The 104,086-nt window shown below is 42.6% G+C and overlaps 1 protein-coding gene and 1 long non-coding RNA gene across 6 annotated transcripts in view; both read left to right on the top strand.

Annotated features, from left to right (window-relative positions):
• Positions 1–6,726: 6,726 nt before the first annotated feature.
• CNPY1 (canopy FGF signaling regulator 1) lies at positions 6,727–61,264 on the top strand. Of its 4 annotated transcripts, none has more exons than XM_053410003.1 (6): positions 6,736–6,918; positions 12,726–12,847; positions 29,120–29,235; positions 52,340–52,543; positions 54,203–54,299; positions 60,316–61,264. In XM_053410003.1, exons 2-6 carry the CDS (start codon positions 12,742–12,744, stop codon positions 60,351–60,353), a joined length of 561 nt encoding a protein of 186 aa, XP_053265978.1. In that variant the 5' UTR covers positions 6,736–6,918; positions 12,726–12,741; the 3' UTR covers positions 60,354–61,264. The 4 variants fall into 4 exon arrangements, with proteins under 4 accessions (XP_053265979.1, XP_053265978.1, XP_053265977.1 ...); XM_053410002.1 differs by having other exon boundaries at positions 6,736–6,922; XM_053410004.1 differs by lacking the exon at positions 54,203–54,299 and having other exon boundaries at positions 6,727–6,922.
• A 34,858-nt stretch (positions 61,265–96,122) lies between these two features.
• The window catches only part of LOC128398493 (uncharacterized), an 88,606-nt gene continuing 80,642 nt past the window's right edge, over positions 96,123–104,086 (top strand). For both annotated transcript variants that reach the window (XR_008327144.1, XR_008327145.1), the window contains exon 1: positions 96,123–96,682. This is a non-coding gene — a long non-coding RNA (uncharacterized LOC128398493). The remainder of the gene's footprint in view (positions 96,683–104,086) is intronic.

The following is a 104,086-nucleotide window of genomic DNA, read 5'->3' as shown; positions in this document are numbered from 1 at the left end:
GTTCAAAAGCTCTCTCTCTATATATATGTGTTTATCAACTTGATGGTTGGATAATGAAGATTGTGAAGAATGTTGGTGACTTTCATTGGTCAAAAGTGGTGGAATCGAAAGCTGACTCAGCAAGTAAACCCCTAAAATGCATTGACTTCACAGCAGTGCCCTATGTAGGAAGATCTTTTAAGTATCAAAGGTAGAATTCTACTGGTTTCAACAGTGCTGCATCAGGTAGAATATATTTCATCCTCTGTGATGGAGTCCTCTAATGGAATGGACCAGAAAACTAGTGAATCCTATCCTTGACCAGATTCCCCCACATAATTGCCACATAGGTTATCCCATATCCCACATGTTTTAGAATTTCAAAAGCTGTGGAAGTAAACAAGAGGCCCACAATCCTACTAGTTGTGACTCAAGTGAGTTAAGCCACATTCTATATGAGAAATTAAAGGTAAAGGTACCCCTGCCCGTACGGGCCAGTCGTGACCGACTCTAGGGTTGCGCGCTCATCTCGCTCAAGAGGCCGGGAGCCGGCGCCGTCCAAAGACACTTCCGGGTCACATGGCCAGCGTGACGAAGCTGCAACTGGCGAGCCAGCACCAGTACCGCACACAGAAACGCCGTTTACCTTCCTGCTATAAAGCGGTACCTATTTATCTACTTGCACTTTGACGTGCTTTTGAACTGCTAGGTGGGCAGGAGCTGGGACCGAACGACGGGAGCTCACCCCGCCACGGGGATTCGAACTGCCGACCTTACGATCAGCAAGTTCTAGGCACTGAGGTTTTACCCACAGCGCCACCCGCGTCCCAATGAGAAATTAAACCCCCTCAAACCATCCAAGCAAACACACAAGGTGGCTTTTTCCCTGCACTGGGATAACTAGTTCCTTGAGATGTTGGATCTAGCCACAGAGTAACACATGCCTTAGTTACATCCCAGTTGGACTACTGTAATGTGCTCTTTGAAAAGTGTTTAGAGGCTTTGGCTAGACTGGGGCTGGTTACAGAGAGCATGTTACTCCCCTGGCTAAAATAACTTCACTGAAAATTAACAACTTCACTGGCTACCAGTCCATTTCCTGGCAACATTCAAAGTGCTGCTTATGCCTATAAAGCTATATATGGCTTGGGTCCAAGCTACCAGAAAGATAATATCTTTATATACAAACCTGCTCTGTTGGCTGCTAAGATCCTCAGGTAAGTAAGCATCTCTTGGACCCATCAACATCAGAAGCACAGTTGGTGGTCACAAGAGAGGGAGCTTTGTCTTCTTCTTTTTAATAGGCCACAGGTTCTCCATCCCTGATGTAAAACCAAATGCAATGTCATAGCTTAATTGGATATTGAGAGATCAGAAGTATAAACATACAATTATAGGCTTCACATTCAAATCCAAGCTCCACCTCTGCATTCATTTTCAAGATGGCTTTGCTAGGAATGATATGTAAGTTGCCAGATGTATAGGCTGCTTGTGAAATGAATATTTTAAAACAGATTTGTAGCCTGTGATTTACATGCTCCTTTGAAGCTTTCACTGATAAGGAATGCAATCATCTGGCATCAGTTTATTGATTTAGAGAGACAAAAGAACAAAGAACAGAAAGAAGAATTTACCCTGATGAATCTGTATTTTTCAACCTCAAACAGGAAAACATATTGCAATTCCTGCTAGAATAGCTTTGAGACAGCAAACGCATCCGCTGCTATAATAGCACCATTTGATTGTTACCTATGGGAGTAAACCCAAGCATTTATTTGTATCTGTTAAGTTAGAAAAGATGAATTCATTATGCTGTTAAGTTCATACAGAGCGTCAGATCCTTCTGTCTAGAAATAAGTTCAGTCAAATAATGAGGAAATAAAATTAGGAAAATTAGGTATTTCTGGAAGCCAAGCACAATCCATCAGGAAATTGTCTGGTGCAAGTTCTGATGAAATGAATGGAGGTTCACAACAGCAATACAGTGATTCTGTCCTGTACCTATTCATATCTGTAATAGGGCTGTGCGCCTGAGTTGGCTGAATTCCAAACTCGTTTATGCTGATTCAACTGAAGTGATTCAGGATACAGAGCCAGGTTGGGTCAGCCCTGGATTAGCTTGGGTCAGGGTTGGAGCAAAGTGGTGGATCAGGCCCCAGACTGGATTGGGAGCGGGGCTTAAGTAGGATAACTTCCTGTACAAAACTTCCTGCATAAAACTCCCTTCCCTAAAATGGTCCATCATATACCAAAGGAATCTCTAGCAGGCAATCTAGAGATTCCCTGGTCCCCATAAGTAGATTACTGCTAAAAGTAGGGGACACGGGTGGCGCTGTGGTCTAAAACCACTGAGCCTCTTGGGCTTGCTGATCGGAAGGTTGGCAGTTTGAATTCTTGCGGCGGTAGTAAACTCCCATTGCTCTGTCCCAGCTTCTGCCAACCTAGCAGTTCAAAACCACACTGGTGCAAGTAGATAAATAGGTACCACTATGGCGGGAAGGTAAACAATGTTTCCATGCGCTCTGGCTTCTGTCACAGTGTTCCGTTGTGCCAGAAGCGGTTTAGTCATGCTGGCCACATGACCCAGAAAGCTGTCTGTGGACAAACGCCAGCTCCCTCGGCCTGAAGCAAGATGAGCGCCGCAACACCATAGTCACCTTTGACTGGACTTAACCATCCAGGGGTCCTTTACCTATTGTCCTTTTTATTGCTAAAAGTGTTCTCACTTGGATGTTTTTTCTCTGCTGTCAGAGGCAGCATTCCTCTGAATCCCAGTGGCTAGGAACTGCCTGTGGGCAAGAGGTAGGGTTGCCACATTCGGTCAGGCAAAATAAAGCACAGATCAGGGGTGGGGATTGGGGGCTCCACACTGTCTCATGACACCATGGGAAGATGGCGTCCTGAATTTTGGCTTCAAAGCGCTGGAGGATATGTCTGAGTAAACATATATATGATGGTACTGTAAAGGGAGGCCATATACGTAAGTCCTAAACATGCTCTAAACATGTTGTATGTTCTAAAACAGCTGCTTTGGCTGCCAGTTCATTTCCTGGGCCAATTCAAGGTGCTCACATCAGGGCTTAAGGCCCTAAATGACTTTGGCCCGAAATATCTGGGAGACTATCTCCTTTGCTACAACAGACCCACCTGGGTGTTAAGATCAGCAGATGGGGATGTGCTAATATGCTTAGATTAAGAATGTAAATGCATCAAACAATAAATTATCAGTGACATATGTATGTCTATAGAGAAAATAAAAACAATCAGAATGCAATGATAAGGGTAAAATTGATTCTAGAAAAGACGAGTAGCGGTGGAGGGAAGTTAAACAGGGTGGTGGGTTTATTTTATTTTGTTTATGTTTTTCCCTTTTTCGGATATTGTATAATGATTTAATGTTTCTTTTCTGTTATGTATTATTTCTCTTTTTTTAATTAAATTGTATGATGGAAAATCTAAATAAAAATACAAAAACCAAAAAACCAAAAAAACCAGCAGAAAGGGGCTTCTTGGAAGTTCTACCTTTCCCAGAGGCTTGAGATGGCAGCAGCCCAAGAGAGGGCATTCTTGGTGGCAACCCCTAAGTTGTAGCATTCCCTCCCCACAGAAGTGTGTCTGGCTTCTTCACTAGATTGCTGCTGGCAAATGCTGAAGATGCCCCTCTTCACTCTGGCATTTGACACCTGAGATGCTACGCTCTTGCAATGCGTAGCTGGTCATTCTGGTTCTTCTCCACCAAAACCTTTCCTGCCATTGCAGAGCGAAATTTCTCACAGCCCTTAAGAACCAGAGAGAGGCCGACAAAACAGGAAGCCATGTAGAGAGATGCACAAGGAAGCAGGACAGATTACAACAGCAAAAGGCTTGTTAAAAGACCATTGAGCAGCACACCCCTGTATATACCCAATGCAATAATTGCCGTCTCTCTCCTAACAGCACACGATAATGGCATAACACCAAATTTCAGACATCTGAGCCTCACCAAGGGAATTCCCTGCAACAGATGTTTACAGGTGGGTGTGGTTATAAACAACTGCAATCCAAGTCAGAGAGAATTCCCATGACTACAAAGCACATGTGATTTGCACAGAAATGCTGTGCTCTCAGATGAATGGGCTCTTGGCCTGGGTCCTAAGACTGCAAGATATGGCCCGCTTCAGCTCCAACAGGTGTGAGGTGTGTTTCTGTGGCAAAACAGCTCCTGCTTCATTTGAAGCTGGGGATTTGGTGACCTTAACTCACATCCTAGACTACACCTTCTCCCCTTTCTGAACTGTTGTGCATTTCACCCACTCGATGTGACGTGGAGTCAGGCGTTTTGACTATGTTGAGTTACAACAATAATCAAATTTATAAATTTGGCAGCTCCTACGGTATAGGAAGTACAGGATAGGAGTTGTTCTCTTGCCTCCTTGGTGGTCTTCCCTTACACTTGGTGGAAAGTCCCGTTGTCTAAGATAGCAGAAGCAGTCATTTTCACAGTGTCAGCAAGTATATTTACCCAATATAAAAATCACCTCATAACCCATCTTTTCACTTGATTTTGGTGAAAACAAAGTGTATTTAAGAGCTGGGTTTAGATAGAAAATATGGCAATTTGGATGATCTGGTAATCTGAACTCCTGCTAGGTACCTATGCTCCCAAGTGAATTTGGTTAATCATATTTTAAAGCCATCAAAATTGGTGACCATAACTACATCCTGTGGAAACTAATTCCGTTGTTTTAATTATGCATTGTGTGAAGAAGTCCTTTCTTTCGACCATCCCGAATCTTCCAACACTCAACTTCATTTGATGTCCACAAGTTGTAAAATTATGGGAGGGGAGCCCATGTCTGCACAGACGTTAAGTCCCAGATACAATAAAGCATTAATCCCAGATAAATGTGTACACGATTGTCATCTGGATCTAGCCCAATGTTATTCTAGAGTACTGAGTGAAATCACAACTTTCCTGATATATTCCTATGGAAGTTTCATAATGCCACTATATAATTCAATAGTACTCCTGTGTTTAGGAAACAGTGTAGTTATGGTGGCTTGTTTTACGAGCAATTCAGCAGAGATATAGAAAGAAGGTATAGAATCATAGAACTGTAGAGTTGGAAGGGACCCAGAGGATCATCTAGTCCAACCCACTGCAATGCAGGAATCTCAGATCATGCATGACAGATGGCCATCCAACCTCTGCTTTGAAAGCCACCACCGTTGTTAAATCATGGAGGCCTGAAAATCAGTAGCCTAAAGCATACAGTGATGAGTTTCAGGGGTCAGTTTGGATGATACCCTGGGTCCCTTCCAAACCTGTGATTTTGTATCTGTGAGCTTAGAATCTATGGCATGGGGCTTGCTTAATTGGTCAGGCCAGCTCCTTTGTCAATACAATTTCAGTGGGCACTCGTTAAAGTACCCAACAACAAGGAGTTGCTTTCTTGCCATAGAGACAAACAAGAGGGCTTTCCCCACCTCTCCTGACTGCAGGCCACCTCATCCTAGAAGGGAGAACAGTGGGCAGAGTGAGGAGCTGTGGATGAGAGAATGTGTGAGAGAGTTGGGCTGATGCTAGAAGCTGGAGACAGAAACACATCTTGCTCTGAGCTAGAGCCAAAGCTTAGTTTGGAGCTTCCCCAGAAAGCCAACTTGACTAAAATAGGGGGGGCAGGTAAGCCCCACCCCACATAATCAATCACAAGGTGTGGAGCGTACACACCATTTGAATGGCAATGCCCATCAACTTTGGGGGGCCCTGTGTTATGTACTGAAGTTCTCACCCTGGGCAAGCAGGGGGATACTGTAGATAGTTATGCAAATAAGGGATCGAAAGTGACCTTCAGTGATTGGATAGTTTTAGAAAGTTGTGTACTAGAGCTCTATATAAGCAGGCTGACTGAACCCTCCAGTTCAGTTCTGTTCTGTGAATAAACAAGAGCTGTTTGAAGAATCGCTGTGTCGTCTGATATGTTCACCCACAACTTAACACCCTGGACCCCTCAAATATTTTTTGGGGGGGACTGAAGAGACCTCAACTCTTAGGAGTTGGCTCCTATGCCAGAAACCCATTGGGAAAGAAAGAGCTGTTGGGGAGTGAATGCTGTGAGCCCCTCCATCATATGCTCAGGTTGCATACATGAGTAAATAAAACCAAGTATCCGAAAGACAGCACAGTCTCCGCTTGACCTTCATTCCAAACCCTGGGCAAGAGCAGGCACCCTAGAGTCTCTCACTGCTCAGAGATCGGGGTAGCACACAACTGTATTTTACATCTGACGAGCAAGACCTTTTTTGCTTGCCACTTGCTGGAGTAGAAGTGTGTATATAACAAACAACAGCCTCGCTCAACACACGCCGGACAGAAACTTCTTAGATCTGTGACTGAGGCAGCCTAAGAGTTGGTCAAGTATTTTGGGAGCTCCTGAATTTGGGGTCCCTGGATGCCATCCTTGATTCCTCTACAGAACTTTATTACCTGGCTGCTAGGTAGGAAAATGTGCATTCTAATGAGCCTCCCACAACATGCTCTGGAAATCTTAAAACAGGGCCACGTGTCATGCAGGTGATTTCACTCACCATGGCAACTGGAATTCCATTCTCTCCCCTGTGCTACCTGCTTGGGGCAGGAAAACAGGAGCTTTCCATTGGCTACCTGGCACCTTGTTTTTCCCCACATGGTGCCCTGTGATTGGTTCACTCCTCTCCCCCCCCCCTGCTGCTTCACTTTATGATAACAGAAGTGCTGGGAGAGCGAAGAGGCCGGGTGACAGCTTGCATCAGTGACAGACTCAACTGCTTTACTGAGAAAGAGAAATGAGAAGATCGTTGTGCTGAAGAGGGAGGAAAAAAATCTCTGGGTGAACATCAGCTTCTTAAAAGTTACCCAGTCTGAAACTTACATCCATACATATTGCAGCTTGGGTTGAAGAGAGGCTGAAATCTTGCAAAGTAGGTAAGCTTTTAAAATCCAGATGACTCTGAATAACATTTTATGAATCAAACACAGGAGCTTCAGAATGGTTTTGTTTCATTTGAGATCATTGAAGTCCAGTTCAGTTTGGATTAGAAATATAGGGTAGAGACTTTTTACTCTAAGGTATTTTTGCATCTCTGTAGGTTTGTTAGCCTTTGGGCCCAGAATGAAGCCCTCCTTCTGTCCCCATCCTCACAACATTTATTTAGTTTTAAAATGATATTTCCTGCCAGCATGACTCCATGGAGCCTTGAGGGAAGCTATATTCAGGTTCCTGAATTATGTTGTATTTGCTAAGGGACATAGCAACAGAAAATACTAATTTATTCTGCATCCTGCTACCAGGTACCATAGCTAGTTTTAAAAAACAGCTCCTCTTCCTTTTCCCTCTCAAAAACAAGGTAAAGTTTTTTAAATGTCTGAACCCCTAGGACTGTCCTGAGTTCTTTAAACAGAAAGAAACAATCACACATATATTTACAGAAGTACTAAGTGAAATCTAAGATCAAAAAATGATAGCCCTTGATTTCATGGGGCAGGCTACATTACAAACTAGAATGCAACACCCCCCCCCCAATGTACCTTAGTTTTGCATTTCAATGGCAAGGCAACATTTGGACTTTTTTATATATAAGAAAAAGTTAAAAGGTGCTTTTGCAAAGCACATCTTAGGAGGTAAAATTGTGTATAAGTTAAGAAGTTCATCAGTCCCTGGACTGAAGTATGAAAAGCTAGGCAAAAAATATCCCAGTTTTTCTTTTCTACTAACTATGTTCAAATAGGAACTTACATTTATCAGCCTCTGAAAAATCTAATCTAAATTTTAAGGGCTGCATGCACAATGCTGAGCATTTATTTCCCACCTCTTTTTATATGAGATTATGGATGGCTCTAGCACAAAGAAGCATAACGCAGAGTGAAAAGTGGAGTGCTATGTGATCACAAAGTCTCTCTCCTTTCTCCAGTGGAGGCTGGTTCATTAGGGTGAATGGGGCGTGGCTCCACCAACATGTGCTCACTTTGGCAGCACATATAGTAAAATTGGACCCCACCAACTTCAGTTTGTGGGATGCGGGTGGCGCTGTGGGTTAAACCACAGAGTCTAGGACTTGCCAATCAGAAGGTCGGCGGTTCGAATCCCCGCAACGGGGTGAGCTCCCGTTGCTCGGTCCCTGCTCCTGCCAACCTAGCAGTTCAAAAGCACATCAAAGTGCAAGTAGATAAATAGGTACCGCTCCAGCGGGAAGGTAAACGGCGTTTCCATGCGCTGCTCTGGTTCGCCAGAAGTGGCTTAGTCATGCTGGCCACATGACCCGGAAGCTGTATGCCAGGTCCCTTGGCCAATGAAGCGAGATGAGGGCTGCAACCCCAGAGTCGGTCACAACTGGACCTAATGGTCAGGGGTCCCTTTACCTTTACCTTTAACTTCAGTTTGTACTCACCTGCCTGCCTCCTTACTCACAAGGCACTCAAGGGGTGGTGAAGCCTATTACCTTCCTTGTCTTTAATCTTGATGTTGATCTTACAGAACTCAGCAGGGAAGGGGGTACAATGAGAATTAGTTGGCTCCCTCTGCCATTGGCTCTCTCTACCTCCTGTGTCTTCCTTGCCTTCCATCCTACCAGTCTCAATGGGCACTAGCCACCACTGCCATCCTCAATGGGTTGTTATCTGCCCAGACAGTGTCAATAGGTGGAAAGGATTTTCCTGGACCAAGTTTAATACCTACTCTTTTCCCCCCTTGCCAATATGGTCCATACTGTTCATTATGAGGGCTCTAGTCATCTGTTAGAATATGCTGATGCAGTGCGGAAGTGTTGCGTGTATACACACACACATGCTACAGAGTGAGTGAAGAGGTCCCATAACACACCACACACTTTCAAGTTATGTCAAGCAGAAACTTTCCGAAAGTGGCTCATCAGTGTGTGTTGTTGTTCTTCATCCATCACACATGCAGTTCTATTGTGTTTTTGTCTGTGTGTTGACCGTGGAATGTATTAGTGCAATGAGAGGTAGGTGGATGTGTTCAAGGAAGGTCCTCCAGATGTTGGGGTTGCCAGCAGAGCTAAAGGTCAGGGATGATGGAAGCTGAAGTCCAACAGCATCTGCAGGGCCACAGGTTCCCACTCCCTGATTCAGTGGTCCATATCCAGCCAACACAAAAGACAAATCAGAACTCGAGAGAGAGGGAAACAGTGGAAATCTTTCAGAACTGTTGCCAAAGGCTGCCTATGGCAAAGAGAAACCTCTTCAGTTATTGGCCTGGTGGAAGAGTCGCCACTTTAAGTCTTTTAAAATAGTATTGCGTTATCACCCAGCTCCAGTCAATCAGAGAAGGGAGGCAGCAGGACCCCTGATAAAGGCAGGTGAGCACCATTCTGGGAAGAAGGATTCTTCTCCAAGGGAAAAGGTAAACTGTGATGAACCACCTGGGACCCAGAAGGAGAGTGAAACTATACTCACTGCTGTGCAGGAAGAGGACGAGGCTTTTACAAAGGAGCAAGGCCACACAGAGAACCCACTGTTTCTGCTGGTGGCTGCACAGACCAGCTGAGGTCTCGTCATATATAGAAAAGAACAAGGAGCTGTCCATTGAGGACTTTCAACCAATGGTGCTGAAGCTAAGGCATGGCTTGGACTTGTTCCAAATAACTGGAACAAAGATACAGTGGTACCTCAGGTTAAGTACTTAATTCGTTCCGGAGGTCCGTACTTAACCTGAAACTGTTCTTAACCTGAAGCACCACTTTAGCTAATGGGGCCTCCTGCTGCTGCTGCGCCGCCGGAGCACAATTTCTGTTCTCATCCTGAAGCAAAGTTTTTAACCTGAAGCAATAATTCTGGGTTAACGGAGTCTGTAGCCTGAAGCGTATGTAACCTGAAGAGTATGTAACCTGAGGTACCACTGTACTTTGGAGCTGCTAGTCAGGACTACTAACTTAGAACTCCATACGAGAAAGGCTTTAGGACGTGGTTGTAAGGACAAGGAGAGCTGCTAAGAGTTGAGAGATTAAGCCGAATCAACAGGGTTGCACTCCCTCTCTCCCTCTCCCAAGAAAAGTAATCCATTGGAGCATCCAAGGCTGATTCCATCCCAAACCTGAACCAGCATCCAGTCTGGAATGGGTCCCAATAATCACTTTCCTCCAAGAGCACCTGCAGCTGAGGAAGCAGTAGTTATCATAAACCTCTGGGTGCAGGGTGAGTTCCCCCCCAATGACCACACTACTGACTCTGTAAAGGTAGCAGGTGACACTAGATTATTGCTGACTAGTTTGGGTGGGAATTGCTCCTTGTCTGCTGAGGAAGCAATCTGTTTGTTTGGAAACTTGGCTGAGCCCAGCATGCAGGCAACCCCACCCCCCACAAATGGGTCCATGCCTCATTGGCTTTGCAGAGTTGCTATTCTTTGGTTTATACACACTAGATAAACTGGTTCCAGCAATGAAGTTTAGAAGGGGGAGGGGAGAATAGCTGCCAAGGAGTTTGAATCTGACTCAGTTTGGAAAGCCCCCAAGAGTGGATGGGGCTTACTTGTATGTATGAGATTCAAATAACATTTTACAAACATGCAAATAGTTAAAAGGAACTAATTTTGATCATCTGGGGGATAGGGAACTTTTTCAGTACCAAAGTCTTGGAACGCAACAGTGCAGGATGGCTTTCTCTGCCCTCACCATAGGTGGCAAAAAATACAGATCTGCCAACTCTCACACTTTCCGGAAGATTACTGATTGAACTCATTTATCTCCTGTTTTCAGCTCTGATGCCTCCCACTTTGCCTTTGGTTTTGCCTTGTTTTGATTTTTTTATATATAGAAAAAACAATGTTAATCAAAGCAGTTCAAGAGCTGAGCTTGCAGAAGAGTTTGGTACATAGTTCAGGTCCTTTGCAAATCCATTAGCCCTTTGCACTACAGCTCAGGTTCTTTGTATGGAGCTAAGCAGGAAATACGTTGCTTTGCTGTGCGATGCAGCAAGCTCAGCTCTCAAAGCTTGAAAGACAGCTTAGATTTAAGTCCTTGTTGGTAGATGTTGTAAGGAACGTCCAACTCAGAACTCCCAACATGTGAACATAAGAAGAGCCCTGCTGGATTGGATCAAAAGCCCAATATTTAATTTCTGGCACTGAGGCTCAAACAAGCTGTGGCAAGGCTGAAACGGTGTGCTTAGCTCTCTTCAGCAAAAGGAGAATTCCAGGTGCAGTCCAGGGGGCATTTAAATATCAAATAAGGATGTCTTTGTTGCTGTAACAGAAGCACGGCACTGATACAGAGAAATCTCTCAGACAGAGGGAAATGGATCATCGCAACGTGACAGATCGATTATGTACAACACATCTTGTTACAGGTGCATCTTACAATACATTGCATAGTGATACGGAAAGCTGGGCAGACTTTTTTGCACTGTGGTTAAAGCATGTGTCAGAAGGATAATGTCCTGGAAATTCATCTAACACAAGAGCACTTCTCAACGGCTACCTGGTTTGAAAACCCATTTCAATGTTTGTGATAAGAACATGACACTATTAGAAGAGGCCAAACCAGAACCCTGAGCGGCCAGCAAGGTGCCTGTTAAAAGCCCATTAGCAGGGCCTGAGTGCAATTTATGATTCCTAGCAACTCATATAAAGAGGCGTTCTGCCTCTGACCATGGAGGCAGACCTTAGCTGTTATGGCTAGCAGCCATTGATATAGCTTTATCTTCCATGGATTTCTGCAATCCAAGTTGGCACCCATCGCTACACCTTGTGGTAGTGAGTTCCAAAGTTTAACTGCATGCTTCATTGTCCTAAATCTCCTACCACTGAGCTTCATTGAATGGCCTGAAGTTCTAGGGTTATGAGGGGGAAAAGGAATACCCGTATTTTTTGCTCTATAAGACGCACCAGAGCACAAGACGCACCTAGTTTTTGGAAGAGGAAAACAAGAAAAAAAAAATTCTGAATCTCAGAAGCCAGAACAGCAAGAGGGATCGCTGTGCAGTGAAAGCAGCAATCCCTCTTGCTGTTCTGGCTTCTGGGATAGCTGCGCAGCCTGCATTCGCTCCATAAGACGCACACACATTTCCCCTTACTTTTTAGCAGGGAAAAAGTGAGTCTTATAGAGCAAAAAATACGGTAATTTAGGCACATTTGCCTTATACAGAGTCAGACTATTGGTCCATCCAGCTCAGTAATGACCACACAGTTTGGCAGCGGCTTTCTAGGGTTTCAGACAGGGAGTTTTTCCCAGTCCTATCTGGAGATTTCGGGGGTTCGACTTGGGGCTTTCTGGGTGCAAGGCTGATGCTTCCCCACTGAGCTCTGGCCCTTTCCCCACACGGTGCAAAACTTTACACACCTCTAGGGTATAAAAAATGAGAGTAGGCAAAGTCATGCACACAACACCAGTACTAACTTTTTAATTTGAAAAAAGGTGAGTTATAATGTTATAACCATAGGGGATCTGCTCCACCTCCTTGATCATTTTGTGTTTAAAAATGGTGTGGAATTGCAACTTATTTATATAGGCTTCCACTAAATTAGCCTTCTCCTAATGCACACATTATTTGATTGGAGAACTGCTTTGCAAAATTCAGAAGGTTGTGGATTTTGAACTCTAGTCTGCATGCGGTTTTGCAAAGTGCAAATCAGATCGGCTGGCATTGAAATTTCTCCCCATCCCTAATACCCACGGTTGTTATTTAACCCTAACTGAGTGTGCCAAGATTGGGGCTATAAATGGCCACCTATAAAAAGCACATTTGTGTTTTGCTGATGCCCTGTCTATCCCCTCAGATTGGGTGCCTGAGGAATGGCTGTGTCTCCAGTGACGCTGTTGCTCCTGCTACCGCCGCTGCTGCTTGTTCTGTTCAGCGATACCGCTAAAGGACAGCGAGACCCAGAGCTGTTCTGTGGAGGTTAGTAGCCCAGCTGGGTATTTCCTCATGTGCCTCATTGACTTAGCACATCGCAAGTGCCGTGGTTTCCTGGAATTAGGTCAGTTACTGCTAATCCCCCAAAGCTCTCACCTTTGCGTATTAGCTCATGGCCAGCTCTCAGCAATAGGACAACTATTTACGTGTGTTTGCTTCCCATTTTGCACCAGCAGCATAATGGGAGACTGTGGGCTGGATCCAACTTACCTGCAGCAGGCTCATTTAAATCAATGACTACGTATTGGATTTGAAATTGTTTTTATATATTTCATTGTTTTGACTGTTTTTATGCCTGCAATTGTTTTCTATTTGGTTTTATTGTATTGTGACAGTGCTCTGAGGTGCTTTATGGGAAGCGATCCATAAATCAAATAAGCAAAAATACAAATAATGCTTCTGTTGATTTCGAATAGTCTACACTGAGTAGGTATTTGTTGATGGCTCTGCCTGTCAAAGGTGGCCATGCTTCTGAAAACCAGCTGCTGGAAACCACAGCAGGAGAGCGCTCTTGTGCTCAAATCCTGCTTGCAGGAATCTGATTGGCCCCCCTGAGAAAAGGAGGCTGGACAAGATGGGCCACTGGCCCAATCCAGCAAGTTCTTCTTACATTCTCAGTTGGATGCAACCCCATGGGCAGTATTATTCAATTAAGTTTTACTCATATTAGACCCACTGAGATTAATGGACATAATGTTCATTCATTTCAATGAGTCTACGCTGAGTAAGGCTGAGTAAGGCTGAGCCTACACTGAGAAGGCTGATCGCTGAAGAATTGATGCTTTTGAATTATGGTGTTGGAGAAGTCTCTTGAGAGTCCCGTGGACTGCAAGAAGATCAAACCTATCCATTCTGAAGGAAATCAGCCCTGAGTGCTCTCTGGAAGGACAGATCCTGAAGCTGAGGCTCCAATACTTTGGCCACCTCATGAGAAGAGAAGACTCCCTGGAGAAGACCCTGATGTTGGGAAAGATGGAGGGCACAAGGAGAAGGGGACAACAGAGGATGAGATGGTTGGACAGTGTTCTTGAAGCTACCAACATGAGTTTGACCAAACTGCGGGAAGCAGTGGAAGACAGGAGTGCCTGGCGTGCTCTGGTCCATGGGGTCACGAAGAGTCGGACACACTAAATGACTAAACAACAACACACTGAGTAAAACTTAGCTAAAGCTGAGTAAAATGCTGAACACCACTCCATGTTCAGGGTCCCACCCTTTGGTTTTCATGTGGCTGCTTCTCCCACTGCTCCAGCAACATAATGAGAAAGACCCCGTTTAGGGGCGCAGAATTTGGTTGTTTATTTTGCTGCCGTCTCACCTACTCTTCCCACGTAATCCCCTGTTGCGTGCATTTCCAGGACGGTGGCGTGAGATGCACCGCGGAGAAGCACCACCAATGCTGCAGAGATGCCTTAAGAGTGGCCCTTGCAGTTGATTCACACGTGGAGGCGCATCACACATTATTATTATTATTATTATTATTATTATTATTATTATTATTATTATTTGATTTGAATTTATATACCACCCTATACCAGGAGGTCTCAGGGCAGTTCACAGAATAAAATCAAAATATAAAACCACAAAATACATAATCAAAATAAAAACAACCCAATAACCCCCCACCCGAATTGAGGTATGATTGTAAATACAAAGATATTTTTCAAAGGGCCAATCAAACACCGTCTTCTAGTCCAATATGCTGTAGGCAAGAGGTTGCATGCTTGAGAGCTCCCTTGTTTTAAAACCCCCACACATAGAAAACATGGCTAAGATGGACTCCCTTCCCTGGCCTGCTGGTTTTCCATGGTCAGGGAGATTTTGATGCAGGGAAGCATTCAAGAATAGAGTCAGTCACCCACCTTCAATCTGCAATGTCTCCGTTGTTGGGACACTGTACCATAGGAGTTCTCTGAATATGTTCCTAGGATTTATTTTGCATGACCAGCCTGGGTCTTAGTAGTTATAAGGAAAGCATTGCCGATGAATAAAGCATGCAAGTTTTATACTACTACCAAAAGTAAGTGATACGTTCATATTGACCCTTTTATTTGTGCAAATAAGGCTGCAATCCTATATTTATTTCTCTGGGAGCCAGGGCCGTTGAACACAGTTAACGTTCCCCGTGTTCCTTTATTTGATACTTCAGTTATAAACAGCTCTTAATATCAAACCAGCTTGAAGATATTGAAATCCTCATAGAACTTGTCCTTGCTGGCTGGCACAGCGCATTCTGCATAACCTAATACCTCTATGCAGGGAGTCGGTCCATTCAGGAGCACCCATGTTGCCCTCTCGTCCTCCTCTGCAATTCCTCCTGGCTCCAAAACAACAAGGCTTTGTCATCTATTGACAGTTGCACGCAGGAGGGGAAAACTCTCCATCTGTGGTCGCCGAGCAGAGAGACAAGTGGCTGTGTCTTTTAACAGATGGCACAATGAGCTATAAGAAACGTGCGTTCCCCCCTGAGACGGATAACCTGACACGAAGTAGTTTCAGCAACATATTGAAATAAACCCTCCCTTATGAGTGTCGGTGGCTGCAAAAGCCGCCGCTCGTCAGTCCCCGGATCCCTTGACAAAAGTCTGGTTTGGGTGATGCAAGCGCGGCAGTTTTGAGAGACAGACCACCTTGTGTTTCCTGAAAAGTAGCAGAAGGAAACAAGGTGGCAATTGATGTGGCTTACAGATGCGCATGGATTTAAAGGGACCAAGAGCTGTAGCAGCCATCGTTCTCCCACCCAGAATGAGATCTACGCAAGAAACAGAGATGTTTCCCTGCTGTGGTTGAAAGCAGGTTGCAGCAGTTCTCTTTTTCTCCAGTTAATTTCCGGACTCTACTCTGGAGTGTATTTCAGTGTACAGTGTTTCCTATGCCACCACCCCACAGAAATTTCACCATCTCCTTTTGACACACACTGGTCTGCTGCAGATGGAACTGGTGGGAAGGGAAATGCTGTAGAATTCCCAAGACGATGCTTTTGAAAAGATTTTTGTGTCCCCAGTGTGGTGTAGTGGTTAAGAGCGGTAGACTCGTAATCTGGTGAACCAGGTTCACGTCTCCACTCCTCCACATGCAGCTGCTGGGTGACCTTGGGCTAGTCACACTTCTCTGAAGTCTCTCAGCCTCACTCACCTCACAGAGTGTTTGTTGTGAGGGAAGAAGGGAAAGGAGAAGGTTAGCCACTTTGAGATTCCTTCAGGTAGCAATAAAGCGGGATATCAAATCCAAACTTTTCTTCTTCTTCTTCTTCTTCTTCTTCTTCTTCTTCTTCTTCTTCTTCTTCTTCTTTGCTATTTAATTCTCCCTTAGGATAGGGATGAAGAACCCCTTTTGGCCCAAGGGCCGTATTTAAACATGGCCAATCTTCTGAGGGCAGCATTCCAACGTTGGGTGTGGCCAAAGCAATCAATAACAATCCATTCAGTGAAATAACATAAAATAAAGAAAAAAACAGTGCCACCCAGAGAAACATCCATGAACAAAGGCACTTCATGGATGGGGAAGGGAGGAAACAGGATCCCACTTCCTGGCTCCACCCTCAAGCCTATGTTTTCATCCTAAACTGCCAACAGAGTCTAGGCTCATAAGATCTCCTCCCATTTCTCTTTCCCCTCTGACAAATCCTGGCAGGATCCTGTGGTGCTGATCCAAGTGGGGCTCTGTGTTTGGGGCAGTCAGCTGAGAGGGATCCCTGCTTGTCAAGGAACCATCTTGTTTGTTTACCTGTCCACACCTGAAGTCATGTATGATGTCAGGGGCAAGTCAGGTGGACCTGGTTTGGGGGAAATGGGCATGTGGGACAAATTAGGACCCCTACTATGCCTAGTTAGGCCCCCATGGGACAGAGGGTCCTCACTGCTATTTTACCCCATAGCCACATCCCCTCATTGCAGGCTTGGATGCCTTCTCCATAGCATAATGGTTAATTTGCACGAGACCCAAGTTATTTTAACTCATCGGCCTTTCGGATGACTTGGGATTGGCTATGGTTGCTAAGACCTTTACAGAATCCAGACTAGGCAGATTTCCGCCTTGTGCTCAACAAGAGGGCTCTGGTTCTGTGTAATCTCATTGCTAATAGCCCTGCTTTGCATGTCAGATATCAGCCTGCAAGGCTGCCTAATGAAGCTGGGCATCCCACTGATTTATTGACAAATGCCACGGCATAGAATTGATCCAGCTTTTTCCTTAGACTAAAAATGTTCCACCAAATGGAGCATTCAGTGCTGAGTATAAACAAAAGTGCTTAAGACTAGCCAAGGAAGTGGGCTCAAGATTTAGGTCATGATATACAATTTGAAGATTGGGAAAAGATGTGGAAGGCGAATTTAAAATTTACAGACTGTATTTTATCAAAAGAGAATTATATGAAAATGATGTCTAGATGGTACATTACACCAGGGAAAGTGGCTAAAATGTATAAGACGGGATCAAAAACTTGTTGGAGATGTAAAGAAAAAGATGGTACATTTTATCCTATGTGGTGGGAATGAAAAAAGGTCAGAAATTATTGGGAAATGATATATAATGAATGAAAAAAAAATGTTTGAAAAGACTTACGTTAAGAAACCAGAAGCATTCCTCCTAGGGATTTTAGATCAAGAAATAAGAAAAGACAACTGGAAATTATTTATGTATACAACAACAGCGGCAAGAATTCTACTAGCACAAGCTTGGAAGACAGAAGAAACCCTAACGAAAGAACAATAGCAAGAAAAATTCATGGAATATGCAGAATTAGCCAAATTAACAGATAAATTACATGAAAGGGACAACAAAGACTTTAAAAGAGAATGGGAACCATTTACAATATATATGAAGAGACAACATGAAGAGCTGGACTCATTGGCAGGGTTTGAGTAAACATTCACAAATGTAAATAATAATAATAATAATAGATGTAAATGTATTAGGAATTAAGTGGGGAAATAATACGCAGGATGAATAAATTGAAAGTAAAACAAAGTGGAAGTATGAGGGAAGTCCAGGGGAGGGGGGCAGGAAAAAATGGAAAATTGTTAGAGAGATATTTCATAAAGGATGTATATATTGAAAAACCAGTAAAAACTGTTTAATAAATAAATAAATAAAAAGACCAGCCAAGGAACACACAGGGTAGAGCAGTGTGCCGTGAAGCAGAGGAGCCAAAATGCCCCTCAAGGCACCCTCTCCAGCCGATTCCTTTGCCAAGGCACCTGCGTTTATCTGGAGTGGAAGGTCTGCAGGTTGCAGCCAGTTCTGCGTATTCACTTTCAGTTCACGCAAGGGGATGGTAGCCAGTTGCAGAGTCTGCAAGGGCTCCCTAGAAGGTGCCCAACGCTGTCTGCACACTGCAACATTGCAGGGAAATATCCGTAATGACAGTCAAGCTTCCCCTTGGGGATGCTGCGCATTGGAAGTCAGTTGTTAGGCTTTCCAGATAGGAGTGGCTGAATCCTGTCCAGGAAAGAACGAGAAAGGTAAAATTAATAGCCTCTCTCAAATATTAAGGTGGGCAACCAGCATCTGTGATAAAGGGGTAGAATTTGGTTGCAGGTGATGAGAAACACTGCTTTGGGATGCAATCATACACCCACCAACTGAACTGTGTCTAGGATCACACTGTGAATCGGGTATAATCTATCTGTAAAATATGTTATTTTGGGGCTGAGGATCTGCAGTGTATGTGTGAACGTCTGTACTGTGTTGCCGCTGGTGCCAAATTTTATATTTTGGACCGTTGGTTTGCCATTTTGGAATCACAGAGTTCTGCAGAGCCTGAGAAGTACTGAAGGATGTGACCTTCCTTTAAAAAAAAACAAAAAACCCACTGTTATGTACTGAAGTTCTCACCTGGGGCCAGCAGGGGGATACTGTAGATAGTTTTCACTCAGGTCCGCATATGCAAATAAGGAATTGAAAGTGACATTCAGTGATTGGATAGTTACAGAAAGTTGTTACTGTTGCTTTGTAGTTGAGGTCTATATAAGCAGGTTGACTGAACCCTTCAGTTCAGTTCTGTTCTGGCCTGTGAATAAACAAGAGCTGTGTCGTTTGATATGTTCATCCACAACTTAACACCCACCTCAGCTACCTAATGACGATTCTAATAGTAAAAGGTGGGGAAAGGTGGATATTAAAAGTAGCTTGTGGGGTAGTGGCTAAAGTATCAGGCTTGGCCTAGGGAGATTTAAGGTTCAAAACTTCCTCAAGGCTTCCTGGCCTTGTTCACACTTCACAGAAGGGAGCCTCCAGCTTGTGGCCAAATTTGGCCTGCCAGGCCATTCCCACCCCCCGCCACAGCCACACCCACCTGCCTCCCACCCATAGGAGCCAATTCCTAGGAGCTGAGGTCCCTTCGCCCCACAATAAAATATTTGAGGGACCGCTGCCCTCCCCAAATAAATAGGCATTGCCATTCAAATGGTTTGTGATAGATTATGCGGGGTAGGGCTTACCAGATTCCTCCCCCCCATATTTTATCCAGGTTGGCATCCCTGCCCCCACCTGATGGCAGGTGTGGGACAGGTAAAGCTGTGGCTGCAGGGGAACTATGGTGTTCCTGATTGCTCTTCCACAAGTGGAATTTGTGCCCGCTGCCCTTTAAATGTTGTGAACTGCCCTGTGATCTTTGGGAGAAAGGCGGTATACAAATTTAATAAATAAAATAATGAATCTGGTGCCAAATGTGAGCCCCTCTGGGAATTTTGTGTTTTTAATGTTTTGTTGGGAACTGCCCAGAATGGCTGGGGCAACCCAGTCAAGATGGGTGGCATATAAATAATACATTTATTATTATTAAAAATTATAATGGTTCTGCTTGGAAGTTCCTGATCAGAGCTGAGTGGGCCCAATCCCTGCTGATCGCAAGCCTGACTGAAGCAGAGCTGATCCCTGTCAAAAGTGGGGCAGGAATCTGTGGCACTGTAGCTGGAATGTAAGCCAGGCTCAGCGGTGGATTTAGGGGAGCTGAGCTGAAAGGGCACCTCAACAATAATGCAGAAAAGAAGGCGAGGGGAGGGAAGTTGCTGGATTTTGGTGTCACACAGGGGGCCACTGATATTTGAAAGCCCCAAGTCCGCCACTGGAGGGCTGCAAAGGAAGACTCAAGTGGGGACTTGAACCATGTGACTTGTAGCATGTGACCCTGCCCACCAGCCAAAAGAGCCTCACCTGGCTGTGCCTCAGCCCTGCAGTAAATCACAGGTAATGGTTTGTTGTTGTTATGTACTGAAGTTCTCACCCGGGGCCAGCAGGGGGATACTGTAGATAGTTTTCACTCAGGTCCGCATATGCAAATAAGGAATTGAAAGTGATGTTCAGTGATTGGATAGTTACAGAAAGTTGTTACTGTTGCGTTGTAGTTGAGCTCTATATAAGCAGGCTGGTTGAACCCTTCAGCTCAGTTCTGTTCTGGCCTGTGAATAAACAAGAGCTGTCTGAAGAATTGCTGTGTTGTCTGATATGTTCACCCACAACTTAACAGTTGTGATTGCATCTTTCCAGTCTGGAGGGAAGAAAACACCGAATTCTGATTTAGCATTATGCCCGAAAAATGGGATTGTGGGGTTTTCACTGGCAACAAAACGCAACGTGCAGCTAAGGTTTGTTCTCAGCTTCCTGGTTGTGGGTTTCTGGAGCAAAAGTCTTGGAGCTGTGCTCCCCCCCCCTGCTCCGTGTCCCTCTGTGCTGCATCACCAGGTACCTCCAGAATTTGCATTTGCAATATGATGCCTTTGTGTGGATATTTGCTTTGGCAAATTCAAGGCAACTGCTTTATTTATCAAAGGAATTGCTGGCCAGTGAAGAAATGTGTGACAGCAGGTTACACGGCTGCATATTTGGTCCTGGGAGTGAGTCAGGCATCGAGGCAATTATCTTCCATTCAGGATGACAACTGAGAGACGTGCTCATTCTGTCTTGAGGAATAACCCTGTTATTTTAGTATTTATTTCCAGGCTTCTGAACCAGTGCTAACTTGTCAGGATGCAAAAGCCCCCTTTGCTTCTGCTTTGGTTTCCTATCTGGGCTGGATTATTCAATTACTGGCTGTTTGGCCTCCTCTCAACCTTTCTAAATCATTTCCAGCTCCCACACAAGGCCTTGGCAGCAGTTGAAAGATGGTTTCAACTGAAAATTTCACAGCTTCATCAGCCCTTCCCGGCCGCCTGATCTCCGGACTTAATTAATTTTAGAGGAGGACTGGAACAAGCGTTCAGACGGAATGGGCCTCATCTGTCTTGTGGGGGCACTGAGGCAGTGGGGCAAAAGAAACATGCAGAGCGCCCTCTGCTGTTGGTGCAAGGGAGTACCAGAAACATAGTCCCAGTTCTGCATCAAGCACCACCGATGGTTCCCAGTCTGTGCCAGGATCCTGCACATCTCAGACCCTGGGCAGGTTTTTTTGGAGGCAGTGATATGGGACCGCACAGAGACATTTGACACAACTGGAGGACCCAGAATAGCCGTCTCCAGCTTGGTACCCTCCAAGAACTACAGTTCCTATCCCGTGCTGGCTGGGGCTGATGGGAGCTATAGTCCAAAATATCCAGAGGGCACCTGGTTGACTGGGGGTGCCAACTTGACTAAAATATTTGGGGGCCCAAGTAAGCCCCACCCTGAATAATTGATCATGATGTGGTGCTTGTACACCATTTGAATGGCAATGCACATCAACACTGGGGGGGCCCCATACCCCTCAAGTATTTTATTATGGGAGTGAAGACACCTCGGTCCCTAGGCGTTTGCTCCTATATGGTTGACAAAGGCTGATCTCCAAGAACCAACCATCTCAAGGTAGCCTGGAGTGCTTCTGTGCATGGATGGTATGTCTGAACACTGCAGTGACTCATCTGAGCACAGCCTTGATTCCCAACTCTTTCCCTTCACCACCCAGGCCTCAAATGCGACAGTGGCAGCAGACCCAATGGGAAGCACAGAGTTCTGCAGGAATGGCCTCCTGGCCCTTTTACCAGGGGTCTCCTTGGGTGCAAAGGTCCACTGTGGAGGAGGACTTGAAGTCACAGAATCACTGAATTGCAGAGTCAGAAGGGAGCACAAGGACCATCGAGTCTAAACTCCGTGCAATACAGATATCCTTTTGCCCAATGCAGGGCTTGAACCCCAAACCCTGAGATTAAGAGTCTTGACCCCATCTTCTTTCCTGCTCAGTTCCAGAAGGGCAACACCAATAAATAAGACAGAGGATGCTGACAGCCAGGACCACCCTCTGGACCAGGTATCACTAGGACGGCTGGATGTTGGCTGCCTGGGGACAGACTGATGTTGGCTGGGCACAGTCCCATTCACTCGATAACAGACCAGCCTCCACTGCTACTGAGCAACGCAGTGTCCAGCTCTTTTATTCTGGTCACCCGCGGTCCGCTTGCCTTGCGTTCCTTCCAGCAGGAGAGGAAGGAGAAGCAATCTTTAAGGTGGTGTTTAGAGAGCCGCTGGAGCAACTGAACATCATCAAAGAAAGTAGCGCGTAGTTAAACTGTGGAACTCACTGCCACTGGAGGCACTGAGGGCTACCAACTTGGATGGCTTTAAAAGAGGACTGAACAAATCTATGGAGGATAAGGCTGTCAGTTGTCGCTGCCCATGATGGATCTGCTCTGCCTCAGCGGTCAGAGGAAGTAATGCCTCTGAATTGACCAGTGCTTGCAGGTTTCCCTCAAGGATGTGGTTGGCCACTGTGGGAACAGGATGCTGGTTCAGGTGGCCCATTGGCCTGATCCAGCAAACTCTTTTTATGCTCTTCTTCATGTTGGTGCAAGGCTGTAATATCTGAACGAAGCCATCTCCTTCCCTGCAGACCCTCTTGGATATTAAGGTTGGCAGGAGACGATCTCTTGGTAGTTCCACCACCCGCAGCAGCAGTCCATATCCTAATTAACATCAAGTATAAGTAAATCCTGACTGAACAGAAACTTGATCTTAATTTGTCAGAAATGTTTTAGCCATATGGTTATCCTGCGGCTCCTAGCTGCAAGAATTTAAAGACAAAAATACACAGAGTTCCCCGAGTTCATTAGAACAGCTAATACATCTTGAAAGCATGAACCTAGCAAGCTGTTTCATCGCTGGAGAGCTGCAAAGGAGGAGGAGGAGGAGGAGGAGGAGGAGGAGGAGGAGGAGGAGGAGAAGCCACTTTTCTTGGCAGCAGCTAAGAAGTTTCTAGTGAGATTTGTGTGGAGCTCTTGATAGACAGCTTTTAGGACAGAGTTACCTTGTCTGGCAGCAGCTATGTATGTGAGGAGTTCACCCTTTTTAAAAGAAGGTACAGAGCTTGTATCAAGGTGGAGAACCTGTGGCTGCCCAGATGTTGCTGGACTACAACTCCCATCATCCACCGTCCTTGAGTCTTGGCCATGCTGGCTGGGGCTGATGGGAGTTGGAGTCCAACAGCATCTGGAGGACTGCAGGTTCCATATCCTAGACTTGTGGGATAAAACAGGTATAACTTCCAGGGTACAAAAAAAAAAAAAAAGCCAGGCGTTTGTAAACCACTTTTGTTTTTAACTCCTATAGCGTTCCTGTATAAATGAGAGCCAGGCAGCCAATAGCAGCTCTGACTTGTAGCAAATTGTGAATAGCTGACTAAACAGGGGCCCCTCCTTGCAGGAACAGCCAATGCCTTATCAGCCAAGGGCTCCCCCAGGCACTAAACAGATGAGCTTAGTTGGAACAGACTTTGTTATCTTTTGACACTTTATTGGGAAATCAGTTTCTTCTGTGAAGGGGGAAAGGGGTGTTTGTATTGGAACAGATGGTATTCCCCTTTGAAAGGTGCCAAATCTCTAACTAGACAGGAAACAAAATCCTCCTCTCCCCTCCAGGAAAGGACTGCCCCTCTCCCCATAGAACCTCTCCCTTCACCACAAGGTAGAACTGCTCAGTTGAATATATTTGCTTTAGGTGCTATATATTTGCAAAGATGCTGAAGTGTTTCACTAAGCTTTTAGGACAACCTTCCCCAACCTGATGCCCACCAGATGTTTTAGACTGCAGTGTCCATCAGCCCCAACTAATGTAGTCAATGGTTAGAGGCAATGGGAGCTGGTACCTGACAACATAGTGATGTATGGAAGTGAGAACTGGACCATAAAGAAGGCTGATCGCCGAAGAATTGATGCTTTTGAATTATGGTGCCGGAGGAGACTCTTGAGAGTCCCATGGACTGCAAGAAGATCAAACGTATCCATTCTGAAGGAAATCAGCCCTGAGTGCTCACTGGAAGGACAGATCCTGAAGCTGAGGCTCCAATACTTTGGCCACCTTATGAGAAAAGACCCTGATGTTGGGAAAGATGGAGGGCACAAGGAGAAGGGGGTGACAGAGGACGAGATGGTTGGACAGTGTTCTCGAAGCTACCAGCATGAGTTTGACCAAACTGCGGGAGGCAGTGGAAGACAGGAGTGCCTGGCGTGCTCTGGTCCATGGGGTCACAAAGAGTCGGACACGACTAAACAACAACACCCGACAACATTGGTCAAGGATCAGGTTGGGGAGAGCTGCTTGAGGAGAGCCTAGCTGGCTGCATCTTAAACCTGCATCCCAAGGGTCTTGGGTCCAGTTTTGCTGAGCAGCTCAACAGCAGAGCATCTGCTTTGCATGCAGAAGGTCCTGGGTTCAACCCTGACATCTCCAGGTTAGGGTTAGGGATGTCTACCCGCCTCCTTCTGGTAACTCCTGTGGCCAAGCTGGTGCCAAACATATTGCTCTGCTCTCCTTTGGACCACATCAGCAAGGCCGAGAGAGGCGTCTTGTCGTCTGGGCAGCCCAGGAGCTCCAGACACACAGCCCAGGCTTGTGCCCCAGGGAGGTCACCTCGGTGCTGCTAACACTGAAGTTTGACTTCACCCCCAGAGGCGCTGTCTCTTGAGACAGATCAATACGCCAACAATCTGCAGCGATCAGCAGGTGAAGTATTCCATGCTGTGGAGATATAAGCATGGTCAGCCCATGTCTGCAGACCAAACAGCAGTCAAGGACCACAGAAGCAGTGTTGCTGGAAAGAGAAAAGAAAAGGCTGGTGAGAATCTAGTTTTTGTATGGCTCATGGAGTGTCATGTAGGAAGCTGTGTGCTGTGTAACTTGTACTGAGTCAGACCATTGGTCCATCAAGGTCCTGTTGTCTATATCAGGGGGGACAGGGGGCCTGTGCCCTTTCATACTGCATCACAGTGTGGTACGCTGGTTTGACATCAACTGCTAGGAAGTGCCTACAGAGGGTGGTGAATACAGCACAAGATATTATGGGCTGTCCCATGAATCCGCTAGATGACATCGCGGAAGAACGTTGCCTCAGGAGAGTGAGAAAAATTCTCAGGGATGATTCACACCCTGGCCGGCACTTTCTTGATCTCCTGCCGTCAGGCAGAAGATATAGAAGCCTGATTAGTCGCACCAACAGGGTAAAGAACAGCCTCTGTCTGTGGGCTGTTGGGCTGCTGAATGAAAAGATAACAACAGGGCAACTGACTTTTGGGTTTGGTGGGTGTGCGTCAGTAAATGAGGGGAATTAAGACTAAGAGAGCTGGGGGGGTGCTCGTGTAATCTCACTGTATACAAGTTGTACAAGTGACAATAAAGTATTTCACTTCAATTTCAGTCTACAATTCCCATCCTCCCAGAGCATTGGCCCTGCTACCCAGCAGTGATGGGACCTGGAGTCCAGCAGCGTTTGAAGGGCCATAGGTACTCCATCCCTGGTCTACATTGACTGGCTGTGACTCTCCAGGATCTTTCCCAGCCTGGAGATGCCAGGGATTGAACCCGGAAACATTTGCATGCAAAGCAGATGCTCTCCCACTAACCTGTTCCACTTGTGTCACTGGACTCACAACTACTGTTGTGGGGGGGAAAGGCTAATGTGCTGGTCCAGTTGGTCAGCATGTAGTTCCCTCCTCTGGCCAGAGGTGGGGGTGGTGTGCAGGCTGGCTTTCCCAAGGGTCAGGTCCCACTGCAAGCTTGATCTTTGACACACACCGGGGCTCCAAGTTTCAAGCCACCACTAGCACATCATGCAAGAGGCTACACCAAACCTTCCTCTGCAAAAGGCTAGTTTGCAACCTGCAGGAATTTCTTTTTCACATGGGGAGCCATTCAAAGACACAAAGCGGTACAGCCTGGTCTAAAGTGGTACAAGCTGGGATTTCGGCCATTCCATTCTACTGCCTCATTCTGTGTGGTGGGGAGATCAGGTCTGAAAGTTCTGAGCTGAGGAGAACAAGGAGGAAGCAGCCAGGAGAAATTCACGCTTCTCCAAATCTTGCAATGCAGTTTTGCAACCAGGAAAGGTGTACAAAAATGCGTACGCTTGGGTAGCATCCATATGTGAATTCATATATTACTGAAAATTGCATACCGAAATGTGTTATGTTACGTGAAATTGCTTTGTGAAAATGTTTATAGTAGGCACAGTTGCATTAAAAATGTGTATACTGGGAGAAATTTGCACCGAAATGCTCGTTTTCTTTCTTTTGCATATATATAAGTTTTTATTACTTTTTCCAAACCTTTTCACAATAACCTTCAAATCAAATACATTGTTTCATAAGTTGACTCCCACCCTCACTATCACAGCATTTATACTCAAACTTTTTCTACCACATAATATTACCTATTACCCAAAGTTTCTCTATTACAATTATTTTTGAAATGTTGATTTTCATGATGTGTTTTAAAAAATAAAATAAAAAAGTGATGTGATGTGGAAATGTGGAGAAAAGAACTGAAGGCTGGAAAAATGAGAAACTGAGAAAAACCATCCCTGGCTGACCATCACCTCCATGGGACAAACAGCACCTTTGGGTGCTAGTAGATTAAAAACCACTTCTGCTGTGCTACTTCCCTGAAGTTACTTGCTTCCCCTGACTGCTTTGCATTTAGAAAGAAACTTCAAAAGCCATGGCAGACAGAATCCCAGCTGGCCCCTGTCCTGTCTTCTTTGGCCCTTAAACCAGAAGACGCAGGCGGGGCAAATAAATTGTAAATACCTTTTTTAAAAGCAAACAAACACGAATAAATAGTGAGTGGGACTTTTTATCTGCCTCTGCATTCAGCACACAAAGTCCCCAGGTGCTGCCATCACAGGCCTGAGCAGCGGTAAAAATGTTGGCTTCTCTCAATGCGCATCATCAAGCCCTTGAATGAAATGGCTGTCGTCATCTGTGCTGTAGACTTTTCAGATGCTGCGCACGAGACTATTCTCATGCTCATAGCTTCTTTCCAAGAATTATTCTCAGGAGGAGGTACTGTGGAGACACCCAGGCCCAGCTATATATTAATATTTTATAGTCTCAAAGTGTTATTCTCTCTGTGTGTGTCTGCATATAGTTTGGAATACACTTTCCATGTAAACAACTCTCTTAATATTTCATCCCCCTCCTTCCTCCCCCCCCCAACGCATTCTACGGGCAATTTTTTTTATGATACGCAAATACATGATGGAATAGCCTGGGAAAAGATGCACCACCTCTGTACTGAGGCTTGGAGTGGGAGAGACCCCAATTTCGAAGGATTATCCGTTGCGGGGGAGGGGATGTTAAAGACCATGCATTTAAAGGAATTATTGAGTGCACCATTCCACAATGGAATTATCTACCCTTCCTCTGGGTGCAGCTGAATCTTTTCCAGCATAGCCCTGGGAGCTGTAAAAATAAATGTTTTGGCTGATCCAAACACTGGATTCGGTGCCTTGGTGTGCTATTTCATGGGCAGAATTGGCCATAAAGCCGGGTTTGCATGCCTGGCGGTGCTTCTTTCGCTTCTTAATTCTAACTTCTGCATTAGGCTTTTGTTTAAACGGGGATGACAAATGATGAAGAGAGTCCATAGTCCTTAACATCCTTAACACCTGTGAGTCCGCAGCTTGCTGGCAACCCCCACGATATTGTATTTCTCCTACAGCCACAGCTGGCAGAGGTATCTTGTTTTGTGAGAATTTCATTCCTCCTTTTTATGTCTTTAAACACACACACACACACACATAGAGGGATATATTTCTTACCCCTATAATTTTTTCAGAAAACTCTGGATATATGTTCTGTGTCTAAATAGTGAATTTTCAATATTGCTGGCAAGTGGGAGAGAAAGGTGGTCGTTCACTATTGTTTATCCCCAACACCTGGTCATTGCTGGGATGGCGCCTCTGACTGGGGAACTTGGAGGCAGATCACGTTAAGAGCTTCGCAAAGTAAAATAAAATAAAAGAAGCCTTCAGTTGTGCCTGGAAACGACTTAGTAGCTAATTCAGTTCATTCAAAACTGGGGAGATATTCTAGAAACGTATCAAACATAAGGACATAGCATACCCTCCAACATTTCTCCGATAAAAGAGGGATGTCGTATTCCATAAGAATTTTATTATTTATACCCCACACATCTGACTGTGTTGCCCCAGCCACTCTGGGCTGCTTCCAGCATATATAAAACCATTAAACATTTTTTTTAAAAACCTCCCTGTACAGCATGGGTATGCAAACTAAGGCCCGGGGGCTGGATCCGGCCTAATTGCCTTCTAAATCCGGCCCGTGGATGGTCCGGGAATCAGCGTGTTTTTACATGAATAGAATGTGTCCTTTTACTTAAAATGCATCTCTGGGTTGTTTGGGGGTCTGCCTGGTGTTTCTACATGAGTAGAATGTGTGTTTTGGACTTTGGACATGCCTGTAAATCTCTCCTTAAGAAGGCAAAGAAGTTCAATTCTAGTGGAGAAGTTTCTATTCCTAACATTTGAGCAATGCTGGCAGAATGTGATAATTTTCAGATGGTCTGATTGCAATAGTGGGTGCCTACATAGCTTGTGGTCTATCAAGGCAAATGCAGTCAATCACACTTGTATTATAGGGCCGTTTACTTGACAACCTCCCTCCTTTCATGGTGCCAGACATGCAACAAACCCCTAATAGGTCAGACACAAATAGGTGGTCACTGTTAGAGCCACCGTCCAGTTAGAAGGGCCAGAGGTGAGTATATAGTCCAGATACAGCTGGACTCAAGGTCCAGGGCAGTCCACAAACATCAGAGGGGCCTGAGACAGGTACACAGACAAGGCTAGCTAGAAGATCGGGTCCCAAAGGGAAGGGACTGCTTAAAGGAGAAGGAGGAGAAGGAACTGTCCAGGATAGATGAGCAAGAACAGGAAACTTCTGTTTGGATAGACCTTGTTCCTCTGCAAAAATGTACATGCTATATTTTTACTACTGCAGTTTCCACAGTGCTAATGATGTGTCCTTTTCGTATGTATGTTTCTGTTTCCCACCCCAGCATGCAAGGCCCTTGCTGATGAGCTGGCCTACGACATCAAGAAAATAGGTCCAAAGAGGACTGTGAATTCGGGGACATTTCGGCTCAACCCTGATGGCACGAGAGGAAAGAAAAAGGTAAGAGGGAGAGACATGGAGGTACGTAATAATTGCCAGCATGTGCAATTACCAACCACTTATCCAAACAGCGGTTGGTCTCTTAATCTTCTAACCTTTTCCTTGGTAAGACCAGCAGCCAGTAAATTGCTTCTCTTTCCTCTGGGAGCCAAAGTAATCTATGAGCTTGAAATTGAGGTATTTTTTCCAGGACCTTTTATTTTTGGAGGTGGGCTTTTAAATGTTGAGAGGGTAGTATTGTTCCATTGCTAGACCATTTCTTTTTTCGTTTTTTAATATAGACAATCAGAACCATACAAGGCGCTGAGAGAGTGTGTGGAGGAGGGATGAGATGGAGTAGAAGTCTCTACTCAAAGTCAGCTCTCATGGGCAGTTTTCCCCAGTCATGAGAGTCTTAAGATCCTATCCCTGGGCAATTTGTTCAATTTATTCTGCTCACCATGAATGTCTTCTGTTCATGCACCTCTTGAAGAACATTGGTTCAGAACTGGAAGCAAGGCCCCAAATTTGTCCCAGTGGGCAAGCGGGTTATGACCGGTTTATAAAATGAGTTGCAAATGGCTGGTTCATTTCAGTTTGTGAAAGATGTAAGAATAGCAACAATATCAAAGGAAATCAAAAGAAAATTATGCATGGCACATCATAACATTTTTGTTGAGACAAGCCTAATCAGACATGGAGACTGTTTACGTGTGTGTGTGTGTGTGTGTATTCTTTATTGAAAGATAAAAAGTAATGTGTATATAATTGTAAGTGCACAGGGTAAAATAAGACATGAAAAGGGGGGGCAGAGAAAAAGGAAAAGGGGGGAAGAAATGACACCCATATACAATACAAAACAAAAACAGGGCTTATAAATATTGCAAGATTGTTATTTAACCTATTACAGTGTTTATAGAAATGAATTCCAAATATCAGTTTTCGCTTATCACTGATTTTAATTATTATTCAAATGTTTAAAATAGTTATATTGTTTCATTCTTTTGGTAAACTGCTTGAGGTTTTGTTTTGCTTTTTTTTTACAGTCAAGTGGTATATAAATTTTATGAAATAAATAAATACAGTGCCAGATCTACAAATTTTGCCTTAGGAGGCAAAGGCCTGCCTTGATGTCCCTCACTCAGCTGCTGAGAGCAGTTGCCAGAGGGACAGGAGATGAAGGCAATAAAGTCTTACTCCTCTTTGTGTCCCATGATGTCATGGACTGGTTGGACACAAAGGAATGGTGGGAGGAACCAGCTGGGGAACTACCAAGGGAAGAAGGCTCAGAGGCAGGGGATTGGTGGTAGGACGACAGTGAGTGGTCAGAGAGAAAGGAGGGGAAAGACTGCAAAGAGGGGTTGTCAGAAGCTGAAGGGGTAACAGGGCTTAATGAGCTGGGAGTGTCTGTGGCAGACAGAAGGCAAGAATCATAGGCAGAAGTTGAAGAAGGGGAGGAGGGAGGCCAAGAGGCAGAGATGGGTCAGGCTGGTGAAGAGTCATGGATGTCTCCCCCTCCTGATGTGACAAGCTCCCCTCCCCGCTTGTCTCCCAGAACCAGAAGAGGCATAAAAAAAGGTGGAGGAGAGGTTGGCTTCAGGCAGGCACAGTCTCTGATTGCTTGGGGAAAAACCTGGAGAGGAGGGGACTTAGACTGCTGTGGAGAGGTGGGGACATTCAGTCTTGGCAACTGATTCATGGGGCAAGACCTACCAAGCATGAGCTGCTGTGCTCATTAGGCCTGACACTCAGCCAAGTGTCATCGGAGCGTGACTCCTCCTTTATGTCCCTGCTGGTTCAATGGGAATACAAAGACGGCCTCAGCCCAGTATATCTGAAGGAGCGTCTCCATCCCCATCGTTCTACCCAGACACTGAGGTCCAGCGCCAAGGGCCTTCTGGCGGTTCCCTCACTGCGAGAAGCCAAATTACAGGGAACCAGGCAGACGGACTTCTCGGTAGTGGCACCCTCCCTGTGGAACGCCCTCCCACCAGATGTCAAAGAGAACAACAACTACCAGACTTTTAGAAGACATCTGAAGGCAGCCCTGTTTAGGGAAGCTTTTAATGTTTGATGTATTACAGTATTTTAATATTTTTTTGAAAGCCGCCCAGAGTGGCTGGGGAAGCCCAGCCAGATGGGCGGGGTATAAATAATATTCTATTATTATTATTATTATTATTATTATTATTATTATTATTATTATTATTATTATTATTATTATAACAGCCAGGCCCTTATAATGATGCAAGCACTCTGTAGGCCTATGGCACACGCTTGGTGACTCCTTGGTGATATTCCTGGCCTGGTTCTTTTTATCAGAAGAGGTGGGTGGGTTTCAGACAGGGAGTCTCTCCCAGCCCTACCTGGCTATGCTGAGGACTGAGTCTGGGATCTTCTGCTCTACCCCTGAGCTATGGTCCTTCCCTAATCACCAGAGGTTGTACCAGGGGGCAGAAGCTATTTAAGAAATTATCTTCCGAACTGGGGTGGCAGGGGATGGTTGACAAAAGCTAAGCATGTAGCAACTGACTCCGTGTCTGTTTGGTTGGAGTTTGGTGTGTGTATGTATACAAGCTCACATGTGGCCATCATGGAGTCATGTTGGTTAACCAAAGAAAGGTCTGATACTAACTGGCTGGAGGAGGAGGGAGGAAGTAAAACCTGAGAAAAATAATCTACAGGTAGAATAAATCAGTGGGGGAGGAATAAGTTGCCTTGCTGTCTGCCCCTCCTTTCCGCACTAGGTCAGGTAACTTATTGCAGGTCTTGTTGTTTTACTTCCAATATGGGTATAAGTTTGTGTGACATGTCTAGCAGATTATGTGTCCCCCAAAAGAGATTGCAATCCAATATTAAGCATGCAAAAGAGCCACATGGAACTGTGTTTTTTCTCTTCTGCCCAGGACCCACCACCTACCTGTCAATCCACCGAGCCCTCTTTAAATAAATGTTTGTTTTGTTTTATTAGATTTTGTACCTGCCCATCACAGTGAGCTCCCAGGGTGTGCTATAAGAATAAAATATATACGGATAAAATAAAGGCCCAGTTTCAACATTGTATGGGGCAGACCTCCTGATAAGAGACCTACTCCTGTAGGGCACAGTGATTGATTGGACATATATAGGGCAAAGTACTCTTTGGGGTATCCTGCCCCCAAGCTGTATAGGGCTTTGCACATCAGGGCCAGCACCTTGAACTCAGCTTGATAGCTAAATGCTGACATGATGGAGAGAATTTGGATTACATCCAACCAAATTCTACTCAAAGCAGGCCTATTGAAATTAATGGAGTTACGTTGGTCATCACCACTAATGTTGCTGGGTCTACCCTTTGTCGTCGTTTAGTCATTTAGTCGTGTCCTACTCTTCGTCACCCCATGGACCAGAGCACACCAGGCACTCCTGTCTTCCACTGCCTCCTGCAGTTTGGTCAAACTCATGCTGGTAGCTTCGAGAACACTGTCCAACCATCTCGTCCTCTGTTGTCCCCTTCTCCTTGTGTCCTCCATCTTTCCCAACATCAGGGTCTTTTCCAGGGAGTCTTTTCTTCTCATGAGGTGACCATAGTATTGTAGGCTTAGCTTCATGATCTGTCCTTCCAGTGAGCACTCAGGGCTGATTTCCTTAAGGGTGGATAGGTTTGATCTTCTTGCAGTCCATGGGACTCTCAAGAGTCTCCTCCAGCACCATAATTCAAAAGCATCAACTCTTCGGCGATCAGCCTTCTTTATGGTCCGGCTCTCACTTCCATACATCACTACTGGGAAAACTATAGCTTTAACTATACGGACCTTTGTTGGCAAGGTGATGTCTCTGCTTTTTAAGATGCTGTCTAGGTTTGTCATTGCTTTTCTCCCAAGAAGCAATTTCGTGACTGCTGTCACCATCTGCAGTGATCATGGAGCCCAAGAAAGTGAAATCTCTCACTGCTTCCATGTCTTCCCCTTCTATTTGCCAGGAGGTGATGGGACCAGTGGCCACGATCTTCGTTTTTTTGATGTTGAGCTTCAGACCATATTTTGCGCTCTCCTCTTTCACCCTCATTAAAAGGTTCTTTAATTCCTCCTCACTTTCTGCCATCAAGGTTGTGAAACCTTTCCCTGGGCATAGTATTCTGTTTCTAGTGTTTGGGTGGGATTGCATCATGCAGGCAGGAAATGATGAAACTGAAAGCTGAGAATGAAGCTGCATCCGCAACAGGGCTAACAACATCTCTTTAAAAGAGGAAGCGTCTTCCAGCAATACATTTCATGTTGCCCAATGCCTACGTCTGTGAGATATAAGGGAAAGACAGCAGTTTGACAAATCTAGTTTCTGCCCATCTAGTCACCTCGGCCAAAGTGACATTTATGATTGTCCCCTCCAGATTCAGCATTCCTGATAGGGAGATATATCATACCATCTAACCTACAAATGTCTCCTCTGACTGATGGTGGCTCTTCGGCAGATCTCTCTTTTCCATCACCTGCTCTCTGAGTCAGGAACTGAACCTGGGACTTCCTGCATTCAGAGCATGCACCCTTTTGCTGATCTATCCTTGTCCCTCTCTTCCCTCAAGAGAGAATCAGGATGAGCCTGGGTATGGCAGGACAAAGGCCAGTCTATGCAACCTATCGCTCAAGTAGCATCTTTTCAAGCAATCTCATACTGTTTTGCCAATTAACTCTGCAGATTCTTTAAAGGATCTTCAGTAGTTGAGGGAAAAGATATTTTTTATTTCAACAGAATAGGACAACCTCCTTAAACAGTAACAAAAACAAAACCCCTCAAACAGTAAACCTCCTTAAACCTTCTTACATGGTAATACCAAACCCTCTACCACCAAGAAATAACCCCAAAGGAACAATTTCAAAGGAACAATTCCCCCCACCAGACCTTGACCCAAATACAACACCAGATCTAACCGTGGGAAGCCACAGCCATCACCCTCTTCCTCCTGTCCACATTGCCCTGCACTATCTGTTCCTGCCCTACCAGGTGGGCCACCTGTGGCAATTGGGGCTCCTCATCAGGGCAAACAAGGCCCAGCAGGGCCACCCTCAAGGGCAGGAGTGCTCCTGCAAGGACTCACAGAAAGGGCTGACTGTATAAGGCCAAACCTACACCACCTCAATTTTCCCTTGCGCATTTTCCACTACACATACCACTTTTAAGTGTCATGGCTTCCCCCAGAGAATCCCGGGAACTGCACTTTGTTAAAGGCGCTGGGAGTTGTAGGGTCTCCTAACATCTCTCTCGGTAACTTTTTTCCTTTGTAATGTAACTCTTTTGAGGTTCTTTAGAAATAATCGATGTTGATTGTGGTTCTTTCTCCCTCTCTCCTTTTTTTTTTTTTTTGCTCTGTTTTTCCTTTTTCTTAAAAACTGTAAACCACAGCAGAAAATAAAGTGAAGGCATTGCCGTCATGCAGCCCACCTGAGGTCAGGCCCCACCTGCTGAAGACCACTGAGCAAAACCCCTGCCTGTCAGCCTTCAGCATCTGGGCCCATCGCACTCCCGAGTCCTCAGTCTCCTAGCACAGGAGATGTAGCAAAGGCCATCGCTGCTTGACATTCAGGGTCAAGTCGCAAATGGGTTGGCCAGTGCTTCCCACTAGTGGTGAAAGTGATTCTTCACTTTGAAGTTCAGATAAAATCCACTTGCGATGCTTGAAGGCAGTTCAGTGGTACCAATTTTAAAAATTATTTGGTGTGCTCCAGAATTGCCAGAAAGTGTTTTGTTTTTTAAAAAAATTGTGGTTGCAGACATATAGGGATCTAACTCTATTTTTAAAATTTGTTTTTACAAGATGCAAATGAAGATTTCTCACCCCGTCCTTCACCATAAAGCCCCAAGGTGGGTTATAACAATTAAATATACAATTATAAAAACAGATTAAATCATTCCGGTGATAAAATGAGTGGATAAGACATCTTTAGCTGCTGATTCATCACAACTAAAAGCACATTTAAAGCAAAAAAAACCCTCAAAAACCCAAGCAAACCCACATAACAGACACACATGACAGCATCCGACTGTAATGAGCTATCAAATAAAACCAGTGTAGATTAATTCAACTCAAATTTGAACAAACAGCATATTTTGTCTTCCTAGTAAGTTACTCAAAGTTGCTTAACTCTCCTAATTTATTAAACCCTTATCCCCACAGGAGGTATTCAAACAAAAACAACTGCAATTCAGACACATTTGAATCCAGGTATTTATTAAGAATAATGAACATTTGGATCTGCTGGGAAATATGAAATCCCCCTGTCACTTCAAATTCTACCACCCACGTTCTATTGCATGAGTTTCCCAAAGGGCTCGCTTCAAACTTCAGCATTTTGGGGAGTGATGAGGCAAACCAACATTTTATCTTGTAGCATAAATTACTAATGCCAATATCAATTCTTTGAGTAGCAGTCCTCAAGGAAGGAGGGAGGGAATGGAATATCATGCAAGTGAGCTGAACAGGAGCACCCAATACTCTGCATCAAAACTCCTAAGGGTGGGAAGAACCCAAAACAGCTGGGGTGGGCTGAGCATGCTCAGTGGGCAGTGGGGAATGCTCACTGACTGGGTGGTGGTGGTGGAATTGAGTGGCTGGAGCAGCCCTTGTCATCCTCCGTCACCGCATGAGTACTTCCTGCACCAACCACTCCACCCCCATTTCCAGTTTTCCCCGGTGTGTCCCAGTCCCAGCCACACCCCTTGCCACGATCCTCTTTCTCCTCCCCGTTGTCCTTCCGGTTCATGACAATTGTCCATTACACTTGCAGTCCATTGCAGTCCTCGTCATGCAAACATCATGCGCCTGTGGTCAGTGTATTGTGTGAACAAGCCAGAGGTGGCCATATGCAAGAGACTCCAGAACATAAGCAGAAACTTCATGGTCTGAGGCTAGGATCTACCTTTGTGAGTTACCGTATACAGTCATACCTCATATTATGTTTGCTTCGTGTTACGTTTTTTCAGGTTGCGTCCCGCGTTGACCCGGAAGTACCGGAAAGGGTTACTTCTGGGTTTCCCCACTTGCATGCACAGACGCACAAAATGACGCCACGCGCATGTGCAGAAGCGGTGAATCGCAACCTGTGCGTGTGCAGACGCGCTGCTGCGGGTTGCGTTCCTTTCATGTTGCAAACAGGCCTCCGGAACGGATCGCGCTCGCAACCAGAGGTACCACTGTACTTTTAGGAACACAACTCACTCCCATGGAAAATATGATGTGGGAGTTGTAATTTTGGACTATGACTAGGGATCCCTGGATTCAAGACCCCAACCCCAACCATGAATAGGGAACAGAAGTAATGCTGTTTGTGACGGTGGGTTCTGTACTTGGTCTTCATTGGGCTGTTTTGAGGGTTTTCTACCCTTAGGGCATTTCCCCTTAAATGTTGGGTGTTTTTGTTTGTTTGTTTTTGTAATTTTGTAATTTTGCAAATGGTAGAATTCTCCCAAATCTGCTAATAGGACTTTTTCCCCCAGCCAGAGCTCACTGACGGTCAGCTCTGGCCCCTCTCAGGTGGGCGCCATTGCCATTCTAGGAGAACAAGGGAGAGGTTCATGGTGTGCTCCAGCACATCTTTGTCTAGAAAAACAGCACTGCTAATAGTTCATTTCTCTTGTGCAAGCACATCCATATTACCTATAACAGTAATGTCTCGCTCTGAATGTAACCGACCTGTGTGAAAGGACTCTATTATTTGAAAACAGAGACACCATATGTACTTTTGTTCCCTAAGAAATCCTTTAATTAAAGCATATTTTTAAAAAGAAAGAAAGAGAGGAAATGATTTGTTTGTCCGTTTACCAGTGTTCTCTCCCTCTGTCCCTCCCTCTCATTGTCTCCTTCATGAAGTTGTTTTCAATGTTTAAATCAATCATTAGACTCTGTTTATTTCAGCAAAGGACTTAATTCTTCAGAGATATGTGCCTGGTCCCCAAAGGCTATGATACGAACATGACCTTTGGTACCTGTAAATGTTGTGCAAGAAAGCTGCCTTTCCTGACAGCTGTGGTGATAATCCCCTTTGTCTCTCTTAAGTGATAGCTGATAAGTCCGTGCAGAATTTGTTTGCTGTATTTCTTTCTCCACAAGGTTAAATTACCCCAAAGAGGGGGGGAATGTGGAAAAATACAAGTCCGCCCCCCCAAAAAAAGAATTTATTTTGGAAAGAAGTTGAGTCATTGTTTCAATCAGGTTTAGCTAAAAGTGAGGGGGGGGAGAGAGAGAGAGAAAAAAAGAGGTTCACAGGCCTGCTTTTGAAAATAAAAGTCCTTTCAACAGAGAGGTTAGGAGCGAAATGTACCACAGTAAGTGTTCAGAACGCAAAATGACACTTTTTTTGCCATTTTCCCCTCACAGCAATGTGTTTACCTGAATAGCTGCTGCTAGAAGAAAACACATACATTTTTTGTAAAGGGAAGGACTGTAGGAATCAAATGTCCTTGACACACATTATGTTGTAGGTGTGGTGGGAAATGCCATTGCCGTGCTCCGCACCGGGCAAAGGTGTGTGCAGAGAAGGGTCACTTTAACTGCCTGCCTGAAGCAGCTGAGAATTAGTTCCCAAGGACTATAGTTGGGGTTTTTTAAAGACGCAGATGCATTCTGTTTTCTCAAGTGTGATAGTTTCGGAGTCCACGCCTGAAGACTTTTCTAGGTCATACTTATCCTTGTTGGCGTTTTTTGGCATTCACATTTGATGGCCAGACATTCCAAATGAGAATATTGTAGCAATAAATGCGCGTCTACTCTGTGTTTGGAATCTGAGGCTCTGGCGAAGAATGCAGGTTACAGATTAGTCTTGAAGTATGCACATTATCTGCCCTCTTCCAGTTAATACTATACATTGCAAGGTCCCCTCCTGGCTTAGAATGTGGAAGAACCCCTTTGTTGACGATTCGTATTTATGTATGTATACGGATGGGATATGTATTCTCTTTTCCACCCTGTTCTGTTCTTCCACCTGAAGCCCTTTTCCATCCATCCAGAATAGCATTAAATGACAGAGTCCACTGCACTGCACTTTATTGTATCTCTCTCTCCCTCCACCCACCCCCGGCTAGTATAGAAGGACGGATGAATGGGGTCATGCGCCAAGTCCCCTGCAGTTAACCATTATTTTTGGTGAATAAAGGATGGTTAAGGTTGAGTGGAATGTCAGCAAACCTTTCATCCCTCTTCCTTTCAGCTGTCTGTGTTCATACCCACAAGCCATACAAAGTTTCCTGGCTTGGTTTTCACATACGTGGCCAGCTGGCTCCTTCTGCATAATGTCTGCGAGTTTTCTTGGCAGGGCCGGGCACGTTTTGGACTCCATAGCTGCAGAGATTTCTACTTTGGTGCAAGTCACTTTAGGTCTGGCCTCTCTCCCCTTGTGTTTTAGAAGGCAGTGCCTGTGACCACTCATACATTATTACAGCGCAGACGTTTGATTTCCAAAATAGTGTTCCCTTCAGGCTGAAGGTGGAATTGGATAGGGCAAGGCCAGGCTGAGCCTGTCAGAATTAGGCCAGTCAGGTCTGGGGTGGAGTCTACATACATACGTGTGTGTGTGTGTGTGTGTGTGTGTGTGTGAAACTGATTCTGACGAATGCTGGTTTTCCAGTACTAGTCAGCTGCTAGAATGAAGTTTTATTTATAAAATAATGGTGGAGCATTTTAGATAAATAACACATTTCAGCTGTCTGTTTCTATCAGTGCTGCCCCAACATGGCATAAGAAGAATAAAAGGGTAAAGGGGACCCCTTATCATTAGGTCCAGTCGTGGCCGACTCTGGGGTTGCGGCGCTCATCTCGCTTTATTGGCCGAGGGAGCTGGCGTACAGCTTCCCGGTCATGTGGCCAGCATGACTAAGCCGCTTCTGACGAACCAGAGCAGCGCACGGAAACGCCGTTTACCTTCCCACCAGAGCAGTACCTATTTATCTACTTGCACTTTGACGTGCTTTCCAACTGCTAGGTTGGCAGGAGCAGGGACCGAGCAACGGGAGCTCACCCCGTCGTGGGGATTCGAACCTCCGACCTTCTGATCGGCAAGTCCTAGGCTCTGTGGTTTAACCCACAGCGCCACCCGTGTCCCTCATAAGAAGAATGCAATGTATCAAAGGACTGGTTGCAAAAGGGATGGCACATCCCCACTGAGAGATACTGCGTTACAATTGTTGGGTATCTCTTGTACCCTTGATGTGGGTTAGTCTGTGCACTCCTTGTTCACCACATATAGGTGCTGAATGAGAGAGCTTGGCCAATGTGCAACATTTGTGATGCAAAAAGCACCTGGGAATTACCACCAGAAATGAAATTCGTGTGCTGGGGGAGCTGCGGGAGTCCTTAATTCCAGGATGAGTAAATATCCTAGCTAAAATTGGATGCGATACCAAAAAATATGAAAAGTGGGAGAAGGAACTGTGGTTCTAGGAATAGCTAGCACTTCCACCAGGACTCTGTGCTTACCTGTCAGTAGTCTGTCAAATCCTGGGAAAGCTAAGAGACTTTCCTGGTGTGACACAAATAGTATTCCTTCCTGAATACCAGCTCTTCTTCCTTTGAAGTCCCTCAAAAGTGATTCCTCCTGCAGTTTCACAAACATACAGCATTCATTTTTGCACAGTTGTATCTTTTCCTGTGAGAGTCAAACAAAATAATTTTGTAAAGGACAGTCTCTGAGAAAAACAGGCAAGCACCACCAAGCAATGCCTGGGGGGAGCCTCTTTTGTGGGGGACGGGGACGGTGCAAACACTAGGTTTACGTCTGGCTTGGCGGCAGCTCAACAAACCAACAGGCACCACCAACCCTCTAAAACGACACCATTGCTCTGTAGGCAAGACCTAAGGCTACCTCTCCATGGAAGCTTTTTGTGTTTGTGTTTCTGGTTTTGCTAAATAGGAGACATGGGTACAATGGATGTAGTATGGGAAAGCATGAGAGAGCCCCTCTGGACATGGTTTCCTTGTGGGAATATTCTACAAGATGTCATTGATGCAAAAGTGCATTCATAGTGGATTTCTACTACTTAGACTGTCCACACATTCTGCTTTATTAGTTTTGTGATGGTTCCTCAGTGGTATTGCATTATTGCCACCTGGATAGGAAACCTTGCACTATAAAGGTAAAGGTACCCCTGAACGTTAGGTCCAGTCGCAGACGACTCTGGGGTTGCAGCGCTCATCTCGCTTTATTGGCCAAGGGAGCCGGCGTACAGCTTCCAGGTCATGTGGCCAGCATGACTAAGCCACTTCTGGTGAACCAGCACACATAAATGCCGGTTATCTTCCCACCGGAGCAGTACCTATTTATCTACTTGCACTTGACGTGCTTTCGAACAGCTAGGTGGGCAGGAGCTGGGACTGAGCAATGGGAGCTTACCCCTTTGCGGGGATTCAAACTGCCGACCTTCCGATCGGCAAGCCCTAGGCTCTGTGGTTTAGACCACAGCGCCACCCTATGCAAGCACTATACTGCAACAAAAACAGGACCAACCTCACGCCACCCACCAATACAAACCTGGAACATTCGTGCTTTAAGGCATTGCAGAATTTAAGCAGGAAATTAAGGTACACGCAGTGACTGGAAACACAGACCCTTCAAGTGTCCCTATTTTCCAGGGATGTTCCTGATTTAGAGAAGCCATCCTGGTTTGGGATTTGATCCCAGAATGTCCCACTTTACCTTAGGATGTCCCTATTTTCATTGGAGAAATGTTGGAGGGTATGGAGTTATCCAGCCCTGGAGCCATCTGAAGGCAATCCTGTATAGGGAAGTTTTTTTTTATGTTTAGTGTTTTGTTATGTTTTTATATATGTTGGAAGCTGCTCAGAGTGGCTGGGGCAAGCCATTAAGATGTGTGGGATATAAATAGTAAAATTATCATTCTAGAATGGGACATCTCTATTTTCATTGGAGCAGCGTCAGAGGGTATGGAAACGCAGTAGTGTGTCTCCCCCAAAACTTTTGCAGATGCAAACAGTGTTGAAAGCAGAACTGCGTATCACCTCCTTGATTCCATCACGAGTGCATATCATCATGAATGTGCGATAAAAAAGACAGCCGGAGGGCCCTTTAAGTGTTCCACATCAAGTGGTATTTTCGTTTCCTGTTCTAGAAAGAACCAAATGAATCCCTATACAAACCGAGAGGGTGCTCCAGAACCTCCTACTATAAAATGAAGAAATTAGGGATAGAGCTATACTATCTGTGGGAACAGGCACAGCGACTTCCCTTTGAGCTGTCCTGTTCTGTCCCGCGGTCTGTCTGCATGGACAGCCTGCCCTGCCCACATGGGACCTTCTCATCTTCAGGGAATACAAATTCAGGGGCAACATAGCCCCTGAATGCCGCATAGCTTCCAAGGACCACGAAAAGGAAAACCCTTTTGGTTTCTAAACAAAAAACTTGTGTGCCATTGTTTAAAACTAAAGCTACTTGAAACAGAATGAGATGTGATGTGTGTGATTTTCCTGTTGCTGGTTTTACACATCACATGCTGCCTCTCCCAAACTTCCTTGCTTGGGGGGCAGGTTTGGTCTAGCAGCAGTTCTTTGTGGGGATCCGGGAGTGGCACAGCCACACCAGAGACTGTCAGTTTTAGGCACTCGGAAGAATCCCAGGGATTCGGCACATCTGCTGCTCCCCCGAAGCCTCTGCATGGAAGCACCCTGAGGAGGATCTCAAGATGTCAAAAAGCACTTTCCTGCATCTGAAGGTTGCTTCAGGCCTCTCAGAGAAGTTCACCGTTATACTTCCAGGAGAGGAAAGTCAGAAGCGGGGTGGGTAGGGGGCAGGGAATAGTTTTGTATTTTGATTGCTTTGCTTTTCCTTTGATTGTCTGCTTATTATTCACATGTTGGGCAATTTTAGAATGTCCATTAGAGAATGTAAGCAATATGTTAATCAGCCAGTGTACAACACACAGGAAAGAAGCCACTAACGAAACTGATTTTTAGCTGAAGTAGACAGTGCTGCATATGATTTAATTGGGGGAGGTAGGAGGTTATGTTGGACAATACTTTGGGGGGGGGGGTTCAGTGACTGAATACATAAGATTAGCTACAAGTTAAGAACATGTACTACAGTGGTACCTCGGGTTAAGAACTTAATTCATTCTGGAGGTCCGTTCTTAACCTGAAACTGTTCTTAACCCGAAGCACCACTTTAGCTAATGAGGCCTTCTGCTGCTGCTGCACCGCTGGAGCACGATTTCAGTTCTCATCCTGAAGCAAAGTTCTTAACCCGAGGTACTATTTCTGGGTTAGCGGAGTCTGTAACCTGAAGCGTCTGTAACCTGAGGTACCACTGTAAATGTATTAAGTAGTCAAAGGGAAGCACCTTCAAGTTTCAACTATTTCTGCAGGGGACGTAAAAATGACTTTCTTCAGTTGAGATCAACAGGATTTAAGCATACTTCACTTCTAGCTGCCTATCGCCACTTTCTGAAACTGGCATGGGCAGCCTGATCCTATCGGTTGCCGCACTGGGACAATGACTCATAGGATCAGAAACCAGGAGAGTCCTTGTGTTTCTGCTGTGGCTGAATCCGAGTCTGAGTCCTGGTGCAGCAGAAGCCACCATTATCACCGTGGTGACATTGCTGTTCCCCATTACCCATGTAGGCGACTAGCAAGACTTGACAAGAAGCTTTGATGGGACAGGGGACAAGAGAGCAAACCATTCCTTGAGCCATGTGTGATGTTCTGTGGACTTCCTTTGGTGGGCGCAGCTGTGCTAAGGGCTAAAACAGTTGTGATGATAGCCACACAATTAGCAACTGCATTTCCCCCCAGTCGCAAAGTAAATAGCTGCAGAATGGGAGCTGGTGTCCCAATCCATCAAGGAGTAAATCCACTTCTCCTTTCCCTTGGGCCTGGTCTGGATTGCCTCCGTAACTGCTATTGACTCAAAATAACAATGACAAGGAGGCAATCCTATCCCTAATCCTAGCTTCTTCCCCCCACACAGAGACACACAGATACACACGACAGTGGTACCTCGCATTACATACACTTCAGGTTACATACGCTTCAGGTTACAGACTCTGCTAACCCAGAAATAGTGCTTCAGGTTAAGAACTTTGCTTTAGGATGAGAACAGAAATTGTGCTCCAGCGGCGCAGCAGCAGCAGGAGGCCCCATTAGCTAAAGTGGTGCTTCAGGTTAAGAACAGTTTCAGGTTAAGAACGGACCTCCGGAACGAATCAAGTACTTAACCTGAGGTACCACTGTACTGCCAGTAAAGGGTGTTCCAGGGTGGGGCAGAAGGGAGCTGGCCAGGCAGACTCTTGGAGATGAGCCACTACCACGTCAAACAAGCCAGGAGGTGGATTTTCAGCATTTTCTTGCTGCGCCAGCTCCAAGCGGCGCAGCAAGAAAATGCTGAAAATCCACCTCCTGGCTTGTTTGACGTGGTAGTCTGTACCGCCTGGCATTAGCTCTCCAAGGTTTTGGCCACTATTGTCCAACCCTAACTGAAGACACTGGAACATCCTGCCTGCAAAGTGTGCCCTTCACTACGGAGCTGCAGCCCTGCCAAGACGGCTTGCACTTCCAGAGGCACACCTTGAGTGGATTTTTAGTCACCTAGGGAGGCTTAAAAAACAAGTTTACAGATGCATCCAGTGAGTTCCCTGTGAACGAATTCACACTGCCTAATAATAATAATAATAATAATAATAATAATAATAATTTATTATGTGTACCCCGCCCATCTGACTGGGCTTCCCCAGCCACTCTGGGCGGCTTCCAACAAAGATTAAAAATACATTAAAATGTCACACATTAAAAACTTCCCTGAACAGGGCTGCCTTCAGATGTCTTCTAAATGTCAGGTAGTTGTTTATCTCTTTGACATCTGATGGAAGGGCGTTCCACAGGGCGGGCGCCACTACCGAGAAGGCCCTCTGCCTGGTTCCCTGTAACTTGGCTTCTTGCAGTGAGGGAACCTCCAGAAGGCCCTCGGCACTGGACCGCAGTGTCCAGGCAGAACAATGGGGGGGAGACGCTCCTTCAGGTATACTGGACCGAGAGAGCTTGATTCACTTCACCAAGCAAGCTGTTCAGTTCTCCTCCAGAAGACAAGAGGAAGTATCTTCTACTGATTCAGACCACTCACAGTTCATTGTGCTTGCTGTGGTCTGCACAGACTGGCAGCAGCTTCCCAAAGTTTCAGTTGGGAGTTTTTTCCCCCAGCGTTGCCTTTTATTACCTTCATGTCTCACCTTTCCACCAAAGGAGCTCACATGCCATCCATGGTTCTTCCTTTCCCGCTTTTGTCCTCACAACCCTGTGAGGTAGGTTAGGCTGAGGGAGAATACTGGGCCTAAGGTCACCCAGTGAGCTTCATGGTTGAGTGGGGATCATAACCCAGGTCTCCCAAGTCCAGTACTCAAAGCACTGTCTCACACTAGCTCTCCCTGCAGAGTTTTCAGGATTGAATCCAGTACCTTTTGCATTAACAGCATGCGTTTTATTACTGAGTAACAGCCCTTGTGGTATTTGCAAGACTGGAAATGATCCACAGAGACAGAAGGAACAAAACTCAGCAGTGTGCTCCTACCAGACTACAGTGTACCTTGGTTTATGAACTTAATCTGTTCTGGAAGTCCGTTCTGAAACTGAAACTATTCTTAAACTGAGGCACGCTTTCCCTAATGAGGCCTCCTGCTGCCGGTGCCCTTCCACCGTTTGCCTTCTGTTCTTAGACTGAGGTAGAGTTCGCAAACCGGACACTACTTCCAGTTTTGCGGAGTTTGTAAATTGAATCAGGACTGTTCTGAAACCGAGGTACCACTGTATATACAAAGCTGGCATCTAGGAGAATCACCACAGAATGGGAAGACGTGGCTACAGTATTGGGAAGGAAGGCATGCTGAGGATGGCTTTCCCTGGAGAAAAGTCGGAACAGCCAAGGAGAATGAACCTGCAGGACTGAGATGGCATAAACAGCAGGCCAGAGGCGATTGGTGATGACCATTGAGGCTGGTGGCATAGAGAGGACAGGACAGCAGATGTTTGGGGTAGCGATAGGTGGCTCTAAGGGGATGCAGAGCATTGCATGGCTACAGTCCTCTGCACATTCACATGAGACTAAGCCCCACAGAACGCAGTGGCCAAGCAGGCTTGGATGAAGCTCTGTTATCAGTTGCCCACATCCTTTTCTTCTAAAATACACAAAAACCACACACAGCCTTATTAACAAGCATCATCCAAGTAATCAGTACAGTGGTACCTCTGGTTACATACTTAATTCGTTCCAGAGGTCTGTTCTTAACCTGAAACTGTTCTTAACCTGAAGCACTACTTTAGTTAATGGCGCCTGCTGCTGCTGCGCCGCCGGAGCATGATTTCTGTTCTCATCCTGAAGCAAAGTTCTTAACCCGAGGTACTATTTCTGAGTTAGCAGTGTCTGTAACCTGAAGCGTCTGTAACCTGAAGCGTCTGTAACCTGAAGCGTCTGTAACCTGAAGCGTCTGTAACCCAAGGTACCACTGTAATCAGCAAAAGGAAAGGGGGGGGGAGAATCCACTGAACATGGAGTTTTATTTTGAATAAAGATGCTTTGGGTTGGGCCTTAGGTTAACATTTTTCAGGGCACAGTTCTTAACCAAAATATAATAATAATAATAATAATAATAATAATAATAATAATAATAATTTATTATATATACCCTGCTCATCTGGCTGGGTTTCCTCAGCCACTCTGGGCGGCTTCCAACAAAGTGGTCTGTTAAAATACAGTGGTCTGTTAAACATTAAAAGCTTCCCTAAAGAGGGCTGCCTTCAGATGCCTTCTAAAAGTCTGGTAGTTGTTCTTCTCTTTGACATCTGGTGGGAGGGTGTTCCACAGGGCAGGTGCCCTACCGAGAAGGCCCTCTACCTGGTTCCCTGTAACTTGGCTTCTTGCAGTGATGGAACCACCAGAAGGTCCTCGGCGCTGGACCTCAGTGTCCGGGCAGAACAATGGGGATGGAGACGCTCCTTCAGGTATACTGGACCGAGGCCGTTTAGACAACAAGGTATGCATCATCATACAAATACGATATATTTTGGAAAGTTGCTTGTCTGCTCACTATTCATTTGGACGCCTCTTAAGAATTGTAACCAAATTTTGCACGATGGTTCCTGAGATCAAGGAGCAGGTTTTAATCTATGTTTGGATACCATTGGACACCATTTTGAATCAACATGATGTACTGATCTATTTCAGAACTTCCCTGATTTTAACCACTAATCTTGTTTACGGCACTGATATTTTTCAGCGCCATAGATTTTCCAAGTGGCGCAGGGTACGAGGCTGCTAGTAGGTTATAAAAGATCAGACATTACTTTACAAAGTGTAGTACGAGTCTACCTCTATGTTTTATTTGTGCGGGGGTTTGGCAGCAGCACCCAAGGCAAAAGATTCAATCCTTTCTGTTTTCTATTTCTACCGGATAGCAACAAATCCATTTTATGCTGTGAATCATCAGCTCCTTGCTGATAATTAAATGATCCAGTTTTTGCATTCTAATTTCTGTGGCTTGTAGTAACCAGTGTTACTCCCATTGAAATTAATGGACATGACTAACGTAGCTTAATGAATTCAGTGGGTCTACTCTAAGTATAACGGAGTTGGACACAACCTTGTGTTTGTATCTCGCAGTTTATCAAGTAGGACACTAGAGCATCAGTCAACTCTTCCCTCCATAGCCTGACTCTCATAGGTTCCCACCCATCCCCCGACTCCCAAATCGGCCATCTCACTATTGCAGAGGTTTAGTACAGGTAAAAACAAAGGCAGATCGTTGCTCTGTTAACTTGATTGTTTTTATCATGGACATCATTTTACATGAAAATTGTTTTACATGAAAGAATACAGTATTCAATATAACATAGCATATGGCGGTTGTTGTTGCTGCTGCTGTGCTGTTTGAATGAGCCTAGAATTACACACTGGATATTCTGTTGCTGTTTCTTGGTGCAATGAGTGCGCATTCGGGAATGGACCACGGAAAAAATGGTTTTAGGGCTGGCGTTGGTGGTGGTCTCACATGAAGTGGAACGCAACTGTTGCTTATGCAGCCAGCTCTGGAGTAACAGAGCCTGCCTTTCTTCACTATCGAGGAAGGCTTTTAATTCCAGATGTTAGAATGTCAGTGTTTGTTACTGTAAATGAAGTTACGCTGATTAGTTACAGCACAAAAGCTAAAGTACCTTCCTCTGCTCGGATCACGACTCTTAATAACGATGATGGGGGGGAGGGGCTTTCTCCTTGAATTTGCCTCTCTTATATACATCTCTACACAAGTGACCACAGTTTTCCATTGGGAAAACTACTACTTTAAAAAATAAATAAATACGGTAAATAAATCTGAGTGAACAATGTTCGCAGGCTAAAACAGGGGGCAGGATTTGTGTTTCCATGCGAATGAATGTTTCCTGCTCAACGTCACATTTTCGTAATAAGCTTGTGTTTTTTTAAAGCATAACTTTCTTTGAAATTTTCCTATTGGTGAATAAAGTCTCTCTCTCTCTCTCTTTTTTAATTAAGCAAGCCCAGGTGGTAGATCCACACAGCAAACACATTTTTCCAACCTTTATTATGCCTCGTTAGAATTCTCTCCTTTAAAAGGATTTCTAATTATATTGTCTAATAAAACTAAACCTTGGAGATCATTTGCATATTATATGAAGAAATCTCATACAACAAACTCACAGTGGATTCAATTAACATAATAGCTAATTATATATCCCATCAGCCTTTTGAGTAGTTCGGCATTCATGTTTCTCCTCTTCTAGCCTAGAGCGAAGGGGAAGGGGGAACGGGGCTTTTGGAGTTCTCACTTTTAAATATTGACTCTTAATAAATATCGGAAATGATTGGAATACTTTTGTCAATTATAAAGCTTGTGATTAAATGACATGAAACACTTTTTTAAAACACTTGTTTCCAAATTCCTGGAATCCCACCCCTCCACACAGCTAAGTCACTAACTTCTGAACGCTTGTTAGAAGTGAACTTACTCATATACATGGGTGGTTGAACATACGTAAACATGCTTGCATAATTCATACATACTGCAACACTGACGGAGGAAGAGGAAGGCGGGCGGGAGAGAGAGAGAGAGAGAGAGAGAGAGAGAGAGAGAGAGAGAGGGAATGGCTTTCACATGGAAAATACTTGATTGGCACTCTGGATTTTGGAAGATGTCCATCTGCAGCCGTTACATTTTTATTTTTCTTATCCCATGCCCACAACCCAATTGCATTCTTGGCTGGTTATGGTCTCTATCAAGGCACAAATTTACAACGAGATTAGCAGAGACATAGTAATGAACTGGCTCATGAGCTTCCTTGTAATTGACTGTTATGAAGGTGTCATCTCTGCAGCCTGTAATGAATTCTCCATCGTGGGGCTTAAAATTGGCTAAAATATTCTGGAACTGATTTGCCTCTCTATGTGCACATGACCATGTGTGTTGTAGCAGATATTAACTTTCTCTCTCTCTCACTCACTCGCTTTCAGCATTTTGAAATATTGGAAAGATCAGCTTACTCCCCCCCTCCCCATGTCAGACATGCTTTGAATGATCAGCAGCACTGTGGGATTTTTTTTAAAAAAAATAATCTGGGAAAAGCTTGGAGAAGTCCATGCAGTGCTAAAATTTGCACAAACAACAAAAACCAACAGGGGTTAGAGGGATTTTGGTGGGGGGATATACCATCTTGTTGTTTTGCAAAAAATAAATAAATGATAAGCTAAAAGTTTGATACAAAGTAAGATGCCTTTCTCTTGTTACAATGATGGCTGCCTTGTTATTCATATTTTAATGAGCTTACTATCTCTGCGACAGCTTTTTCGGGATGGAGTGAGGCCCACATCTCCGGTGTGACTACAATGGGAGTTGCTTTATTGACAAGTACCATTCAAAATCTTCAGAGTCTCCAAAGAAAGGCTTTCATTTTCTGCCACATGCCTAAATGCTTCCCCCCTTTTTATTATTGAGGCAATTTTAAAGCATCCTTAACTTTGGAGGGGGGGGAAGGATGTTGCACTGGTAGTGGCCGTGGCTGGGATAAATTTGTAGAGAAAGTATATACCTCAGGGAAAGACATTTAGTTGAAATGCAAATTGCTGTTGCTTACTAATCAAACCAGGTTAGCTAAAGAACTGGCAAAAATCGTACCTATTTCATTTGTGGGATTTATGCTTTGTGTGTGTGTGTATTGTATATTTCTATATAATAATAGCACCCACATCTGTATGGAAGGGTGATTCAATCTCCCAATAGTTCGGGGGGGTAAGGAAACTAGTCTCACACTGAGTGAACTCATTTCAGAAAGGGGTGGGAAGTGGTTTGAGAAAATGAAATGTTTGTAGTAACTGTGATCAGCCACTGTGGCAATCCTACTTATCATTATTACTTTGCTAAATATAAAAAGAGCATATTGAAATGCACATGAAATCCATGAGTCCTTCATTGGTTTCGGTTTGAAATCTCACACAGCATCCGATAGGCTTGATCTGAATCAAACTCTACATAAGTTGTATGCTGCAAGTACAAGATAAATACTTATGTCTCTGAGCCAGTCTCACTGTGTATGGCAACATCTGCACACACAGGCAATGGTTGTTTCATCTGTTATCATATTTGTTGTAAACTTGGTTTTAAAAATGTTATGTCATAAGAAGTGTATTCCAATGTCATAGGGCACAGATCAGCACATGGCTAAGCATGCTTAACTGTCACTGGTGTCAATGGGACAGAAATATGCTTATCCTCGCATTGAGTTGTTGACTTTCATATTTTCTGAAGTTCTCATTTGTATGTCTCCAGTCCGAATCCCCTCGCAGTCCATTGTGGCATTTGCTGCTTATCTGAGGCGTGTTTTTGGTACTTCATTGGGTTGGATTTAACCAACTGAGGAATAGAGGAATATCTTCCGAAAGAACTTTTTTCCCTGCTCCAACCTTCACAAAATACCCATCCTGCTGTTATGGAAATGCTACAGATCATTTTTCAATCAGTCTGCTGAGATAGAACTTGTGCATAATTCTTCCTGTCATATTTAATTGTCCTGCATTTTTATTTAGGCTTGAAAACTAACTATGCCCCATAGTTAGTTTCATATCCTACGTCCTATTTTGAATGATGCCCTTTGCTCATAATCCAACACAGAGTTAAACAAGCACTGAAAGCGATGACCTGGAGCACTCTTAACCCTGTATGAGACTGTAGCCAGAGATAATAAAAACTCCCTGAACTTTAACACTCATTATTATCATTGCATCATGTGCTACTTTTGGTCAATTCCTTAGGCTCTGTAATAAGTTTTAGGCAAAGTTGTGTCTTGGAAATGAAGACATTGCAGATTTTGAAAAGATGTGAAAGTAGCAGAAGAAAAGAAAAGCAGACAAGCAAATCCTTGTTTTATTATATCCATCTTGATTCTAAACATAATAAAGGAAGCTCCATTGAAATAAATGAAAATTACTTCCAAATAATGACTTTCTAACCCCCAAGCCATAAGCGGGGGGGGGGGGGCAGTGTTGCTGAATTGCATATTCCACTTAATCTTTTGGGAACCATGCTGCTTGGTCACTGTTTATGTGCAAGTGTTTGTTTGTGTGTGAGAGAGGGAATAAGAGAGGAAGAGAGAGGGGAAGTATAATTCCATGTGTGCGCAGAACCACATTTGGGATAATCTGCTTAATTTACGAATTGGCCTTCAATATGGCGCTTGAAAATTTGCATCCAACATTTGCAGGGGGATAAAACCCACATCATTTACCTTTTTTGTTGCTCCCAGTTTCCATAAAAAAAAAAGTTAAGATTCCAAATGCAAAACGGGGCTGAGGCTGAAGGAGAACGTCTCATAAAAGGGCCCAGTTTAAGAAGCAGAAGAGGTGGGGAGCGGAGGAGGAGGGGGGGAGGAACCCTAAGCTTTAATTTTAATTCTTCTGCCTTTATTTATCTGATTTGTAGCCAGATGGTGGTGAAGCAAGGAACTCCTTTGTGTAAACGGAGCACACATATGAAAGTGCTTCTGTAATGTAATCATTGAGACCGGAAGGCTTCATACCGCGCCTGAAAAGAGACAATGGAGACTGGATATATCAACATTGCAGAAATCGAGTTCATTTGTGATTCAGTCCCTTTGACTATGGTTGTCATGATAACTTCCTACTTTGATCAGCAGAGGGTGGAGAGGGGGGGAGAAAGATCTTCTAAAGGCCCAAGGATGCAGCCCTGTTGTTTACTGTGCACTTGGCTTCAATTCACGCCCCCTTCCGGAAGAAGCAACAGGGATAGGCGCATCTTGCACCTTGACCTGTCTAGACGGGAGAGAAGTTTTTTGTCCCGGTTTCCAGGGATGAGGGCTGCTCTTTGACCTCTGCAGCACTAGCTGTTGAGACCCTCGCTAAGTATGTAGGTAGCGTCTAAATGTTTTCCCCCTCCAAATTCTTGCTTAATTCTGAAGGAAGAGGCATGGGCGAAGACATGGGCCAGCTGCTGGAAAATAAAGCTCGTAACAGTAGAACCTGGGAGAAGCTAAATTTTGTAAGCGGTTATTTTCTTTCTGCAAACCCCTGGGAGGCATTAAACAGCTGCATCTGAGTTGACGAACAGCAAGTAAGACAGACCAACTGAAGGACTTGGGGGGGGGGAGAGAGGGAGAGAGACTTTTTAGAAACTGCTCCCGTTAAAGAAGCAAAGCTGATTCCAACAAGAAATCTTTCAAGGGTATGTCCAGAAAACGTGGGCCATGGAAATATGATTTTTCTCTTTTGCTTTGCTGAGTCTTATACATCTCCTTTTAATAGCAAAATGTGCTTGCAAATCTAAAAGCTTATAATGGCACATTAGTCTATAAGGAATGCTTTATGAGAACTGTAGATGTTTATTTTTATTTTTTTTTTGCAAGTGTCATCGTAGATTCAGCTGACATTTTTAATTATGTGTGTAAAATAATATGGGTCAACAATTATGCAGATATGGAGATCTGCTGACATTGCTCTGTTTCCTTGACCTGTGTAAGAGCCCTGTGCTTGTAGCCTTTTGCCTTTGTGATATTTGGAAATTTCAGTGTATACAGATATATATATAGAGAGAGAGAGAGAGAGAGAGAGAGAGAGAGATGTAATTTTCTCCTTCCCTTTAGGTTGCTTTTACAAAGTCAGAGACCTTCTTAACGGACGTTTTGGAAAAGATATGTGATCGGATGAACGACTATCAACTTCAAGACGACCCAGTCACTAACAAAAAGATATTCAAGAGATATGCTCCTAGGAAAGATGAGCCAATCTACGCAGAATATAAAAAATACTTTTTTTATTCTGACGCTTATAAGCCCTTGAAATATGCGGTAAGACAACATAATAAACTGGTGACATTTCGGGCTGAATTGCTATTAGCATAATGTTTGATATTGTATATTAAATCACTTCACTCAACGTAAAGCCAGGGCTTTGATAATGCTACGCTGTTTCTGTAGGCTCTTTAGTAGTTTGTCATTTATAACAACAAATGGTATGGCCTAGAGATGCAAAATCACGACACACAGCACCTGTGTTGTATAGATAGAAGCTGTTGACTCCATTTCTGTGTAATTGGTTGTTTAAACTAGAATATTTTTTAAAAATATATATATATCATCTGCTTTACTGGCAATTATTTTTCAGTGGTATAGATCAATACTATGTTGCGGCTCTGTTTTTTAAGAAGTAGGCAACTGTGATGGTAAGGTAAGAATCCAAATTAATTATAATGTAATTTCAAATCTTTATTTGCTATTCAGAGTGGGAAAGGTCGCGCCTCCGCCTCTCTTTTCCTTGGGCCTTGTCGACAGGGTCCACATATATTCTGAGGGCCTAGAGTGTGTTGAAGCAAGAGGGAAGGTCCTAAGATGGCCTAGCACCAAGTTGTTCGCTTGTGAAAGAACACACAATTTTTCCCTGTACCAGGCACCATCGTACATTAGAGAATGCTCACTGTTCTGCTTTGTTTTTTAAGTATTTAAAGCAAAGGGGCGGCGGCGGCGGGAAGCAGGAACCTCAATCCAAAACTTAGCATGTGGAAGTAAAACTCATTGTTGTCAAAGGAATTTGCTTATAAGTACCAATGTCTTTAGATCTGGGGTGCATGTGCAATTGTAGTAGCTACACTAATGTGAATCCAGAAATATGATTTGTGGTCCAGTTGAATTGCTCTTGTTTCCTGTGACAAGTTGAAGCAAATTATTGGATTTTAAGATCCTGTGTTTAAATTAATGTGCTAAAACTTTACCCCCCTGTCCCCGTTATGGCGTATTCCGACTCTAACCTTTGGCGCTGGGTAAGAGTTGGCCATCCTCCACAGTCGATGTTTGGTCCTGATTAAACCCATTTGTTGTTGTTTTTAAAGTGCACATGACGAGGTTCTTTCCGCTTTTGCCACAACCCGTTTTGGAGTTTTGGGGAAAGAGGCATTTACACCTGTAAGTTTCAGACAAAATGGCCGAGGAGAGCTTAACTGCCTACCACCCGAAGAGATTTTTCAAGCACAGCGCCCTTGTCACTTTTGTACCATTTTGCAAAACATTACCATTCTGCTAAAATAGAAAACCGTGTGCACAAATATATGTGTGTGCATATGTGCGTGCATCTATACAAACACACACATGTACGCACCCATGGCGAGAATGCGGATATAATCTTTTTTTTTAAAATATACATTTAATTTAAACCAATTGTATCGCCATTAAAGCAGCCTGCATTATGAGGAAACAATTGCAGTAAAATATAATCCTTAACAAAATATCATTATGCAAAGCATTATTTTCTTTCTTTTTTCTTTTTTAAATAAGCATATATTGAAATTCAATATAACTGTTAATTATATGGGGGGGAATAGAACAATTGATCAGGGTGCTGCACAAGCAAACAATCCCAAACAGTCTTTGTGAGGCGGTTCTTCCTTTTTCTGCTCTGTGTAAATGGTCTTGTTTAGTTCTTTGCTGGAGAGCTGCTATTTTTCTCCCTTTCAGTGCGAAACTATCATAGAACAGTATGAAGATGAAATATACTCACTTATCGCCCAGGAGGCAGACTTTCTGGCTGACAAGCTGTGCATTGAAAAATCAGGTACTGTGTCTGATGTAACATGTGCTGCTCTCTCTCAACAGCAACTCCCCCCCCCCACCTCCCCTCCCCTCCACTCAGTTGTATTGCTCGGGTGCAGCAAAAGCACTTGGGGGGGGGGGAATGTTCTGTAGACGGAAGATGCACTGACATTGCACTGCCGTGAACTGGGGGCAGAAAGTGGGATCCTCTAAATAGACTGAAAATCTGCTCTTAAATTCTGTCATGCCACCCATTTTTAAAACGCCAAGCGCATGTGCTACGAATTTTCGTCAAGTATTACAAGTGCCAGGTTTTTTCCGTAGACATATATATGTGTATATGTGTGTGCATGCGTATGTAATAAATAGGCAATCAGGGGTGTGTGTGTGTGTGTGTGTGTGTAGATAAATAGAACCACATCTTGCCTCACAACATATTCCTTACATACAACGCTTGAGGTTGCCATCGTGAGCCGGTTGAGGCCAATGGCCCCAGATTTTAATGGTGCTGGGATGCACCCAGCTTTTATCTTTAGCAGTTGTTTCCTTTTGTGATATCCTGGGAGTGGGGGGCGGGCAGTGGAATATGAGCGAGAACAAATAAACATTGCAACGCTTCCCAAAGTATTTTGGTAGGCCACGTGCCCTTAAGCAGTTTCAAGATTGATTCCTGCTCAAATCACATTTTGTGGACTTCCTTACCCCACACCCCACCCCCAAAAAAGAATTGGTACTTTTGCTTCATCCTTTAAATAGCAAATGCGTGGTTCTGTAGTGTGATCCAGAAGTTTCTAACTGAAATAATGCCCAGATAAATTATTCCCTGTTAGGAATATTCATTCATGTTTGTCATGTATCCACCTTGCTTTTAGTTTTACATATTAATATTTAAGGCCAAGAAGGCCATTCTGCTTAATCCATTTCGGTCAAATTCTAAATAGATTTAGACCAGGCTTCACGAACCTGGTGCCCTCCAGGACTCATGGGTGTTGTAGTCCAAAACATCTGGAGGGCAGCAGGTTGGGGAAGGTGACATAGACCATCGCCTTTGGATAAAAACATTTTAGGAATAAAGAGTGAGTGAAAGAGTATGGGTGGAAATGTACATCTAACGATCACTACTATAATATTTAATAGGCTTTTAAGGTTCAAAATAACTATTATTAATTTCCAAAATAAGGGATATTAAAAGTTAAACGTTGATGGAACTTAGGAAGTGTCCATAGAAGTTTATTGTATGTTTTTAAGTATAATATGTAGGAGGACTGGAAAAGTGTAACTGTTAAAAAGCCTCCATTGCGACACCCACAGATAAATCATTTAAAAACAAAGTATACCAAGATGTTTCTTTTGATCAGGGCATCATCTATATTGCTTTTCTTAAAATATTAGAAAAGGCAAAGATTGAAGGTTGTTTTCAGAACTCTGCATGCACTTCCCATAGTCTGTTATTTCCCCAGCCCCAAACTATATGGAGGCGAAGAGAAAAGGGCATTGAAGAGTAAGGAAAAACTGGGTGAACGATCTGAGCAGATTTTCTCCGACTCACTGATCTAACTCTCAAACTTGCCCGGAGTTTTAGGGTGAAGTAATTTGCCGTCACACTGAAGCCAAAAGTATGTTGAAAGTTGTATGTAATGAATTCTGTTTCCTGGGACAACTGGCAAAGTAAGCTTTTGCTTATGAAAACCTACGCCAAAGTAGGTTAGTAAACGTGCAGCCTGTGCACAATTACACAGGTGTCAGTCCTATTGAACATAGTAAGATTTACTTCCAAGAAAACTTGCACCAGGTTAGGTATCAGGTTAGTTAGTCTTTCGTCTTCTTTCTCGTCTCTCCTGGCTAATTTCATAAATCACAGCCTCCTTGGTCAGTTATATGTATATGCATATGTATATGTATACACACTTTTATTTTATTTTAATAAAAGTGTATAAAGTTATCCTCGGCATTCTGATTTCCTTAAAAGAACCCCCGGGAAACTGACTTGCCTCATGAGAACTTGGGTTTACTATCATCCCACTCAACGGGACTCATTTCCACATAATCCTGTTTAGAATTGTGGCTTTAGATTGCGATTCAAAGCAGGCTTACTTGGAAGCAATTTCTTCTGAAATCAATGGGTCTTCAAAGAAGGCACATTTGGGACTGTGACAAAATACAACCAACGCCAGAAGGGAAAGGGGCAGGCCTTCACATCGGCTGGAGGGATTCAAACATTTGGGTCTCACGGAACTAAATAACTATCAGAGGTGTTTTCTTAAATAAATATATAAGAACAGCAGCAGTAGTTTTGCTGTTTTTGCCTGGACGTGGCTGGAGAGGAAACAAGAAAATAGAGTGCAAGAATAGAGCAGTCCTTGTGACTGACCTTGTAAAATCTCACAGGACTACAAACATGGCAGACATGCTAAAGAGAAACTCCACAAAATGCAAGGGAGAAAGGAAAGCAGCCAGCCACACTATCTGACTCCCGTTTCCATATGGGGAAGGAGAAAAAGAAGTTTGACATTAAAGAGAGCTCCCAAACACATTTCTAGAGAAAAACGTTTAGTTTTAAAGAAAGAAAGAAAATAAGAGAAGCCATGGCATTCAGCTTTCAGATTAATTCAGATCTACAACATCATCAATGGAGGGAGATAAAACTGCTTAGCTTTAAGGAAGCCAGAAGCATCTCAACTTAGCTTCTGGTAGGGAGGGAATCTGATTCCAAATTGGCAGGAGAATCACATCTGGCAATCAGAGAAGTATAAAAGTAAAGTTCCCCAGGAATCACTGCGCACAGGCACCACATAGACCGGGCTAAGTGGCAAAATATGGGGAAATCCTTGTTTATGCTTTCCCCCAGCTCTATTATCACATTACAACTTTGTTATAAATTTGTTTTGATGTTGGCAGCCATTCCCATCTGCTTGCAGCTTGTGTAGGGGTATATACTCAAGAAACTGTTTTCAATGTGTGCAGAGCTTTGTGAAAGATGAGCGCTTTCAGTCAACCAAATGGCCCACAAAAAGAATTTGCCCATGGCAGTTCGTGGGGCTGTAAATTTCACTGGAAAATACAAAATACAGAAAGACAGTGCAGAAATATTTTGAAGTGTTGCACAAAGCAAAATTCAGAGAATATGATGTTATTTTGAGGGGCTCATAGGAACAATAGCTTGTGCTATTACTGTGTTATCTTTTACGTTGTATGAATGGAAAATATTCAGGGTCCTCAGTCTTGTTGCAAGGGGTGAAGAGGGAAATTGAACAGACTCCCTAAGAATTTGTCCAGCTGATGCTACCAATATGTCAGATTCAAGAAACATTTGCTGTAAAGATATACTGGCATTTCTTTGCATGTTTACATGACATTTGTGTTCCTTGTTGACTAAAGAGCAAAAAAACCACACACTTTTAATGATGTGTGTTAAAATGATGAAACTGTTTGATATAGACAACCGTGGATCAGTTATCTGTCAAAAGTTTTCTTTGATCTCACTCAAAATCTCTATACTACACTTTTCACAGACAGGGAATTAAAAAGAATGAAACACACAATGTGTGTTCTTTTTCCTCTTTTGGTCTGCCTTTACTTTCTGCTTAAGCAACTGGGAGCTGTTTCTCAGATTAATACCTTTTTTTTCTTTTTTCGTAAGCTGGAAGCTGAGATTTGCCACGGGACCAATGATCTTATAGGACCTTATGATCTTATCTTGCAATGAGTATTTGTCCCTTTATGTATCACAGTCTAGAAGATTTTGGGAAGGCGGTGGATGGAAGGGCATGGATTTACGTAAACGACAACCTTTGTCATATCCTTGCTTTCCTGTTTACCCCTTTACAGGGAGCCAAGCTAATTACACTGTTTATTGCAATTCAAATTAGGAGACTGGCCAAGGATATTCTCTAGGTTAAGGTATGGACTTTCATCAGTAGATTTACCACGGCAATATAATACACTACTCTAGATTTCAATTGCCCCCCAAAGTTATCATTAAGGTAACATAGAGACTTCCGTTGTAATAATCGCCTTCACATGCTCATAGCTCTGCAAAATTATTCTCTTTGGCTGGAGTTTTCCATTCTCATCCCAAAGGTGAATATATTTATGTATGTAGAAAGCTTGAGCAGAAACCATTCATGCATTTTTGAATTGCACAAGGGTAGAAAAATACATCCATTCTGCTACAAAAGCTGGATGTTTCCACTCCCCCTCTCTCTACCTCATTCCAACATGTCTATTATTCCTCTAACAGCAGAGCTTTGAAAGTTGATGCTTTCCAGGTGACTAGTCCTCACTGAGAGTTGCTCTTCAGGATGATTTGCCAAGTCCAAAGAAGTACAACAGAGTTCTAAATAATACAGCTCTGTTTTTGTACCTGAATTATGTTAGCATTTCCGCTGCACTGTAATATTCTCTGGGACCGGAAAATAAAGAAGATGTAGTCACTTCATGGGTGTAATTTTTTAATGAAACTTTACGGAGTTTCATAATTATCTCCCCTCACCTTTCGGAAAACAGTTTGGAAATGGCCAGGAAATAAATACAGTGTTTAATTATAGCCCTGTTGTATGGTGGGGTTCTGCAAACTCAAGCTTTGCAGGAACAAACATTACGGTCCTACTTGAAAGACCTTAGTAGAGCAACAAATCCATTGTAATTGGTTTCATTTCTTTTCTTTTGAACTGGTAACCATTCACTTATTGTGTGACACTGAAATTTCTATTTTGAGTTCTTACAGGGGAAATTTGCTTGCTTCAGTAAACCAAACTTACCCACTGTAGTTCGCTGGAGGACCTGTTGCTAAGTAACCTAGGCCCAGTTTTCTTGTCAAATAATAGGCTTAGAACTCCATCTTAACTATATTTACTCAGAAGTAAAGGCCCGAATTACAATAGGACATATTCCAAATAATTAGGTTCACAGTGCAACTCTATACATGCCTACTCAGAAGCAAGCCCCGTTGAGTTCAATGGGACCGATACCCAGAATCTCTCAGTTCTGGTTTTGCTTTCCTTTTTCCAGTCTTACGTTCAGATCTTTATATTTCCATATCAGTTTGCAATTTTTAAAAAAGTTTTCATGAAAATTCATCAGTGAATTTCTCCTAATATGCACATTGTGCAAAGAACTTTACCCTAATATAATGCATGTTTATACATTATTTTCACTGTATACATTTTTATGCACACTTTGCCCTAGTATATGCATTTTTGTACACATGACTTAGCTGGACAGTTGCATCTCAAAATTCAGAGAAGTGCAAATTTTGAAGAATGGCTATGTTTTGATTATTGTTATTTTTTTTGAACCTGAGATTTAGGCAGGTTCACCTTTAAATGTGAACCAAAAAGAATCTCTTTCCCTATCCCAGGTAAGTGTGTCTAGGATTGCAGCCATAATTTTTCGATAACTTTGATATGTCCACATCTAGAAAACTCTTCATTTTCTAAGCTTGGAGTATCTTCTTGATATGTATTTCAAGGCAATTATTTTCCTTGAAGAAGTTTGTGCAGTGGGAAAACACAAGTGGGACAATGCTGTAGAGTTTATAACGGCGTGAGGGAAATCCACCTCAAATAAGGATTGCATCATCAAATTAAAAGAGTTTTTTGATACATCCCTTCACCTGCTGTTTGCTCAAAGCTCAAAACTTCCAGAGAGCTACGCACCTTTAGAAGTAGTTTATTTATTAATATACCCATAACAAAAGTAAAAAGGTTGTGAAGATTTGCCAACATGAATCAATCAATATAGAAACCGGGTTGCTCTGTTTTATGGCGCCATGCCAAATCAGGCAAAAAGATCAGTCTGCTATCAAAGTAACATTGACAGATTTCTATGATACCTATAACCTGCCATTGTTCTTTGATCAAAATGTATGTCAAGATTTAGCATATTCTACATAGTTGTAACCCTGGCGAGCAATTTATTGCATAGTCGTGGCCAAGAGATTATGCAGCATGAAAAAAAAATGAGAAAGTTCTGTAATTGTAAGAGAATCGAATTGTTGAATACTTTAATGACACGGAACATTGTCCTTTCTCGTTCAGGTCTTTGTCCAAACCCCGAGGTGCATGGTGAGCTCTAGAACAACTGGAGTCTGCTGCTGTTACAGATGAAGAACGTCAAGTGAAATATCTCTACAATTTCTGCCTTCCATTAACCCTTATCTTTGTTTATGGTGGGTTGTTGTGGTTTTTTTTAAAAAAAAATACATCCACCTTGATACTGATAATTTAAAGTTGCCATCTGCACCAATTATTGAGGACACTGGACTGGGACTAGAATGGTCAGTGGTGAAAATTATTCCCAAGGCTGTTGTGTCAGTCATGCTCTTTTTCAAGAACCCCAATGCCTGGTAGTAAGAGAATTTGTTAGCTCACTGGTAGAATGGTAACTCTTGCTTAGCAGAAGATGGCCACGTGGATTGAAGCAAAATTATGGCGTTGTGTATTGTTAATCTCTTGTTTTAGCTGGTGTGGTTTTACCAAGTCATTGTGAATATATGAACCAGTTTTAATGATGATGATGATGATGATGATGATGATGATGTTCAGGGCTCACCTTAGACTGCTAATGACACTGGTGTTGTCACACTGAAGTCAACAGAACTGTGCCGGTTTAAGTAAATGTCAACTGGTTCCTGTTGCTATAAATCAACTCTTTGGCAGAAGCTTTCTCAACATACCATCCTTTAGAAGTGATCTGATTTAAAGAAACTTTCTTTGTTTAGTAGACAGCATTTTGGGTGCTCTAGGTATTGGAAGAGATCACTGAGCAAAAAGTCTATCAAATAGCAGAATCTCTTGTTTAGGGGTAGAATCCAGCCAACCCATAAGGCAGTTGCTTCTGTTCCTTGCACTCAAAACAAACGAAAAGGCAGAATTTAATGTGATCACCATAAATTGCAATCAGATTGTAAAGAGGTTGCTTCAAAATGGGGAAATATCAGTGTGCCCCTGACGCTTCTTGCACCAGTAAACCGTGTCTAATAATTTTCTTTGATTGGATGGTATTTTATTACTAACTCGCACAATATGTGTGTTTATGATTTTCAATACTTTATAATGATAAAAGCCTCTCTCATTCAGTAATTGTTACTTACAGCTACTCTCAAACTTTTTTTTTTCACTTTTTGGTAAATTCTTACTGAAGTTTGTTCTACTTATGGATCAAACCACATGCTGGCCTCCCTTAGTTTTAAATAGAAGGGTTAGAATGCAAAAATATTGTCTATATGAGGTTTTGAAGTATAAAGTTTCCCACATTGGAAAAATAACTTCCAAAAATATATATTGTGTACAGTTTTGTTTTGAGGCACTGGAAAGTCAATCAAAATCCATTCCCTATAAACTTAGTAGAAAGTTGATAAAGGGATTTAAAAGAAAATGGTCATCCCTAAAACAGAGCGTACTTAAAAGGAAACAGCTCGGCATTGAAATTTTAGTAAGGGAGATGGATAAAATGTCACACTGTAGTAAGATGAAAAACCTATATATGCCTACCTTAAGCATGGTTTATTTCAAGCCGTCAACTGTCCTTTCATACTATTACACATTTTCATTGTTTTCAAAATTAATGAGTTCTTTTGAAACCAACAGAACTTAACAACTTTTTTTGTTTAGGAGTGGAATGTACATGTTATATCTCAGCCAGGAGAAAACTCTTGATGCTTTTTGGTCATTGTGAATTTTTATTAATTTTGTTTGAGTGGAGTCAACAATTCCCTTTATATCTTTCCCTTTATATCTTGTTGTGTGGTTTACATTCCTTTCCACAAGCCTTACATGTCACAGATGGTGGATTTACAATGACTGGCAACCTTACCCTGATATTACTTGGAAGTAAACACCATCGATATCAATGGATAGCCTTCTGAGTAATGTGCTTAGGCCCATGTGTTAGTCTCATGGCAGTGGATATGACCACACTGACTTACATTCAGTTCTGACTATCTCAGCTTAACTGGATTGTGCAACATCAGAGCCACCAGCCCCAACCCAAAGTCCAATTACTTGGAATTATAATCCATTAAAGTCATTGGAACTTACTTCCAAATAGATAAGTTTAGAATCGGGGCGATTGCCTGTAAACCTCCACCTACATCCACAGAAACAGAAACCACTGGGTCCACAATGGGTACTTAAATATTATTTTTAGCAGCATGTTTTATCAACAAGATTTTCCTCAGTTTTATATTCATCCTTTGTCTGTGCTGAGTAGTAACAGTCTATTGTCTACCTCAGCAAATGACATTAAATTTATTTCTTTCATTTAAATCATACATTTTATCTAATTAGTATGGTTTCTAGTCTGTTGAATAACAAAGGTGAATATACCAGTCAGTTTGAGGACTTTCATTTTGACATGAAACTATTATGCTTAGCAAACACCCCAAATATGAAGATGAAACAGAGAGGTTTCCAGTTGGCTTCATTTAGACAAATAGAGCTGGAAACTCCGTCCCTATTCATGGTGGATGGAAAATTAAATGGAAAGGGTCAAATTGCTTCCTTCACACTTCATGGAATCCTATTGATTTTTAGGGCAAAGATAAGGAAAGAACTTACCCAAAATCTATACTTTATATATATTAAAAGGGGGCATAATCAACTTCAAATCTCATCAGTTTATTTTAATTAGTGAGAAGTGGTCTCAGTATCCCAATTAGTTTGGGGAATGGTGAAATCATATATATACCCTCTCAAAGAGAAGAAAAGAAAAATAGGTCCGGTGTTTGCATGCACTATTCAGATGCCAAGGGAAAGATTCAGGGTTGTATGCAAGGCTAGTCATATTCCATGTAGACCCATCATAATTAATTGACATTACTAACTTACATTCATTTCAGTGGGTATACTTTGAGTAAAATTTAGTTGAAAAAAACCCCTCTATGGAAAAATCCAGTATATATGACTGCACATCAAAAGTCCTTTCAGACTTTCTGGTACAAAGTTAACCAATTGACAGTGTAAGCACTTCAAAACACTACTTTTCCCTCCTATTTCCATCTGTTCTAGTAATCGTCAACATTTCAGTTACAGCTGTCAGTAAAACTGTATCTGACTGAAGTATTTTTGTTTGTGTTTTCTTGAACGCCTACTTTTAGCACTTTTACACTGGGTTTATGCTTCGTTTATTGAGTAAATAATCTTTTATGCTATACTGGCACTCTCACAGGATATGGATGAAAATCTAACTGCACCCGCTTTGCTTTTTGTTGTGTCTCCGGGACCCATATGTTTTCTTGAAGCCAGGCCTCCAGTGACAAGTTGATTCAGTTTTGATTGGGTTAGAAGGCAAGAACTTGTGGCCAGCTCTTTAGAACTGATGGTTGTGTCTTAAAGATAATTTTGTCATGCCCCCTTTTGAAACCTTACTAAATGACTTCACTTTTATACGCTGAAGTGTATAAAAGGGCCTTATCACAAACCCATTGATTCAGTCGACGTTACTCCAGCACAGATCTGAGCCAAATTGGTTTGCATAATTTGCAGGGCGATTCTATACAAGTCCACCAAGACCCTTTCAATGGGACTTACTCCGAGGTAAGTGGGTATGTGATGGGAGCCTTGGCATGAGTATGGGCCCACATGTGCCTTAAATAAGGTTGGGACTTTTAAACCAGGTAAATGATGGAAGGACAGAAGAAATAGAGCACCCAGGAGCTTCTATTGCAACAGCGTGAATATGACACTTAAAAATATTGTTAGATAAATATAGAGTTAGAAAATGGCTCAGTGCTTAACGATGATCAGTGCCTTTTATTACACTATACAGCACATTATATTTCTACCAAACAACATACCATTAATGTGGGGGGGGGAGAGAGAGAATGCTTGGACGGGGAGTGATTGAAACGCTTGTGCTCTTTGCTACTCCTCTTGTTGTCAAACATGTTTTCAAAAGTGATGGCAGGGTTGACTGAAGCTTGTTTTGTTCGCATCATTTTGCCTTCATGAAGAATCTGGACAAACTGTGTCCCTAATAAGGCTTCTGCATAGAAGAGCTACCAGGTTTCTTTCTGACTAGGGAAGGACAAAAATAAAAGGTCAAAAATAAATAGTGTAACCAGTGCTTTTTGTGTGTGTGATGGTACTCGTTGTGTGCTGGCACACAGGGCACCGTTATCAAAATATTAGTACCTTGATAACACACTTTTTACAAATAAAAGCACTGAGCTTCTGTTTCCATGCATCTTCAAACTTTGATTGGACGTGCCTAGAGCTTCTGAAAATAATATATATAACTCCATGGCAGAAGTACATCAGGTAGCATTATTACTAGGAGTATGTCAAGAGAAGATGTTTTTAAAATAAATAAATATGAATGTTTGTTCAGATAGCATTATAGAGAAGTAAATTAAAATCTTGGAGCCATTCGTTTTAAAGCTGCATTAAAGACGTATCAACATTACTTGGTGAATCTCAGTCATCATTGAATATTGCAGCCCTTTACACAATTCCTTGGAAGCAGACTTGCTTTCATGTCCATATATTTAGGATCAGGGTTATAAGTACACTTATTTGGAAGTAAGATCCCTTTGTGACAGTTGCAGTTACTCACCTGCAAGTGAATGTTTTCAGGATTGGCTTGCATAGCGTTCAGTTCCATGATATGCCATTGCTTTGCGAAAGATTTCTGCTTAATTAGTACTTAAGGGCAATCCACTATAATTATTGCAGATAGCAAGATGGTTTTGAGCTCTGACAGTATTTATTTTACTAATGCATACATATGTGTGTCCATTTAATTCACGAGAATTTAATATATATGTTAGAAAAATGATCTGAAAAAAAATCAGCCAGTTGTACAAAATATACAAAATATGTGTTGCACATATTTATAAATTAGAAGTAGCGGTGGCTACCACATTTGGCTTTTAGAAGAGAATTAAATAAATTCATGGACAATTAGGCTATCAACCGTTACTAGCTCCACTGTTGGAGGCCATTTGCCTCTGAAGACAGTTACTGGAAATCACAAGTGGGTAAAGTACTCTTGTGCATAGGGCTTGCTTGTCGACTTCCCATAGGCATCTGGTTTGCCACTGTGAGAACAGATTGCTGGTCTAGATTGGTCTTTGGCCTGATCCACCAGGCCCTTGTTATGTTGTTGTTTTAACAGAACTGTTCAAGGCAAGAGAGGATGATGTAACAAGGGCCATCATTCTGCTAAACTCAAAGGAGCAGCATGCATTTGCAGCGACCACATTCCCAGTCTCCCTTTTCCTCCAAAACAAAGATGGCAGCAGCGTTAGAATTATACACTTATTTTTTAATGGTTGATTTCATTTTCCGCATCAGGTCTATCAGGCATAGAGCTCAGGTTGCTGTGACTGATATTATATTTAATGTGGATTGATACTGTTTGCTAGGAATGAGTTGCCACCACTACATATCACTGAGGGACGGATAGTGGAATTGAACCAAGAGTCCCCAATGGAAAAGATCAATACTTTATTTACTAAGATAAGCCCTAAAAACAAGATTGTTCAATAACAAGTCTTTTTTTTTTTACTCATATTTGTCTCCTGGTGAGCGCTCTCTCTCTCTCTTGTGCGCGCACACACACACACACACACACACATTCAGTGGACCAACATACGATAGGTAGAATATTAACTCATACAGGAGACATCCTGCACGCATTAAGTTCATTGCAAATTAGGGAAGCCGCATCGAAATGTAATGAAATACTATTAATCGCACTTCTTGTGAAATACTCTGTAATTATACTGAACACAACCATATACAGCATGTTTTGTTATGGTAGCTTAACTAGATAATTAGAGCTAAAGTTATTCAGTTGCTGGATATCAAATGTAGATCTCTAACACAACTCTGTCGGGGCTGATATGCTACTGCTGAAGGGTAAACCCAGCCTGCATGCGCTTAGGCGTTGAAAAAGAAACCTATGTGACAAGGAAGACCGTATCCTGTGCAAAGAAAAACAGGATTCAACATGCACAGCTACCTGGGAGGAAGCCCCATGGGCCTTACTTCTGAGTAAACAGGTCTCCAGGGTTGCAAAAATCATTCTGCTTCTGGTGATTTTAGATAGGAGAAGGGAGCTGTGTGTGGCACACTGAAGCTGTAGCCCTAAACCCCATTTCAGGCAGTGGGATTTGCTTCCAAGTAAACAGGCATAGGATTGCGCTGAGAAACTCCAGTCCTGACCTTGGAAATACCACAGCTGAGAGTCTCATGTTGCAGAATGTTGCAGGGTTTCTGTGTTAGCACAATGGTATCTATATATCTATTCAGGTGCATACAGTGTGTGTGTGTGTGTGTGTGTGTGTGTGTGCGCGTGTGTGTGTGTGAGAGAGAGAGAGAGAGAGAGAGAGAGAGAGAGAGAGAGAGAGAGAGATCAGTGCCCACAGCAGTGTTTTCTGTGGTGCTGCACAGAAAGTCACCCATTATGCACTCAACTCCTGGTAGCAGGCTCCACAAACTGAGCAGCAGCTAATTTGGGAAGTACCAGGGTGAGATGCCCAGTGGATGGACATTCGACATCACAGATCACAAGCCTGGTGTACAAAGTACCTTTCTTCGGCTCCTGGCTCTTGAGTGCCCAAGACTGTGCCCAAGTCAATCGTTGGGGCCCGGAGCTGGGGTGGAGAGAAGGTCATTTGATTTCCCGTATTTTTTGCTCTGTAGGACTCACTTTTTCCCTCCTAAAAAGTAAGGGGAAATGTGTGTGCGTCTTATGGAGCAAATGCAGGCTGCGCAGCTAGCCAGAAGCCAGAACAGCAAGAGGGATGGCTGCTTTCACTGCGCAGCCATCCCTCTTGCTGTTCTGGCTTCTGAGAATCAGAATTTTTTTTCCCTTGTTTTCCTCCTCCAAAAACTAGGTGCGTCTTGTGGTCTGGTGCGTCTTATAGAGCGAAAAATACGGTACCTTTGATTTATCACACTGGAGTAGGAATGCTAAGCATGGTTTAAGATTGCTAGGAAATAAAGTATAGCTTACAAATCCGGCCTAATCACTTAGGAGGGGAACAGAAAGGGGCCCCAAGCCCAGCTACTCATCTGCATTGCCCAAATATACATTCAAAACCAAACCCAGATACATCTTCAGCTGCCCCTTCCAGAGGTTGAGTTTTGTTTTTGTTTTGTTTTAAAGAGCAAGGTCAAATTACCTAAGGCAAGGAAGCACAGACCTAAGTATTGAGCTACAGTGCTTAAGGATTCACCACACATATTGCTGCAAGGATCCTGATTAACGGCAGAACCACCTTTTATGTATTTTTACAATAAAGGTAAGGGCGGCGCTTTTTGGAGGCATATTTTACCGAGGCTTTGCACCAAGGAAAATGCAGCAAAAAGAGAGTGAGAGAGAGCAATTCACAAAGCTCATTTAAATGAAATGGAAAAGCAGGGGTCTTCTTCCCTGTGCCTGCAAACATATTTGGAGGATAGGCCCATCTAATGGCATTCAGCAATGAATTCTTTTGCCTTTAGGAACAATTGATAAAGAAGCTAGAAACCGCCTTCTCCACCCTACTGTAGGGAATGTTAATAAACTAGTACCCAAGGACTCTAAAGAGCGTGCAGTGAAATATTGGGAACTAAATGTCAGCTAATTAAGTCAGGCTGAGACCCTGAAAGATTGTGCGCGTTAAAAGTTAAATATTAATATTGGTTTCAAACTTTACGAGGAGCCAGCTTAGTGGGAGAGGAGCAAGAACGAGAATACATCCTATAGTCGGGTGGCATTTGATATTGCTAGCCAACCACGTTGCCAGTATTCTGAACCTGCCGGAGATTTATTTATTTTAAGTACATACTGGAAGAACATCCAATAAAGAATTATAGCAAACCTGGAGGTGACACACAAATTAGTGAAGGAAGGAAAGGGAGAAAAAATCCAGGAAGGCAATATTTCTTAGATTTATTACTATTTTTTACATCTTCCTAATTTTATCAAGAAGTGAGGATATTAAGAACTTTGGGACATAATAAAGGATCAGTTGCCCATAATTTGGACTTTGTTTCAGACTGAAGCATAGCTACTCTAAGGGGCTGTTGTTATTTTGGGGGGGTTAATGGTGAACGGTGTTGAAAAACGTCTTCCATGGTTGGCAACATTTGACACCCCTTACAAAGGCTGACTCCTGGGTTTAAATTGAAATCACTTTATCCTCATTCTCGGTTGCTCTTTTTTGCCCTCAGGGACTCCAGTATTAATAATAATAATAATAATAATAATAATAATAATAATTTATTTGTACCCTGCCCATCTGGCTGGGTTTCCCTAGCCACTCTGGGCGGCTTCCAACAAAGATTAAAAATACATTAAAATGTCACACATTAAAAACTTCCCTAAACAGGGCTGCCTTCAGATGTCTTCTAAATGTCAGGTAGTTGTTTATCTCTTTGACATCTGATGGGAGGGCGTTCCACAGGGTGGGTGCCACTATGTAGCCAGGTGTGTGTGTGTGTGTGTGTGTAGAAAAAGAGAGAGGGACTATTCCCTCCAACATTTTTCAGGTGAAAATAGGGATGTCCTATTATTATTATTATTATTATTATTATTATTATTATTATTATCAATAATAATTTTATTGCTATCCAGCCCATCTGACTGGGTGGCTTCCAACATATATAAAAACATAATAAAACAAAAAAACAAAAAAAATTGCCCTGTACAGGATTGCCTTCAGACAGCTCAGGGGTCAGATAACTCCATACCCTCCAACACGGCTGCCTTCAGATGTCTTCTAAAGGTTGTATAGTTACTTATCTCCTTGGCTTGGGGGTTGCATAACACCATACCCTGCAACATTTCTCTGATGAAATTACAGACGTCATAAGAAAAAGAGGGACATTCTGGGATCAGAAATCAGAAACTGGAGCGGCTTCTGTAAATCCGGGACTGTCACTGGAAAATAGGGACACTTGAAAGGGTCTAAGAGACTACTGTTGATGCCATCTTATATATGGTGTTGTCATTTCACTCTGAGATTCCTGACTAAGATTATTTTTTTTAAAAAATATTTTTATTAAACAATTTTTATATTCATACAAACAAAACATACATAAACAAACAGAAGACAAAAAAAAAAAACAAGAAACAAGTACCCTTTCATGTCCTAATTTCTTAAACCTTTCTTCTTCGACTTCCTCGTGCCTCCCGTTTCTGTATTCCAAATTCTAATCAATTGTTCAGCAAATCTTCCCTTATTTTGCTATAAATTTAAGCTAATCATCCTTATTCTCCTTGTCTTAACCATTACTAATAGTAACCATTTACTTTAGTCCAACATCATTCTAGCTGTCATTAATTTTGTAATATTTCTTTAAATAGTCCTTAAACTTTTTCCATTCTTCTTCCGCCGTTTCTTTTCCCTGGTTTCGGAGTCTGCTCGTCATTTCTGCCAAGCCCATGTAGTCCATCACCTTCATCTGCCATTCTTCCAGTGTGGGTAGATCAGAGTTTTTTGGGCCTTTTTACAGATCTCCTCGTCTCTAAATAAGGTGTCATTCATTCTCCATCTGAAGGAACCAGTTGTTGTTTGCTTCATCACCATCTTTACTGCGTTATGGTCGGAGAGAGTTTTTGGGCAGATTTCCACTTTCTTTATATTCGACGCCATACTGCTAGTCACCCAAATTTGGTCAATCCGAGTCCATGTCATTTTGGCTTCAGAAAAGAAGGTTCCCTCTCTCTCTAATGGGTGTTTTGTTCTCCAAATGTCAATCAAGTCCATATTGTCAGTCATTTCAAAAAAAGTTTTTGGTAGTCTTCCATCTTTTGTAACTACCTGTCTTTGTGCTTTGTCCATATTTGTTGAAACTACTCCATTCATGTCCCCCATCATGATTAATTTATAATCCATATAATCCATTAAAGTCTCATGCAACTTCTTAAAAAATTCTGCTTTCCCTTCATTTGGTGCATATATTCCCACTATCAAAAATTTTTCTCCTTGGAATTGAATTTCAATTGCCAAATATCTTCCTTGGTCATCTTTAAAGATTTGTTTCGGTTGCAGATTTTCCTTTGCGTAGATCACCACTCCTCTCTTTTTTACTCTGTCTGAAGATATAAATTCTTGTCCGAGTCTCTTATTTATTAATAATTTTCTGTGTGCTCTTGTCACATGAGTCTCTTGTAGGCAAATCAAGTCCAATTGGTCTTTCTTTAGAGCATGAAATATATTTTTCCTTTTTCGGGGATTGTTTAGACCGTTACAATTCCAGGTTAGAAGTTGCAAAGCCATGATGGGGTTACTTGCTTCCTCCTACAGCTCCCAGTTGTTGTTCGTCTTTTGTCGGTGGTTCTGTGTCCGTATCTAATGATCCCTTGCTTGAAGGGTGTCCTTCTCCTGGATAGGTCTCTTTCTGTAGGTCTTCTTCGTGTTCTCCCAGGAACTTGTCCTTATCACTCACTGTTTTTATTCTTCTTTTCTTCCCCTTGTATTTAAAAGACAAGCCTTGGGGAAACTCCCACCTGAATAGTATGTAGTTCCTTTTCAGCAGTGTCACCAAATCCTTGTAAGGACCTCTTGCATCCAAAATACTTTTGGGAATGTCTTTAAAGATCTCAATATAAAAATCTTCAATTCGAAGGGTTATTTGGTAGTGCAGGTTCAATATCTTATCTCTCTCTTCCTTGGATCTTAAAGTTATCAGGCAATCTCTGGGTCTATTCTTCCTCTGCCTTGTTCCCAACCTAAATGCACTCTCTATCTTGAACTCTTCTTCTTTCAGCTCCTGCTTCCAAAAGTCAGAAAACTCTTTTGTCAGATAATCCACCAAGTTATCTCCTTCCTTTTCCGGCACAAGTCTGATCCTTAAGTTCTTCTCCTTGCGTTGCATATCCTGCATAGAAAGTGCCAGTTCATACTCATCTAGTTTCCTGTACACCGGTGGAAATTTTTTCTCAGCAGCAGTAGCAATTTCCTTAGCTTCCTCAGCTATCTTTCGTGTTGTGGATGAATCTTCCAGTAATTTCCCAATTGCTTCTGCATTAGAGTTCACTTTGTTCCCAAGGTCAGTTATACTTTTAGTATTTAAATCAATTTTCCCAGAGATTTCTTCAATTTTCTTATTTGTTTCAGCACCTTGCTTCTTTAGTTCCTCTAAAGAGTCATTTATTTTCCCCAATGCCTTTGCAAACGCTTCCTCAGAAGACATTGTTTTTACTTTTACCTTTGTGACAGCTGCAGTTCCCGAGGCCCCTGATACAGAGGCCCTTCTTTGCATAGAAAGATCGGCTTTGTATTGTCTACCAGATCTCAAAGTTGTTTCTTGTGAGTCTTCTTTCTGTTTACCATCTGCCATAACAAAGTCTTTCACTCAAGGTCATTCCCACACTCTTAAGCTGTCAGAATAAAAAAGTTCTCAGGTTTTAAATTCCACTTGTTGCTGAAACTGTTCACAAATCCTCTAGGGGGCGTAAAGTCAGTTCTTAAACTTCAAGTTGTTCCCACACCTTCCAAAAGGCAAAAGCCCTCCTAGTCCCTTTCTTTGTAAAAGATCCAAATCAATAGTATCCTGCAGATAACTTACTATGTAGCAAAATAGAATGTTTCAAGTTGAGAGTAGCCAAAGTCAATATTACAGTTACTTTCTAACCTTTTTGTAGCGACCGTCCTTAGCCGGTTCCTTTCCTCCAGCAGTCCGGCCCCAGGTAGAGGAACAGCGGTAAACAGTTCAATTTCTTTTAAAACAGGCAGGAAATCCCTTTAAAGTCTTCTCCCCCCCCCCCTCCTGCCTTCTGGGGAGGGAGTTCTTTACTTGGTGTTGGATTTCTTAGCTCGCAAACTCTCCTGTCAAAAGTTACAGCTTAAATGCCTTTCGCTTTAATCTTGCTGCAGAACGGAAAGCAGACTTCCTTTTTAGTGCTTGTCCGTCTCGGTGCCCAATTTCTTTAATTTTAGCGTCCAATTTTAATATAAGCTCAGTCCTACTCACGGAAAGTTGCTCTTTTTTAATCCGAATTCTCAGGAAGAAGTCAGCGCTCTCCGCTAATGGCAACGCGGCTTCGCTTCGCAGGCTGGGTGAAAGCGACTCTCAGCACTGCTCCACACACCCTCCGCTGATCCTTAGCCTTTAAAAAGGCTATTTCACAACGTCGGGGGGGCGCAAAGGTGCCCGCCGAGTCTCCAGTTCACAGGCTACGCGCCTGTGATTTTTGAGGGTCCTCGCTCCGCCGTGAGCTACGGGACCCGAACCCGCGAAGCAGATCTCTCCCGGAGCTCCGGGAGAAATCCGCCATTAAGCGCTGGCGCTAACCCGGAAGCCCCTGACTAAGATTATACCAATGTAAGAAAATGGTCCCAAAGAAGCAACAGCTGGGGGGAAACAATGGTGTTCCTGAGCAGGTTTTTGTTTTTTTAAAAAAATGAATATTTCCATATAATACATTTTCAGATGGATTTTCTGAAACTCACCAGTTTCAAGACCAAAAGTAAAACTTACTATTCAGTTCAGCATTGCAGCTTCTTCCTCTTCGAAAGTAAACACACAACTAGCTCTTCTGGCTTGTTCCATCCAGGCCGAACCCTACCATTAGGCAGAATGAGGCAGCTACCTCAGGCTGAAAATTCTGGGTAGAGATGACTGTCCTGCCAGAGCTATTTCCAGACCCTCCAAGTGTCCCTATTTTCCAGGGACATCCCTGACTTAGAGAAGCCGTCCCGGTTTCTGATTTGATCCCAGAATGTCCCACTTTTCCTTAGGGTGTCCCTGTTTTCATCGGAGAAATGTTGGACGGTATAGAGTTATCTGACCCCCAAGCCATCTGAAGGCAATCCTGTATAGAGAAGCTTTTTTACTGTTTAATATTTTATTATGTTTTTATATGTGTTGGAAGCTGCCCAGAGTGGCTGGGGCAACCCAGTAAGTTGGGTGAGGTATAAATAATAAAATTATCATTATGGCATGGGACGTCCCTATTTTCATTGGAGAAATATTGGAGGGTGTGTATTTCTAATTATTCTCTCTCTCTCACACAATTGCTGCCCATTCCCCCTGAGCTCCCACACTTGCTGATCTGATGCCCCAATGGCAAAAGGCCAAGCTGTCTCAACTAATTGCCTTCTTCAAACACAGCAAGTGCCAATGGGAAAAGTCCCTGACTGAGTGTGAGCAGACAGAGAAGCCACCATACCAAGGCATGCTCTCCAGTAGACAATGTGCATGTGTTGTTGTCAGTGTAGAAGGAAGAGGGGCAAGAAATACAGTGGTACCTCGGGTTACATATGCTTCAGGTTACATATGCTTCAGGTTACAGACTCCGCTAAACCAGAAATAGTGCTTCAGGTTAAGAACTTTGCTTCAGGATGAGAACAGAAATTGTGCTCCGGCGGTGCGGCGGCGGCAGGAGGCCCCATTAGCTAAAGTGGTGCTTCAGGTTAAGAACAGTTTCAGGTTAAGTACGGACCTCCGGAATGAATTACTGTAAGTACTTAACCCGAGGTACCACTGTACATTGTCTTTTGCCTCAGGTCCCAAGTAGTCTTGGGCTGGCTGCCTTCTCTTACCCATTGACCAGCAGCAAGCTCACACCAGTGTGCCCATCGCACAAGCTATAAAGCCACTATGAGGGGCCGCAGCTCAGGTCTGCAGCAAAGGCCAAATAAATCAGGTGAACCACAATACTGAGAACTCACGTGCTGTATTTAGACAGGTAATAATAGGCACTTTGTTCTCAGGATACTTTTTGGACCTAGCTGAGAAAGAGAAGTGAAGCCAGGCAAAATAACCAAGGGTGATTGTACACAATTTCTCCTCTGTGCCTTCTGCATAACAGTACGTTTTTCCTGGCATCTGCTCAGATTATCATGGCTGTGGCATTTATTGGTACTGGGAGCAAAGAGGGACTTAGGTTACCTTCCCTATGAATCCTTGCATATGTCCAAAACCTTCAAGATTTGATACAGTGAGCTCCATCCTATGAATGGCTGGACCACAAAACTTACAGGATTCCTCATTGTGTTTACTCTGACCGTGGCCTCATATGGCTGCCTGTTGACATTCCCCATCCCATCCCAATACTACTACTATTTCTTCTTCTTCTTCTTCTTCTTCTTCTTCTTCTTCTTCTTCTTCTTCTTCTTCTTCATAAAATAACTCCACCTGAGGCCTTGAGGAGTTTATCCCAGTCAGTTCAGACAGCAGGACATAGATGAACCAGTGGCATAACTCGGGATACAGCCACTTCTTACATTCATAGGGAAAACACTGATCAACCTGGTGTCTGGCTCCCAAGGTTTTACCAGGTATTTCCCACCTGGTTCCAAGCCTATCTTCGCAGTCTTTAGGGCAGTGATGGGGAATCTGTGGCTTTCCATATATTGTTGGACTACAGCTCCCATCAAAATGGATGTTGAGCTTTACGGGTGTTACATTCAATACCAATATCCACTAAATCTACCAGTCAATGAAGATCTTCTGCAGAAGCCCTTCCAAGCTGCCCCTCTCTTCTGAAGTCCAATAGGCAGCTACTGGGAACAGAGTGTTTTCTGTGCTGACCCCCAAATGAGGAAACATCCCAGATATGTCTACCTGGAAGCATCTCTTCCAGGCACCAGGCAAGGTATTTTCTTCCTTCCCAGGTTTTTACAGGAGCCTGAGATACTTTGGATGGTTGTTTTTTAACTTTGATCTGCTACTTCTGTTGTCTTTGTGGCTGTGTAAAATTCTCTCTCATTAGTTTTGTTGCTGAGGCTGTTCATAGTGAAAGGGAGAATATAAATTCAAGAAAAGAAAGAAAGAAAGAGGAAGGAAGGAAGGAAGGAAGGAAGGAAGGAAGGAAGAACATAGATCTCAGTCTTGCACATCATCTCACCACTTAGACTCTGGAGCAGTGGTTCCCAATTGGTGGCCCACAGACCCCGGGGAGTCTGTGTAACCCACCCAGGGGGTCCATGGCACCATTCACATAACAAAAACTACCATAGAGCTATCAAAAATTTCAAAAGTAGGGGGTCCATGGCTTGGCTTTTGAAATATAGGGGGTCCACAGTACTTAGCTAATTGGGAAACACTGCTCCAGAGCATAAGAGAATAAGGCAGTCATACTAAGGGTATGTCCAAGGGGAGCTTAACCTAAAAGAAGCTGCTCCAACCCTTTGCTAGATGAGCCACTCTTTGTGCACTGTCCAGGATGTTTCACAAGCTGGCATTGTGACATGTGGTTGCTGTTACCATTTTCTTAGAAGACTGCGGTTGTGATCCTGCTTCCTCTAAGGCTTCTTAGATCCCATTTTACTTCTGTGGGCTTCAAGCCGCCAAACTCTGCACGGGACTGCGACCTAGAAAGAAGAAAAACTCAGACAATGGCAAGACAAGGCTTGGTTGACATTTGGGGGAGGGTCTGGTGTGTGTGATGGTTGGATAGTGTTCTCGAAGCCACAAACATGAGTCTGACCAAACTGCGGGAGGTAGTGGAGGACAGAGGTGCCTGGCGTGCTCTGGTCCATGGGGTCACGAAGAGTCGGACACGACTAAACGACTAAACAACAACAACAACCTGGTGTGTGTGTGTGTGTGTGTGTGTGTGTGTAGATTTGTCCTTGGTATGTGGGATGTGGTTTCCAACCTGAATGTTGCAATGCCCTTGAGCAGTGCTGTCCTGCGTTTGGCTCAGTCAATAAGGATCCCTGAGGAACAACATCACAGTTATCCTGTTAGCCTCAGACAAAGCATCGCGTAACAAAAGGAACTGAGCTTGAGAGATTTTTTTTCTTTTTACGTTTAAATTGATGCATGGAAGGAGACCAGCAGGAAGCCCTGTGTTAGCCCCCAAGTCCTATGTGCCTGAAGCTAGCTGTGTTTAATATTAAAGCTTAAATACGGTAAGCTACACATTTCACTACCTTACTGTCAAATTCATAGGTTATAAATGCGCCAGAAGAAAAGGCCTTGGAGCCTTGCATGGGCAAAAATCTGCCTTCTCTTACGCTCCTGGATTTAACCTGCCTCCACCAATCCCTCTGTCTCTCCACAGTGGTACAAATAGTGACTTCCCTGGAGAGAAATATGCAAATACTCTGGTGTGTGTGTGTTTTCATTTAATATTTCTTTCCTGTCCTAATGGTGGGTTGCTGTTTGCAATGCCAACAGATTTAAGCCCCCCACCCCTGTTGATTAACTGCCTCGTTTTTTTAACTGATTAACTGGTTAATTAATTCAGTTTGTTTACTGTCCAGTTATCAACTCGTGAATCAGTTCATTGATTGATTGAACAAAGAGATCCATCAGCACCCCCTCCTTCCTAATGGCATTTCACTGCTTGCTGAATATTTTTTTAAAAAAATACATTCTGGCAGGCCTTTTGTCTGGTCAGTAGATGACCTAGAGTATGTTCACATTGCTCCACATCTAGTGCAGTCCCCCTGGTAGTTTTCGCAGCCACATTCACACGACGTCTGATGCAAAGCATAACGATCCTGTAGTTCCTTTACAACTTCTGGCGTTTGATGCAGTTTTTTCTCAAACCAGCTTCAGCCTGACTAGAAAACATAAGGCAAATTCACTTGGTACTTTAGAGTGGTGTGAACGTATGAGATAGCTCCTGTGCATGGCATGCACACTCTTAAGTACTCAGAAGTAGGCCCCACAGAATTCAAAGGGGCATAGTGAGCTTAGGATTAATAATAATAATAATAATAATAATAATAATAATAATAATAAATTTTATTTATATCCCGCTCTCCCCAGCCGAAGCCAGATTCACTTCTAATGCCTCATGATAGTAATACCCAGGCTCAAAAAACTTCAAAAACAAATACATGTACTCGGGTTAAGTACTTAATTCGTTCTGGAGGTCCGTACTTAACCTGAAACTGTTCTTAACCTGAAGCACCACTTTAGCTAATGGGGCCTCCTGCTGCTGCCACGCCGCCGGAGCACAATTTCTGTTCTCATCCTGAAGCAAAGTTCTTAACCTGAAGCAATATTTCTGGGTTAGCGGAGTCTGTAACCTGAAGCATATGTAACCCGAGGTACCACTGTATGCCCTTCAGCCTCAGCAATTTACCAGTTAAAATTGTAGCCAATTAATCTAACAAATCTATGAAAGGCTTCAGCCCTCATATCTGTGTTCTCCCATAAAGCAGACATTCCTTGCTCCATAAACCATCAGTGGAGCTCTCTCCTACTCTAAGGATCGCCATCTAGCTCATCACAAAGTTTTGCTTTCTTTCATTGTTTGGAGAAACTTTGATGTCTCTCATTGTGTCCCTCATTTCATGGTGTTTTGTCTGTGATTGTCCGTCATTCAGAAGATTTGCCCTTCATTTTTAGAGTTCAGGGGTTGAGAGGTGCGATGCAGAGCAAACCTCGTTCGGATGCTTTTCTACCAACATGATTTAAATGGGAGTTCTTTTGCTAGCACGTTTCCGAATAGAGCAGCCAGATCATGGCTACAGAGCGGCCTGTCGCTCTTGTGCCATTCATGGAAATAAATGAATGAACAGACAAGCCCCTATTGTATACATACGATATCATTGGTATTTTGGTCCTGCAACTGATCCTACACATGAACCCTTGTAAATACATCTCACTGTGTTCAGTTGAGTTTACTCCCAAGTAAAGCTGTGCACGACTACAAAGAGGAATTCCAGCCATTCCTGTGGTACAATTTAGCATGTAAAGAGTGAGCATGGATGTCTTAATATGCCTTAGTTTTCTGAAGTTTTCAAACAGGACAGGAAAATCGGTTTCCAGGTGGAGAAATCAAAGTTAGAAACAGAATTGTTAGAACCCAATACTAAGAATCTGTCTAGAATGTACAATTTGCTGCTGAAATGGAATACACAGGACGAAACGGTTAAATCAGCTATGATTAAATGGGCACAGGACATTGGTCATGACATTATGTTTGCTGACTGGGAACAGTTATGGACCACCGGTATAAAATTTACGGCATGTAATGCCTTAAGAGAGAATATTATGAAAATGATTTATAGGTGGTACATGACCCCAGTCAAGCTTGCAAAAATTTATCACTTGCCCAATAACAAATGCTGGAAATGTAATGAAACTGAAGGTACTTTCTATCACCTTTGGTGGACGTGCCCAAGGATTAAGGCCTTCTGGGAAATGATATATAATGAAATTAAGAAGGTGCTTAAGTGTACCTTTCACAAAAAACCAGAGGCTTTTCTCCTGGGCATAGTAGGCCAATTGGTGTCAAAGAAAGATAGGACGTTCTTTATGTATGCTACAACAGCAGCAAGAGTGCTACTAGCAAAGTATTGGAAGACACAAGAACTACCCACACTGGAAGAGTGGCAGACGAAGGTGATCGACTACATGGGACTAGCAGAGATGACGAGCAGAATCCGTGACCAAGGGAAAGAGACGGTGGAGGAAGACTGGAAGAAATTTAAACTTTATCTTAAAAACTCTTGTAAAATTATTGAGTGTTAAAATGCCATGGGTAAAGCATAGCAGATTTGCAGCGATAAATGATTGGACAAGAGGAAAGAAAAGGGTCAAAGAAAGGAATTAATAAGTAATTCAGACCAGGGGTTGCTGAAAAAATTTAAAACAAGGATGCAGAAAAGGGAGGCATGGGGAAGTCGTTGAAATTGGGTATATGAAAAAATTTATGAAATTATACATGTTTATATGTTTGTTTGTTAGTGTTTGTTGTTTGTATTGTCTTATATTATATGTTGAAAAACCAATAAAAAATTATAAAAAATATATATATATGCCTTAGTTTTCAAATCACCTTGAAGCCGGTTGGCAGGGTTATGCACCAACATGTAGCATGTCTCAAATAACTACAGGACAGATGTAGATAGATGTAGCTCGTGGCTAATGTTTTGAATATGTTCTAGATGCAGAGTAAGGTCCCGCTTGTAATGTAATAATTCAAAGAAAACAAGCTATACAAAGCACCTTTACTGCAAGGAACCTGTTTCAGTTAAGGCTGGAGAAAGATCTAGAGACCTGGAGAACCAGCCACTGTGTGTTTCTTTATCCCAGTATCTCAAGGTATAACCTAATCTAGAGCTGGTCAATGGTGTAACCTCTGGATGTGGTCCTACTACAACTTGGATGTGGTTCTACTGCAACTCCCATCAGCCATAGCCAGCATGGCCAATGGTCAGGGATGATGGGATTTATAGTCCATCAACATCTGGAAGGCACCACCTTGACTACCGCTGGCATAATCTATTATGTCTGCTGCCTTTTTACACACTCCATTTTACAACTGACCTCATGGTAGACTTTGTTTTGTCTCTCTCTTCTAACTCTCTATTTTGTTTGACACCCAGTCTGCTGGAGGGTTCTGAAGATTGTGGAAAGCTTGCTCATTATTTTGTGATATCTTGATTGATCTAATAAAGATAATGCCATAGTATGGATTTTGGAATCATTCTAACAGTGATCTTTTATAGCTATTGTGAAATGGTTGTAATCTGGCAATCTGAATGTCTATAACATCCTGCCAAACACAATGAGGTTTCTTCATATTTTTTTTTCCTTTCTCCTGCTTCCCTGGAGTGTTTATAAGGTGTGAATGTATGTGTATGTGTGTATGGGGGCAGGAAAATTCTCAGTTTTTGCAGAGAACTGTGCCAGAAGAGGTACATATCTGCTACAGGTCAGACTTGTCTTTCTTCCCATGTCCTTTTGACTGAAAAAAGCACAAATGCAAATAAACCTTAGCACTGAGCATGGCTAGGATCTCGACAGAGCCCAGTCTCTGGTAGCAGGATGGCTATGAATAGAACTAACAATATGTTTTTGAGTATCTTGGCTTGGCTGTCGAAGAAGATTGAAAAACAAAAGCTGGATCAAAACAAACAAACAAACAAACCCCTCACTGTAACAATAAAAAAGCATCAAAACAAAACAGAAATCTTTGACGCCCATCTTGAAATGAGATGACCTGTTATATCAACATGTAACGACTAAGGAGTTGTAGAAAACTTTAAATTGCATGGCTCTGAAATGAAATGGCTAAGCAACAGCTTCACCAGATATTATAAATTGTGATATAACCAGAAAGGTAGGTGAAACATCTATCTTCCTATATACATTAATATTGTATGTTATCATGTTGCAGTTCACATGGCTGCCAATAGGTGGCCACATCAACTCGAACAAGAATATATAATCTAGGAAGGGGAAACCTGTTGCCAGAGGTGTAGCTAGGGGTTGGCAAAATTGACCTCCACTGGGGGAGGAGGCTCCCCCCCCCCAAAAAAAAATTACTTTTCAGACTATGGAATGTATATGTGTGTGGTGATGTGCTGTTGATGTTATGGCAAGATCAAATGTGGGAGAAGCTTGCTGTCCTTCTCTCACTTTGGTAAAGTGATGTTTTTCGGGACGGCACCAATATAGCTTCTTGCCAAGGGTGTAAGGGACTCTAGGTACGCATCTGTCTGTAGCCCTTCAAATGTTGCTAAACTCCAACATCCCTAACCATTAGCCATGGTTGGAGGCCACTGGTGACAGGTGTAGTCCAACAACATCCAGAGGGCACCATGTTGATGAGCCTTCTGCTCTAAACAGTAGCTCTGAGCAGCTACCCACAGAGGTGCGGTTTTCCAGTTTTGCCCCTAGCAGCTCCTCATACAAACTAAACCACAAGATTCATTTGGGCTCACAGCCTGGAGAAAGTCTTTTCCTATAATTGAATACTCTATAGATCCATGCTTGCCCTTCATGGAATGCCTTGAAGTTGCAGTGGCCCATATTAGATGTCAAGATATACACACACCTGTCCCTGCAGGACAGAGAGCATTTGAGGGCAGGGTTCACGTGATAGGCCGTTTAGACTTCTTGCAACATCTGCCACTGAACTCTGAGATGGAGAATAAGCCACAAGAACTCTGCATTCAGTTGGACTTCAGCCTTCAGCTCTGTATTCACTGATATGTTCTGCCTTAGGGGAAAATTGGACCTAAAGTTTGCTACAGCCAGAATTGCCTGGTGGTGCCATAACACTTGGATGAAAATTAAATAAGCAGCTTCCCAGGCCTTGTGCATTTCACAGCTTCTAAGCTTCGATTTGCTTTTTGTCCTAAATGAAACTTTATTGCCATAATGACAAACAGGGTATTAGTTTGAAGTGAGCAATATGCAACTTCAATGTCCATTTCCCCATTTATTTACAATAAATGGCGCTACATAGATATAGGCTATCTGGATCTCTAGACAAATTTTGTTGTAGACGATCATTGGCCCAGCCCTTCACTGATGCCGAAGAAGTCCACCGTCAGTGGAGTTCCATGGATAGTGTAGCTCCATAGACAGTGAAATTAGAGAGCACATCTTTCAGCCGCAGTGCTTCTGTAATGTCTAGAGCTGTGAAGATAACAAGGTCTTGGCAGGCTGCACTTGTTGAAATGAACATTATTTGCATTTTGTCCTTCCTCTGAGGAGCTGAGGGTGGCTGATGACACCAAATTGTTCAAGGTGGTTAAAAACAAGAAGGAGTGCTGAATAATTCTAAAGGTATCTCTCAAAACTAAGTGAAGGGGCATTAAAACAGCAAATGTAAGTCAACATAAGCATTGGTGCAAAAATAAGAAGAGTAGAAAAGTTTCGATTTGATATCCCGCTTTATCACTACCCTAAGGAGTCTCAAAGCGGCTAACAATCTCCTTTCCCTTCCTTCCCCACAACAAGCACTCTGTGAGGTGAATGAGGCTGAGAGACTTCAGAAAAGTGTGACTGGCCCAAGGTCACCCAGCAACTGAATGTGGAGGAGCAGGGAAGCGAACCCGGTTCACCAGATTACGAGGCCACCGCTCTTAACCACTACACCACACAATAATAATTATTTGCTTTGTGTGGACTGACCAGGAAATAGATCTTGGGGTCACAATATATATGAAAATGTTGACTCTGGAGCAGGAGTGCAATTCTGGGGGGAGGAATACTGAACCCCATGTTGGGGATCACTGGGAAGGGGAATGAAAATAAAACTGCCAATATCATGTCATGACACAAATACTGTATATGCTGCAACTGCACTTGGAATACAGCAGGCCGTTCTGGGTGCCATACGTCAAAAAGGATATTGTAGAGGTGGGGAAAGGGTGAGTAAGGACCCAGGCTAAGTATGGATGGATCCTTCAAAGTCCAGTCCATTCCAGTTCCATGGGGGATGGGAATACAAATGTCTTTTCCCATTTCTGGGTGGATTTTTTTAATGGAAAATCATTTAAAAACATAGAAACACACATTTCTTAAATCATAAAAAGTATTTATGAAGCAGTCCAAGGGTTTCATGCTCTTTTCTTCTTTAAAAAAAATCTTTAAAATTTCAAAAGATAGGGCATCCAGCTGATGAATAGTATGATCCCCTGAGAGTGATGAGGCTTCATATTCCCTCATGTAAAAAACCAATGTCTATTCCCATATAAGCAGTGGGGACTTACTCTTCAATAAGTCTGCAATATGACTGCAGCCTAAGAGATTTATTTGAAAATAGCTGATGACATCTTTCTGCATGACTGCAAGGCTTGAAAGAAAACTGGTTCCAAATGCACCATTTTGCCACAAGGCACATACTCCACAGGCCATCAGAACTTGTAACAGTTCGAAAACCTGATCACCATGAGTCTGGTATCTGGTGTGTACAACATTTTAATTTCTGTTAAGTGTGATACTATGACCTTTGATCAAATACAAGAGGTGGTGTGTGTGATCTTCCATAAGGTAGAAACAACTTGGGCATCTCTGACTCTGTATAAGTAAGGACAAACACTCTGAAATTAATCCACCTCACATCCACATTGGCACTTTACAGCTCCCCTGTGTTAGCAAAATGCCTTATCTGTTATGATAGTAGAGATGTAGAATAAGGGATTCTATTTATTATAAGAATGTGAGTTGACTTAGGTAGACCATGAGATTTATAGAACACAGCTTTTCCAACAACAAATGTTGAGTTCAAAGTCAGTAGATTGATAGTATGATAGTATGATAGATTATGATAGATGATAGATAGGTAGATAGATAGATGATAGATAGATAGATGATAGATAGATAGATAGATAGATAGATAGATAGATAGATAGATGATAGATAGATGATAGATAGATAGATATAGATAGATGATAGATAGATAGATGATATAGATGATAGATCAACAGATAGACATGCAGGCATAGTGGGCTTCCTTTTTTATTTCATTACCAGGCCTCCATTTCTTGGTATGTGCTCTCAGAATTCTTGGGAAATAGATTTGTTTCTTGGGTTTCCGTATTATGTGTTTGAGAAATAAAATGCAAGTGTGAATTTACGTAGTCTCTCCATAGTTCTGGCTTGGCTCCACTTACATAAGCTACAGCTACATTTTTTCCAGGCCAGGGAGCGGAGCCCTTCAGCAATTCAGACCAGAACCAGAAAGTGAATACAGTGATATATTCAGTTGCCATAGCTGCCATATGGTGCCAATGCTGAGATGAAATAAAATAGAAGTCCAGGAGGACTGGAAGTCAATAATGAGGTAACCCATAGTACGACACCAGCTCTCGACGGCAATGCTCCAGACACCACCAAGCAGAAAAACGACAAGGGGGAAACACACACACACACACCAAACGGCAAGAAAACTGATGGAAATGCAGAGGATAGTCTCACCAAAGAGTAAGTCAAAAGAGGGAGTTGGTGGGTGACTCAGCCAATGAGGAAGAGTTGAAGGGCTAAGAGGGGAAAGGAGGAATTATAGGCAGCACAGAGAGGAGAGAGATCATCAGAGCGTTAAGTGGCAAACAGTCTAAACAATTGTCCTGACAAGAAGGAAAGAATCTCAGCATTCCTAATGTTTGGCTATTGAGTATGAACAAATGTTCCGGCAAACTGTAGTGGCATAAAAGCAGGCCAGTGACGGGGAGGTGGGGGGAGTGCAGGGCAAAGCAAAGCCCTTTCAGATGAAAAGCGCCAGGAACACTAGGCTGGTGAGATGACAAAGCAGAACTATAGTGAGGACTCGACTGGGCTTACTTGGCCAGCTCTAGTGTAAAATAGCAGAACTCCATTCAGGTCGTTGGAGCCAAAGCGATCTCAGGCAGCCGAAGCTCTTCTTGGCCATCAGTTTCAAAGCACATCAAACAACTTGTGACATGGCTAAATGGGTCTAAAATGAGCATGAATAATATCAGCAAGATATGCAGGGAGTCCACAAAGAGTCAAATTTTCGAGAAGGACCAGAGTTAGTTCAGTGCAATGGCTACCTTTAGAAAACCATTGTGTCCAATCTAATTTTTGAGCCTGAGCAGCGGGAAGGAAGGTGCAACAGACGGTCACCGCAATAAGGAAGCAAAAGGCTGAGACTGGCACTTGAATGGCAGTCATTGGAGAGTGCCATTCGCAGCTCCCTGATTGACTAATAACACAATTTCCAAAATCAGTAAATGCGTCAGTCGTGGTTTGTAAATGGAAATCTAAATATTAACTATTAAATTGGTTCTATAACAACCTGGCATTTCATTTCCCTTTTCCTTTTTTTTAATGCATTAAGAAATTATGGCCTGATAAGAGTGGCCAAAAGAGCAAAAGACGTAGATGGATATACAGAAGACTTATTCAGTCAAGAACTGCAGCACAAAGTTGCTAAACTTTCTAGCAATTATACAGTTTATTTTCGTGATAAATTTTTCTTCTGATGAACTCAGAGTTCAAAACATGTTGGGGACCATGAACTGGATAAATCTTGTCTACGGGCATCAAAGGCTTTAGCTGTTTTGTACATTAGGGGATCTCCTCTTGTTGCTGGATCTGCAAGGAGGGCACTCCAGTCCTAAACAGTGGCGTAGCGTGGGTTGTCAGCACCCGGAGCAAGGCAAGTAATTTGCGCCTCCTAACCCGTGGATTTGCGCCCCCTAACCCTAACCCCCAGATGTTGCGCCTGGTGCAGCCGGCCCCCCCCTGCACCCCCCACGCTACGCCACTGGTCCTAAACAATTAAAGTAAGTGTCATTGACTGTGTTGCAAGGTTGTGATCCTAAGCCTGCATCTATGGAGGCAAGTTCTATTAAAATCAGTGAAGTCTACTTCATTGTGTTTTGCAGTGCCAGGCTGATGGTGGGGTGGGGGGGGGGAAGCAAAGACAGAAATATATAAAATCTATAGGAATGAGATTTGCAACTCCAAGCCAAATTCTGTACTGATAAAAATCAGCATAGAGATTCTGTGGGTGAGAGAATGGTGTTGATCACGCTCATGGTGGAAGCATTTTCCATATTATCCATGGAACTGTAACAACCCATAAGAGTGTGTATAAAACCACCACAGCCAACCACAAATGAACAACCACACCCTAGGCCAACCCCAACCTCTCTCACCACCAAACGAACATAAGTGAACAGCAGAGAACCTGCACAAGCAACACTGACACCAAGCCTTACATATATTAAGTAAAATAGAAACATCGCCACCCGACCCCACCCATCTTTCCCCCCTCCACCCCTTTACCCCTTTTCTTCCTAATGTCTCAACAAATGAAACTGATTTGTAAAAATGTTACATGGAAAAAATACGAGAGAGAGACATTGCACATACTTCTGTAAATTAAGAAAATCTTTAATAAAAATACATTTAAAAAAAAGAGTGTCTATTAAAACAGTATAATGTTTTAAATCACAGTGATTTCTAAAAGTAAGGGATTAAACCATCAAAGTTGAGAATAACATTTTAAAAAAAATCCCTTTGGTGGATGCTGATGATAAAAGTCAGATGTAGTTCAACAAAAAAAGGGTAGAAGAAGCATATTTCAGTCAAATGAGAAATCTGTAGACAACAGTAATACTACTTGCCTTAATGTTCAAGTTTATTAAAAGTAAGTTATCAAAAGGCATTGTCCAAAGAACAAGACGTAATTCTAAATATGGATTCTTATATTTTGTGGATGTGTATTTCTAGATATCTAGATAGATGAAATGAACTTATTGTATATGAGAATTGCTGTCTTTAATGTTTAGGTATAAAACAATCAAGTTTTGACAAGTATTGTCAAAAATACAAGAGGTAGTTCTAAACATACATCCTTACCATGTATGTATGAGTACTTGCTGAAATTAAATGATTGAGTATGAGGGTTGCTGTCTAATATGTGAGTGGCAGAAAGGATTTTTTAAACAAATATAATTAAGCGGCAGTTCTTTTTAAAAATGGAGCTGGCCAGCCCAATTTCATAAGGGACTGTTTAAAGATCTGAGAATTTTGATTTTCTTTAATTAATCCTGAAAAGGCCTAACTAGGGAACTTTGGGCTTTAGCTGTAAAAATCAAGTATTGCAGTTGGAACTGGAAGAAATCAAGACAATTGATGATAATGATGATTTGTGTGTTTGGTTTAACAGGAATATTCAGTTTGTGTATTCATCCCATTTCACATTTTCAGATCATATGCGTGGCAATTGCAAGGGAAACTATCTCTCATATATTCTTTATTCAAAATTACTTTCCAGTTAATTCCTGTGAATAATAGTTAAACTATGTATCTGTTGTTGAGCAGAGTTTATTATTCAAAAAGCAGGCTGTGCTCAATGGTTGTCACTGAACAGCTAGGTCAAATTGCCTATTTTTTGTCACCTGCTTGGATGGATGTAAGAGTAAGAAAGCAGCCGCCAAGGAAAATGCTTTGAATTTACTGAACGCAAAGCTTGCTTTGGGTGAAGACAGTCCAGTGAGCACCGCTTCTGTGCAAGCCCCAGTGATGTTGCTGCTGACTGGATAGAAGCAGGCCATGTTTGCAAAGTTCATATTCCTGTCAAATGTATGACTATCCCAGAAAAATATTACTACAGTATGTAATATCTATTGATAACAACATCCAGATGCACAGATAGATATAGATATATGGATTTCTACACAAAATTCCTTATTTTACAGTTGCTCATATTCTTGCCACTATATAACTGATTGTGGATTATTGTATTATGCAAGGCATTGCCATTATGGCCTGGAGAGCTGCAGAATGACAAAACTCGGTCGGCTCAAGGGAGCTTACAAGAATGGAGATTCCGACTAAACATCAGGAAAAACTTTCTGACAGTGCAAGCTGTTTGAAAGTGAAATGGACTCCCTCAGGAAGTGGTCGACTCTCCTTCCATGGAGGTTTTTAAGCAAAGGTTGGATGGCCATCTTTCATGTATGGTTTAGCTGAGATTCCTGCATTGCAGGAAGTTGGACTAGATGGCTCTTGGGGTCCCTTCCAACTCAATGATTTGATGAACCCATTTCTCTCTGTGGCGTTCGTACGGAGCCCCTGGTCGTCTCACGGACTATTGACCCGTACACCACCGTAATCCGCTGCCACCAACCAGGTCCTCCCTGGTAAATCACTTAGTCTCAGCCAGGTTCTCAAGTTAACAAAGAAGAGTGTAGTTTACTTCAGACACAAACAAACTTTAACTGCATTCCAAAAGTTGTTACTCTTTACCTTCTTAGTCTTGTTTTTATCCTGTCTCTAACTCTTCTACCTCCCCTCACACAAGAACCCACTGTCCTGTCTCTCTATTTCCAACTGCCTGCCAACTGCTTTTCCAACTGCCTTTCCCAAACAACCAGCCCACTAAAACCAACCAACTACCCACACCCAAACCTCGGGCTAAAGCCTTTTATAAACAGGTAGGCTCCGCCTCCAGCTTTCCTATTGGTCTACATTTTAACCCTTTCTCTCTCCCCTGTACAGACATTTTCAAACGAATGGGCAAATGCCACACTCCCTACTTCCAGATAAACTACTTTTGTAGCTGAGGGGCATTTTCTAGCCATTGCTGCCTGAAAATAGCATCCCATGGATGAACAGGGGGAAGGGCCTGACCTGGGAGCAAGGTCTGATCCTCCTAATATCAGTAAGGATGAAGTTGGGGAACGGATACATTATCCACTTACAAGAAGGAGTGCAGCACTGTTAAAATGACCCAAGGAGCCAAGGAGAAGGGTGGAGGTGGCCAACCCAGGTATTCTGGATAGGGACAGTAGCCAGGCAGAAGTGGGCAGGAGGCACAGATAAGGAATAGACAGTTTGGTCGTTGTAGAGTGAAATCGCTCGTCACTTTCATGGACTGGGGAAACACAAAGCCTCAAGGCTCTCTTCTGGAAGAAGGTTCTTCTGTTTGAGCCAAGGGGAACAAGGGAAAGACTTCCAGCCACGGAGGTGTACAGCAACAGCAAGTGAGGGTCCGGCAGTGTTTGGAAAGGGACGCAATATGTACTTCTCATTTCCACAGCCACTGTGAGCCATCTGAAGAGAGCACAGGGCATTTAAAGTGCTGTTTGAAGGACTGCCTACATGCATAGGAGCCTGAGTTGGGTATTAAGGTCTGCCTCAAAAGCCCACATGCATGCCCAGTGATTAGGTAAATACAGCTGGTGGCCCCAGGAGACAGGGCCTTTTATGTGGAAATCCCAGATTGTGGAACTCACTCCTCACAGAGGTGCCCTTCAGATGTTTTGGGCTACAACTACCAACAGCTCCTGCCCACAGGCCAGGGTTGATGGAAATTGTAGTCCATAACATCCAAAGGGTTTTTTATTGGGCCTAAAACCCCACCTTTTTCAGACTCATTTTCTCCTAAACGGGGCCTTAGGCCATGGCTGCCCCGCCCCTCCTAGATCAAGTACATCAATAAAAATACTTAACTAATTGAGGTTCTCCCCCCCCCCCGCTAACTGAGCTATTCTGTTAGGAAGTTAGCTGTGCTGTGATTTATATTCGTGTCTGCTTTTTAAAAAATAAAAATAATTGTTTTAACTGACTTCTGTTTTAAATTATTGTGAATGCTGCTGCCATTTTGTGTGTGTGTGTGTGTGTGTGTGTGTGTGTGTGTGTGTAGAGAGAGAGACATTATATACCTTCTTGGGTGGGCTATACCCAAAAAGGCAGCCTATATATGATATCAATAAATTGTTTTATAGTGATTGTAAGAGAGAATCACAGAATCATAGTTTTGGGAAAGAGACAAATTCCACGCAGTTCAGGTTCCCTGTTCAAAGGAGGAACCTCTTCAAAAACGTGTAAACCATCTCTAAGCTGGCAGCAGATGTCTCTGCCCCATTTTCTTTGACCAGGGTACCACACTAGGCAGTGTTGCACATGAGACCTGGACCTCTCTTCTTGCTTATTCCTGTTTATTCAGCCAAGGAGGAAGTAAATAATTACTGTTAAAGAAACAGACAATACCAAATGGGGAAAAATTCCAGGCATCACTGATACTAGAGGGGGGAAATGTTAATATACTTCAAAGAGACTGAGAATATGAAGAGATGGGGGGGGAATTAGATTCTGGTTAGGGGGAGTGGGGGGATAACATGAAAATAATAATCTAAAACCACATTTTCAATCTGTGATAATGCTAATAATAAACATGGAGATGCAGTACTGCTGGTAAAGATCTAGGGATGATAGTGAAGGCTACCTTAGACATGAGTTTGCCTTGAAATGTGAGCAGGGGAGGAAAAGAAATTAATTTGATTTTAGGCTACCAACATCACAGTGCAGAGCACGGAAATAGTAAGTTCCGCTGAGTGTGGCTCTGATGAGACAGCAGCTACAGGACTGCATTTAATTATGGCTACTACTGTACCTTTATGAAATCGACAGATGAAATATTATTGCCAAGAACTTTTTTTTTATAAATGTAGAAACTGGTGCGAATGAATTATAGGCAGAGATAGATCAAAGCCGTGGGTTGGGAAAGTGCCAGTATAGACCCAATCCTGCATTATATTTACACACACTTCAGTTGGGAGGGGTTTCAGATGATCCTCATCCTTGTCATCTGGCAGTAGCTTCCAAGTGAGAAAGCGTTTTTACTATGAATTATAACTGATCATTTGAACAAGGCTGTAGCCTCGGGGAAGGAGGAGGAAATATTCCTGAATGTTCCATCTTCCGTTAAACATAAAAAGTAAGTTTCTAACTCCACAAGTAAAAGAGATATAAGGGAAAGCTAAAAGAGCCAGTATGGTATATTGGTTAGAACGGAAATGCCAACTTGCATCCCTCTAAACTAGGCTGTTGGATTACAATCCCTAGCCATTGGCCATGCTGGCTGGAGCTAATGGAACTCCCATAAAACCTGAAGGGCAATAATGCATGGGTTAAAACACTGGCCAAGTGCGACTTGGGTTCAATTTAATTCACGGGTAGGCAACCTAAGGCCCGGGGGCCGGATGCGGCCCAGTCGCCTTCTCAATCTGGCCCGCGGACAACCCAGGAATCAGCATATTTTTACATGAGTAGAATATGCCCTTTTATTTAAAATGCATCTCTGGGTTATTTGTGGGGCATAGGAATTTGTTTTTGTTTTTTTCAAAATATACTCTGGCCCACCACATGGTCTGAGGGACGGTGGACCGGCTGAAAAAGGTTGCTGACTCCTGATCTAATTCATCAACCAAGTTTACTGGGCTGGGCTGAGCCAGAGCTGTTAGAGGATAAAATGAGGGGTAAAGGAAGAACTATGTGTGTTGCCCTGAGCTCCTTGAAAGAAGGACATAATATAAATGGAACATGTGGAATTTTGATGCATTTGGCCTTGTCTCTTTATAGCTTTAGTCAGCTAGTTAAGATTACGGTAATATTTTCCAGCAGGTGTAGGGGGAGAAGACACCTTATTGCTGCCACCACTGCCATTAATAACTATGTTTAGTGATTTGTTTATGTGTTTTTAAGGATTGGGTTATTTTGTGAGTTTTTTAAAAAACAATGTGCCTGTTAGAAACTGTCCTGTGGCTTCTGCAAATTATCTAGATAGATAGATAGATAGATAGATAGATAGATAGATAGATAGATAGATAAAAGCTTGGAATAGTATTTGACCCAATTGCTTGTTCCCTAGTCTGCTTGCTTCCTGCCTTCCAGTGTTCTGACAACATCTTGCAGAGCACTAGGATAACTGATAGGAACTAGGCTCTTATTTTTATATTTTATAAAAATATATATACAAAATGAAAGTTAATTTTTATTAATAATTAATAAATCAAATGTGAACAAATAGATCTACCTGTATTCGGGTTCTTTTGGATGCTCTGCATTGATTTGCCCCGCACCACTTGTTGGTCTTCAGCACATTTCTGGCTATGGCCTGCCCCTGACATGCTCCTGTAGCATGTATGATACAGTGTGATGCTCTCATCCTTTGGATAGGGTTGTCACCTTCAAACAGAGCACTTTTGCTGTCTGACCAGAAGCATATGAACAGCTAAAGGCACTTCAGACTAGGAAAGGTTTTCCCAACCTTCAGTCTTTCAGTCTATTATGCATCTGATTACAGCTTAGGACCCCAGAATCCAGGGGAAAAAGACAGTGTCCCTGCATAATAAATGTGAAGTGATTGGAACTTTTTGAAGATTGATAATTTTTTATAGTAAAAAATGAGGAGTCATATATTGATAAAAGGTGCCAGCACAAAAAAGGTGATGGAGACTATCACAAAAGAGCTCTCTCTCTCTCTCTCTCTCTCTCTTGCATGCTGTGTGTATGTATGTGTGTGTGTGTGTGCTGTTCTGTGAATGGGAGTTTCCAGCCAATGACCTCCCTTCTTACCCCTCCCATCATACATAAAGGAGCACTGTGCACATCTGTATGGAAGGCTCAAACCTAAAATATTACTATTACCTGAGAGACAGACTTCCATGTGGGTCATGGGAAGTCAGCACCTACCAGAACTGATTAAAAAAAAACACACACACAGACTCACCCCCTGTATGGATATGTATTTAAAGTCATCAGGGTGCAGTACTGTCATCCTAAGTCTCACAGGCTCAAATGAAGTTTATAAATAAATATGGCTCAATTTTTAAAACAAGAAATGTTGCATGCTTCTTGTTTTCCTTATTTCTGAAATTTTGGTGCACTTAGATTATTATTCTTTGCTCTGTACCTAGCATATTTCACAGTGTGCAAAACACTTTGCTGTTCTTGTTTCTTATTCTCAAAGCAGTTCCGTGATGTGGTTAGTTTCATGGTCAAATGGGAACGGAAGCAGACTTTTCCACATCCAGATAGCTAGCTGCTAACTGTATACTGTGGTACCTCGGGTTAAGAACTTAATTCGTTCTGGAGGTCCGTTCTTAACCTGAAACTATTCTTAACCTGAGGTACCACTTTAGCTAAGCGGGCCTCCCGCTGCTGCCTCGCCACCAGAGCACGATTTCTGTTCTCATCCTGAAGCAAAGTTCTTAACCTAAGGTACTATTTCTGGGTTAGTGGAGTCTGTAACCTGAAGTGTCTGTAACCCAAGGTCCACTGTACTCTCTTGCTAATCTCTCAACAGAAGCTGAAATTTCCAAACTTTGGTCAAAGTTCCTTTTGCCTTGCTTGTTTTTGAATGATATGATTTATAGTGATTCTATTGGTGCCGATATGATGCAACTACTGGTATAATCTCTGCCAACCAGCCTTGGCTCTGCCCTATCTAGCAATGTCATGGCTCTTAAGTGCATATAGAATCATAGAATCATGGAATCCTAGAGTTGGAAGAGACCACAAGGGCCATCGAGTCCAACCCCCTGCCAAGCAGGAAACACCATCAGAGCACTCCTGACATATGGTTGTCAAGCCTCTGCTTAAAGACCTCCAAAGAAGGAGACTCCACCACACTCCTTGGCAGCAAATTCCACTGTCAAACAGCTCTTACTGTCAGGAAGTTCTTCCTAATGTTTAGGTGGAATCTTCTTTCTTGTAGTTTGGAACCATTGCTCCGTGTCCGCTTCTCTGGAGCAGCAGAAAACAACCTTTCTCCCTTCTCTATGTGACATCCTTTTATATATTTGAACATGGCTATCATATCACCCCTTAACCTCCTCTTCTCCAGGCTAAACATGCCCAGCTCCCTTAGCCGTTCCTCATAAGGCATCGTTTCCAGGCCTTTGACCATTTTGGTTGCCCTCCTCTGGACACATTCCAGTTTGTCAGTGTCCTTCCTGAACTGTGGTGCCCAGAACTGGACACAGTACTCCAGGTGAGGTCTGACCAGAGCAGAATACAGTGGCACTATTACTTCCCTTGATCTAGATGCTATACTCCTATTGATGCAGCCCAGAATTGTATTGGCTTTCTTAGCTGCCGCGTCACACTGTTGGCTCATGTCACGTTTGTGGTCAACCAAGACTCCTAGATCCTTTTCACATGTACTGCTCTCAAGCCAGGTGTCACCCAACTTGTATTTGTGCCTCTCGTTTTTTTTGCCCAAGTGCAATACTTTACATTTCTCCCTGTTAAAATTCATCTTGTTTGTTTTGGCCCAGTTCTCTAATCTGTCAAGGTCATTTTGAAGTGTGATCCTGTCCTCTGGGGTGTTAGCCACCCCTCCCAGTTTGGTGTCATCTGCAAATTTGATCAGGATGCCCTTGAGTCCATCATCCAAGTCGTTGATAAAGATGTTGAATAAGACCGGGCCCAAGACAGAACCCTGTCTTGGGTTCACAATATGCAATTGTGCCCCACCCTCCACCACCAAGAGTATACTCATTATTTTAGTGAAGAGGCAAAGTTCATGCTTCCTCATTACAACTATACAGGCTACATCAGAATTTCAGACTGCCCGCCAGTAGACTCTATCCAGCCCATTCAGCTGAATTGAATCCTTTGAATACATTTTGTCTGACACTGAAAATTCATTCAGTCATTTTATTCATTCATACAGTTGTTGCTCATTTGTTAATGCATGCAAATTTATGCCCATTTAAAATATCTAAATATCTAGTGTGGAGCTAATTAAACTTTAAAAACTTTTCAGGGTATGCAAAAGGTCAAGCCAGTTTGTTTGTTTACAAAGGAAAACAAGCCAGGAGGCTACCCTTGGCCAACAGGCACAAACTCTCCTAATTTACAGGGTTTTTACAATTGCTGGAGGCCAAGAAAGGAAAAGTAGCAGGCTTTGAGATGCACAAGTCTGCTTTCTGAAGGTGGCTCTGTTCGCTCTTCAATTGGCTTGTTTCTGACAAGGGACCTTTGCTGTCAAGGCACTTACCAAAGACACAGTGGGAGCAGGAAAAGATTAAGATGGAGGAGAAGGCCTTTAACAGCTGAAAAGATGATGATGATATCCTTCTTTTCTGTCTTTCAAAGAACCCAAACATCAGTATCACAGTATAATAAATCAAAATACAATTCAAAGATTGTCAACAACAAAATTATAATAAAATCAAACAGGCTGAAGCACAATTCGTTATCCTAATAAGCTTCTGCCAAGTGCTTTATTTCCCCCTCTGGTGGTCCCTGAACACTTCATTCAGAAATCTGAGGCGCCATTTCATATTTTCCCAAATTGAAGTCCAGTACTTATCTCTATGCAGTGGGGCCTTTCCAGTTCTGGCACCTAGCTACATCAAAGGTTTTTAGACAGCATTTAGAGCTGACTTTTTGAAATATGTTATCATAAAGTGACGTAAAAGGAGTGAGTCATGATAAAATAGGGAAACGGTCAACGCAGAACAGATGTGTTCTGATTAACAGGAGAAGCTGCCCCGGAGACACAATTTGTTAATTGATCACACGTCTATCTAAATAAAAACAATAGTTCCAATAGTTTTGTTATTATTATGCTTTTCAGATGAATAATGTATCCCAAAATGACTCATATCATATGTCTGACAGAAGAGTTGTCGGGCAGGATCTGCTCTGTTTTCCTGGCCTGGGAGTTGTTACCAGCTGTGTTCCAGCTTGCTTTTTCCTCCTCCCTCCCATCCCATTTTCCTTGTGTGTTGTGTGTTTTTTAGATTACAAGATGTGACTGTCCTAGAACTTATGTTTATAAGCCACTGTCAGAGCCTTTTGACTAAAGGGCAGGGTATTATTTTATTTTTCAAAAATGAACTCAACTCATATCTCCTCCTCTCAGACTGAGAACAGAAAAGAATAAGAGGAACAAGGAAAAGAAATACAGAGAAAAGGTACAAGAAAGAAATCAGCTTGTCAACGCCAGGAAGAAGTGGGGAGTTACTAGCAGGTAGAGCAACGTTATAAACCTCTTCTAAGGCCATCAAGAGATTTTTTGTGTATTGATTTTTATTAATTTTATTTCTTTAAAAATTGCATATACCACCATTTGTCAAAAGGACACAATGCAGCTTACAACATAGTAACATAATAAACAACACAATGCACATGAAGATCAACATCAGCAAGAAAAACAGTTGTGTGAATTCAATTCATAATAATAAGCAATAACATAATAGGCGTGTCCAGTTATTCACAATGTCATCCCAGCAATAAACTCTACAGCTCAACTCCTGCAAGTACCATACGCAAGTGAAATAACATTATTATCTATTAATCACAGGTGCAACTATAAAACATACACCTAATGACTACAGCAGTATTTCCTTGTAAAAAAGCAGCAGCAGTAGCATACTTCAAGTGCAGAATTTTTTTTACAAAGTGCATGTACACTTAAAAAGAAAAAAGCTGGATCAAATGGGGTCGCCTTTTTATACATGGTTTTGCAGTTATTTAATCTCACTGATAAGGGTTGAAACCCCGCTACAAAGCCTTGTCCCATACAGAATTTGGAAGGCTACACTGGACAATGAGGAAAAAGAAAATATGTGGCAGGAATTCTCCTCTTTGGTCAGCAGGGAGATAGAGCAGGGGTGTGTGTGTGTGTGTGTGTGAGAGAGAGAGAGAGAGAGAGAGAGAGAGAGAGAGAGAGAGAGAGAGAGAGAACTGTCCATTTGACTTCCTTGGCTCTCTAGAAAGGCCTGCAACCCAGTAGGTTCCCTGGGCCTTAATGCTACCTAACTGCCAACCACCTGTGCCAGTTGGTTGCCATGGCAATTTCCCCAGGTTGCCTGGGCTGAACATTCTAGACTCCTACAGCTGCATAGAAAAAGCTGTGTATGTTCACATTAGAAGGGCCTTATATGGGTGTTACTGATAAATGTCCCCCTCAGATATATAGATATAGATATAGATATAGATATAGATTAGATATAGATATAGATATTTTGTTCGTTCATTGGTTCATTTGTTAGCTGCCCTTTGCCCTAAGGTTCCAGGGCGGTGTTGCAGCATTAAAACACCATATTAAAAACAATTTTAAACAGCCTACAATCGTAAGAAAAAGTGATTCCTAAAAACATACACACCTCAACTGTCAAAAGCCATCAGCTGTACTATTTATACACAACGCATGTATGGGGGGGGGGAATGACAGTGAAGACCACTTTTCCGTTTGTTTCTCATTTTACCTCAGACTTCCTCTTCGTCTATGAAGTAGCTGTTTGCACGAATGTAGGGAAAATGGAAGGAGCGTGAGGGAAGGGCAGGGAGAAACAGAGAAAGCATAAGAGAGAGCGGGAGAGGCCATACGTGTGAGGAGGACAACAATGCTGAGGAGAGATAGAAGAAGCGATTATGTGACAGGATTTTACACAGAGGACTCTGAGGGCGCTGTGTTGTGAGGCAAGAAATGGACCCATGGCTGACCCTGGCACCAGAATGAGCGGATTCAGGAAAACGATGGCGTGAAGGCAAAGTAAGTTTGATTAATTATTGAATTGAAATTCAATTGTTCTGCTTTCCGTGGTTCCCTTTTTTCCTATCTTTGTGGGAGAGAAAATGGGACTGGGGAAGAGAAAGTGGGCTAAGGGGAGTGGTCGCCATTCTAGATTGATAAGGAAAGCATCACTAACTAACACCTGGACAAACTCAATATTTCAAAGTTGAAATCAGGGACACTCTTGTATACTAGAGATACCCCAGTTTTCATCCACTCTCTTGTTCTCTCTCTCACCACCACTGTTTCCTCTTTTAAAAAGTGTATGGATATTTAGGTGGCTATTGAGAACATCTTTTGTTTAAGAAGGCTTTCCCTGAGGCGTGGTATGGTCATTTTTTGGAATATTAACTGTATAGTTGCAAAAATGCTTTTATTGCTTTTGGTTTCCTTGGCCTGTAATATTTGGTATTTTATCTTCTTGTATGCTGCTCCTTGTAGTTTTTGTTTGTGAAGCTGTATATAAATCTGTAAATAAAAGTTGTTGTTGGCATCCATCTGTCTTGAGAGACAATGGAGTGCGCTTCTGGGGGTGAAGTCATGCTGCTGCATTAGCAGCACCAAAGTGACTTCCTCAGGGAGCAAGCCTGGGCAGTGTGTATGGAGGTGCTGCGATGCCCAGATGACAAGACCCCCTTCTTGGCCTTGCTGATATGATCCAAAGGAAATCAGAGCAATACATTTGGCACCAACTTGGCTGCAGGAGTTCCTAGAATAAGACTTACATGGCGTCACCCAACTGTCTTAGGGACTCTACTCCAGATTGGTGTAGGGTTCACTTCTTAGTCTTCTCTTCTTCTGAATATATCCTGCAAAGCAGCGGAGGTTTAAGATCAGAATTTTCCTTTTCCAGATGAGCTACCTTCCCAGGTTGATGAGCCCCATATGCCCCTCACTTCCCTCTACAACACATAAACCTCCTTCTTGACCATTGGACCATTGGTCTTGCCTGCTCAATTTGCTGGAGCCTGTCTTTGTATGCAGGGAAAGACCCTAACTCACTGGGAGTTTGAGACCCATCAGCTACCCTCCCCTGGTTTAGCCAGCCTGTCAAAGCTGTTTCCCAGGGTTTGGCCACACTGTCGCATGCTGATAGCTTCTGGGAGCTGCAGGTGAGGACTGAGTGTAGGGGGGGGGACCAAAGGTGGACAAACTATCTCAGAAGGAGCATGTTATGTCCCCCACTAGCGATACTACCCCTCCCATTACACCCTATAGACCCCAAATAAAAGTAAAATCAAACAAAATAATTGCACTGTAGAATGGTTAGTACAAACTTCAGTCTCACAGTGGAGAGACTGGTGTCAGTAGCCAATCAAAAATGTCCATTCAGTCCAACCTCAGTCCAACCCAATGCATTTCTGCTCAGTTGTGTGTCCCAGTGTATTCAATGGGAGTTTTATGCATGCATGCCTGGGAGTATCTGCAAGTGTACATAGTCTTGGGATGGAACTCAAGAAACTGCCTTATACCAAGTCACACCTTAGTCCATGGGTAGGCAAACTAAGGCCCGGGGACCAGATCCAGCCCAATCGCCTTCTCAATCCGGCCCGTGGACAGTCCGGGAATCAGCATGTTTTTACATGAGTAGAATGTGTCCTTTTATTTAAAATGCATCTCTGGGTTATTTGTGGGGCCTGCCTGGTGTTTTTACATGAGTAGAATGTGTGCTTTTATTTAAAATGCATCTCTGGGTTATTTGTGGGGCATAGGATTTCGTTCATTTTTTCCCGTCAAAATATAGTCTGGCCCACCACAAGGTCTGAGGGACAGTGGAAAGTTTGCTGACCCCTGCCTTAGTCCCTCTAGTTCAGTACTGTATATAGTGACTGCAGTGATTCTCCGGCGTTTCAGACCAGAATCTTTCCCAGTTCTACCTGGAGATTCCAAAAAAGTAAAAAGTATGGATACTGATTTACAAGGAACAAATACAGTGGTACCTCGTGTTACAAACGCTTCGGGTTACAAACACTTTGGGTTACAAACTCCGCTAACCTGGAAGTAGTACCTCGGGTTGAGAACTTTGCCCCAGGATGAGAATGGAAATCAAATGCCAGCGGCATGGCAGCAGCGGGAGTCCCCATTAGCAAAGGCGCACCTTGGGTTTAGAACGATTTCAGGTTAAGAACAGACCTCCGGAACGAATTAAGTTCATAACATGAGGTACCACTGTATCAGAAAATTGGATTTGTCTTTGGGAAACTGAAACAGTTTATCTAAGTCCAGAACCACAAGTAAGTAATGAACTGGCCTAATAAACTTAAGCCCAGTTGAAACAAAATGTTGAAAGACAGTTCAGTTGCTCAGGTTACTGGGTTTCTAGTAGAAACTTTCTGCTTGTTAATGTGGGTGCATCCCCACTAATGGAAGTCTGCAGCTTGGGGAATGCATTGCAGACGGATGCCCAAGCTAAGTGGCATGATCTGGTCAAAAAGTGCCTTCTACCAGCATGAACTGATGAGCCAGCTGCAGTCCCTTCTGGAAAAACATGATCATATCATAATTATCCATGTTTTGATAACATCAAGGTTAAAGTATTGCAATGCATTATATAACAGCTGCTGATGAAGATTGATCAGAAATTTCAAGTGCTGCCAAGTACAGCAGCTAAACTATTAACTGGGTGGATAGAACAATTTACTTCTCACAAGTGCTGCCAGTGTTTTTATGGATACAATTAAAATGGGATATCTTAAAGAGTACCTGCTTCAGTATGAACCTGCTCAATTGTTAAGGTCTTCATAGCATGCTCCACTCCAGGTGGTTCCACCTTCAGTAGTGAAATGGATTACTACTAGAGATAGACCTTTTCTATGCTGGCACCCTGGTTGTGAAACTCTTACCTCAGATATGTTCATCAAGAAATGTTGTTTTAATCTTGTATGTATGGTGCTTAGGTCATGTGGTATTTAGGATCACATTGCTTGATTTCATTCAGCTAATTAGATATATACTATTTCTATTGCTACTTGTGGCTATGCCAAGATCATTTTAGGCAGTGCTATTGTAGTAAGAACTACAGATGTATTTTCACTCCATCCAAGCAGGGTAGCCCACCACTTAAGTGTGTCAATGCCCTTAATCTTGGCTTCGGTTTTTGCAATTTCTTTGCTATCTTGTTGTACCTTAAGGATAGCTTGTTGTTCCATTTGCTTAATTACTATCTCATCCTTTATTTCAACAACAATTATAAGTGAATTGTGAAGATCTTCTCCATATCCTTATGAAATATGTTCTGTTGTTTTATGCAGTATAGGATTAATTCTAATTTGTCTATCTGTGCATATGAGGACTTTAAGTGAAAAGTCAGATGGTAGTACCTTAGAAACATTGCAGAAAAATCTATTACTAAATATTACAATTAGTTTAATAACGTACCTATTAACAGTAATATAATCATAAAATGTTTCTATACATACACATCTTTGTCCTTGAACTTGATTAATTCCTTATAATAATATACATTTGACATTCTCAATGAAAAAAAACTGATGCAACTCAAAATCTTCATCTTTACAAACAAATAATAAATTTATTTTGTACAATAATTAAAGCTCCAATATAAGTGTGTAAAATATATGGTAATTAAAAAAATTATAGTAACAAGCTCTGTAACTTTTTTAATACATTGCATTATTATGAAAGATGACTAGAAAAATGTATCTAACTAACATGGATTTTTCTGGTTTGTTTGCTCTATGAATATGTAATTGCTTATGGACATTTGAATACTTTGATAGTTCCTAATTAAACTACAGATATAATCTTCCTCTCAGCTTTTTGATCTTGTATCTAGTTAGCATGGCTATTTGGAAGAGGGTTGATCTGTTTATCTATAGAGGACCCTCCCATGTAAAACAGGTAGGATAAGAGGCACATTTCTACAGGTTTCTACATGAGTAGGGATATTTGGCTTGCATGAGAAGATTATTGTGGCTACAATATAACAGAAAAATTTCTGAAGTTATAAGCTAAGATATAAACAGTGAAGCAGTTTACATCATTACTGGGAAATGCAGCTGGGTTGCAGTTAATTACTAGTATGCAGCATGGTACACAAGTCTTCCAGAGTGGAGGAGTGACAGGTCTAGAGCATAGCTGTCAACTTTTCCCTTTTCTTGCAAGGAATCCTGTTCGGAATAAGGGAATTTCCCTTTAAAAAAGGGAAACGTTGACAACTATGGTCTAGAGATGCAGGTTTGATAATGCCCACAAAGTTGGGGTAGGCCTGGTCTTGCCTTATGTATGGCTGGTGGGCTTCTTCCTCCAGTTGCAGCCTCTAGTAGTGGGTACTTAACAACAAGAGTGTTTATTTGGGTCCATGGAGTCCTCCAAGCAGAAGCAGGTTTCAGATGGTGCAGCCAGTTCTACCACATTGAGTGCCATGCCTAGTGAGTGCTGCAGGTTGTCAGAACTATGGTGTAGTGAATTTATCAGAATGGAAGACGAGAGGCAGGAGGTGCCAAATTTTGGCTTCACACAGGGTACCACTGAAATTTGAAAGACCAAAGTCCAACCCTGGTCCAAGGGTGTCCACTGTGGTGACCACAGCTTGTCCAGCCTTTCAGTCAACTTAGTGGGGTAAGGTGTACAAAAAAGGTCCATACCACATTTCCCAAAGAGCAAGATTACACACAGTGAAACATTTTTAAAATGGCACTCTGGATAACTGGGGGTGGAGCTGCAGATCACTGCATTTGAAGGATCATGCATGTAAGCAAGGGTGCCAACTTGAATAAAATATGGGGGGGGCAGATAAGCTTGTGGTTAGAAGTATGGCAGGGCCTAGGCTCTTCCCATGAGCTGCCGCAGTATGTCCTCTGGTGTGTCTGAGCTGCCTGACATCTCAGCTAGCTCAACGTCTCCAAGAGGGCTTGACTAACTGGGCTTATCTGTGAGAAACTAACTGGGTTTATCTGCAAGATGCTTCTGGTCTCTCTAGTGTCTGGGAGAAACTAATAGGTTTCTGAAGAAGGAGCATTTTGTAGTTCATGTCTTCTTGGCATAGTAGGGCAAACCTGTGGGTAGCTCCCATCCTCTGAATTAGAAGGGTGAACTATTTTCTTGAGTTTTGTTACCTAATCCTGACATTTATTATTTGGAAGTCCATGTTTGATGTTCTTTCATCTAATTAGAAGCACTGCATTTTTATCCTACATGATTCAAGCATTTTTAAAAAGTGAAATAATTTAAATTTAAATGTCCAAGTTTAACAACAACCCATCTATATTCAGAAGCTGTACATTGATAAATAGATGGTAGTTTGGAGGGAGAGAGATATGAAAAAGAAAACTGAAGAAACAAAGCTGCAAAAATGGACCTTAAAATACAAAACTAATATTTTTCATTTTTAAAGGAAAAAAGTTTACTTTGACAACATCATTAAGCTGTAAAACTGACTTCAGTTGATTATTCTAATTGCAAATTCAGATCTATATATCAAATTTAGTGTATAACATCCTTTAAAGTTTTCCTTAATAGGATTTACTATCATAGATTCGCTGTATCATGTATTTAACTTAATATGTAATAATATACGAGCATAAATCTTCTGAAGTGTAGCCCCAAAAAGAACTAGTATAAAATTATGGTTGTACAGTTTGTTTGACCAATTTGATTTGTAATGTTTTAAAAATTCAAACAAGTTAATATTGGATAAAAATAATATATCACTAAGAAGTAACTAAATGCCTTCTCACACTAATGTTGACTTCCTGTTCATTGTTGTCTTTTTTTCTAATATGGCGAGATAACATTAGCTCTAATTTGAATTAATGTACAGTTTCAGGTGGGGGATTCTCTTTTCCAGTTTTGTCACACAGTATGATATTGTACAAGTCGCTAAGCCAAGTTCTCACAACAGCAATAGAGTGATGAGCCAAATTCCTTTTTATACTCTAATGTACTCAGCTGTAAATTAGGATAATGTTAGCCTAATCCACGTCAGGTAAGCTGATATGCAAGGATTTAAACCAATTTATTCCACCATTGACTTCAATGGGACTAAAGATATTTAAACAAACTGGGCTGTGGAGAAGACTATGTTGGAGTGGCATGATATGAAGTTTGATTAATTCATATTTTTAAAGAGGAAATACAATTATCACAAAAAGGGTAGCGTTATTTTGAAAGCTTTTGTTAATAATCAGCTGTTTCTTCATGACATCTAATTACTTAACAAAAGAGAATACATATAAAATTAAAACACCAGTCCAATTACCTTGCCATTGTTTTACAAGAGCCTATTAAATCATTTTGAATAATAAACTGAATTTCACAGATATGTAAAAACATTTAAATCATATTTTTGTGCAAAATACCAAATATGTTTTTTAAATGGCCAGAAAGGACAAATACAAAAAGTGATCTATAATAAATGGACCTATTTTTCAGTATTTGCTTTGGGTGCAGATATGCATTCCATTCTCAGTGTGTTCCTGGTCCCAATATTATCCCTGAATGCAGAAGTGGACAGATCACCTTACTAGCCTCAGCTGGTTTGCTAACTGTGACCTAACCTAGAAAAGAAGAATCTGGCCTCAGTTATTTATGCACTAATTGTATCCAGACTGGGCTATTGAAATGAACCTTTATAAGCAGGTCAGAAACTGTATGTGGTAAATAATACTGTCATCAGGATGATGGTAGGAGCATGTTGAGCTTACAATATTTAATGATGAGGGGGTGGGGAATGGTTTAATTCACACTTCTGGAAACAGTAATCAAACTTAAACACAGCTATCCTTGAGAATTCGCACATATCCAAATTCTCTGATTGAATTCCCAACCAACCAATGTGTACAATAAGGTGTATACTAGTGGAAAGTGTACATACAAATGCATATATTACTGAAAATCACATACAAATTGCATTATTTAGGGGGAAATGCTTTAAACATGAGAATAAAAATATGTATAATGCACACTAACATGCTGATGAATTTCACAAAGTGATGCAGAAATATGGCAAATAGAACTTAAGACTGGGAAAATGAGAAACTGAGAGAAACTATAATTGGCAGATTTGTACATCCCTAATCACATTACAACTATCCTACAAAAACTCATTGGTTACAAATGCATTCCTGGTTCAATTTCAAGTGCTTGTGTTAACCTCTAAAGCCCTCAACAGTCTAGTAACATGTTTTTCTCAAAGACTGCCTACATGAACCTATTCAAGCTTTGAGACCAATGCGGCTCAGCCATCATGCATATACCTTTAGAAAATGTTTGATTGTGGGATTCCAAGAGCAGGACTTTCTTAGTGGTGGCACTGTTGTGGAATTCCCTCTGTAAAGAAGTCCACCAAATGCCTTGTCTTCCTGTGTTTTACTTTTTAGACATTTTTTATTATTATTATGCTGACTCCTTTGGTTTTAATGC

The sequence above is a fragment of the Podarcis raffonei genome, chromosome 12, assembly GCF_027172205.1.
Source record: "Podarcis raffonei isolate rPodRaf1 chromosome 12, rPodRaf1.pri, whole genome shotgun sequence".
Taxonomy (NCBI): Eukaryota; Metazoa; Chordata; class Lepidosauria; order Squamata; family Lacertidae; genus Podarcis; species Podarcis raffonei.
The sequence above is the reverse complement of the archived record's forward strand: the minus strand, read 5'-3'. Positions and strand labels throughout refer to the sequence as shown.

Coding starts and splice junctions, on each gene's coding strand:
- CNPY1 (XM_053410003.1), top strand. CDS start 12,742: ATGGCTGTGTCTCCAGTGACGCTGTTGCTCCTGCTACCGCCGCTGCTG. Junction 29,236..52,339: donor GCACGAGAGGAAAGAAAAAG/GTAAGAGGGAGA, acceptor CCTTCCCTTTAG/GTTGCTTTTACAAAGTCAGA. Junction 54,300..60,315: donor GCTGTGCATTGAAAAATCAG/GTACTGTGTCTG, acceptor TTTCTCGTTCAG/GTCTTTGTCCAAACCCCGAG.